This window comes from Salvelinus namaycush, chromosome 1, assembly GCF_016432855.1.
Source record: "Salvelinus namaycush isolate Seneca chromosome 1, SaNama_1.0, whole genome shotgun sequence".
Lineage (NCBI taxonomy): Eukaryota > Metazoa > Chordata > Actinopteri > Salmoniformes > Salmonidae > Salvelinus > Salvelinus namaycush.
The window spans coordinates 74,332,571-74,476,749 of record NC_052307.1 but is presented as its reverse complement, the minus strand read 5'-3'; the positions used below and the strand labels follow the sequence as shown (position 1 = coordinate 74,476,749).

At 44.3% G+C, this 144,179-nt stretch overlaps 5 protein-coding genes across 10 annotated transcripts in view; 2 read left to right on the top strand and 3 right to left on the bottom strand.

The window, feature by feature from the left end:
- The window catches only part of LOC120048787 (lysM and putative peptidoglycan-binding domain-containing protein 2-like), a 17,439-nt gene extending 7,007 nt beyond the window's left edge, over positions 1-10,432 (bottom strand). Inside the window, exons 1-2 of the mRNA XM_038995010.1 lie at positions 9,938-10,432; positions 8,557-8,909 (exon numbers count right to left, since the gene is read on the bottom strand). Of these exons, the coding sequence (XP_038850938.1) occupies positions 8,557-8,909; positions 9,938-10,189 (605 nt within the window). The 5' untranslated portion in view covers positions 10,190-10,432. The remainder of the gene's footprint in view (positions 1-8,556; positions 8,910-9,937) is intronic.
- A 28,731-nt stretch (positions 10,433-39,163) lies between these two features.
- LOC120048775 (monoacylglycerol lipase ABHD2-like) lies at positions 39,164-63,474 on the bottom strand. 2 transcript variants are annotated; one of them, XM_038994988.1, is made up of 11 exons: positions 63,234-63,474; positions 61,401-61,490; positions 60,606-60,830; positions 55,865-56,040; positions 54,602-54,769; positions 54,197-54,380; positions 51,659-51,751; positions 51,066-51,164; positions 49,464-49,533; positions 49,165-49,249; positions 39,164-44,515 (listed from the first exon to the last, which is right to left on the bottom strand). In XM_038994988.1, the coding sequence occupies exons 3-11, from the start codon at positions 60,821-60,823 to the stop codon at positions 44,304-44,306; spliced, it is 1,305 nt and encodes a 434-aa protein (XP_038850916.1). In that variant the 5' UTR covers positions 60,824-60,830; positions 61,401-61,490; positions 63,234-63,474; the 3' UTR covers positions 39,164-44,303. The 2 variants fall into 2 exon arrangements, with proteins under 2 accessions (XP_038850916.1, XP_038850924.1); XM_038994996.1 differs by lacking the exon at positions 63,234-63,474 and adding an exon at positions 61,676-63,227.
- Positions 63,475-65,286: 1,812 nt separating this feature from the next.
- Positions 65,287-88,965, top strand: LOC120048758 (lactadherin-like). Of its 3 annotated transcripts, none has more exons than XM_038994968.1 (10): positions 65,287-65,475; positions 71,784-71,909; positions 72,757-72,888; positions 79,245-79,358; positions 79,563-79,744; positions 80,306-80,461; positions 80,745-80,889; positions 82,475-82,659; positions 85,556-85,711; positions 87,078-88,965. In XM_038994968.1, exons 1-10 carry the CDS (start codon positions 65,397-65,399, stop codon positions 87,219-87,221), a joined length of 1,419 nt encoding a protein of 472 aa, XP_038850896.1. In that variant the 5' UTR covers positions 65,287-65,396; the 3' UTR covers positions 87,222-88,965. The 3 variants fall into 3 exon arrangements, with proteins under 3 accessions (XP_038850896.1, XP_038850887.1, XP_038850903.1); XM_038994959.1 differs by having other exon boundaries at positions 65,288-65,475; positions 82,457-82,659; XM_038994975.1 differs by lacking the exon at positions 65,287-65,475 and adding an exon at positions 70,152-70,299 and having other exon boundaries at positions 82,457-82,659.
- A 3,217-nt stretch (positions 88,966-92,182) lies between these two features.
- On the top strand, positions 92,183-117,198 carry LOC120048540 (hyaluronan and proteoglycan link protein 3-like). 3 transcript variants are annotated; one of them, XM_038994608.1, is made up of 8 exons: positions 92,183-92,536; positions 105,211-105,348; positions 105,640-105,862; positions 107,636-107,781; positions 108,187-108,489; positions 109,011-109,289; positions 115,281-115,583; positions 115,952-117,198. In XM_038994608.1, coding segments are annotated over exons 1-8 (1,683 nt in total). In that variant the 5' UTR covers positions 92,183-92,535; the 3' UTR covers positions 116,242-117,198. The 3 variants fall into 3 exon arrangements, with proteins under 3 accessions (XP_038850536.1, XP_038850554.1, XP_038850545.1); XM_038994626.1 differs by lacking the exon at positions 92,183-92,536 and adding an exon at positions 101,477-101,659; XM_038994617.1 differs by lacking the exon at positions 92,183-92,536 and adding an exon at positions 103,231-103,637.
- Positions 117,199-126,428: 9,230 nt separating this feature from the next.
- The window catches only part of LOC120052906 (aggrecan core protein-like), a gene marked incomplete at its 5' end in the record, with an annotated part of 19,948 nt that continues 2,197 nt past the window's right edge, over positions 126,429-144,179 (bottom strand). Inside the window, 16 exons of the mRNA XM_039000125.1 lie at positions 126,429-126,619; positions 126,896-127,040; positions 127,619-127,701; positions 127,794-127,952; positions 131,540-131,653; positions 132,856-132,969; positions 133,222-134,724; positions 134,875-134,973; positions 136,179-136,472; positions 138,932-139,059; positions 139,535-139,709; positions 140,131-140,772; positions 141,741-142,034; positions 142,312-142,439; positions 143,600-143,774; positions 144,131-144,179. The exon at positions 144,131-144,179 is cut by the window's right edge and continues 243 nt beyond it. Of these exons, the coding sequence (XP_038856053.1) occupies positions 126,429-126,619; positions 126,896-127,040; positions 127,619-127,701; positions 127,794-127,952; positions 131,540-131,653; positions 132,856-132,969; positions 133,222-134,724; positions 134,875-134,973; positions 136,179-136,472; positions 138,932-139,059; positions 139,535-139,709; positions 140,131-140,772; positions 141,741-142,034; positions 142,312-142,439; positions 143,600-143,774; positions 144,131-144,179 (4,293 nt within the window). The remainder of the gene's footprint in view (positions 126,620-126,895; positions 127,041-127,618; positions 127,702-127,793; positions 127,953-131,539; positions 131,654-132,855; positions 132,970-133,221; positions 134,725-134,874; positions 134,974-136,178; positions 136,473-138,931; positions 139,060-139,534; positions 139,710-140,130; positions 140,773-141,740; positions 142,035-142,311; positions 142,440-143,599; positions 143,775-144,130) is intronic.

The window sequence follows — 144,179 nt, the reverse complement described above, 5'->3', positions numbered from 1 at the left end:
GAGCATTGTTCATCCATTATTCAGACTCAATAAGGCACCACGGCAACCCACATTCCAATTAGACCAGCAGGTGTGTGTGTCTCAGAGTGACAGCACAGACTGCCTGTTACCAACTATGACTGTGCTCAGCTGCAGAACATCTAACCCAGTTTCCAGTACCAAGTCTCAGATCATGTAAAGCTTGCTTTACTCCATAGCTTCAAAACTATATTAAAACTATATTTAAAACTAAATTTCTCTTTCATCCATAGCTCTGTATTAAACATTTTGAGAGTGGTTACATTTCTCCAGCCGCATCCCTCAACTGTTAACCAAAACAAGTGGCAGGGTGACGGCTTGTTGTTTTCTAATCCCAGATTGCCCGTTTAAACCACAGAGCACTGAACCCTAATGTTAAACCACAGAGCACTGAACCCTAATGCTGCCCAGCTGTAGGTTGATCAGGTTATGGTCTCCTTAGAGACCTGGGGACGTAGGCATCAACCCTCCGGGGACGTAGGCATCAACCCTCCGGGGACGTAGGCATCAACCCTCCGGGGACGTAGGCATCAACCCTCCGGGGACGTAGGCATCAACCCTCCGGGGACGTAGGCATCAACCCTCCGGGGACGTAGGCATCAACCCTCCGGGGACGTAGGCATCAACCCTCCGGGGACGTAGGCATCAACCCTCCGGGGACGTAGGTATCAACCCTCTGGGGACGTAGGTATCAACCCTCTGGGGAAGTAGGTATCAACCCTCCGGGGACGTAGGTATCAAGCCTCCGGGGACGTTTGTTCTCAAGTGAACAAAATGTGAATGAAAACTAGTTGCCGTCGAATGACAACAAACACTTAATTGAAGAATCCGCACTGTTGACCAATCACCAACGAAGGATCGTAGACTTCAGCTACCGAAGAAAAAACGTGCTCAAACAGACGGAAAGATGGTATATATGGTATATGGTAAGCCTTATTCCTTGTGATCTAAAAGGCTAAACTGATCCTAGATCACCACTCCTACTCTGAGACACTTTGTGGATGCAGCCCCTGGCCTAGCCAGGGAGAGAGCGCAGTTACTGCCAGCGTGACTCAGGACTGACTTGGCAGTTCCTCTAACTTAAATAGTATGTGTGTGTGTGGAGAGAGTGCGTGCATTAGTGTGCACATGCCAGTCAACTTGCCGATCTTCACAGACGTGACTGTGTCTCAGCACGCATAGTCAGCGAGACAAGCTCAGGCCTGACTTATGCTGAATTCCAAATAGACCCCACTCCCCTAGACGGCCCCTACTCCACTAGACGGCCCCTACTCCACTAGACGGCCCCTACTCCCCTAGAGAGACCCTACTCCCCTAGAGAGACCCTACTCCCCGAGAGAGACCCTACTCCCCTAGACGGCCCCTACTCCCCTAGACGGCCCCTACTCCCCTAGAGAGACCCTACTCCCCTAGACGGCCCCTACTCCACTAGACGGCCCCTACTCCACTAGAGAGACCCTACTCCCCTAGAGAGACCCTACTCCCCTAGAGAGACCCTACTCCCCTAGAGAGACCCTACTCCCCTAGAGAGACCCTACTCCCCTAGAGGGACCCTACTCCCCTAGAGGGACCCTACTCCCCTAGACGGACCCTACTCCCCTAGACGGACCCTACTCCCCTAGACGGACCCTACTCCACTAGAGAGACCCTACTCCACTAGAGACCCTACTCCCCTAAACGTCCCCTACTCCACTAGAGACCCTACTCCCCTAGGCGGCCCCTACTCCCCTAGAGAGACCCTACTCCCCTAGGCGGCCCCTACTCCCCTAGGCGGCCCCTACTCCCCTAGAGAGACCCTACTCCCCTAGAGAGACCCTACTCCCCTAGAGACCCTACTCCCCTAGAGACCCTACTCCCCTAGAGGGACCCTACTCCCCTAGACGGCCCCTACTCCACTAGAGAGACCCTACTCCTCTAGAGATACCCTACTCCCATAAACGGCCCCTACTCCACTAGAGACCCTACTCCCCTAGGCGGCCCCTACTCCCCTAGAGAGACCCTACTCCCCTAGAGAGACCCTACTCCACTAGAGAGAGACCCTACTCCACTAGAGAGAGACCCTACTCCACTAGAGAGAGACCCTACTCCACTAGAGAGAGACCCTACTCCACTAGAGAGAGACCCTACTCCACTAGAGAGAGACCCTACTCCCCTAGAGAGACCCTACTCCACTAGACGGCCCCTACTCCACTAGACGGCCCCTACTCCACTAGACGGCCCCTACTCCCCTAGACGGACCCTACTCCCCTAGACGGACCCTACTCCCCTAGACGGACCCTACTCCACTAGAGACCCTACTCCCCTAGACGGACCCTACTCCCCTAGAGAGACCCTACTCCCCTAGAGAGACCCTACTCCACTAGAGAGAGACCCTACTCCACTAGAGAGAGACCCTACTCCACTAGAGAGAGACCCTACTCCACTAGAGAGAGACCCTACTCCACTAGAGAGAGACCCTACTCCACTAGAGAGAGACCCTACTCCTCTAGAGAGACCCTACTCCTCTAGAGAGACCCTACTCCACTAGACGGCCCCTACTCCACTAGACGGCCCCTACTCCACTAGACGGCCCCTACTCCCCTAGACGGACCCTACTCCCCTAGACGGCCCATACTCCACTAGACGGCCCCTACTCCACTAGACGGCCCCTACTCCCCTAGAGAGACCCTACTCCACTAGAGAGAGACCCTACTCCACTAGAGAGAGACCCTACTCCACTAGAGAGAGACCCTACTCCTCTAGAGAGACCCTACTCCTCTAGAGAGACCCTACTCCCCTAGACGGACCCTACTCCCCTAGACGGACCCTACTCCCCTAGAGAGACCCTACTCCACTAGAGAGACCCTACTCCACTAGAGAGAGACCCTACTCCACTAGAGAGAGACCCTACTCCACTAGAGAGAGACCCTACTCCACTAGAGAGAGACCCTACTCCACTAGAGAGAGACCCTACTCCACTAGAGAGAGACCCTACTCCTCTAGAGAGACCCTACTCCTCTAGAGAGACCCTACTCCACTAGACGGCCCCTACTCCACTAGACGGCCCCTACTCCACTAGACGGCCCCTACTCCACTAGACGGCCCCTACTCCCCTAGACGGACCCTACTCCCCTAGACGGCCCATACTCCACTAGACGGCCCCTACTCCACTAGACGGCCCCTACTCCCCTAGAGAGACCCTACTCCACTAGAGAGAGACCCTACTCCACTAGAGAGAGACCCTACTCCACTAGAGAGAGACCCTACTCCACTAGAGAGAGACCCTACTCCTCTAGAGAGACCCTACTCCTCTAGAGAGACCCTACTCCCCTAGACGGACCCTACTCCCCTAGACGGCCCCTACTCCCCTAGAGGGACCCTACTCCCCTAGACGGCCCCTACTCCACTAGAGAGACCCTACTCCTCTAGAGATACCCTACTCCCATAAACGGCCCCTACTCCACTAGAGACCCTACTCCCCTAGGCGGCCCCTACTCCCCTAGAGAGACCCTACTCCCCTAGAGAGACCCTACTCCACTAGAGAGAGACCCTACTCCACTAGAGAGAGACCCTACTCCACTAGAGAGAGACCCTACTCCACTAGAGAGAGACCCTACTCCCCTAGAGAGACCCTACTCCACTAGACGGCCCCTACTCCACTAGACGGCCCCTACTCCACTAGAGGGACCCTACTCCCCTAGACGGACCCTACTCCCCTAGACGGACCCTACTCCCCTAGACGGACCCTACTCCACTAGAGAGACCCTACTCCACTAGAGAGACCCTACTCCACTAGAGAGACCCTACTCCCCTAGAGAGACCCTACTCCCCTAGAGAGACCCTACTCCCCTAGAGAGAGACCCTACTCCACTAGAGAGAGACCCTACTCCACTAGAGAGAGACCCTACTCCACTAGAGAGAGACCCTACTCCACTAGAGAGAGACCCTACTCCTCTAGAGAGACCCTACTCCTCTAGAGAGACCCTACTCCACTAGACGGCCCCTACTCCACTAGACGGCCCCTACTCCACTAGACGGCCCCTACTCCCCTAGACGGACCCTACTCCCCTAGACGGCCCATACTCCACTAGACGGCCCCTACTCCACTAGACGGCCCCTACTCCCCTAGAGAGACCCTACTCCACTAGAGAGAGACCCTACTCCACTAGAGAGAGACCCTACTCCACTAGAGAGAGACCCTACTCCCCTAGAGGGACCCTACTCCCCTAGAGGGACCCTACTCCCCTAGACGGACCCTACTCCCCTAGACGGACCCTACTCCCCTAGACGGACCCTACTCCACTAGAGAGACCCTACTCCACTAGAGAGACCCTACTCCACTAGAGAGAGACCCTACTCCACTAGAGAGAGACCCTACTCCACTAGAGAGAGACCCTACTCCACTAGAGAGAGACCCTACTCCTCTAGAGAGACCCTACTCCTCTAGAGAGACCCTACTCCACTAGACGGCCCCTACTCCACTAGACGGCCCCTACTCCACTAGACGGCCCCTACTCCACTAGACGGCCCCTACTCCCCTAGACGGCCCCTACTCCCCTAGACGGCCCATACTCCACTAGACGGCCCCTACTCCACTAGACGGCCCCTACTCCCCTAGAGAGACCCTACTCCACTAGAGAGAGACCCTACTCCACTAGAGAGAGACCCTACTCCACTAGAGAGAGACCCTACTCCACTAGAGAGAGACCCTACTCCACTAGAGAGAGACCCTACTCCACTAGAGAGAGACCCTACTCCTCTAGAGAGACCCTACTCCTCTAGAGAGACCCTACTCCCCTAGACGGACCCTACTCCCCTAGACGGCCCCTACTCCCCTAGAGAGACCCTACTCCCCTAGACGGCCCCTACTCCCCTAGAGAGACCCTACTCCCCTAGACGGCCCCTACTCCACTAGACGGCCCCTACTCCACTAGAGAGACCCTACTCCCCTAGAGAGACCCTACTCCCCTAGAGACCCTACTCCCCTAGACGGCCCCTACTCCCCTAGACGGCCCCTACTCCCCTAGACGGCCCCTACTCCCCTAGACGGCCCCTACTCCCCTAGACGGCCCCTACTCCCCTAGAGAGACCCTACTCCCCTAGACGGCCCCTACTCCACTAGACGGCCCCTACTCCACTAGAGAGACCCTACTCCCCTAGAGAGACCCTACTCCCCTAGAGACCCTACTCCCCTAGAGACCCTACTCCCCTAGACGGACCCTACTCCCCTAGACGGACCCTACTCCCCTAGACGGCCCCTACTCCACTAGACGGCCCCTACTCCACTAGAGACCCTACTCCCCTAAACGTCCCCTACTCCACTAGAGACCCTACTCCCCTAGGCGGCCCCTACTCCCCTAGAGAGACCCTACTCCCCTAGGCGGCCCCTACTCCCCTAGGCGGCCCCTACTCCCCTAGAGAGACCCTACTCCCCTAGGCGGCCCCTACTCCCCTAGGCGGCCCCTACTCCCCTAGGCGGCCCCTACTCCCCTAGGCGGCCCCTACTCCCCTAGGCGGCCCCTACTCCCCTAGGCGGCCCCTACTCCCCTAGAGAGACCCTACTCCCCTAGAGACCCTACTCCCCTAGAGACCCTACTCCCCTAGAGACCCTACTCCCCTAGAGAGACCCTACTCCCCTAGACGGCCCCTACTCCACTAAACGGCCCCTACTCCCCTAGAGACCCTACTCCCCTAAACGTCCCCTACTCCACTAGAGACCCTACTCCCCTAGGCGGCCCCTACTCCCCTAGAGAGACCCTACTCCCCTAGAGGGACCCTACTCCCCTAGAGGGACCCTACTCCCCTAGAGGGACCCTACTCCACTAGAGAGACCCTACTCCTCTAGAGATACCCTACTCCCATAAACGGCCCCTACTCCACTAGAGACCCTACTCCCCTAGGCGGCCCCTACTCCCCTAGAGAGACCCTACTCCCCTAGAGAGACCCTACTCCACTAGAGAGAGACCCTACTCCACTAGAGAGAGACCCTACTCCACTAGAGAGAGACCCTACTCCACTAGAGAGAGACCCTACTCCACTAGAGAGAGACCCTACTCCACTAGAGAGAGACCCTACTCCACTAGAGAGAGACCCTACTCCACTAGAGAGAGACCCTACTCCACTAGAGAGAGACCCTACTCCCCTAGAGAGACCCTACTCCCCTAGACGGCCCCTACTCCCCTAGACGGCCCCTACTCCACTGGTCGGACCCTACTCCCCTAGACGGCCCCTACTCCCCTAGACGGCCCCTACTCCCCTAGAAGGACCCTACTCCCCTAGACGGACCCTACTCCACTAGACGGACCCTACTCCACTAGACGGACCCTACTCCCCTAGACGGACCCTACTCCCCTAGAGAGACCCTACTCCCCTAGAGAGACCCTACTCCCCTAGAGAGACCCTACTCCCCTAGAGAGACCCTACTCCACTAGAGAGAGACCCTACTCCACTAGAGAGAGACCCTACTCCACTAGAGAGAGACCCTACTCCACTAGAGAGAGACCCTACTCCACTAGAGAGAGACCCTACTCCACTAGAGAGAGACCCTACTCCACTAGAGAGAGACCCTACTCCTCTAGAGAGACCCTACTCCTCTAGAGAGACCCTACTCCCCTAGACGGCCCCTACTCCACTAGACGGACCCTACTCCACTAGACGGACCCTACTCCCCTAGACGGACCCTACTCCCCTAGACGGCCCCTACTCCACTAGACGGCCCCTACTCCACTAGACGGCCCCTACTCCCCTAGAGAGACCCTACTCCACTAGAGAGAGACCCTACTCCACTAGAGAGAGACCCTACTCCTCTAGAGAGACCCTACTCCCCTAGAGAGACCCTACTCCCCTAGACGGCCCCTACTCCACTAGACGGCCCCTACTCCACTAGACGGCCCCTACTCCACTAGACGGCCCCTACTCCACTAGACAGCCCCTACTCCCCTAGACGGACCCTACTCCCCTAGACGGCCCCTACTCCCCTAGACGGCCCCTACTCCACTAGACGGCCCCTACTCCCCTAGACGGCCCCTACTCCCCTAGACGGCCCCTACTCCACTAGACGGCCCCTACTCCACTAGACGGCCCCTACTCCCCTAGACGGCCCCTACTCCCCTAGACGGCCCCTACTCCACTAGACGGCCCCTACTCCCCTAGACGGCCCCTACTCCCCTAGACGGCCCCTACTCCACTAGACGGCCCCTACTCCACTAGACGGCCCCTACACCACTAGACGGCCCCTACTCCACTAGACGGCCCCTACTCCACTAGACTCCTGAAATCTGAAATGGTTGAATAGGTGGAGGACTTCTCCCTCCCTCCCTCTTTCAGTCTTCCCTTTCTATCTCACTCTTCCTCTCTTTCTCAGTCTTGGATCTACAAACTACTCTGCAAAAACAAAACATGTCATTGCTTGTTGTTTGCTTGTCTCTCAGTCGTGTAACGTCATCCGTTTGGAATGTAATCTGAGCAGTAATAGAGGTTTAACAGATAGGCTGTACTGAGAGTCAGGTGGCCTGGGATCAGACCAAGACACTGTGGATGGACATCTCTCTCTCCTGACGCATCAGTACACACACACAGGGTGAAGGCATCTGCAGTGACAACATCTTCTGCTCTCAGCCTCCTACGCGCACACTCACTCACTGTCTCTCTCACACACACACACCTGATCTCAGTCCCTCACCACCCACAGTTTGGCAGGAAGTCTGCATGACTCAACATTTATGACTAGCAGCCAATCGCAGGCCAGGAGAGAAGGGCACTGGCCAGTGGGAACTCAGAATCCGACAGGCATCCGTCACCTGCATCTGCGTAAGCAGGACGCCACACTTCCACAGGCAGCTTTCTGATTCGACGTCTCGCTCACAGGCAGTCTGCTGATTTGACTGCTGGTTTGAGTGATGCGCCTGGACGAAGCAACTTTTAACTAAGACAAGAGTTGGCTAAAGGACAACTGCTAGTCTGAATTTCTAGTCTGAAAACCACTGCTAGCTCCTACCACTTCGTTAGACTTGAGGATTTGTGTTACCTACCCCAAGCTGATTGGTTTTATCTTAGCGGGCGAACACGTCCTGTGGTATGCAGAAGGGATAAGGTGAATGGTTGTCAACTCAGTTGTTCAGTTCAATGTGGTTCACTGAGTGTGCCAGGGGCAAATCTGACATTGAACACTATTTCAAATGGCACCCTATTCCGAACATAGGGCTATGGTCAAAAGTAGAGCACTATAGGCTCCCGAGTGGCGCAGCGGTCTAAGTGCTGGAGGCGTCACTACAGACCCTGGTTCGATTCCAGGCTGTGTCACAACCGGCCGTGATTGGGAGTCCCATAGGGCGGCGCAAAATTGGCCCAGCGTTGTCCGTGTTAGGGTTTGGCCGGGGTAGGCCGTCATTGTAAATAAGAGTCTGTTCTTAACTGACTTGCCGAGTTAAATAAAGCTTAAATAAAAATAAATAAATAGGCCCTGTTCAAAAAGTAATGTACTAAATATGGACTAAGGTGCCATTTTGGACGAAACCCATGTGACTGGCTATCACCACATTGGCGTATTCCAACTCTTACCTCACTTCCTCTTCTTTGAGCCTGCGTGCTGCCTGCTTAGACTGTTTAATCTGCAAGTCCAGTCTGTGCAGGAAGTCTTGAGCCGACAGCTCTTCTGGCTGGGGCCGTTTATAACTACTACTGTCCTTATCCCCAGGCCCAGGGGCCGGAGGCGGCGAGGGGCCCTCCTCAGTGTCCCTGTCCTGCCCCACACACAGGGGGTTGTAGTCCTGGTGCTGGGGATCTCCGTCGGGGGACTCTAGAGACAGGCCGTTGAAGGGAGAGGTCTCTGAGACCACAGGGATGTTGAGGGTGTTACGCAGGAAGATACAGTCGTTACTGAACAGCTTGTTAGTCCTCTTGATCTGCTCCATCTGGAATCATATATGTGACATAACGATTATAACACATTAATAACATGGTATAACAAAACAATAACAGTATTAATAACAGGTTAACAAAGCAATAACATCAGTATTAATAACTGCAGTCACAAAGCAGTCATAACATAAATAGAAATACTAACAAGATTGTAATAACACAAGGCAGTAACAACAGTATCAATACTGATAGAAATGTAGGTAGTAACACATGTTGTTATTGAGTGAGAGATGAGCAATGTACTCTGTCAGGAAGTACATTGTCTGTCAGGAAGACAGACACTCCTAGAAGCCCCTAGGGCAGGGATGGGCTACTCCAGTCCTGGAGGGACAGTGTGTGCAAGCGTTTGTTTCACCACAACACTAACACACCAGATTAAAGGAAAACCAGCACACTGTGCTCCTTCAGGACTGGAGTAGTCCACAATGGTCATCAGTGACAGTGAGCTACAGAGATGGGAATGATGACTGCCAAACACTGCACGTGGCTGAAGTTGCTCACACAAGACCCTTTGTGTAACCTGTTCGTTCCAGTACTCTATTGCACTGGTGTCCTACAGGTATGGAGACAGTAGCCAACAGTGCTACACTGTAGCACATTCTGTTATGAGTCATGATGACCATGTTGTTAATGCAACAATGTAGCTAATGTGGAGCAGGGACGCAACGCTCAGGCCTTGAATGGGATGAAATCTGATACTGAAGTTTCTGGGTCGAAGCCTGCCCAGTCCGTCCGTTGCATTCAGGTATCATGAGAGTCATAAAGTCATAAATGTTTGGATCTAAGAATAATTGAATCGTGTAGTAGGTCTATGCTAGTTCAATCTTGCAAGCCCTGGTTTTATTATACTCGCGACCATGATATGACAGCGTAGCAAATAGGTGGTCCCAAAAAATGCTCGCATGCATGACAGTTGATGAAAACAAATGCGCGGTGAATGAGATTTCACATTTTAATATCCACAACCATAACACACAAGACATTCACACAAGACGTGTGTGTGTGCCGGTAATAACCTTACCGTTACTTCGTATTTGAGGGCTATGCCCTGCAAAGTGTCGCTGTCTGTGACCCGATGCTCTATGTATTTCTCGCCGAGAGAAGCCGCGACGCTAGCCGTACTCCCGTAAGACCGGATCTTGGTTCGGGCCAGACTCTGAGACAGTTCACTATCGGATTCTGAACCGGACCGGGACCGGGGAAAGATGGGCTGTCCGATACCAAACCTCGCTCCACCATCCCTCATCGGCAGGACAGGCGAGTACTCCGCCATCTTCTCTCGGTAGCTGCTGGTTGGTTTGTGATGCGCCGACTGCACTCAGCTAACCTGGGCTAGGAGGTAGCCAAGTGGCTGGCTAGCTTACTCAGTCAGGCTGCGGGAAGATTGCCATTTCTAGTTTGGTGACACATGTCGATCCTGTGTGAATGTGGCATATTTCAGGTCAGGCAAAACCGAGCCGTTCGCTATTTGGTGCCACAGACAGACAGACAGACAGACAGACACTCACAGACAGTCGTTACTTACTTACGTTGCATACGTAAAAAAAAAACGTGGAACGCTCGGTGTGAATTTGGGGCAATGCAATTGGATACGCACTCCAGCGTGTCTTCGCCGCTCCACGCTTGTGACGTCACCAGTGTCATTTGAGAGCACAGTTTTGGCATACTGCCAGCTAGGGCCCAAACATGCAGATGTTGTTTTACAGTAGGCCTATCTGATTAAAAAACTGTCAGTCTACTTTAAAAAATATATATATGTTCACACCAAACCATTGTGAAATAGAGTGAATATATACTTTATTGTCGATTTGATTAGAATAGCACCCATGGATGGAGAGCAATTTTGGGGTTAAGTGCCTTGCTCAAGGACACAGCAGTGGTTTGTGGGCCTACCTACCAGCCTGAGGCTGCTGCTATTGCCTGGTTGTCCTTCTTGGTAAGTTTCATGTCCCTGTGAGCTATGTGTCTGTGGAATGTAACAATGACCAGGGACACAGGGGCAGGGGAGGAGGAGAGGGGGGGGGGGGGGGGGGTGATGGGGGGAGGGAATATGGGGGAGGTATAGGTAGGGAGAAATCATTTTCATGTGGGAAGAACATTCAGCAACCCACGTCACCAATGTGATTCCTTGTGAGTGTGTGTGATTATTTCACTTTTGTTTATTCATTTCACTTGCTTTGACAATGTAAACATATTTCCCATAAAGCCTCTTGAATTGAATTGACTATTAACACACTGTAAATAGCCGTAATATTTGAAATGTGTCTATTCCTTTGAAACTTCTGAGTGTAACGTTTACTGTTCATTTTTGATTGATTATTTCACTTTTATTTAATATCTATTTCACTTGCATTGGCAATGTAAACTTATGTTTCCCATGCCAATAAAGCCCTTTGAATTGAATTGAGATTGGGAGAGAGAGAGAGAGAGAGAGAGAGAGAGAGAGAGAGAGAGCGAGAGAGAAAGAGAGAGAGAGAGGACCAACCCAGTGACCACCACAAGTGTTACATATCAAATTCTTATTGACTGGATTTTTAAGAAGAACTTAAGATGTGCTATCTTGTCTTTGTACTTTTCCATCAATGGGGATGGTGGTTTGGGAGAGTCTCTCATAGAGGAGTGGATGGTGGTTTGGGAGAGTCTCTCATAGAGGAGTGGATGGTGGTTTGGGAGAGTCTCTCATAGAGAGGAGTGGATGGTGGTTTGGGAGAGTCTCTCATAGAGGAGTGGATGGTGGTTTGGGAGAGTCTCTCATAGAGAGGAGTGGATGGTGGTTTGGGAGAGTCTCTCATAGAGAGGAGTGGACGGTGGTTTGGGAGAGTCTCTCATAGAGAGGAGTGGATGGTGGTTTGGGAGAGTCTCTCATGGAGAGGAGTGGATGGTGGTTTGGGAGAGTCTCTCATAGAGAGGAGTGGATGGTGGTTTGGGAGAGTCTCTCATAGAGAGGAGTGGATGGTGGGAGAGTCTCTCATAGAGAGGAGTGGATGGTGGTTTGGGAGAGTCTCTCATAGAGAGGAGTGGATGGTGGTTTGGGAGAGTCTCTCATGGAGAGGAGTGGATGGTGGTTTGGGAGAGTCTCTCATAGAGAGGAGTGGATGGTGGTTTGGGAGAGACTGTCAGAGAGGACTGCTCTCTATAGTCTGTCTCTTCTCAGATGACATGAAGAGGAAGCAGGGACAGATTGGGACCAGAAACCGGACCACTTTTTTATCACGAGGCCCCCATATTAGTCAAACAATGATCATTTTGCGCAAATACACAAATTTAGACAGGCCCACAGGGCTAAAAATGGACCAGTTCACCTGGCATTTACCTGCAATGTCCTATGACCAGTCCTCCCCTGAGAGGAAGTGTATATGTGTCTTTATAGCAGACATGTTCCGAAAACAAACACATTTCCATGACAATCAACCACTTCTGGGTAGTAGGGCCACTCTCTCTTCCTCATTGGGGAAAACCCAAGCAGCTGTTGCCACACACTATTGGGTGTAGTAACCAATGTATGTAATGATTAACTGAAATGCCCTATGACCAGTCCTCCCCTGAGGGGTCAGTGGGTCAGTGTGATGTGTGCTATCTGCTCAATGAAAAAAAGAACAGAAAACAAATGTCCATTGTTCTCTGTTAGATATGGACAATAAAGTTGTATTGTATAGTATCAACATTAAACAGTCTGTACCATTAAACAGTATCTACTCTGTTATTGTATACTGAAGTGACCCAGAACATCAACCACAAATCACAGTCATAGTCAGTAAAACTTTCCTATTCTATTGTAGTCACTGTTATGCTCATGTTGGACAAGCTGGCAGTACTGTAGTGATGGCAAGGTCTCAGATGCAGAGATTACACAGGGACACAACGACCAGCGAGTGCTGATGTCTCATACATACACACAGACACACACACACACACACACACATTTCTCTGAATGCATCACCATATTGAAATGTAATTTGCTCAAAAACAAATATTGTGTTACTGAGGGAACAAAAGTGGAGGAATAGAATCATGAACCCTGTATGATTAATTAATATCATTAGATGGAGATTATACTTCTGTCATGTCCTTTTTTCTCTGACATTTAACTAATGGAAATCACATCATTAAAACACATGTACGGGCAGATGAACAGAGAGAGAGAAAGAGAGAGAGACAGAGATGAAGGGAGAGAGATAGAGCAGAGTAAAAGAGATTCGAAGGGTAGAGAAAGAGAGAGAGAGAGAGAGAGAGATGAAGGGGATAAAGAGAGCAGAGGGAAAGAGATAGAGATGAAGGGGAGAGGGAGAGAGAGCAGAGCAGAGCGATAGATAGATGAAGGGAGAGAGAGATCAGAAAGAGCAGGGAGAGAGATGGAAAGAGAGAGGGGGTGAGTGATGGGGAGAGAAAGATAGAGAGATTGGGGCATAGAGATCCTATAATTGACTGTTGTATATAATTGTGTGGATGGGGAAACTGCAACAACAAGTGGGGTGGTGAAAGAACAAGAAGAGAGAGAGAAAAAGAGAGAGAGAAAAAGAGAGAGGGAAAGAAAGAGAGCGAGAAAGAGAGCGAGAGAAAGTGTATGCACACATACACATTTCTCTGAATGAATCACCATATTGAAATGTAATTTACTCAAAAACAAATATTGCATTACAAGTGGGAAACAAGAGGAGAAATATATTAATGAATCCTGTATGATTAATTCATATAATTAGATGGAGATTATGGTTTTGTAACATTCTTTTCTCTCTGAAATTCATCTTATGGAAATCACATCATTAACACACATGTAAGGCCAGATGGGCAGAGAGAGAGAGAGATGAAGGGGGAGAGAGACAGCAGAGCGAAAGAGAGTAGAGCGCAGAGAGAGTGGAGAGAGAGAGCAAAGAGAGAGAGAGAGAGAGAGAGAGAGACCACTGACCACTTTGACTGACCCCAAATTAAGAAAATCCTTGACTATTTGCAGACTCAGTGAGCATAGCCTTGCTATTGAGAGAGGCTGCCATAACCAGACCTGGTTCTCGAGAGAAGACAAAATGAGGTGGAAACTGAGCTACACTTCCTAACCTCCTGCCAAATGTATGACCACATTAGAGACACATACAGTACCAGTCAAAAGTCTGGCCACACCTACTCATTCAAGGGTTTTTCTTTATTTTTACTATTTTCTACATTGTAGAATAATAGTGAAGACATCAAAACTATGAAATAACACATGGAATCATGTAGTAACCAAAAAAGTGTATAAAATGTATTTTATATTTGAGATTCTTCAAAGTAGCCACCCTTTGTCTTGATGACAGCTTTGCACTCTCTTGGCATTCTCTCAACCAGCTTCATGAGTTAGTCACCTGGATTGCATTTCAATTAACAGGTGTGCCTTGTTAAAGGTTCATTTGTGGAATTTCTTTCCTTCTTAATGCGTTCGAACTAATCAGTTGTGTTGTGACAAGGTAGGGGTGGTATACAGAAGATAGCCCTATTTCAGTCCCTCCAGGATTCTGCAATCAGTGCTGAATTATGTGAGAGCTCGCAATTTTGATCAATCCCTGCACTTTTAGCGCATAAAAGGGTCCAATCAAAAGCGGGGTTCGTAATTTTGACCAATTACTGCACTGTACCGTGGAAAATTGCCCAATCCAACCACACGTCAACAATGTTTTTCCCCCCTGGCCTCTCAGCGTATTCATGTGCGAAGGTGATGGGTGATTGTCGATGTCTGACAGTACAATAAACAGAAATCAATCTCATTTGCCAACAAAAATAACAGCTAAAGACTGTGCGAAACAATTTCCAAATGTTTTTGGAAACTAGAGAAAGTCACTCCGAATCAGCAAAGCATATGAGAATGTCAGAACAGTTCCCACAGTGGTGGCAGATCACCATGACTGAAGTGGTAGCAGGGAAGACTGTGGGAAGCACTGGAAGAATCAAGGTGAGGGGTGTTTTACTCAACTTTTACTCCGCTAACCTTGGCTTTAGTAGGGTGGTCGGCACCCTGCTCTCCCAGTCTAACCTTGGCTTTAGTAGGGTGGTCGGCACTCTGCTCTCCCCAGTCTAACCTTGGCTTTAGTAGGGTGGTCGGCACTCTGCTCTCCCAGTCTAACCTTGGCTTTAGTAGGGTGGTCGGCACCCTGCTCTCCCAGTCTAACCTTGGCTTTAGTAGGGTGGTCGGCACTCTGCTCTCCCAGTCTAACCTTGGCTTTAGTAGGGTGGTCGACACTCTGCTCTCCCCAGTCTAACCTTGGCTTTAGTAGGGTGGTCGGCACTCTGCTCTCCCCAGTCTAACCTTGGCTTTAGTAGGGTGGTCGGCACTCTGCTCTCCCAGTCTAACCTTGGCTTTAGTAGGGTGGTCGGCACCCTGCTCTTCCCAGTCTAACCTTGGCTTTAGTAGGGTGGTCGGCACTCTGCTCTCCCAGTCTAACCTTGGCTTTAGTAGGGTGGTCGGCACTCTGCTCTCCCAGTCTAACCTTGGCTTTAGTAGGGTGGTCGGCACTCTGCTCTCCCCAGTCTAACCTTGGCTTTAGTAGGGTGGTCGGCACTCTGCTCTCCCCAGTCTAACCTTGGCTTTAGTAGGGTGGTCGGCACTCTGCTCTCCCCAGTCTAACCTTGGCTTTAGTAGGGTGGTCGGCACTCTGCTCTCCCCAGTCTAACCTTGGCTTTAGTAGGGTGGTCGGCACTCTGCTCTCCCCAGTCTAACCTTGGCTTTAGTAGGGTGGTCGGCACTCTGCTCTCCCCAGTCTAACCTTGGCTTTAGTAGGGTGGTCGGCACTCTACTCTCCCCATTCTAACCTTGGCTTTAGTAGGGTGGTCGGCACTCTGCTCTCCCAGTCTAACCTTGGCTTTAGTAGGGTGGTCGGCACTCTGCTCTCCCAGTCTAACCTTGGCTTTAGTAGGGTGGTCGGCACTCTGCTCTCCCCAGTCTAACCTTGGCTTTAGTAGGGTGGTCGGCACTCTGCTCTCCCCAGTCTAACCTTGGCTTTAGTAGGGTGGTCGGCACTCTGCTCTCCCAGTCTAACCTTGGCTTTAGTAGGGTGGTCGGCACTCTGCTCTCCCCAGTCTGTCTATGGAGCTGCTCAAAGCACTGAGTGTAATTTGTCAGCTTTGCCGTTTTAAACTCTCTGTAAAACTTAATACGGATAACGAAAGCATAATCTTTCAGGATTTTTTAGAAATGGTAATACTGTTTTAAAAGTACATATCAACCACAAAACTCTATTTTTAAGTTCTGTTCTTTATCTCCCTTACGACCCTTTCAGAAAAAATCACAATCTCAAGTATTTTGAAGACAATTTATGTGAAAGAAATATCAATCCTCAAATTGAAAGCGATTGATTAGATTTGAATCTATTTGGGGGGTTTTGAGAGAGAGCGAGAGAGAGTGTGTGTGAGTGTGAATGGGAGGTGCATCTCGTGTTGGTAGCAAGCCCCCAGCCTGATGGAGAGTGTGTGTGTGTGTGTGTGTTTGTGAATGTGTGAGTGGATTATGACAGAGCACTTTAGATGTTTCTAATAGTTTTTGTATTATGTATTCTGCATAAAATCATCCTAAAATTGAGCACATATTACTTTTTATTGCTTTATATGAAATTAACATGAGAAAAAAAACATTGCAAAATGTATCGGAGAATTTCAGAAAAGTTGCTGCAAAATCAAGCATTTTTGGCTGCAGAAATCACCCCCAGTAAATCCTGGATGGACTGGTAAAAGACCAAGTCCATATTATGGCAAGAACAACTCAAGTAAGCAAAGAGAAACGAATGCAGTCGCAAAAACCCTCAAGCGCTATGATGAAACTGGCTCTCATGAGGACCACCACAGGAAAAGAAGACCAAGATTTACCTCTGCTGTAGAGGATAAATTCATAATAGTTAACAGTTCATTAGAGTTAACAGACACATCTCATCATCAACTGTTCAGAGGAGACTGCATGAATCAGGCCTTCATGGTCGAATTGCTGCAAAGAAACCACTACTAAAAGGACACCAATAAGAAGAGACTTGCTTGGGCCAAGAAACACGAGGAATGGACATTAGACCGGTGGAAATCTGCCTTTTGGTCTGATGAGTCCAATTTGAGATTTTTGGTTCCAACCGCCATGTCTTTATGAGACGCAGAGTAGGTGAACGGATGATCTCCGCATTTGTGGTTCCCACCGTGAGGCATGGAGGAGGAGGTGTGATGGTGTGATGGTGCTTTGCTGCTGACACTCAGTCATTTATTTAGAATTCAAGGCACACTTAACCAGCATGGCTACCATAGAATTCTGCAGCGATAATCCATTTCCATGTTGTTTGCGCTTAGTGGGACTATCATTTGTTTTTCAAAAAGACAATGACCCAAAACACACCTCCAGGCTGTGTAAGAGCTATTTGACCAAGAAGGAGAGTGCTGGAGTGCTGCATCAGATGACCTAGCCTCCACAATCATCCAACCTCAATCCATTTGAGATGGTTTGGGATGAGTCAGACTGCAGAGTGAAGGAAAAGCAGCCAAAAAGTGCTCAGCATATGTGGAACTCCATCAAGACTGTTGGAAAAGCATTCCTCATGAAGTTGGTTGAGAGAATGCCAAGAGTGTGCAAAGCTGTCATCAAGGCAATGGGTGGCTACTTTGAAGAATCTAAAATGTTAAATATATTTGGATTTGTTTAACACTTTTCTGGTTACTACATTATTCCATATGTTATTTCATTGTTTTGATATCTCTAACACAGTTCGCTTTGATTACTCTACAATGTGGCAAATAGTAAAAATAAAGAAAAACCCTTGAATGAGTAGGTGTGTCTAAATTTTTGACTGGTACTGTAGTTCCCACAGATCACTCAGACGCACAAAGAATTTGAAAAACAAATCAAACAACTCCCATATCTGTTAGGCGAAATAACGCAGTGTGCGATCACAGCAGCGAGATGTGTGGCCCGTTGCCATGAGAAAAGGGCAACCAGTGTACAAACAACATTGTATATACAACATATATTTACTGTATCTGTTTATTTATTTTCCCTTTCATACTTCAACTACTTGCACATGATTACAACACTGTACATGGACAATAATATAACATTTTAAATGTCTATATTCTTTTAACTTTTGTCAGTGTAATGTTCACTAATGTTTCCCTTGTTTATTTCCCTTTTGTTTATTGTCTCTTCCATTTGCTTTGGCAATATAAATATATGTTTCCCATGCCAATAAAGCCTCTTGAATTGAAATTGAGAGAGAGCAGAGAGAGAGCAAGGAGAGAGCAGAAAGAGACCTGAAAGAGGGAGATGAAGGGAGAGAGCAGAAAGAGAGAGATAAAGGGAGAAAGAGAACAGAGAGAAAGACACAGAACAAAGGGAAAGAGAGAGAAAGAGCAGAGAGAGCAGGGAGAAAGACACAGAACAGAGGGAAAGAGAGAGAAAGACAGAACAGAAGGAAAGAGAGAGAACGAGCAGAGAGAGAGCAGGGAGAAAGACACATGAGGGAAAGAGAGAGAAAGAGCAGAGAGAAAGACACAGAACAGAGGGAAAGAGAGAGAACGAGCAGAGAGAGAGCAGGGAGAAAGACACATAACAGAGGGAAAGAGAGAGAAAGAGCAGAGAGAAAGACACAGAACAGAGGGAAAGAGAGAGAAAGAGCAGAGAGAGAGCAGGGAGAAAGACACAGAACAGAGGGAAAGAGAGAGAAAGACAGAACAGAGGGAAAGAGAGAAAGAGCAGGGAGAAAGACACAGAACAGAGGGAAAGAGAGAGAAAGGGCAGAGAGAGAGCAGGGAGAAAAACACAGAACAGAGGGAAAGAGAGAGAAAGACAGAACAGAGGGAAAGAGAGAGAAAGAGCAGAGAGGGAGCAGGGAGAAAGACAGAACAGAGGGAAAGAGAGAAAGAGCAGGGAGAAAGACACAGAACAGAGGGAAAGAGAGAGAAAGGGCAGAGAGAGCAGGGAGAAAAACACAGAACAGAGGGAAAGAGAGAGAAAGACAGAACAGAGGGAAAGAGAGAGAAAGAGCAGAGAGGGAGCAGGGAGAAAGACAGAACAGAGGGAAAGAGAGAGAGAAGGAGAAAGTAAAGAGAAGGAGACAGAGAGTGAAAGGGACAGTGATAACAGAAAGAGAGAGACTGTGAGGCTATGTGTCATCAATTATACATAGCAGTGAGCATGTGAGGTGATATATTTTCTCTGTCTGGCCTAACCTGTTGAATGTGTTTAAATCAGTTCATTAGTGTCATGTAATAATACCAGCCCTCTGAGACAGCTGCTCACCTCAACACTACACCTTTAAAATACATCTACAGGGAGAAAGAGATAGAGAGAGAGCAATGGGGAGGGACTGAGAGAGATTGAGAGAGACAGATAGATAGGGGAGAGAGTGAGAGAGAGAGATTGAGAGAGACAGAGAGAGAGAGAGAGAGAGAGAGAGAGAGAGAGAGAGAGAGAGAGAGAGAGAGAGAGAGACAGATAGATGAGGGAGGGAGATAGAGAAGGGGAGAAAGAGAGAAAGAGAGATGTGAGAGAAAAAGAGATTGGGTCAAAGCGATCCTATAATTGACTGTTCTATATAATTCTGTGAATGAGGAGACAGAGCAGCAACAGGTAGGATGGTGAAACAAGAGAAAACAAGATAGAGAAGAAGAGAGAGTGCAAGAGAGAGAGAGAGAAACAGAGAGAGAGAGAGAGAGAGAGAGAGAGAGAGAAAGAGAGAGAGAGAGTTTTAAATCATCTTTATTGGGTCTGGGAGCCCACAACACAATAAAAACTCATACAAAACCATAATTACACATCAATTAAAAACACAACACCAAATCCTCCTCCACAGTAACTAAACACAACAGACTCTGAATACCCCATATACTCATAAACAGATCAATATTGTTAACCAGTTTGTAATAGGCTGTCCCCGAATGACCTGTACTTTAGCCCAAATATATACAGTTGGGAAGAGAAAACCTCTCCCAAAGCTGAGAACCAAGAAGTGATCAGGTCAATCATCCCGACCAACCTGGGACACTGTAAAAACAGATGTGCCAGAGTTTCACACTCAGCACAGAATAGACATCCTTCCCCAACTGTCAGATCCAGGTGTACCACATGCATATTGGTGGCTTTGGCTCCATGTATTATCCTCCATTGGAGGTCAGCTGTCCTCTTATCAATAGGAAGTTTGTGAAAAGAGGCTCTTCAAAAAGACACATCCCTGGTGGCGTGCCGGCCTTACGGGACTTCACAAGAACTCTCCAAGCCTGCATAACAGACTCATAGCATGGAGTCAGGCCAGACAAATCACCCCCCTCCAGCTTTAAGAGGAAACTCTCCAAGCCTGCATAACAGACTCATAAAATGGAGTCAGGCCAGACAACTCACCCCCCTCCAGCTTTAAGAGGAAACTCTCCAAGCCTGCATTACAGACTCATAAAATGGAGTCAGGCCAGACAACTCACCCCCCTCCAGCTTTAAGAGGAAACTCTCCAAGCCTGCATTACAGACTCATAAAATGGAGTCAGGCCAGGCAACTCACCCCCCTCCAGCTTTAAGAGGAAACTCTCCAAGCCTGCATAACAGACTCATAAAATGGAGTCAGGCCAGACAACTCACCCCCCTCCAGCTTTAAGAGGAAACTCTCCAAGCCTGCATTACAGACTCATAAAATGGAGTCAGGCCAGGCAACTCACCCCCCTCCAGCTTTAAGAGGAAACTCTCCAAGCCTGCATAACAGACTCATAAAATGGAGTCAGGCCAGGCAACTCACCCCCCTCCAGCTTTAAGAGGAAACTCTCCAAGCCTGCATAACAGACTCATAAAATGGAGTCAGGCCAGACAACTCACCCCCCTCCAGCTTTAAGAGGAAACTCTCCAAGCCTGCATAACAGACTCATAAAATGGAGTCAGGCCAGACAAATCACCCCCCTCCAGCTTTAAGAGGAAACTCTCCAAGCCTGCATAACAGACTCATAAAATGGAGTCAGGCCAGACAAATCACCCCCCTCCAGCTTTAAGAGGAAAAGGTGCTTGTCTAAGCCCAAACAGCCCGCTCTCCTCATCAGTGTGTAGGCTGTGTCGACCCAGCTAGAACCGTCACTGTACAACAGTCTCTGGGCTGCTTGAAGACGGAAAGCCATGATCCTGTAAAAAATGTCCACCAGGCCTTGCCCACCCTCGTGCAGTGGCAGGTACAGGGATGCAGCTTTAATCCAGTGTTGTCCAGACCAGAAGAAATTGACAAGAGTCCACTGAAGCTCTTGTATCAGACCCCCCGGTGGCTGTAAAATCATTAGTCTGTGCCACAGGATAGAGGCAGCAAGATTATTATCTACCCTAAAAGACAACTGGGGTAGCACCCATTTCCACCTTGACAGTCTGGCACACACTTTCTCCAATACACCCTCCCAAAACATGACATCATGTAACAATTTAACATTAAAATACCAGTACGGTGATGACTTTCGTGGACAAGTGAATATCAACAGACACATTATGGTGATCAGAGAAACCCACAGAAATAATATCACACCTTCCAACCCTACTACAGTAGTAATCAGATACATACAACCTGTCTAACCTTCCAACCCTACTACAGTAGTGATCAGATACATACAACCTGTCTAACCTTCCAACCCTACTACAGTAGTGATCAGATACATACAACCTGTCTAACCTTCCAACCCTACTACAGTAGTGATCAGATACATACAACCTGTCTAACCTTCCAACCCTACTACAGTAGTGATCAGATACATACAACCTGTCTCACCTTCCAACCCTACTACAGTAGTGCTCAGATACATACAACCTGTCTAACCTTCCAACCCTACTACAGTAGTGATCAGATACATACAACCTGTCTAACCTTCCAACCCTACTACAGTAGTGATCAGATACATACAACCTGTCTAACCTTCCAACCCTACTACAGTAGTGATCAGATACATACAACCTGTCTAACCTTCCAACCCTACTACAGTAGTGATCAGATACATACAACCTGTCTAACCTTCCAACCCTACTACAGTAGTGATCAGATACATACAACCTGTCTCACCTTCCAACCCTACTACAGTAGTGATCAGATACATACAACCTGTCTAACCTTCCAACCCTACTACAGTAGTGATCAGATACATACAACCTGTCTAACCTTCCAACCCTACTACAGTAGTGATCAGATACATACAACCTGTCTAACCTTCCAACCCTACTACAGTAGTGATCAGATACATACAACCTGTCTAACCTTCCAACCCTACTACAGTAGTGATCAGATACATACAACCTGCCTAACCTTCCAACCCTACTACAGTAGTGATCAGATACATACAACCTGTCTCACCTTCCAACCCTACTACAGTTGTGATCAGATACATACAACCTGTCTAACCTTCCAACCCTACTACAGTAGTGATCAGATACATACAACCTGTCTAACCTTCCAACCCTACTACAGTAGTGATCAGATACATACAACCTGTCTAACCTTCCAACCCTACTACAGTAGTGATCAGATACATACAACCTGTCTAACCTACCAACCCTACTACAGTAGTGATCAGATACATACAACCTGTCTAACCTTCCAACCCTACTACAGTAGTGATCAGATACATACAACCTGTCTAACCTTCCAACCCTACTACAGTAGTGATCAGATACATACAACCTGTCTCACCTTCCAACCCTACTACAGTAGTGATCAGATACATACAACCTGTCTCACCTTCCAACCCTACTACAGTAGTGATCAGATAGTCTGAGGAACTGGCTCTTCAGATCCATCCTTACCTTCTACAACAATATTTTTCTGCTGCATAGCATTCTCCTCTAATACAAGTTGCAACTCCGTGCCCTCAACACGGACAACTTGTTCCTCAGCAACAGGTGCTTGTGGCTGCTCTACCGCTGTCGGCCCACCTCTCCCTACATCAGTGGGCCCAGGCGTTACGAGAACCACCTGCACCCCTCCCTCTGCCTTCTCCCTTTTCAGGCAAGCATGTTGCTTATGGCCAACATCCCCACACTCAAAACACCGTTGACTACCCGTACTAGCATAAGCCATATACAGTCTGTTGTCATACTTGACTTTAAACGATAACTCCAAATTCTGCTCCGGTGAGTCCAAAAACATAAACACCTGTCGCCGAAACGACATAACCTGTTTCAACGCCGGGTGTTTGCAACCCAACGGGACAATCTTAATAGAACTTGCGAACTTCCCAAACCACAATAACTCGCGTTCCAATAGCTAATTGTGAATAAACGGCGGTACATTTGAAATCGTTACCCTTGTTGACGGAGAAAAAAGCTGCATAACTTAAATAACCATTCCTCTAAGAAGTACGCCGTGCTCAACCATACGATCTATAAGACGCTCTTCTTTAAGAAGTACACCATGCTCAACCATATGATCTATAAGACGCTCTTCTTTAAGAAGTACGCCATGCCAACCATACGATCTATAAGACGCTCTTCTTTAAGAAGTACACCATGCTCAACCATACGATCTACAAGACGCTCTTCTTTAAGAAGTACACCAGGCTCAACCATACGATCTACAAGACGCTCTTCTTTAAGAAGTACTCCGTGCTCAACCATACGATCTACAAGGCGCTCTTCTTTAAGAAGTACTCCGTGCTCAACCATACGATCTACAAGACGCTCTTCTTTAAGAAGTACTCCGTGCTCAACCATACGATCTACAAGACGCTCTTCTTTAAGAAGTACTCCGTGCTCAACCATACGATCTACAAGACGCTCTTCTTTAAGAAGTACTCCGTGCTCAACCATACGATCTACAAGACGCTCTTCTTTAAGAAGTACTCCGTGCTCAACCATACGATCTACAGGGCGCTCTTCTTTAAGAAGTACTCCGTGCTCAACCATACGATCTACAAGACGCTCTTCTTTAAGAAGTACTCCGTGCTCAACCATACGATCTACAGGGCGCTCTTCTTTAAGAAGTACTCCGTGCTCAACCATACGATCTACAAGACGCTCTTCTTTAAGAAGTACTCCGTGCTCAACCATACGATCTACAAGGCGCTCTTCTTTAAGAAGTACTCCGTGCTCAACCATACGATCTACAAGACGCTCTTCTTTAAGAAGTACTCCGTGCTCAACCATACGATCTACAAGACACTCTTCTTTAAGAAGTACACCATGCTCAACCATACGATCTACAAGACGCTCTTCTTTAAGAAGTACTCCGTGCTCAACCATACGATCTACAAGACACTCTTCTTTAAGAAGTACACCATGCTCAACCATACGATCTACAAGACGCTCTTCTTTAAGAAGTACTCCGTGCTCAACCATACGATCTACAAGACGCTCTTCTTTAAGAAGTACTCCATGCTCAACCATACGATCTACAAGGCGCTCTTCTTTAAGAAGTACACCGTGCTCAACCATACGATCTACAAGGCGCTCTTCTTTAAGAAGTACTCCGTGCTCAACCATACGATCTACAGGGCGCTCTTCTTTAAGAAGTACACCGTGCTCAACCATACGATCTACAAGACGCTCTTCTTTAAGAAGTACTCCGTGCTCAACCATACGATCTACAAGACGCTCTTCTTTAAGAAGTACACCGTGCTCAACCATACGATCTACAGGGCGCTCTTCTTTAAGAAGTACTCCGTGCTCAACCATACGATCTACAAGGCGCTCTTCTTTAAGAAGTACTCCGTGCTCAACCATACGATCTACAAGGCGCTCTTCTTTAAGAAGTACTCCGTGCTCAACCATACGATCTACAAGACGCTCTTCTTTAAGAAGTACACCGTGCTCAACCATACGATCTACAAGACGCTCTTCTTTAAGAAGTACACCGTGCTCAACCATACGATCTACAAGGCGCTCTTCTTTAAGAAGTACTCCGTGCTCAACCATACGATCTACAAGACGCTCTTCTTTAAGAAGTACTCCGTGCTCAACCATACGATCTACAAGGGGCTCTTCTTTAAGAAGTACTCCGTGCTCAACCATACGATCAACAAGGCGCTCTTCTTTAAGAAGTACTCCGTGCTCAACCATACGATCAACAAGACGCTCTTCTTTAAGAAGTACTCCGTGCTCAACCATACGATCTACAAGGCGCTCTTCATTAAGAAGTATTCCGTGCTCAACCATACGATCTACAAGACGCTCTTCTTTAAGAAAAACCACCACCGCTTTATTCATCCGTGACGCATAAGCAACATTCTCATATCCTACCTTCTCTCCTACGGCGACCAGAAACTCCTCCACAGTGACAGTAGCTTCAGTAACACACCTAAAGCAGTGACAGGGGCGGCATCCCCATGTGGGTCGCCATCCCCGCCAAAACCAAGGTAATTTTGACACGAAAAACAAAATACTTAATTCTACCACAACTAAATAAAAATAGTGATAACCTTAATCATGCATAGGAGAAAAAAAAGATAGCACCAAGAAAAGGAAACGTAAAAGAAAAACCAAGATATCTAACTCTACACAACACTCACACAATTCCCAGCATGCACCAAACACTCCCAGCATGAAGAGAGAGAGAGACAGAGAGAGAGAGAGAGAGAGAGAGAGAGAGAGAGAGAGAGAGAGAGAGAGAGAGAGAGAGAGATAGCATGTCCTTCAGTGGGCCAGTGTGACATGTGTCTCAGAGCACCTGGACAACAAGAGAATCTCTTTAATAGCAATCAGCTCAACACAAGGCCTGTCTCCCCTACTTAGTTACACCACTGAGCCCTGGACAGGGCCAAAGGAAGGTGTGTATGTGTCCTTCCCCTTTACCCACAGCTGCAAAGAGGCAGTCAACAGGTCAGTCAATAGGTCAGTCAACAGGTCAGTCAACAGGTCAGTCAACAGGTCAGTCAATAGGTCAGTCAACAGGTCAGTCAACAGGTCAGTCAATAGGTCAGTCAACAGGTCAGTCAACAGGTCAGTCAATAGGTCAGTCAATAGGTCAGTCAACAGGTCAGTCAACAGGTCAGTCAATAGGTCAGTCAATAGGTCAGTCAACAGGTCAGTCAACAGGTCAGTCAATAGGTCAGTCAATAGGTCAGTCAACAGGTCAGTCAACAGGTCAGTCAACAGGTCAGTCAATAGGTCAGTCAATAGGTCAGTCAACAGGTCAGTCAATAGGTCAGTCAATAGGTCAGTCAACAGGTCAGTCAACAGGTCAGTCAATAGGTCAGTCAATAGGTCAGTCAACAGGTCAGTCAATAGGTGAACAAAGACATGGAAAGAAGGAACAAAGTCATGACTCACTACTCATCCTTCAGAACGGGATCTCCATAACAACACACACACAATGTTAACCTCAGCATCACAATAGGAGTGCTAAAATCAACAACCTCTCCCTCAACGTCAGTAAGACCAAGGAGTTGATCGTGGACTACAGGTAACGGGGGCGAGCACGCCCCCATCCACGCTGATGGGGCTATAGTGGAACGGGTCGAGAGCTTCAAGTTCCTCTGTGTCCAAATCACTAAGAACATAAAATGGTCCACACACGAGTGCACAGTCGTGAAAAAGGAGTAACAGCGCCTCTTCCCCCTCAGGAGGTTGAAAAGGTTTGGCATGGGCCTTCAAATCCTCAAAAGGTTCTACAGCTGTACCATTGAGAGCATCTTGACTGACTGCATCATTGTTCGGTATGACAATAGCACCGCCCTCGCTCACAGTACATCACTGGGGCCGAACACCCTGCCATCCAGGACCTCTATATCAGGAGGTATGAAAGGAAAGCCCGGAAAATCGTTAAAGACTCCAACCACGCAAGCCATAGACTGTTCTCTCTGCTTCTGCACAGCAAGCGGTACCGGTGAATCAAGTCTGACACCAACAGGCTCCTGAACAGCTTCTACCCCCATGTCATAAGACTGCTAAATAGCTAACTAAATATCTAACAAAATGGCTACACAGACTGAGTTGATCTTTATATTGTATTTGTATTTTTGCGCTGTCTCTATGCACTCACAGGGTCCTACACACACTGATACTCCAACACACATACAAACACTCACTCCATCATTTGCTCACACACACATAATATGCACATGCATTTATACTGACGGACATACTGGTGGACATTCCTGCAGTCAGCATTTCAATTGCACGCTTCCTCGAAACTTAAGACATCTGTGGTATTGTGTTGTGTGACAAAACTGCACATTTTAGAGTGGCCTTCTATTGTCCCCAGCACAAGGTGCACCTGTGTAATGATCATGCTGTTTAATCAGCTTTTTGATATGCCACACCTGTCAGGTGGATGGATTATCTTGGCAAAGGAGAAATGCTCACTAACAGGGATGTAAAAACATTTTGAGAGAAATAAGCTTCATGTGCGAATGGGACATTTCTGGAATCTTTTATTGTTGCTTTTATATTTTATTCAGTGTATAATGCTTTTGTCCATTTCAATTTGTGACACCTACCAATAACCAAACCAAAGATGCAGTTCCATCTTGAGTCTCAGAGTATTGTATGCATGCACGCAAACACACACACACACACTGAGAACATATCAAATCAAATCAAATCAAACTTTATTTGTCACATGCGCCGAATACAAGTGTAGACCTTACCGTGAAATGTTTACTTACAAGTCCTTAACCAACAGTGCAGTTCAAGAAGAGTTAAGAAAATATATACCAAATACCTAAAGTAAAAAATGATAAAAAGTAACACAATAAAATAACAATAACGAGGCTACATACAGGGGTACCGGTACCGAGTCAATGTGTGGGGGTACAGGTTAGTTGAGGTAATTTGTACATGTAGGTAGGGTGAAGTGACTATGCATAGATAATAAACAGCCAGTAGCAGCAGTGTACAAACAAATGTAGGGGGGAGAGGGGTTTATTGTAAATAGTCCGGTGGACGTTTGATTAATTGTTCAGCAGTCTTATGGCCTGGGAGTAGAAGCTGTTAAGGAGCTTTTTGGACCTAGATGTGGCGCTCTGGTACCGCTTGCCGTGCGGTAGCATAGAAAACAGTCTATGACTTGGGTGACTGGAGTCTCTGACAATTTTATGGGCCTTCCTCTGACACCGCCTATTATATAGGTCCTGGATGGCAGGAAGCTTGGCCCCAGTGATGTACTGGGCCGTACACACTACCCTCTGTAGCGCCTTACGATCAGATGCCGAGCAATTGCCAAACCAGGCAGTGATGCAACCGGTCAGGATGCTCTCGATAGTGCAGCTATAGAACTTCTTTAGGATCTGGGGACCCATGCCAAATCTTTTCAGTCTCCTGAGGGGAAAAGGTTCTGTCATGCCCTCTTCATGACTGTCTTGGTGTGTTTGGACCATGATAGTTCGTTGGTGATGTGGACACCAAGGAACTCGAAACTCTCGACCCGCTCCACTACAGCCCCGTCGATGTTAATAGGGGCGTGATCAGCCCTCCTTTTCCTGTAGTCCACGATCAGCTCCATTGTCTTGCTCACATTGCAGGAACGGTTGTTGTCCTGGCACCATACTGACAGTTCTCTGACCTCCTCCCTATAGGATGTCTCATAGTTGTCGGTGATCAGGCCTACCACTGTTGTGTCGTCAGCAAACTTAATGAGAGCGTTGGAGTCGTGTTTGGCCACGCAGTCGTGGGTGAACAGGGAGTAGAGAAGGGGACTAAGTACACACTCCTGAGGTGCCCCGGGGTTGAGGATAAGTGTGGCAGACATGTTGTTGCCTCCCCTTACCACCTAGGTTTGGCTAGGTGATGAGCTTCGTGGGCACTATGGTGTTGAACGCTGAGCTGTAGTCAATGAACAGCATTCTCACATAGGTGTTCCTTTTGTCCAGGTGGGAAAGGGCAGCGTGGAGTGCGATTGAGATTGCGTCATCTGTGGATCTGTTGGGGCGGTATGCGAATTGGAATGGGTCTAAGGTGTCCAGGAGGATGCTGTTGATGTGAGCACTTCATGGCTACCGACGTGAGTGCTACGGGGCGGTAATATTTTAGGCAGGTTACCTTCGCTTCCTTGGGCACAGGGACTATGGTGGTCTGCTTGAAACATGTAGGTATTACAGACTCGGTCAGGGAGAGTTTGAAAATGTCAGTGAAGACACTTACCAGTTGGTCCGCGCATGCTTTGAGTACACGTCCTGGTAATCCATCTGCCCCGCTGCTTTGTGAATGTTGACCTGTTTAAAGGTCTTACTCACATCGGCCACCGAGAGCGTTATCACACAGTCATCCAGAACAGCTGGTGCTCTCGTGCATGCTTCAGTGTTGCTTGCCTCGAAGCAAGCATAAAAGGCATTTAGCTAGTCTGGTAGGCTCTCATCACTGCACAGCTCACGTCTGGGTTTCCCTTTGTAGTCCGTAATAGTTTTCAAGAGCTGCCACATCCGACACATCTGTATTGACGCTTTTCTTGTTTGATGGTTCGTCTGAGGGCATAGCGGGATTTCTTATAAGCGTCCGGATTAGTGTCCCGCTACTTGAAAGCGGCAGCTCTAGCCCATAGCTCGATGCGGATGTTGCTTGTGGTTGGGATATGTACGTACGGTCACTGTGGGGACGACGTCGTCGATGCACTTATTGATGAAGCCGATGACTGAAGTGGTATACTCGTCAATGCCATTGGATGAATCCCGGAACATATTCCAGTCTGTGCTAGCAAACCAGTCCTGTAGTGTAGCATCCGCATCATCTGACCACTTCCGTATTGAGCGAGTCACTGGTACTTCCTGCTTTAGTTTTTGCTTGTAAGCAGGAATCAAGAGGATATAATTATGGTCAGATTTGCCAAATGGAGGACGGGGGAGAGCTTTGTATGCATCTCTGTGTGTGGAGTGAAGCTGGTCTAGAATTTTTTTCCCTCTGGTGTCCCACCCACCACCTGCCACCCACCACCCGCCAACCCCTCTTTAACGCTACTGCTACTCTATGTTCATCATATATGCATAGTCACTTTAACCATACCTACATGTACATACTACCTCAATCAGCCTGACTAACCGGTGTCTGTATGTAGCCTCGCTACTTTTATAGCCTCGCTACTGTATATAGCCTGTCTTTTTACTGTTGTTTTGTTTCTTTACCTATCTATTGTTCACCAAATACCTTTTTTGCACTATTGGTTAGAGCCTGTAAGTAAGCATTTCACTGTAAGGTCTACTACACCTGTTGTATTCAGCACATATGACAAATAAACTTTGATTTGATTTGACATGTGACATGCTGGTAAAATGTGGTAAAACTGATTTAAGTTTGCCTGCATTAAAGTCCCCGGCCACTAGAAGCGCCGCTTCTGGATGAGCATTTTCTTGTTCGGTTGAGTGCGGTCTTAGTGCCAGCATCGGTCTGTGGTGGTAAATAGATGGCTACGAATAATATAGATGAGAACTCTCTTGGTAGATAGTGTGGTCTACAGCTTATCATAAGGTACTCTACCTCAGGCGAGCAATACCTTGAGACTTCTTTAATATTAGACATTGCGCACTAGCTGTCATTGACAAATAGACATACACCCCATCCCCCATCTTACCAGGCGTAGCTTCTCTGTTCTGCCGGTGCATGGAAAATCCCGCCAGTTCTATATTATCCGTGTCGCCGTTCAGCCACGACTCAGTGAAACATAAGATATTACAGTTTTTAATGTCCCGTTGGTAGGATAATCTGTTTTATTGATCTTTTATATTTTTTATCAATTTTATTTTCCAATGATTGCACGTTAGACAGTAGGACGGATGGCAGTGGGAGTTTACTCGCTCACCTACGGATTCTCAGAAGGCAGCCCGACCCGCGCCTCCTTTTCCTCCGCCTTTTCTTCACGCAAATTATGGGGATTTGGGCCTGTTCCCAGGAAAGCAGTATATCCTTGTTAAAGGAAAATCTTCTTCCAGTTCGTGGTGAGTAATCGCTGTTCTGATGTCCAGAAGTTATTTTCGGTCATAAGAGACGGTAGCAGCAACATAATGTACAAAAGAAGTAAAAAAAGAAGTTACAAACAACGCAAAAAAACGAACAAAATAACACAGTTGGTTAGGAGCATGTAAAACGTCAGCCATCCTCTTCGGCTCCGTCTTAACATATCCAGAGGTTTATATGCAGAATTAAATCCTGTCTCATAACACCAGAAATGAAACATAATCAATGAATCTGATCACTGACTCCTGCAGTCAGAAAGGATCTCCTCTCCAGTCATCTGTATTGAGCTGGGCTGATACAGCTGTATCCTCATTACTGTGACAGGATCACTTTCATCACTGATCACTATAGTTAGCTTACTTACTTTATCGTGTTCTTCCTATTTATTATTATATATCTCGTGTGTTTTTGTTCTACCTTGTTATTTTTACTATTACATTGTTATTGATTACAGCATTGTTGGGGTTAGAGCTTGGAAGAAAGGCATTTCACTGTACTTGTGCATGTGACATTGAAACTTGACACACTATGTCAGCTCCAAGCTAGAGGATGGTCAAGAAAATATAAGGGTAGAAAACAGAGACATCACAGAGGAAGATAGGGTATTGTGTCCTTACCAGTCCATCTCTGTCTGTTTAGAAGGATAAAGATGCAAAGACAGCTGTTCTCTCTCTCTCCTCTACCTCCCCTCTCCCCTCCCTCCTCTGTGTACTGCTGTGATTGTGTGGAGGACTAACAGAGCAGGGTCGTTAAACAGATAGCGAAATAAGAGATGTGGGTGACATTTAAAACTGTGAGACCATAACACCTGCTGCATTAACCCCCCTCCTATCTTTCTCTCTTTCTTTCTCTCTCCCCTCAGCCTACGCTGCCTCCCTTAGCCTCTCCTGACCCCTGCTGGTGACATACTGATGTTACATCTTTATTTATTCACGACTGCTGTTCTCTTGTCTGTCAAATTCATTGGCTGATCCCTCCTGATGACGTGGATGGAATTGTTTGATCCTTCCTTAAACCATAGGAAGTCCCACCCAGTTCAAATAAAATAAAATGTTATAGGTTGCTTACACATATTTAGCAGATGTTACGGCAGGTGCAGCGAAATACTTATGTTTCTAGCTCCAACAGTTCAGTAATACCTAACAACACAAAACAATACACACAAATCCAAAACATTAAGAGAAAGGAATTAAGAAATATCAGAATGAGCAATGTCAGAGTCCGGAATATAAAAATATACACGAGTGTACAAAACATTAAGAACACCTGCTCTTTCCATGACATAGACTGACCAGGTGAATCCAGGTGAAAGCTATGATCCCTTATTGATGTCACTTGTTAAATCCACTTTAATCAATGAAGGGGAGAAGACAGGTTAAAGAAGGATTTTTAAGCCTTGAGAAAATTGAGACATGGACTGTGTATGTGTGCTTGCCATTGAGAGGGTGAATGGGCAAGGCAAAATATTTAAGTGCCTTTGAACGGGGTAGTGTCAAGTTTGTGTCAAGAACTGCAATGCTGCTGGGTTTTTCACGCTCAGCAGTTTCCAGCGTGCATCAAGAATGGTCCACCACCCAAAGGACATCCAGCCAACTTGACACAACTATGGGAAGCATTGGAGTCAACATGGGCCAGCATCCCTGTGGAACGCTTTCGACACATTGTAGAGTCCATGCCCCGACGAATTGAGGCTGTTCTGAAAAAAAGGGGTGCAACTCAATATTAGGTGTTTGTAATGTTTTGTACACTCAGTGTACGTATAGGGTTGCACATTTTGGGGAATATTCAGAGGTGGAAACTTTCTGTGGGAATTAACAGGAATATATGGGAATTAATATTAATACCATTTAAATGCAGATGTTTTTGCATTGGATATATTTACCATATCATATGGAGACAGAAACATAAACCTTTTACCTTATCATAAGTAGACATAATTGCAAATGATTAAATCCTTCCAAAATAAATTTTAAAAACGATTTAGTTATGACCTGAACTTTAATTAAATGAGTTGACTCTTCACATGGGATGATTTCACTGAACAACAAAAGAAAGGGAATATTGAATGATCCCCAATGATCCATCGCATCTCCCAAAAATGTTTTCAACATACATCTTTAAAATTATAGTCTAGAAACTAAAGCTTTGGTTGTCTTCCTCTCAGGCTTCCATGTCTTCTCTCTGGACCTCCTCAATGTCCACCTCTTGAACATCAGACTCCGAGGCCTCATCTTCACTGTCACTTTCCAACCTTGTTGAGGATGGTTCGTTGTCAGGCTCAAAAAGCCTCAAATTTGCCCGGATGGCCACCAATTTTTCAACCCTTGTATTGGTCAGCCTGTTGCGTGCTTTGGTGTGTGTGTGTTTCCAAACAAGGACAAGTTGCACTCTGAGGTGGCTGATGTTGGTGGGATTTGGAGGATGATGGAGGCAACAGGGGAAAGAGCCTCAGATCCACAGTCCCTTCCACCAGGTTGCTGATGAGATATGTTGGCACGAATGCCATATTGCATCTCCATCCCAAAGCCCTTGCTTGGAAGTGTACTTCGCCAGACAGCCAAGAACCTTGCCTTCATCTAGGCCAAGGTGGCTAGACACGGTAGTGATGACACCATAGGCCTGGTTGATCTTTGCACCAGACAGGATGCTCTTGCCAGCATACTTGGGGTCCAACACGTACGCTGCGGCGTGTATGGGCTTCAGGCAGAAGTCTGCACGCTTTTTGATGTATTTCAGAACTGCAGTTTCCTCTTCTTGGAGCTATGCTTGGACCAGGGCAGTACGGATTTCTTCTCTTACATCTGAACAGCAGACAGGATGGCATTGTCTCCCTCAATCCGTGCAATGGCTACTGCTATAGGTTTCAGGAGTTTCAGGCTGCTTACCACTCTCTCCCAAAATACATCGTCCAGGAGGATCCTCTTGATGGGGCTGTCCATATCGGCAGACTGTGATATGGCCATTTCTTGGAGACTCCTTCCCCTCCAGGAGACTGTCAGCTTCAATGTGGTGCTCTTATTCTTCTCACTTTGCCTGGTGAGGTAGATTGCTGTTATAACCTGATGACCCTTCACATACCAAACCATTTCCTTGGCTCTCTTGTAGAGTGTATCCATTGTTTTCAGTGCCATGATGTCCTTGAGGAGCTTGAGGAGCTCCACTTTAAACCAATCAGCCTTCATGTTCGCGGCATTGTCTGTCACCAGTGCAAATACCTTCTGTGGTCCAAGGTCATTGATGACTGCCTTCAGCTCATCTGCAATGTAGAGACCGGTGTGTCTGTTGTCCCTTGTGTCTGTGCTCTTGTAGAATACTGGTTGAGGAGGGAGATGATGTAGTTAATTATTCCTTGCCCACGAACATTCGACCACCCATCAGAGATGATTGCAATGCAGTCTGTGGCTACGAGGTCCTTGATGATCTTCTTGGCCTTCCTGTTACACCGGGTGCTGTAAATGTCCCGGAGGGCAGGCAGTGTGACTCTGGAGAGCCCTGCAGTTGCAGACAGTGCAAATTGCCGTACCAGGTGGTGATACAGCCCGACAGGATGCTCTCAATGATGCATCTGTTGAAGTTTGTGGGGGTCTTAGGGGCCAAGCCGAATTTCTTCGGCCTCCTGAGATTGAAGAGGTGCTGTTGCTCCTTCTTCACCATATTGTCTGTCTTGATGTACCATTTTAGATTGTCAAGAACGTGTATGCTGAGGAACTTGAAGTTTTCACCCTATCCACTGCCGACCTGTCAGTGTGGATGGGGGCTTGCTCTCTCTACTCTCTCCTGAAGTCCATGATCAGCACCTTCGTTTTGACGTTGAGGGAGAGGTTATTTTCCTGGCACCACTCCACCAGGGCTCTCCCCTCCTCCCTATAGGCTCTCTCATCGTTTTTGGTCATCTGCAAACTTTCTGATTGTGTTGGAGACGTGCATGGCCACGCAGTCATAGGTGACCGGAGTGTAGGACCTACCTTCACCACCGGGGTCAGCCCGTCAGGAAGTCCAGGACCCCACTACTTTACTACTTCAAAATGGTGAAAGTCCTCAATGCCGCTGCCCATGGTAAAACAGGCATTTTGGACACTAGAGTCCTGTATACATCTCTGTGCCTTGCTCCTCTACAGTCTACATACAGAAACGTTTTAAAAAACAAAATGGCCTGTGATCTTAACCATACTGTATGAGTGACACCCAATGTCTGTTTCTAAATATTTCTATAGAAACAGTGAATACGTTTCAGCTGGAAGTTGACACAGCGATGAGAGAGCCTATAGGGAGGAGGGGAGAGCCCTGGTGGAGTGGTGCCAGGAACCTCTCCCTCAACGTCAGAACGATGGTGCTGATCATGGACTTCAGGAGAGAGTGGAGAGAGCAAGCCCCCATCCACACTGACAGGTCGGCAGTGAGCCAGGCAGTGCCTTCAAAAAGGATTCACACTTCTTGACTTTTTCCACATTTTGTTGTGTTACAGCCTGAATTTCAAATGGATTAAAGTGAGATGTTTTGTCACTGGCCTAACACACAGTACTCCATCATTTAGATTTTCATTTTTTTAATTAATTAAATATGAAAAGCTGAAATGTCTTGAGTCAATAAGTATTCAACCCGTTTGTTATGGCAAGACTAAATACGTTCCAGAGTAAACATTTGGTTAACACTTTACTTGAAACCCAGCGTCATAACACTTTACGACACAGTCATAACCATGTCATAATGTCATTTGGGTCATGATAGTGTTATATTTACACCTGTTAAAATGTGTCACATGTGTCGAATACAACAGGTGTAGACCTTACCGTGAAATGCTTACTTACAAGCCCTTAACCAACTATGCAGTTTTAAGAAAATATAGTTAAGAAAATATTTGGTGCGGCTGATATACACTGCTCAAAAAAATAAAGGGAATACTTAAACAACACAATGTAACTCCAAGTCAATCACACTTCTGTGAAATCAAACTGTCCACTTAGGAAGCAACACTGATTGACAATAAATTTCACATGCTGTTGTGCAAATGGAATAGACAACAGGTGGAAATTATAGGCAATTAGCAAGACACCCCCAATAAAGGAGTGGTTCTGAGGGTGGTGACCACAGACCACTTCTCAGTTCCTATGCTTCCTGGCTGATGTTTTGGTCACTTTTGAATGCTGGAGGTGCTTTCACTCTAGTGGTAGCATGAGACGGAGTCTACAACCCACACAAGTGGCTCAGGTAGTGCAGCTCATCCAGGATGGCACATCAATGCGAGCTGTGGCAAGAAGGTTTGCTGTGTCTGTCAGCATAGTGTCCAGAGCATGGAGGCGCTACCAGGAGACAGGCCAGTACATCAGGAGACGTGGAGGAGGCCGTAGGAGGGCAACAACCCAGCAGCAGGACCGCTACCTCCGCCTTTGTGCAAGAAGGAGCAGGAGGAGCACTGCCAGAGCCCTGAAAAATGACCTCCAGCAGGCCACAAATGTGCATGTGTCTGCTCAAATGGTCAGAAACAGACTCCATGAGGGTGGTATGAGGGCCCGACGTCCACAGGTGGGGGTTGTGCTTACAGCCCAACACCGTGCAGGACGTTTGGCATTTGCCAGAGAACACCAAGATTGGCAAATTCGCCACTGGCGCCCTGTGCTCTTCACAGATGAAAGCAGGTTCACACTGAGCACATGTGACAGACGTGACAGTCTGGAGATGCCGTGGAGAACGTTCTGCTGCCTGCAACATCCTCCAGCATGACCGGTTTGGCGGTGGGTCAGTCATGGTGTGGGGTGGCATTTCTTTGGGGGGCCGCACAGCCCTCTATGGGCTCGCCAGAGGTAGCCTGACTGCCATTAGGTACCGAGATGAGATCCTCAGACCCCTTGTGAGACCATATGCTGGTGCGGTTGGCCCTGGGTTCCTCCTAATGCAAGACAATGCTAGATCTCATGTGGCTGGAGTGTGTCAGCAGTTCCTGCAAGAGGAAGGCATTGATGCTATGGACTGACCCTCCCGTTCCCCAGACCTGAATCCAATTGAGCACATCTGGGACATCATGTCTCGCTCCATCCACCAACGCCACGTTGCACCACAGACTGTCCAGGAGTTGGCGGATGCTTTAGTCCAGGTCTGGGAGGAGATCCCTCAGGAGACCATCCGCCACCTCATCAGGAGCATGCCCAGGCGTTGTAGGGAGGTCATACAGGCACGTGGAGGCCACACACACTACTGAGCCTCATTTTGACTTGTTTTAAGGACATTACATCAAAGTTGGATCAGCCTGTAGTGTGGTTTTCCACTTTAATTTTGAGTGTGACTCCAAATCCAGACCTCCATGGGTTGATAAATTTGATTTCCATTGATAATTTTTGTGTGATTTTGTTGTCAGCACATTCAACTATGTAAAGAAAAAAGTATTTAATAAGAATAGTTCATTCATTCAGATCTAGGATGTGTTATTTTAGTGTTCCCTTTATTTTTTTGAGCAGTGTATATATATATATACACACACATACAGTGCATTCAGAAAGTATTCAGACCCCTTGACTTTTGCCCCAAAAATTTTACGTTACAGCCTTATTCTAAAATGTATTAAATACAATTTTTTCTTCAGAAATCTACACACAATACGCCATAATAACAAAGCGAAAACAGTTTTTTTTTACATTTTTGCCAATGTATAAAAAAACAAAACAGAAATAGCTTATTTACATAAGTATTCATACCCTTTGCTATAAGACTCATGACAGTCCGCTTGGAGTTTGCCAAAAGGCACCTAAAAACTCTCAGAACATGAGAAACAAGATTCTCTGGTCTGATGAAACCAAGATTTCTTTAGTCTGAATGCCAAGCCTCACGTCTGGAGGAAACCTGGCACCATCCCTACGGTGAAGCATGGTGGTGGCAGCATCATGCTGTGGGGATGTTTTTCAGCGTCAGGGACTGGGAGACTAGTCAGGATCAAGGCAAAGATGAACGGAGCAAAGTACAGAGAGATCCTTGATGAAAACCTGTTCCAGAGCTCTCAGGACCTCAGACTAGGGCGAAGGTTCACCTTCCAACAAGACAACGCAGGAGTGGCTTTGGGACAAGTCTCTGAATGTCCTTGAGTGGCCCAGGCAGAGCCCGGACTTGAACATCTCTGGAGAGACCTGAAAATAGCTATGCAGCAACACTCCCCATCCAACCTGACAGAGCTTAAGATTATCTGCAGAGGAGAATGGGAGAAACTACCCAAATACAGGTGTGCCAAGCTTGTAGCATCATACCCAAGAAGACTCAAGGCTGTAATCGCTCCCAAAGGTGCTTCAACAAAGTACTGAGTAAAGGGTCTGAATACTTACGTAAATGTGATATTTCAGTTTTTTATTTTTTATACATTTGCAAAAATGTCTAAATCCTGTTTTTGCTTTGTCCTTATGGGGTATTGTGTGTAGATTGATGATGGGGAAAAAACAATTTATTCTCAAATTTATTAAGGCTGTAACATAACAAAATGTGGAAAAAGTCAAGGGTGTCTGAATACTTTCCGAAGGCACTGTATATATTTACTAATTAAACTAAAGTAAATGTATATATATATTGTGTTATTCTATGGCTGGTTATGGCACCTGCATAAGGGTGTCAAAACCCACATTTATTCAAATGTGTTTTTTCCTTGCCAAGAAGTTTCCTTTCTTTGAAAGTTTGTTTCTTACGTCCTTTGTTGTTGTAATGAATTCTTTAGTCATGTTTTCATAACATTTTAAATAACTTGTAGAAAATACACTGTCATGAAGCATTAAGGCTATACTGTGTCTCTTTACTTGGACTAAGAAAATACACCTCATGACACTGTCAAGAAGCATTATGACCATCATAATCATATAAGCCAGATAGGCCTATCACGTACATGCCCTTATGTCAGTCATCAGTCAAAAAGAGGGTGTTTTGTCCTGCTCCTGAAATCTGCTCCTGCATTCACCCCAGTCATCAGCAACAGAGCATTGGGGTAGGTGCATGTCTGACATCAATGTGTGCATAATTACAATAATTGAATATGGTACATTTCAGAAAATGTTATATAACAAACATACTGTTGACAAGTAGGCTATGGTGTAATGGAATGTTTTACCTTGTGTGGTAGGTTTTGTGGGTTTTGACACTCTTATGTGGGTGTCATAACCAGCCATAAATTAACACAAAATGTTCATAAAACTGTCATGACATATATTATGACAAGTTGTCAGTTATGACATTATGATGATGCTGGTTGTCAAGTGTTACCAAGTTGAATACTTTTCTAATCAAGATGTTATTTTTCATTGTTAGTATTTTGTTTAGATCATTGACAAAAAAAATGACAATTAAATCCATTTTAATTCCACTTTGTAACACAACAAAATATGTAAAAAGTCAAGGGGTGTGAATACTTTCTGAAGGCATTGAACATGAGATCAATCATAACACCAGTTGCTCATGAAGACAAGAAACTTTTTACAAGAAAATAATTTATTTTTGGAACACAACCATATTTGTTTTATTATTACATCACACACACCATTGGGTTTCTTTACAAAAACACACCAGTGATCTGAATTCATAATTTCATACTGTATGATTATATCAGTGCACCAAAATTACATTTCCACATCCACCACCCTTCCAGAACAGCTAACATCTTCATACAATGAAACGGATTGTAAACACAAGAATAAAGCTCTAGAATGTTAAAAGTGAACATTTGTTGATGTCATGGATCACTGTGTTCTTATAGGTGGAAAGGGCTCCATTCCCCATATCTTAGCTGTGTTCACCAGCTTCAGGCATGGTCAGAACGTTTCAGATAGAAATGGATTGCATAGCATTTACAGAGCTTTCTTTCTTGTGGAATCGAGAACCATGTTGGTTCTATGCACTACTTTTCTATGAGCATCGTTCTGGACATTTCACCTCATGGAATAAACCCCTGGGGCTTTAGGAGTGCTGATCTAGGTCCCCAATGTCCATACAACCAATGAAATATTTTGATTTAAAAACTGATCCTAGATCAGCACTCCTACTCTGAGACACTAGTTACATTTGGCCTCTGATCTCAGTGTGGTGAGCTCATCCAGTCTCAAAAGGTTGTTTCTCAAAAGCAGGACCTGCAAGACCATAGTCAGTCACACAATTAGTTTCAACAAGCGGAAGTTAAGATTAATACATTGTTTCATATCAATCCTAAAATAAACTCAGAACGTCGGACATGGATTGGAGGCCATTCTCTATGTCGAAACAGAACTGCATAAATAAGATGGTTCTCCCACTTTCATTTTGTACTCATCTGTCCCCTCACATGTCTGCATTTACACCTTGAGAGAAACAAAAATCCCTATTGATTATTGCCTGAATCTGTTATAAAATGGCCCCTGGTCCCTGTCATACAGTAACATATAACTGGGTCGTTTCACCAAATGACTGCCTTTTGTATCCTTTTGATAGTTGAAGTAGAAATTATGTTCCAATATTGAATTTTAAAAGCCTGTTATTCATTGAAGTGCCCTTTAATATAGACCACATGGAGAATTCAATAAATCACATGTTTTATATGAATAGACTTCCTAAAGTGCAAAAATTCAGCATTGACATGTCCCTCCATGAACTCTCGGTTTCCTCCAGGAAGATTTTAACCCACTTAAGCTCAACATTTCTCCATCATTGTAAAGCCCTAGTTATTTAGTTGCTTTGGCAGTCCTTTCTGAAGATTGTAATTCATTTCAAGAAAAAGAAAAAAGTCCCTTCATTTTAAAGGTTAACTCTGTTACGTAAACTGAACTTTCAATTTAAAATGGTGAAACTATAATAATAACCTAAAGACACTAATATCTAATAGTCAAATCACAGTGTAAAAGCAGATGAGCTGGTTCTGGTGTTTTGTGGTGGGGAACTGAGTGGGTCGAGCCTAACACGTCAACCCTGTTAGCCCATATATAGACAGGCTAGAAATGTTTAAACTTTTATTTTATTAAAGCTTGCATTCAATTGCCCCTCCTGGTTGTACACAACTGGCTCCCATTCCCTCCATCACAATGGGATTTATGGCTTATTTATGATCACCAACCCTATTACTTTATTTCAAACTTTATATAGTCGCTTTTTTATTTAACCTCTTGAGATGGGAAAAGTGTTTTTAATGAAGTTGAACATGTGCACTTTGAGAGAATGTTACCAGCTGAATTCTAAAAAGGCACTGAATTGGTGGAACGACCGAACTATGTATACATTTTAATTGATTTGTATCTTTAAAAAGTGAAGACATGTTTTGGTTTTCCAAACCAGAGATGGTGTTAGGACTCAGCATACACACCTACATTCATTCATATACACTCACTCTGACAAATCTGCACATACAAGAAAATAATAAGTCACCGTAACAATACAAAAAACATTTCAAAAAGAATTCTGAAAAACAAACAAAATGTTGAATTCTGTAAGTAGTTTGAAGAGATACAATCCAAACCTGCATTTCTGTGCAAAGTTAGGTGATAAGTGGATTTCTATAGACAGAACACACCCTGTTGGTGTGGAGTCATAGCAAAGACGGCTTGTTATGCTGGTGTATCAAGACTCAGATCTTACTCGCTGGGATATCTCAGAACGACATGACTATCGGTTAGACTGGACGAGTCACTGACTAACTGATTTTCTATCAACTTTTAACTAAAACTGTGAAGTGTCCTTAAAAAGTGGTAACAAACATTGGTAATAAACATCAGTTAGTTCAACAGCTGTATTAAAATCTTGTCTCACTGAGTTAACATCAATAATGTCTAAAGGACTACAGTACAGTAACCTACTGGCTGGATTTAAGACAGTAGTTGTAGTTTGCTCTCCAAGCCTCCAAGCACCCTTGTGTTTGGATGCCAGTTGACTGAGGAAGTTCGAGAAGGGAGTGACGTTTACAAGGCTGAAAGAACTCAGCCAGCCAAATGACTGGCAGGAGGTGATGTTGAAAGAGCTCATTATGGTACACAGAGGGTATGGGTTGGGTGAGACTGATACGCCTGGCAGCATCCCAAATGGCACCTTAATCCTTATATAGTGCACTACTTTTGACCAGAGTCCATAGGGATCGGGTTAAAAGTAGTGCACTATATTAGGGAATATGGTACCATTTAGGACATAACACTAATGTACAGTGAATCACCAACTTTTCCTCCCTACAGTTCACTTGGCTGGACCTCTGGACTGGACAAGTCATGACAACACACCACCAGCATGGCTGCCACTGCAGGCTTTGAAGGGGAAAATGCATGGCCATTATATATAAGAGGAGGAAACACGGAAAGCTATGACGTCTCAGCTATAACATCTAAACTTGATCTTTTTCGCCACTCCCCCTTGACTTCGGGGTTGTCTTTGCGAACCTCATCAGATTCTCACCTACACATCGTTCTCATACACCTCAGCATGTTTCAGCATTAACATTCCAGCATTCCTTCAAACATAAACGTGTGTGCTAAGACCTTCGGTCCTGACAACTAAATGGAAAGAAATTCTCTCCCCCGTTGAAAGATAATGTTCCCTAGCAACAAAGTTGGGCCATTCCCATGTATAATATACTTCCTCTCTGGTAGACCTCAACACTGCCACCAATATTCTATCAGTATTCTACCACTGGTCAACTAAAAAAAACTTTTCTGTGACGACTTTTGGTTCAACAAAATGGAGTCTGTTGGAAGTCATAAACACAATGATTATGGCCATCCTACTCAGCACACCTCACAGCTCAGGTCCCATGAACACATGGTCTATAAAACCAGTCATCTACATGATTGTATGTTCACCTCTGTACAGTGCCCTCGACAATTAAGGGTTCAACATCAGATGTGATAAACCAGTTATCACAGCAGTTATGTACGTTGTGACTTTGGTTGAAAATGTATTTGTGATATTATTGAGTCAGAGCTGCTAGCCCAAACAAGTACACCTAGGTCCATTTCCATACGAGTGTCTGACACTGGAGTGTCTGTGTATTGGCAGTGGGCTACTCTCTGTGTCTAAGGGAATGACTCCATAGTCAGTCATGCTTCAGAAGACCTGGAGCTGATCAAGGGTATAGGACTGAGTAGGTTAGGGTTAGTAGTAAGGCTGAGTAGGTTGACTGCACAGGACAGACAGCCAAGGAAGACTCACCCTGAGGGCTAATCTCAAATGACACTATTCCCTACATAGTGTACTAACATGTAGGGCACTATATTGGAAAAAGTGTCTTATTTTTATATACAAAAATCCTCTACTGGGAGGGTGGACTGTAGGGTTTAGTGAACGTGGGGATCATTTGGGCCGTCTAACTTGAAGAGTTATCAACCTCTCTCCCTCCCGTTCGTTAGTGTCACTGAACTAAACGTTACGCAAAAAAAAACAAAGTTTCTAAACCTTTGTCTTCCGCTAGTCCCATAAAAGAATAACAAAATGGTTGAATAAAGAAAGAAACGTGACATACAACGTATAAAGTGCATTGAATAAAAGTGATAGAACGAGACAGTAGGAATGTGCATGGATCTCATTGAGATTGACCACAGGTCAGGTCCGCTAGGTAAAAACCTACCTCCACTGCTTAATATCACTGAGGGGCGAGTGAGATCTTGGATGCATCCCAAAAGGCACCCTATTCCCTTTGTAGTGCTCTACTTTTGACCAGGTCCACTAAATTTCACCATAGGATCTAGGGTGCATTGTGAGACATACCCCTTGATTCTACATGGAATCAAGTGCGAAATAGATACTCATTTTATGGGGGACTCGTGATCTGAAAATAATTGTATAATAAAATGACTATAATAATAATAATAAACTAATTCAATATTTGTATACCTTCCAAAAAGGGCTGATATTCACCAAGAAACCATATTTAGGACTAAAACAGACTGAACGGCGAATCAGATCAACCTAATAGAAAAGGTCACATACTAACAGAGCTATCCCGTAGCTCTCCTTCTCAGCACACACGGCCTGCTAAACTAAACTGGCTTTTTATACAGTATTTGTGATTAACATACATTGTATAAAGAGGCGGTGTTGGTTTAAGACGGCAAACTAGGCTAAAGCCTTGGCAGTCGTCAGCAGTGAGCGCACTGTAACGTACAGTAACTGCAGCTTCATTAGTCCTCAGAGATAGTACTAGGAGGTTTCTTCTGTGCTGGTTTTCTCTACGACTACACATCTACCATGTCGCTCTCTCCCTCTCTACTCGTAGGATGCCAGTTTGTTTCATCCCTTTTTAGTGAGTATTTGGTCAAAGTCTCCATGGTTGGATCTCAGGGATCTCTCTTGGTAATGTTTACGTAAGGACAAAAGTAGTTGTTCCTCTCCACTCCACTAGTTCCCCTCAGAGACAAAGCACAAAGGCATTTAGTCATTTTAGTTCCTTCACGTGTAAGGTGGTTTTGGTTAGAGGGGGGCAGCAGGAGGAGTAGAGGCTGAGGGAACAGGGGTACCAGGGAGGAGACGGTTGAGACAGTAACCCGAAAAGAGGCGTGAGAGGAGAGAGAGAGAGTAGTAGTTCAAGTTTGGTTAAGGTTTCTCCTCAGTGAGTGGGGAGGGGAGGGTCAGAGGTGAACGAGAGAGGAGTACAGGAAGTTAAAGGTTACGCTGCCTTCTCTTCAGGACAGGGTGTATTCAGGTTCCCGCTTTTTTGGCATGGCGGTTTCTGTTTTTCCCATTGGCACATGGCGTTGGCGTAACCCACGATCACCTTGTCCATCCAGGTGAGGGGCTGGGGGACGAGCACGGCCCCCTCAAAGAAGCCCAGGTGCCCCCCATGCAGTGTCAGGGCGAAGATGACATTCTGCTTCTTCTCTGGAGGGGGATAGGAACAGAAAGGGAGAGGGTAGAATATGAAGAAAGCGGCATCTTTTAAAACATATTTTTAAGTTGATAGACAAATGGATAGAAATGTATGAGAGGGAGAGAGATAAGAGGGATACAGTACAGAAAGCAAGTGGAGGAACGGGAGATGGAACCGCTGCCTCCAGGGGCATGTGATCCGGGTCGGCAGCACTACCACCAGACCAGCCCCCGGAACCACATGGGAGTCATTGTTTAGTGACAGTTATGTCAGGAATGATGCCATACATTCTGTAAAATGACGAACACAGCACATAATGTTACACCAAGGTCGTAAAATGGCGTCATCTGTGTAATGGGACAGAGATATTGAGTCAGGCGTCTAGGAGGACAAGGAGAGGAAGGAGAGCAGGGTCCAGTGTATTAACACCCATCACTATCCCCAGTTAGCTCAATAACCCTGATGAAAGATAAACAGCGCCTTGATAAAGGCAATAAACATGTAATATCTATCAGGATCGACCAACTAGAATAATTAACCTATTACTCTGTAGCTGAGCTACTTCATACCGTTCGGTTTTGTTTTTTGTTGAAACACCAATTGTTCAACCCAATCCACTGGGAGGTGCACGTCAACCAAAATGGGACAAGTCACTTTGATTGGCTGTACAGTACAGCCTATTTATAACCTATTTAGTGAGGTTAGTGTTCATATATTAACTTGAAATAAACTGTTAGAACATTGTAAATAACAGATTAAAATGGCACAACATAACCTTTTATGAAATGACTAAGCATGTAGCAAGTAACAACAGTATTAGAAGTGGTAGAACAGAATCAGGGTTGGGCTGATTAAGGAAGTAAATTGATATTCCAATTCAATAATAAAAATGGACCCCTATTTTCCATTACTTCTAAATTAAACAGAGAAGTAGAAGATTTTTTTTCTCCCACAATTGAAATCACTTCCTGAATGGACCCCAACCCTGAACAGAACACTAGCGTGGGATCCAGACATGGAGCTGTAATTTCTCCAGCTCTAACTGGGTTAGTGGGGAACACTGCAGTGTCCGCCTGGTGAGCGCGATCCCACAGGGCTTGTACCAACCATACACTATCTGCTAACATCTACCAGCGGTTATAATAGCCTAGGTGATTCTAGGAAATGACTCATATTTATAAAAAATTCAAGAAGGACACCCAAGCTTTCCATTAGGCTGAACCCTGAAGAGGGTTTGATGTAGGAACACATTCATAATAAACCATTCAGTTTGGCCGGCTGCATCTTTTGGGAAGCAGTGTCCTATCAATTGTTTAATAGCGTTTTAAAAAAGGACCATTAACTAGACGCAAGGAAAAGTTGAAGCTTGCTTTAAAACAGAAATAATGTCTAATATGCAGCTTCCATTTTGTGACACAGAAGATAAGTATGAGCAAAGCATCATGAGGTGGCCCAAATTGAGGTCAATTCTACAGAAGCCTAATTCATCTAAACTACACACTGTTAAGTCATAATAATACTGTCATATTCTTCATTTGAATAACATTTAATTTGAATCCTGAAATGAAATGGAATGTAACTCTGGGTTAAGCACTATGCAGCACGAGACTCCTGACTGAGGTTCCCAACTAAAAGATTGGTGGCTGGATTTGTCCGCCAGACAGTCCTAATGACATGTGCCAACTACCATGCGGCTTAAAGTTTGATTCCAGGTGAGGTGACTACATTAGTTATACAAAAGCTTTTGCATGTTTCCAGGCTTCCTGTGGCCAGTGTGAGTCAGCCTGACTCTTCTAGGGCAAAGGGGACAGAACCACCAGCTGATTTCCCCTTTCAGAGAGTTAGGCAGGGCACCAGCTGATTTCCCCTTTCAGAGAGTTAGGCAGGGCACCAGCTGATTTCCCCTTTCAGAAAGTTAGGCAGGGCACCAGCTGATTTCCCCTTTCAGAAAGTTAGGCAGGGCACCAGCTGATTTCCCCTTTCAGAGAGTTAGGCAGGGCACCAGCTGATTTCCCCTTTCAGAAAGTTAGGCAGGGCACCAGCTGATTTCCCCTTTAACTTCTCTAGGGTAGGAGGCAGCATTCAGAATTTTGGATGAAAAGCATGCCCAAATTAAACTGCCAGCTACTCATCCCCAGAATATAAGATATGCATATTATTAGTAGATTTGGATAGAAAACACTCTGAAGTCTCTAAAACTATTTGAATCATGTCTGTGAGTATAACAGAACTTATGTAGCAGGCGAAACCCCGAGGACAAACCATTCAGATAAAAAAAAAAAAAATTGAGGTCACCCTGTTTTCAATGAGTTTTCATTGGGAATCCAGATTTCTAAGGGACTTGCTTGCAGTTCCTACTGCTTCCACTGGATGCCACCAGTCTTTAGAAATTGGTTGAGGTTATTCCTTTGTGTAATGAAGAAGTACGACCATCTTGAAAAAGTGTAACTTCATGTGTACTGTTTGATAGAGGCGCAAAGACCAGAAAGCATGCTTGAGTATGTTTTCTTCCTGTATTGAACACAGATCATCCCGTCTTCAATTTTATCAATTATTTACTTTAAAAAATACCTAAAGTTGGATTACAAAAGTAGTTTGAAATGTTTTTGCAAAGTACAGGTAACTTTTGAGATATTTTGTCGTCACGTTACGCAACTTGGAACCGGTGTTTTTCTGGATCAAACGCGCCAAATAAATGGACATTTTGGATATATATCGACGGAATTAATCGAAGAAAATTACCATTTGTGATGTTTATGGGACATAGTGGAGTGCCAACAACAGAAGCTCGTCAAAGGTAAGGCATGAATTATATTTTTATTTCTGCGTTTTGTGTCGCGCCTGCAGGGTTGAAATGTTTTCTCTTTTGTTTACTATGGTGCTATGCTCAGATAATAGCATAGTATGCTTTTGCCGAAAAGCCTATTTGAATTCTGACATGTTGGCTGAATTCACAACACGTGTAGCTTTAATTTGGTATCTTTCATGTTATTATTTAATGAAAGTTTGATATTTATAGTAATTAATTAGAATTTGGCGCGCTGCATTTTCTTTCGCTTTTGGCCTAAACTCCGATTTTTGGATATAAATATGAACTTTACCGAACAAAACATGCATGTATTGTGTAACATGAAGTCCTATGAGTGTCATCTGATGAAGATCATCAAAGGTTAGTGATTCATTTTAACTCAATTTCTGCTTTTTGTTACTCTCTTTGGCTGGAAAAATTGCTGTGTATTTCTGTGGCTATGTACTGCCCTAACATAATCGCAAGGTGTGCTTTCACCGTAAATCCGTTTTGAAATCAGACACTTTGGTTGGATTAATGAGAGGTTTATCTTTAAAATGGTGTATAATGCTTGTATGTTTGAGGAATTTTAATTATGAGATTTCTGTTGTTTTGAATTTGGCGCCCTGCAATTTCACTGGCTGTTGGTTAGGTGGGATACTACCGTCCCACATACCCTAGAGAAGTTAAGAGAGTTAGGCAGGGCACCAGCTGAGAATCTCCTATATCTCCTATATTTGTGGCCTGCTGGAGGTCATTTTGCAGGGCTCTGGCAGTGCACCTCCTGGCACAAAGGCGGAGGTAGCGGTCCTGCTGCTGGGTTGTTGCCCTCCTACGGCCTCCTCCACGTCTCCTGATGTACTGGCCTGTCTCCTGGTAGCGCCTCCATGCTCTGGACACTACGCTGACAGACACAGCAAACCTTTTTGCCACAGCTCGCATTGATGTGCCATCCTGGATGAACTGCACTACCTGAGCCACTTGTGTGGGTTGTAGACTCCGTCTCATGCTACCACTAGAGTGATAGCACCGCCAGCATTCAAAAGTGACCAAAACATCAGCCAGGAAGCATAGGAACTGAGAAGTGGTCTGTGGTCACCACCTGCAGAATCACTCCTTTTTTGGGGGTGTCTTGCTAATTGCCTATAATTTCCACCTTTTGTCTATTCCATTTGCACAACAGCATGTGAAATGTATTGTCAATCAGTGTTGCTTCCTAATTGGACAGTTTGATTTCACAGAAGTGTGATTGACTTGGAGTTACATTGTGTTGTTTAAGTGTTCCCTTTATTTTTTTGAGCAGTGTATAAACAACACGATCGACGTGTTGTACAAACATCTGTGTCTATTGTCTGTTGTAAATATAAACATGATCGACGTGTTGCAGCCTACAAACTTCTGTTGTAACTATTAGTTGTAACTATAAACATGTTGTACAAACGTCTGTGTTAACTATAATGACATGATCAACATGTTATACAGACTTCTGTGTCTGTGTTAACTATAATGACATTGCATTATAACAGACGCAGGACACAGACAGTCCAAGTAGAGATGTAATTTTATCAAGTGGGGAATGCGCATGTTTAGCTCTGGGGGAAAGGTGTCCTGGGGACGGGATAGGGCGGTTCGAGCCGGTCATGCAGCCTCTGACAACTTTTTAAATGCCCAGAACTGTCCTGTGATTTTAGAGCTAGTACCAACAGTCAGATCAGTCTACTGGCTCTGAATGTGCACCTCAGCATGTCTTAGGTTGAAGACAATAGACTGACTGACAGATTGACCAGGCACTGCCGAGTGGCCCTGTGTCTCTGTAGGGACGAGCTCTGAGTAGAGAAACTCTGTGTGTGTACTAATGCAGGTGTGTGTTACCTGCCAGTGTGCGAGGGATGGTGAGCAGAGACCCGTGGACCAGAGGATCGTCTGCAGAGTTGACCAGCAGAAGTGGCACGTCAACCTACAAAATACAACCATAATTAGATATACTGTATGCAATACACAAGCCCAATAAGTCCACTTAGACAAGCTTAAATCATGAACTCTCCAAAGAACCTCACACTGTTCTAAGCACTTCCTTTAATACATTTCTGATATTCATACACACATACATGTTTAGAAGAGTATTGTTAATTCACACAGGAGAGAAGTAGGGATAGAGAGTATCAACCTACATTGTGAATATAATGCACACAGCTCTCCTTCTCGTAGTATTCTTTGAGGGAGTTGTGCCCGTGGAACTTCCTGCAGAGACAGGAGGGGTGACAGGTCACAAAACAAAGCAGCATGCTGTGGAAACTGGAGGGATTATTAAGTGACATACTAAGTGTGTGCGCACATCCCTACGAACCGTGCACAGCAAGATACTCAGAGGCCTTTCTTAGAGCTTGGCGATATAGCAAATTAATGTTTTAGCACACTGTTCAAAATGCCTGTATCGAAAAATCAAGGTAAAAAAATATATATATTTTTAACTGTCTTTTTTCTCGTCTCCTTTGCTCCTTCTGTGCTGTGTTCACTGTGCACCTTCCCACTGACACACAGCAAGCCCCTCCCCCTGCCACTCACCACAACAAAGACTAAAAGAGCACTTCTTCCTCTCTGACAACAAGCAGTTTAAACTCTATCTGCATTTAAACTAAACCTTTCTAATGATACCCTATTCATGTCTCAGCTCCCAACATGTAGAACAGAGCAGACCTTACTAAGACGTGTGTATCAACGACTTGGGCAAATGTATGCTAAGTTCCTGTCGTGCGCGGCATTGCGGTAACACCACCGCTAGCAGCATTTTAGCCACATGCTGTTATGTGCTAGCTGTCTAGTATGTGTTTTATAAATGTGCAATGAGCATAACAAGACACATTAATATCAGGAATTGGCAACTCGTTCTCACTTGATTTCAATATCTAAACAAAGTGAACAGTTTGTTCGAACAGGTGGAGATGGACAGGAGGGTGTATTCATAACAGTTCAACTGTTATACCATGTTAGCAAGCAAATACACCCAAGTTGGCTAGACTTGAAATATAAAGATTAGCTGGCTACCCACTAGAAGGTGGGCTTGAGAGGTTGACCTGTGTTCATTATCAATAATTCCTGCTACCTTAAGTTAGTCATTATTAGTGAATGTACATTGTGCCTGGTTCTGGTTAAATATGTAACAAAAAGGGTATTTTCATAGATTTAAAAGCCAGCGCAGCGATTATTGCAAAAAAGCAGGTTAATCTATTTTGATAAAATACATTTAATTATTAATGGGTAAAAAGCTTAGGTATAATTTTACAAGCCCTGAATTCATCATATTATTCCAAACTGTTTGAAATGCAGTGTTTTGACCTTAAATTGTGCAACAAAGCTTATTTCAAGATTTAAATCGAGAAACTCCCATTAGTTAGAATTTGTTTTAGGCCATAATCGCCCAGCCCTGCTCAATGGCTCCTAGCATAGTGTTCCTACGTATTGACAAAACTCGAAAGGTTTGGCTTGAACTTCAGCAGGTACTGATGAGTGTTGACAGTATTTTAAACATACAGCCATAAATCTCACATTGACCCCCTGTGAAATCAGTCCTAAATATTGTAGTGTGAGGACTCAACACTGATTTCACAGGGGGTCAATGTGAGACCGGTTGTTCACAGGAATAACTGCGTTGTGTCATTTTAGCATGTGTTCCTTATTAGATTCTATTTAGTGTATTTTACTAAAATGTATTGGGTGGAAAGCAAAACACTGATTTGATTCTGAGTCTAGTTTATTTTCAGCATGTGCTATACCTCATGATGGTTTCATCGATCTGCATGAGGGAGGTGGCCGTGTAGAGCCGGCTCAGGTCTGCGTCCTCCATCTTCGTTGCACTTCCAAACAGACTGCCCCTGTAAACACACACACACAAAATGTTGAGACATGCCATTGAAACACGTGACAACACTAGTTATTCTCAGTAAAATCCACACCTATACCAGGAATTTCCGTGCCATCGCTAATTGCCTCCATTTCATTAGTTAAATAGTTTGCCTCAGGGAGCTGCTGTGTACACGTTTGGTGTTTCTCCTCTATGGGGAATTTGACTGATCTGCTGGGTTGTGACGAGTTAAGTCCAAGCCATTTGTCATAGATCTTAAATAATATAAGCCATTTAGCAGACAGTTTGTTTTCCTATGGGTGGCCCCAGCAGGGCTTGAACGGGTGTTATCAGGTGATGATAGCTCCCAATCACCACATGGAGTTTCCACCATATCGCTTTTACAGTAATTTGGCCATTTCAGATGCATGACAAGTGTCATGGCCCTAGGGTAGGGGTTAGGGGTTTCTTTGGGACTGGGCCTACCAGTGTGAATGTGCTAAGTATTGGAACAGGGCTGAGTACCTGTGTGAGAGGATGATCTTCTTCATGTTGTCGGCCATGAGGAAGTTGTAGAAGCGTCTGCACTGGTCCCACTGTAGGAACGTCTCCTGGGCCCTGTACACACACACACCAGGAAGTCAGTTGTGTGTAGAGAGAGAACAAATGATATTGTTGTCATGGTTATATCTGTTTGGCCTGAGAACCAACATTGTCAAAAGTTGTCTAAAGCATGCAACACGGGTTATCACTGTAGGCCAATACAGGACAACAACAACAAACTGCTGCCAACAACACTTTGTACTCTTGAAGCTGACATGCTAACCATCACCCCACACGTTAAATCCACAGAACGATCTCTCACTGCACTATGAACTCACCAACACTACCTAGCTAGCAACAAGCTAGCAGTACTAGCAACTAGCTAATAACTAGCTAGCAAAAAGCTAGCAGTACCCATCTAGCAATTAACTAGTCCAACTTCATATCTGCTAGTGCACATGTAATCAGTTACTCCTCAACCTTGTTTCACATGTTATCAGTTACATGTAGGCTTAATCAGATTTTTTTGCCTGACCATAAGTTCAGAGACCTCTATGATGACACACCAAATGTGTTTGATGGATCCTTTTTGTCTTCTTCTAATGCCTCTTAAGGGGAAAGTAATCAAAAAGTAACTTAAAGTAATCAGATAATGTTACCGGGTTTGGACAATCCAAAAGTTACATTACTGATTACAATTTCACAGGTAACTAGTAACTAACAAATTGCATTTAGAACGTAACCTACCCACCCAACCCTGATGAGAAATACTACAGAGGTAGCATATATAGTGAGAACTACGCAGCAGGCATAACAATCCCATTCAACAGATGGCATGGGCAATGACAAAAGACAAGGCTTTAGCTATGACAGACAGGAATGGAAAATAAAACAGAGGTATAAAGACTAATCCCATTTCACAAAAGGCCAGTCTGCCTGGTCCTGACACACACACGAACACTGTTTACTCTCTGGACAGAGCAGACAGTGTTCCTGCCAAGAGAAGTTGGCCACGTTTCACACTCTAAAAGGTGGGGTTCAAAAACACGTTTCACAGAGTTCCATCTTCTCCGTCCCAGAGCTTGTGCAATACCACATCTAGAAACACTGGAGTTGTGCGTTTTCAGTCACTGTGTCGTGACAAAACAGTTTTCCCCGTCACGACAGAAGCTCAAGTGTTTACAAAGTCTATACTCATTATGATAACAGGGAGTCTGCTGCAGACCCAAGTGTAATCAAATAGATTACAGGGACTAAGAACGGAAAACCCTGAAACCACCTCCATGGAAGAACTGCATGGTGCATGAACAATAACACTAACAACCCAGGTTAACGGAGCAGCCAACAGTATGAGTCTGTTTCAGTATTCAATAACACAGAACTTCAGTACTGTAGCCTAGCCTACATCTTTGCCTACCTCAAAAGATTTGGCAAGGCAACAACCAGTTGTCTACAGCGGAGCCAGACCGGCACCCGGGCAAGGATAAAAGGCAGGGCATCTGTCCTCTGTCTTTGTTGTGTTAGTCACCAGTCCACTGAGATCACAGATAAAGCCAAACTACAGGAAATGATCAATGTTTGATCAATGTTTGGATCCCAGCTACTCTCAGCCTTGTTGCCATCTTTGTCAGACAGAAAGCTGCTGGGCAAAGTGAATTCCATCTGAGTGAACCTCCTTTTACAGAGTAGCAAGGCTCAGAAGTAAGAGAGACAGAGCACTTGCATTCAAAGCAATACACTTGGAAAGTATAAAGGTGCATAAAAGATGACGGCCCCCCATGTACTTACCATAAAACGCCTCGTTCGCCATATTGTACACTGCTCTCTGTTACTAATTTATTCTACTGGCATTATCACAGTATACATGATTCTAATTCTCGCGCCAAGACAGTGGCAATTTGAGAAAAAAAAGTTAATTGTGCTTATTTACTGGCACATTGAACCATGTCGCGTGCCGTAGTTTACAAACTCAGTGGATCGTGCTCAAACTAAGAAATATCTGAATTTCTTCATCTTTAGAAGCCTTCGCCAATGGTAAAACCCAACTGAACAGTATCATTTTTGACAGCTGTTTTACCATAGCTTGCAAAAGAGTAGCAATGGATGCTAACCAACTGTACAGTAAATAACTTCAGCTAGCTAGCTAACTTCACTAAGGTGGGGCAAAACAATTCACTTATTTACATTAAGTTAGCTATGTTACAGCTCATTGATAACAAGCATAACACTGCCTCTAAAAAAGACAATGTGTCTCCACTGTTTATATTATGATGGTTATGACACCTTCACTGACCAAGTATACAGCTGTGTGTAAAAAGGGGATATAGTATGTAATGCAACAAACACCATTAGCTAGGCAAAATGGCCGTTCAGCATCCTTGCGTAGCAATTATAATACACAATTGTGCAGCACTGCAATTTGTAACCCCACGGAAAAACACGGGATAGCCATTTTGAGAAGCTCTTACATGTTGCTTTTGCGTACTTGCACAGGGTATAAGTCTTAAGACCGTAGCCCACCTGAGTGCACTGTATCCCTGGCAGACGCTGACGCAGCACAGCACTCTCTCCTGATTGGTCCGGTTCTCTCCCAGGAACTTGCACACGATGTTGCCTCCCAGGCTGAAGCCCACCACTATGAGGTGGGTGTGAGGGAACATCTTCTTGATGTAACCCACCATGGATGCAAACTCCCACGTGCAACCTACCAGAACAAGCACACGGACCAGAGCAAAGACATTACATACTGGGGCTTTGAGTTGGTTCATTTCCTTGGGAGCATAATTCATGGCCACTGATCTGAAATGAGGGTGGTGTGGTGAAAACCTATCCTGTCTTTTCACCTATAAAACTTATTGTTGTTGCTTTTGTGTGTTTTTTTATAAGGAGTATGTGTGTGTTTGTACACGTCTGTGTAGTCCTCACCGTAGGTGAACATGCGAGGTGAGGTGAGCTCGATGTTGGGCAGAGCACCCAGGTGATTGAGCACAGCACACCTGTAACCCTCCTTCTGAGAGTGACCCACAAAGGTGCGGATGTAGTGCTTCTCGCTATGGTTACCGATCCCCGGGCATATCACCATGGTGACGTCATCTGTTGGAATAGCAAACATACGAACAGATGGATCAGTGAGCCGTTTCCAAATGAAAATATGTAAAAGGCAAGATTACACGTCCTCATTGCACGGTGTCGTACGCAAATATGACAGGCAGCAAACAGAGACAGTATGGTGCCACAATAAAACCTCTGTAGGATGAGATGTCCCAGTCACTCAAATAATAAAACAAGAAGTAGCCTAGTTACCAGAGGCTCTTTATTACCTTAATTTAACAGGCTAGTCAATTAAGAACAATTTGTTATTTACAATGACGGCCTGACAAGAGGCAAAAGGGATACAAATGTATTTTTTAAATAACTATGTAAGATAAAAGGGACAACAGACAGAAGCCACTGGCAACAGCACAACTAGAACAGGAAACAAACAGTGGATGTGTGTAGGCATGTGTGAAGTAAAGCAACATGCTCCCTTCCATATGGCAACGCAAACTAGTGACAATTAGAAACTACTACGTCTCAACTCTGAGGTCAAAACAAATGAATTACGTCCCAAATGGCACCCTATTCAGTACACTACTTTTGACCATGGCCAATAGTCTGGTCAAAAGTAGTGCACTAAATAGGGAATAGGGTACCATTTGGGTCTTAACCCTGATCTCATCACCTTAGCCGAAAGTAGAGTTTACCTAGAGTCACGGTCTGTAAATCTGTGTCCTCAACAACACTGACATAATAATCACCTACAGAACGGGAAATGGAACCAGTGTAAACAGGTCAATGGACCAACAAAGGCGTCAAAACCGCCCTGACAAACTGAGCCCAGACAGGACCGATACTGTACATAGGACAGGTCCATAGCACAACATTGGGCTATGATGAATTTACTCTCATGCTTCCAATGAGCTCATTCAACAGCTTTCCTTCCCATTGCACTTCTCTCCTTGGTCATTGCTGTAAATGACAATGCATTCTCAAACAGTTAAATCTAGGCATAGAAAAGGTAAGGCAAGCACATCTCAATTGAGGGGGATGTTTTTGTTGTTGACTGTTTATATTGCAAAAAGAGAGTCCTAGGCCAACAGAGATTCTCCATTCTTGATAAATGATCCATAAATGATTGAACTAGCCCACCTCCTGTCCGGTGGTCCCCCATGGGCTCGAAGAGGTCAAAGGTGGCGGTGGCCCCATCCTGCATGGGTAAGTACTTCCTGAGGCCTATGGGGTGAGGGCAGCTGACCCGCCCCATCTTGCCATACAGTGCTGTCTGCAGGTGGCCACTTTTACCCCACAGCAGGGGCGGAATGTACCTGCAAAACACACAAACACACAGAGATTCACTATGGGCTGTTCTGGTTCGGACAAGGCTTACTTACTACATTTACTCAAGAGATGAAAGGTTTATTTGCAGGTAATAAAATACATTGTAATTCTTCGTATAGGCCCTAGGAGCTCTATCACACAGGCTAGTAGCCTACATCGCAAACATACAGTACACTCTACATGTGTGGAATGTGCAACAGTGTCCATAAGAGGTTCCTGTATGAAACAAGCACACAACAGCATTAGGATATTAGGATGTCCCTTGAAGTAATAGAATAACTTTACTTGATGACTTGTTCTTGCTGACAGTTTTATTTTGGTCAGTCAGCTAATGTAGTATACTATTTTATTTGTATTCAACCTTTAACTAGGCAAGTTAATTAAGAACTCATTGTTATTTACAATGACGGCCTACTAAGAGGCAAAAGGCCTCCTGCGGGGAACGGGGCTGGGATAAAATTTAAAAAAACAATTTTAAAAAAGGTAGGACAAAAGAGACACCAACACTACATAAAAAAGAGAGACCTAAGACAACATGGCAGCAGCACAACATGACAACACAGTAGCAACACAACATGGCAGCAGCACAACACGACAACAACACAGTGGCAGCACAACATGGCAGCAGTACAACATGAAAACACAGTATCAGCACAACATGGCAGCAGCACAACACGACAACAACACAGTGGCAGCACAACATAACACAGTAGCAACACAACATGGCAGCAGTACAACATGACAACACAGTAGCAACACAACATGGCAGCAGTACAACACAGTAGCAACACAACATGGCAGCAGTACAACATGACAACACAGTAGCAACACAACATGGCAGCAGTACAACATGACAACACAGTAGCAACACAACATGGCAGCAGTACAACATGGCAGCAGTACAACATGACAACACAGTAGCAACACAACATGGCAGCAGTACAACACAGTAGCAACAACAAAGAGGCAACAACATGGCAGCAGCACAACATGACAACAGCACAAACGTTGTTAGGCACAGACAACAAGGGCAAAAAGGTGGGTGGTTTATTTGCTGTGTTGACTCTGTCACAGTGCGTTGGAACAACATTTACACACAGCGGGGGACAGGGAAGAGATTCACATTCCTAAGTAAAAAACACACGAAGCTGACCATCCTTGATAATGCATCTGCCCTGGTACTGTATCTGTATGGGAGCAGACGTATGTAAGGGTCCAACCCTGCAGGAGATCAAAGTGGATCTATCTGCTGCTAGCACTGCAGTGAGACATGAGCTGGGATAGTCATATCACAGTCATACAATCTACCATCTCACATCCGCACACTGAGTTTAGCACAGAAGTACACCGAACATTTAGCAGGAAACCCTTGGCAAAAAGCCAAAAACAAGTAGTGGTTTCCATTGTAGGTCTGTTTATAGATTAGCAGCCACGATAACAAAAGAAGGAGATCGATGTTGACAATTGCAATGTCCTCAAATGTAGCTTTGGCCTCCGATGCTCCCTGACTGGAGCGAATAGCTAGGCAGCTCCCTGACTGGAGCGAATAGCTAGGCAGCTCCCTGACTGGAGCGAATAGCTAGGCAGCTCCCTGACTGGAGCGAATAGCTAGGCAGCTCCCTGACTGGAGCGAATAGCTAGGCAGCTCCCTGACTGGAGCGAATAGCTAGGCAGCTCCCTGACTGGAGCGAATAGCTAGGCAGCTCCCTGACTGGAGCGAATAGCTAGGCAGCTCCCTGACTGGAGCGAATAGCTAGGCAGCTCCCTGACTGGAGCGAATAGCTAGGCAGCTCCCTGACTGGAGCGAATAGCTAGGCAGCTCCCTGACTGGAGCGAATAGCTAGGCAGCTCCCTGACTGGAGAGAATAGCTAGGCAGCTCCCTGACTGGAGAGAATAGCTAGGCAGCTCCCTGACTGGAGAGAATAGCTAGGCAGCTGTTTGCAGAGAAAACCAAGGTTAGAGATAACCAAGGTCAGGGTGAACCTCTCTGTGTCAAAGGACGGACTGACGGTCCACACACATGGGTGGGGAGTGTACAAACTGGTACAGTAAATATCGTCAGCGAGCAAAGTCTGTTGCTAAATCAACAGTTGCACAACCCCCTCAATCTCATCTTCCTCCACTGTCATTAGAGCAGTCTGAGCACCTGGACATTACTTCCCTTACGTAACGCCCATCTCAAAACACACAATGACCGCTGATGCTTCCCCACACCATTACTAATATTACAGATAAGACCTCCAACCCCTGTGTGTAAACAGCATTATCAACTCTGACGTAGGTAGAGTTAGGAAGGTAGCATGAAGTAGAACAGAAAAGCAGGAGTACTCCGGACCTCCAGGCTCTGATTTAAATATCCCCGATATAGACTAATACACTAAAGTCTTGGTCAGGTTTGATTGCCCAGAACATTCTCGCTCTGCGAATAATCCTCGCCTGGCAGGGATGACGTAATGTTGTCACAGGAGGACTAAGAGGACAAGGGGAGGAGTCCAGGCAGGCGAAGGGGGGGCTATGGCCCAATACTGTCATGACTGATGAAAGCTACACTTTTGAATATCTACTGTGTGAATGAAATCAGTCTGTCATATTGCCTACACTTTAGAGTGGTGTAGGTCTGGGTGCTCCAGTCAAGACAGAAAAAAAGGAGAATCTGAATCTCGTCTGTGACCGCACACATGTTCCTCCACACACATGCAGCGACATGTCTGTGCGCAAGTTTGTGTCCTCATACATGTCTATGTGCATGAGTGTGTGCGCTGTAACCTGCTGTCGCCCTTGACAGTCATCAGCAGACCAAAGCAAAGGAAACAGAAGCCAGCGTGGGCTGATAGATAGACAACACCCTTAGTTGTCTGAGGTACAGATCAAAGTCACGGGTCTGTTCTATTGGAAGTCTGATTTAATAACTAGCCTTTTGATATGATGCAATACACAGCCCTCTGATCTACTGCCTGAAGGGGTAACCACAATACTTTTGGGGGGTAAAATCATGGGGTAAGCCAGTTAACCTAAGCTCTTCGAGGCATTCATAAATTATATTCTTAAAAAAAAACAATGGCTACATATCATTATTTGAAACATTCAAAAACGGATGAACCAATCCCACATTGCCCCTTTACAGGGCTGGTTTCCTGAACACAAAGCCATCCGAGACGGATTGAGATAAAAGGCCAAGTAGACCTCTGATCATGGAAACCTGGCTTCACTCAGTATCAGAGAAGAATGGCTCTGTTGCACATCACTCCAATGCAGGATCTGTCCTTTCAGAGGCTAACTCCCAAACTCTCCTTGGGCTAAATTGAGTAAAATGTTTCAGCTGCGCCCTTATTTTCTACAATACAATGACAGATGGAATGCATTGACTGCTTTGAACAGAGTCGTTGCGCCCCTGTCTCGTATTTCCTCCACTGTGTACCTCTCTCCTTCTCCGTGATTGATCTGTCCGTGGTCACCGTGCTGGAAACAGTGTTATGCAACTTGACTGGGTGTCACTAGGAGTTACACAAACCGTCCTGGACCATTAGTCAGCATAAACAGTGCCAAGGAGCAATAGATGAATGAATGACAGCCCTAGCCCAATATCCTTTTACACACTTTCTGTCTTGGCTAGCTTTTGACTGAGTACAGCCCAGTGGAAGGATATAGTGCAAAATTAAGATTAAAATGAATTTAATTAAGAAGCAATTCACCTAGTAATTAGTATAATGAACCTTATAAATGATAAAATGTGCAAGAGTTGGAGCTAAACAAATAGTCTTATCACATACTTATTAAGCCTATGACTAGATCAAATGAACTGACGGCAAATATTTAACTGGGCATCCCTCCCTGAGGAAGTCTGGAACATTCCAGGTCCGTTAGTCACGGCTAAAAACACACCAGTCTTAAAACACAGACAGACTGTCAAACAAAAGCAAACAGCGCACATGAACACACACAAACCTCAAACTACATCTACAGTCTGCTTGGATAAAAAGTATCTGCATCCCAATTCCCTACATATTGCACTACTCTTGACCAGAGCTCTAAGGACTCGTGGCCAGAGATTTGAGATGAAATAACAGAGGCTTACATAACGAGACAGCAGCTGAGGGAAGCCTCCAGTCTCCCACCGGGCTTCAGACTCCCTTAAGACAGGGCTATTAGGCCAGTAGAGTAGAGTACTGGCTCTGAACCATGCCACACATTCAGAGAAACCTCTAGTCATACAGGAGTATCGCTTTATTCCACAACACACAGGAGTTCTTTGGAATGTGGGACTAGATGTAGGCTATAGTGTAGAGTGACAACAGCAGCGTTGGTGCTGTCACGGCAAGGCGATCATGGGTGCAGTGTTCCAATTACGGGCTACTGAAAACTCCCAGAACAAATCATAAGACCCCAATAAGCTATAAAATAGTCATGGCCAACTCGGTGGCCTTGTGGTTAGAGTGTCCGCCCTGAGACTGGAAGGTTGGGTTCCCCGGTCGAGTCATACCAAAGACTGGAAAAATGGGACCTGATGGGATATTTAAAACATGGCCAAATACTTAACGACAGGCCACTCACTCTTTGGTCAGGATGGGGCAGGACTTGAGCAGGAAGCGGTTGAGGGGCGTGTCCTGGTAGGTGATGTCAGGGGCGGCGGTGGGACTCTTGAGGTTCAGGCAGCGGACGATGACGTACAGCACCGTTGCGACCGCCGCCAGCTTCATGCCGTCGAACATGGCCGGCATCTCCGGGGCGACGATGGTGTAGTCATAGTAGCCCGAGTCTTGGGTGGCCATGGTGCCTCTGAGAGACAAACACAGAGAAGTAAACAAAGCGTTAGACTGTAAATATTCCACGTAGAACAAATACAGCTAGTACAGATGATCCTGCTACACGGAAAACATTAAATCAACTAGCCTACATCAGCCATGCTCACTAGTACACTGACTAACTGTACCCTGGACAACACAACTACATTTATGTCACTTTAAACTTACGTCTTGTTCACCAAACTTAAATCAGTGGCAGTAAACAGTGTGGACCATGGAACAAACAGAGGGCACAAAGTAGTCTAGCTATTTCTCTGTCAAAAAGAGGAATTCAAGGCATGTAGCCTAGCAACAGCTAAATATGTTTCAGCTGCCTGCTAGGAGCAATGACAGAAGCAGAAAATTAACAAAGCCAATGATGGTAAACAGACTTGCCAAAACAAAAAGAGATGGTGGAGAAAGTGGTAGGCTGGTTTACAGTCCAAAAAGAAGAACTTGTGGTATGTAAATATGAGTCAGATGAGGTAGTTTAGATAAAACAAACAAACTTCAGAACATGGATAGGAAAGAGTTGAGCAATTCTATCAAACAATTATTTACTTACAATTTAGGTTTCAATTCAATAAAAAGATGATCCACTCTGTCCAACAGCCTTTATTTGTGCGGTGACAGAATCACAGTGACGTGGTAAAATCTGGAAGAAAAACAAACACTTTTATTTCATGTTTTAAAACAGGTGTTAAGAATTTGCGTGATCTGGCCAAGACAACCCAACAGAACATCAGAGAAAATGTGCCTCTTCATATCTCCATACTAGACTTCTTTCCTTTAACATGGTTCTACAATCCCTATAGGTCCTCTTCAATATTAAGCACTGACCTCAAACCAGTCATTTGTGACGGATGTGTTCAAGTTCATCTGTCTCCTTGGTTAACAAGAGAATGTGCAGTGATCAATCCTAACAGCCCCATTACTAACAGTGATCCCCGCTGTCCTCCACTGCTCCAAATGGAATTCCCCGTAGAGCAGGGAATTGCTGCCCTCTCCAATCAGAAAGAACACTGTCTGATAAGAATCAATTACATTAGCCATGGTCAATAAGGTCAGCAGGCACTTCTATGAATCCTTTCTAAGGCTGTGTGCACTAGGCCTATATAGGGAATAGGGTGCCATTTGGGATGTAAACTAGGCTCTGTGTGTTCTCCTCTATACCCTCTAGAATGCATTAGTTAAGTCCTAATAATAACTGCAGTAACTACAAGCCACTTTTCTGGGGGGGGGGGGTTGAAAGCATACTTTGATTTCATGGATGCTCAGATCTTGCATCCATAGCTCTGTCTGTGAATTTGAGTGTTTTTACATTTCTCTAACCCCATCCCTCAGCTTTTTACCAAAACAAGTGATGGGTGGCCGCTTTGTTGTTGTTTCATGTAAACTGCAGATTGCCTCTGATGTGGGAAGGCCAGTCAGTCATCCAGCGTGATCACTGATGTAGCCTTAAATCATTTGGGGAGGAAAGCAGGTGCCTCAATAGGCCACGGCTAGCCTGTGCTAAGAATCACAGCCTGCCCTGCCACCATGAGATACAATAACATTCCAGAGCTGCGTAGTTGAGAGATTAGGGAAACCACCACGGGCTCAGCCCCATATCACCCTACTCTTTAATCTGTCTGTCACAGTTGTGAACATTTGCAGCTGGGCATGAGTGAGAATGCATTGAGATGGCTTACCCCAAATTTAACTCTCCTGTTTTAGTTTTCATCACATGGACCACTTTTTTCACATGTGTGTTGGTAGGCAGGTGTAGGAATAATTTGCCTAAGTGTGTGATGATGACGATGACGATGATAATATAGAAATAGGAACACACTGCATGAGAAGACAATTACCTAGCTAGCTAATTTAGTTAGCCATCTCAGTAAATGCATATTATCATAGTGCGCAGCAAGCCTAGTCAAGGGAAACCCACCACCAGCTACAATACGCACCATGCAGTCCCCGTTGCTTTATCTATCAATGGCTTTGCCACCGACAAGTAATGCTGGACACAGCAATGTTTTAGATGGCTTTCGTAAAATAAAAATGTTTTTGTCGACATAAGTAATAATATAGTAAACAAGAAAGAGAGGACTAGTACTGTAACGTTAGCTCGATGCTATTTGGCAAAGGGCCCCAACTCACCATCCCTGCTTTTCGCGCATCCACGAGCTAGTGGTGGAATGAATGTTGACAACCTCTCTCGCAGTATGTCAAACCAACATACATCTAGCGAACTAAGCAAGGTATTTGTTCAAATGGAAAATAAAATGTGTTAGGGAGCTAGCATACCTTGCTTAGTTCGATAGTGGTGTGTTCAGCTAGCTAAACCGACGAAAACAACACAGCGCCCTGCGCCCCGTCCCTAATCGTAACAGACAGAGATAGCTGGCAAACTAACCTCTTTACCGTCCTCTCCTACACCGTGTCCAGTCTTTTCCTTTTCTCCTTTGTGTCTGAATCCGTGTCTTTCCATAGGGATGTTTCTATATTTATCTCGAAATAATTTACGGTCCGTCTTTTCTATTATTTCACCCTCTCTGTCGATGGACATGCATTGACATGTAGCTACCGCTAGACTGACATCTCGGAATTCACTTCCTATTCCTATCTCATTTGCATATGATTCCCCTTCTTCTATTGGGTTATAAACGCAGAAACGTAATTTCTCTGACGTATTTTCCCATTTCTTACGCTGCGCGGCTCCAGTTTCTTTACAGCGATTGGCTAAAGAAAATTAATACAATTGTATCCCCCCAAAACATATTCAGGAAAATAACATGCTTACATATTCATCCGTTAATGTAATAAATAGCTAGCTCAATGATCACAACTTATTGCTGAAACGTGTGGAGAGTCGTGCGTCAATGTATAAGCCAATATAATTGTGTCTCATATAATACATTTTCATTGATCAAAATGATCAATAGCATATAGTCTTTCTTGGAATGTGCAAGAAGCATGAGGATGCCTCCAAACAACAGTTATGTAACATCAATACATTCCCTTTTAGAAAGAAATCTGAGCGCTTTGTTCAGATAGCCTACACATTACAGCTGAATATGTACATCCTTTCTTATTCCTTCAAGCAATAACTTTTGTGCAAACACACAACTTTCCTAATGGATCACATTCACAACACTATAACAAAATCATTTTCAAATAATCAAATGTACTTGTAGGCTTTTGATCTGTAATTACTGTAATTACTTTATGTAAGTTTGACCCATAGAAATAGTTACAGTAGTGGTTCCCAAACTGTGGAGCGCGCCCCCCCCCGGAGGTCAAATTTTTTAATTGTGTAGTGCATCAGTTTTTCTCTTGTCATGTCAGTCATTACATACATTAGAGAGATATTTATAACTGCCAGAAATGTCCAGATCAACTAGCCCTTGTCAGCTAATGTTTTTCAGCTAGGTTTTTTAGCCTATAGATTTTGTTGTAATGTTCAAGTCACTCAAATATCACATAAATACACACTAGACATGGCAAAATCTACAGAATTGCAAGGAAATTAGCTTTAAAACTGAAAAAAATGATGCACCCGTGACAAAAATGTGTGTAATTGCAGGAAATAATCTTTAAACCTGCACATGTTCCTCAACGCCAACAAGAGGGTGTGAGCAATTTGTCTCATGAACAGGGCTTGTTCTCATATAAATAGGCGTGGCGCACACACACGGGGGGTGAGCGGGTGTTCTCCAATTCTGGAAGAGGGTCCTGAGTGAAAAAGTTTGGAAACCCCTGAGTTAGAGGACACATTTTGAAGTAGTCAATTTCCTTCTTCTACTACTTCTATGAGTTGGCAAACAAACTGAAAGGGGGCATACTGCCACCTGGAGTGTGTTGTTTGAACAAGTATAAAAGCCAAGGTTGGCATTTTACTGCCACCTGTAGTTATGGAATGTTTGCTCACAAGTATAATTCATTGTGATGACCTGGATGGAATTATGTGATCCTTCCTTAACCCATAGGAAGTCCCTACCCAGTAGACTACTTCAATATTGCGAAAGTCCTCAATGGCGCTGCCCATGCTAAAATGTGCTTTTGGGCACTATAGAGTCCTCTATCTATCTCTATGGTTTGACCATAGCCACAAGTTGTTCTATTTCATTGAGAAAAACGACCACTAGGAAGCGATAAAACTCAAAATGTGGACATCAAACCCCCCAGGTCCAGATCTGCAGAGGGAAGGGTAAAGGTACCCACTATAAAGGGTACATTAGTTACTTATAGCGAAAAATGTTAGCCTACCATTGTTCTTATACTATAGCCAGACTTCACCAACATAGTAAGTTCTCTGAGTACATATGTCTATTCCAAAGTGTTTATGAAAAAATATATAAAGTGAAACACAAATGTTAACACAAATTTTACAGTACAAGGTTTAGGGATCTACTCCAGCCTCCGACGCGCCCACCCGCGCATTAATCCATGGAACCAGCTAATTTAGAACCCGCCTACCTTCCCTGTCAATCTCAGCCGGGAAACTAGCCGTATCTCCGTATTACATTATCCATCTGGTCTACTCTCGGAAAGAGTGGGGAATTCTCGAGAAATCAACATGAAACGTCACGGGTTTTTGTGCCCTTTGACATTTATTTGCGCTTGTGTCCTTATCGCTGCCGTCTGCTCAGTGAAAGGTGAGTCCCGTTTATTTAGTTGGTTAACTCATCCAACCCTATCGCAAGAATCTACTGTTAAAGCCTAATCCTTCAAAGGGACAATCCGGAGTTCAAACAATAACAAAACGTCTGACCCGCTACTTGTTTTGGTAAACAGCTGAAAGATGTGGCTTGAGAAATATAACCACTCTCAAATTCACAGATAGACTAACCATCCATGAGGACTGACCATCCATGAGATCAATATGATAGTGTTAACCATGTTTTGACGCTATAGACCTACAGTGTATATTTACATTGACTTTGTTTACAAACATTGGAGTAAAACAAGCTTATATTTTGGGTTCTGATGAAGATCATGAAGCATTTATAAATTATATTCTTCAATAATCAATGGCTATATGTCATTAATTTAACAGTTCACAAATGGATGTAGCAACTCCAGATTGTCCCTTTAACGTGCAAGGACTTTATATGTTACATTCAGAGGTCTTTATATGTTACATTCAGAGGACTTTATATGTTACATTCAGAGGTCTTTATATGTTACATTCAGAGGACTTTATATGTTACATTCAGAGGACTTTATATGTTACATTCAGAGGACTTTATATGTTACATTCAGAGGACTTTATATGTTACATTCAGAGGACTTTATATGTTACATTCAGAGGACTTTATATGTTACATTCAGAGGACTTTATATGTTACATTCAGAGGTAGACTGGCTCTGGCAGCTAAAACAGCCACAGACTGCATCTGAGGTTCTAGAAACATAAAGCCCTCTACTCTCATATTTGATACAAATTATTTCACAAATAGAAAGTATACACTTACTGTACAGTACACTGTTTCAACCAACAGTATTTTTGAGTTATAACAAGTTTCTGGCATCCTTCTTCCATTACACACGTACTGGTTACTCACAGGTGTTCATATTTGTATCATTTACCTGTATTGATTTTATTCAGATGACTATTTTTCACTGTAAAAGAACTAAGCAAAGTAACTGTCTGTAGGCCAACACTTCATTAATACCAGATATAACTGCTGATTTTGCCTGTCATTCTCATGTCCAACTCTCTTGTGTTGACTGCTCTGGCCAATACCTCTTGCATCAGACACTTACAATGCAATGTCCCAACTTTTCACCTGTAGATCTCAGTGAAAAGGTTAAATGTCACAGGAGATGGACATCCAAATGTGGGCTGGATGATCAAATCAAATGTATTTATATAGCCCTTACATCAGCTGATATCTCAAAGTGCTGTTCAGAAACCCAGCCTAAAACTCCAAACAGCAAGCAATGCAGGTGTAGAAGCACGGTGGCTAGGAAAAACTCCATAGAAAGGCCAAAACCTAGGAAGAAACCTAGAGAGGAACCAGGCTATGAGAGGTGGCCAGTCCTCTTCTGGCTGTGCCGGGTGGAGATTATAACAGAACATGGCCAAGATGTTCAAATGTTCATAAATGACCAGCATGGTCAAATAATAATAATCACAGTAGTTGTCGAGGGTGCAACAGGTCAGCACCTCAGGAGTAAATGTCAGTTGGCTTTTCATAGCCGATCATTGAGAGTATCTCTACCGCTCCTGCTGTCTCTAGAGAGTTGAAAACAGCACGTCCGGTGAATAGGTCCGGGTTCCATAGCCGCAGGCAGAACAGTTGAAACTGGAGCAGCAGTATGGCCAGGTGGACTGGGGACAGCAAGGAGTCATCACGCCAGGTAGTCCTGAGGCATGGTCCTAGGTTTTAGGTCCTCCTCCGAGAGAGAGAGAGAGAGAGAGAGAAAGAAAGAAAGAAAGAAAGAAAGAAAGAAAGAAAGAAAGAAAGAAAGAAAGAAAGAAAGAAAGAAAGAAAGAAAGAAAAAATTAGAGAGAGCATACTTAAATTCACACAGGACACCGGATAAGACAGGAGAAATACTCCAGATATAACAGACTGACCCTAGCCCCCCGACACATAAACTACTGCGGCATAAATACTGGAGGCTGAGACAGGAGGGGTCAGGAGACACTGTGGCCCCATCCGATGATACCCCCGGACAGGGCCAAACAGGCAGGATATAACCCCACCCACTTTGCCAAAGCACAGCCCCCACACCACTAGAGGGATATCTTCAACCACCAACTTACCATCCTGAGACAAGGCCGAGTATATCCCACAAAGATCTCCGCCACGGCACAACCCAAAGGGGGGCGCCAACCCAGACAGGAACACCACGTCAGTGACTCAAGTGACGCACCCCTCCTAGGGACGGCATGGAAGAGCACCAGTAATCCAGTGACTCAGCCCCTGTAATAGGGTTAGAGGCAGAGAGTCCCAGTGGAGAGAGGGGAACCGGCCAGGCAGAGACAGCAAGGGATAAACATAATGGGAGGGAAAAAGTTATTGGCACACTCTTTTTAATCAGGAAACAGTCATTTTCTTGTCATTAGTTTTTTTGTGTAGTCAGGTCTGTAAAACGAAGGGATGTCAGTTTCTATGATCCATGATTAGTTTATCATTCAACTCATCATGAATAACATTTCCCTGCATTGCTCAGCTAAGAATGACATTTGAAGTGTGCTTTCAGTCAAGTGATTTTCTTTCTCACCTACTCAAACACACTTTTCAAGCTCTGTGTAAATCATGTTTTAAACATTTATCACGTATTCCCACTGAAAATATATCACTAGAGCTTAGATAGTGAAGATTGCTACTCTTTGCCTCAGACAATTCCACGATCCAATCCAGAGGGCTGTACCTCTCTCAAATGGTCTAGGTGAGTGCAGTTGTTCAGACCAAGGTTCTAGTGATGACAACCCCCATAAACCTAAAAGATCATCAAAGGTGGCGCTTCAAAAGTGTGACGGGTATTATTTCAGTCCTGTCTGCTATTTTTAGGGCACCCCAAAGAGTCAATGTATGTAATTGAACGCTTGACTCAGACATATTGTTGCCATGTGATTTTTGATGATAGACTGTCAAGCCTGTACTTAAATGTAAAAATATGGTTAGCAATGTATTTTTGTTACTCAACCCACCCCAATTCACACACAGAAGGGTTGGAAGCACAGGGTCAGCCACTGCGCAGCACCCCTGGAGCAGATGGCAGCTAGGATATTAAATTCTCACCAGGTTTTTACTGTCGGGCCTGTGATTCTACACGGAAACCCTCCGCTTTCTGGCTTGTCTCTCTAACTCTTTAGGCTACCTGCCACCCCCAAGTAGGATCTGTTCTCTACTAGTCCTAATGTACACACAGTATACTGTATTTCCATAAGATATGCTTCACAGTAAGTGTATAAGAAGCTGTACCGATTGAATAGGAATCATCCGTATGTGATGTTACCTGTTCCCGCTGTAAAGCAGCATTATCGGCCTACAAAGCTGCTATCTACAACCTAAAAGGGTTCTTCAGCTGTCCCCATAGAACTGTTTAAAGAACATTTTTGGTTCCAGGTAGAACCCATTTGATTCCAGGTAGAACCCATTTGAGTTCCAGGTAGAACCCTTTACACAAAGGATTCTACATGGAACCCAAAAGAGTTCTACCTGGAACCCAAAAGGTTTCTCTTATGGGGACAGATGAATAACCCTTTTGGAACCCTTTTTACTAAGAGTGTACAGGTGTATGGCTACTGTCATGAAAGGTCTACCTGTAAGCTTAGGCAACAATGTGCTCAATTATCTCCGCATCACTATACAACAAAACATAAGTTTCTTTGCAACATCTCTTGGAATACTTATAATGCAGAGATTTTCAGATTATCTTCAGAGAATTTAGAGAATCATCAGTTTCTCTCTGGTGATAGAATGAGCTCTGTATAGTCACTCTTATTTGTGCGGCAGGAATGTTTACCTCGACCACCTGTCCATGTTGTGTGTTGATAGGTTCAGGTGGTATACCTGGCTCAAGCCCCCTGACCCTCGACACACCTAGGTCGCGTTCCACTGCTTAGACGTTGTCAGATCTTACAACGCCTGTATAGGTATGTTACCTATCAGATAACCACATCAATCTGCCAGTCGATGACACAGTCAATGAAGTGGCTGGCACGCAGCAACCATTGGTTGATGCATGCAACATCTGAGCAGTGGAACGCGACCCTAGTGTTGTGTAAAAGCATTTTGCTACATCCGCAATAACATCTGCTAAATATGTGTATGTGACCAATACAATTTGATTTGATGTGATTTGTAAGTGTTGGTCATTCCTGAAATGAGGAAAATGGAATCCACTTTGAGGTACAGTATATCCCTGGTCTGTTAATAATGAAGCCTTCTTCACAACAATTGAACCGCTCTCCTTGAAGTTCTTGATGATCCGATAAATGGTTGATTTAGGTGCAATCTTACTGGCAGCAATATCCTTGCCTGTGAAGCCCTTTTTGTGCAAAGCAATGATGACGGCACGTGTTTCCTTGCAGGTAACCTTGGTTGACAGAGGAAGAACAATGATTCCAAGCACCACCACCCTCCTTTTGAAGCTTCCAGTCTGTTATTCGAACTCAATCAGCATGACAGAGTGATCTCCAGCCTTGTCCTCGTCAACACTCACACCTGTGTTAACGAGAGAATCACTGACATGAAGTCAGTTGGTCCTTTTGTGGCAGGGCTGAAATGCAGTGGAAATGTTTTTTGGGGATGCAAATTAACTGAATGGCAAACATGGACTTTGCAATTCATCTGATCAGTCTTCATAACATTCTGGATTATATGCAAATTGCCATCATACAAACTGAGGCAGCAGAAAATTAATATTTGTGTCATTCTCAAAATGTTTGGCCACGACTGTACACAACACGAGGGTCGCGTTCCACTTGAATAGCCGACAGTTGGTGAAAGAAACTGAAACAGGTTGATACCATTGATGATTTATTGTCATGAACCATAAACTCAAAGACAGGTGTCACTTCTGCTCCCCTTTCCATCCCTCCCTTTCCTGACTGTAATCAGCAGAGGAATTTTGGGGTTCCAGGTAGAACCCTCTGTGGAAAGGGTTCTACATTGAACCCAAAAGGTTTCTACCTGGAACCAAATGGGTTCTACATGGAACAAAAAAGGGTTCTACCTGGAACCAAAAATGTTTCTCCTATGGGGACAGTCAAAGAACCCTTTAAGGTTCTAGATAGCACCTTTTTTTCTAAGAGTATAGGAGTCTCCACAAAATCATGAAATGCCTCGTACACTTTCAACACAACACTTTCTCTCACCCCTTTGTGAGCTCCTCAAAGGAAGTGTTTTAACGCTGGTGTTCATGCTGTAGGGTGTCTGTTGTCAGTTGGTAGTAAAGCCAGTATGTTCACTACAAATGGTTGACAGAGGCTGTAAAACCCACTGATGAATAGAACAGCCCAGGTGAATGGTGAGAGGAGTGAGATCCCCACCATGCAGCCCTCTACATTACATAGACCTGGGTATCTAAAACACTTAGTAACTACATTGTACCAAGAGGGTAACTACATCAAGTATACCTGTAACTCTATAGTAAGCTACTTAGCAATACTTGACAGAGAGCACACCAACTATTTTTCTCAGGCAGGGAGCTTGTTCATGAGTGTCAACTCTAATGACCATTCTCAGCTTACCTCTTCAAACTCCTGTATGTCATTGAACCTACCCATTGTAAAGCAACTATGATTCTGTTTTATGAACTGGAATAGTATGCTGGTATGTCATGTCATGGAGGACTGTAAGGTCACTCTTGGCTTAGTGGAACCATAAAACCACCTGTCTCCCTCTGGATGTTTCTGTCCTCTCCTTCCTGTGCTCTGTGAGTCAGCACTTAGGCCCTCTATGACCTCCCAGCTAACATTGGCCCTCAACATCACCACATCTCCTTTGTGTTCATGGAGGGAAACGACTCTCGTTAGAGTGCCAGAGCCTGTATTAACAAAGTGTCTCAGAGTAGGAGTGCTGACCTAGTATCAGGTCTTCCCTGCCCGTGTCATCTTTTTCATTATGATCTGAAAGAATATACTGACCCTAGAGCAGCACTCCTACTGTGAGATGCTTTGTGAATACAGGGCCAGGAGTCCAGGGATGTCCCTTATCAAGCCGCCAACTCTTCATGCTGTGATGTAAGATATGATTGATCACATGTAATGGAGAGGCCATTGGGGTGAGGTGTGACTGCCTTTTGACACAGAGATTGTCAAACTGTTTAAAACATGGCAGGTGCATGGAGGCTCCATATCGTGCCTTTATGGGGCCACCCTGTGACACTCCTATCTCTCACCTCATTTGATTTCCTCCCCCCTCTCTCCCTCTCTTTACCACTGTCTCTTCCCCCTCTCCCTCTCCCCCGTCTCTCTCTCTCTCTCTCTCTCTCACTCTTCCAGGAGATTACTGTGAAGTGAATCTCTGCCATAACGGAGGGATGTGTGTGACCGGGGTGGGGGAGGACCCATTCATCTGTATCTGTGCTGATGCTTTTACTGGAGACACCTGCCACCTCAATGAGACTGGTAAGGAGGAGTAGCGCTAGCCAAATATGGTCAAGACAGGTCAATGAGACTGGTAAGGAGGAGTAGAGCTAGACAAATATGGTCAGGACAGGTCAAATAGACTGGTAAGGAGGAGTAGAGCTAGACAAATATGGTCAAGACAGGTCAATGAGACTGGTAAGGAGGAGTAGCGCTAGCCAAATATGGTCAGGACAGGTCAATGAGACTGGTAAGGAGGAGTAGAGCTTGCCAAATATGGTCAGGACAGGTCAAATAGACTGGTAAGGAGGAGTAGAGCTAGACAAATATGCTCAAGACAGGTCAATGAGACTGGTAAGGAGGAGTAGAGCTAGACAAATATGGTCAGGACAGGTCAAATAGACTGGTAAGGAGGAGTAGAGCTAGACAAATATGGTCAAGACAGGTCAATGAGACTGGTAAGGAGGATTAGCGCTAGCCAAATATGGTCAAGGCAGGTCAATGAGATTGGTAAGGAGGAGTAGAGCTTGCCAAATATGGTCAAGACAGGTCAATGAGACTGGTAAGGAGGAGTAGACCTAGACAAATATGCTCAAGACAGGTCAATGAGACTGGTAAGGAAGAGTAGAGCTAGCCAAATATGGTCAAGGCAGGCGGACGTATTTACAAAGCTTTGAGTTTCAAATGGGACAATTCAATATACTCAGTATACTGGTCTTGTCTTGTCACTTCATTTTTAGAAGCAAAGCTAATTTATTGGACTGGCACCTAGGCACTGGCTTCCATTTCTGTTCGTTAAACCTGACTGTTTTTCATTAAATGAAAGCATTTTCTAGATTTTTTTTCCTTGAGTGTGTCCCGTCTTTATAATTGGTCAATCCTATCTTAGGTCCCTGCATTCCCAACCCCTGCAGGAATGATGGGTCGTGTGAGGTCATCACTCCGACCAGACGAGGAGACGTGTTCAGCGAGTACGTGTGTAAATGCCAGCCTGGCTTCGAGGGCGTGCACTGCCAGATCAGTAAGTTCCTTACTTGTGACTGTACCTGTCCTAATTCGCCCTGCCGACCGGGCTTTCCTTCAAGTAATCCCAGATCTGGATTGGTTGGTTGGATTGGTGAAAGTAATAGGGAAGTAGTCGAACATGGCCAACATGTCTGTGCTACTCAGCGTTTCCCCTAGATTGTTGTCTTAAGATACATTTTTAAATCGAAAACAATTAATGCCAAATTGTTTTAGGTGAGGAGAACCAGAGCTTGGCTTGGGTAGGGTCCACTACCCCAATCCTAACTTCCACCATTCCGGTCAAAACATCAAACTGACAGACTGAATGGTGTGTCATGGCAGGTCGTGTTGAGGCATTATTTACATTAATGGGTGTAAAAGTTGGAAACGCCTGAGACGTTTTCCACTCTGTGCATGAGTGTAAGAAAGCATTGTGGTGAGCTCATGATTCATGAAAGACTTTCATTCAGCTCGTTGGAGAGCTGTTAGCGAATGAGGAAATGGCAACCCACCCAAGCCTCTTAGAGTGAAAAAGCGCTTTCCAGCCATTTTGACTAAATGCAGCATGACTGAGTGAATCGTGGATATGAATCTCCTTTCAATCTCCTGCTTGGAAGGCATAAGATGTTCAGTGTGATCTCAGCTTTTGAAGAAGTTGTGATCTAGCTCTTTGACCTTCACTGGGGGTCCAATCTGGTCCTTACTTTAAAAAAAATCATTTTAAATATGTGAGTAGTACAGAAAAGACATTACCTTTCAGTCATTAGCAGACACTCATATCCAAAGGGACCTTTTGTAAGTGCTTACATGGAGCAGAATGGATTAAAACAACTGTATTATCCACATGATATGGAAATGTCCCTTTGGCTTCACACTATGACATAACAGTAACATGACATTAAAGGGGCAATCTGTGTTAAATACATCCATCTTTAGACTTTTAAAATTAATTATACATGCCCATTTCTCATGAGTTTAGATCAACTGTCGTACCTTATTAGAACCCCAAATATAAACTTGTTTTACTCTTGTTTGTTAAACTTGTTTGTAAACAATGTAATTGCAGTCAAAAACTGTATAGCCTCAAACATGGTTAAAACTATCATTTTGAGATCATGTATGGACAGTCCTTGTATCCATAGCTCTGTCCATGAATTAGAAATATGTTGATTTCTCCAGCCCCTTCCCTCAGCTGTTAACCAAAACAGCAGCTGGGTGGCTTTGTTATTGTATCGAAACTGCAGATTGCACCTTTAAAAACAGGGATGTCGTTATGATGACATTTACAACATTTATTTGGATAACAAAAACCTGTGTTCTAAACCCTTCTATGGTGAGGAGAAGTAACTCTGCCTGCAGTGCATCCCAGGGACACACCCAGGATGTGGTGAAGCGTGGGCTACTGATGGATGGGCTTTAAATACTGCGTGTGTGTGTGTGTGTGTGTGTGTGTGTGTGTGTGTGTGTGTGTGTGTGTGTGTGTGTGTGTGTGTGTGTGTGTGTGTGTGTGTGTGTGTGTGTGTGTGTGTGTGTGTGAGTGTGAGAGTGTGAGAGAGTGAGTGAGCACTGACTGGCCAGAACAATGCATTCTGAAAGTATTGGATCCTGTTTGAATAGTTTCCATCCTTCTTCAGAGCAATCACTGATCCAACCAAATTGGATACGCAACAGCATAGGTTCCACCACATACCTTTCACCTATCTACACTGTAAAACATTCAAGAAATCCATGTAGCTTAAATATCCAAATTGGCTGGACATGAAATGTGTAAATTGTTGAGCTGACATGGAATACTCTACTAACCTAATAATGTCTGCTCAGTGTGAGTTGAATTTGAAAAACAACTTACCTATTTGTGTTGCAAAGGAAATTTTAATATTTGAGTAGTAATGCGTCATATTTCAGCCTCTAAAATATACAGTACCAGTCAAAAGTTTGGACACACCTACTCCTTCCAGGGTTTTTCTTTATTTGTACTATTTTCTACATTGTAGAATAATAGTGAAGACATCAAACTATGAAATAACACATATAGAATAATTTAGTAACCAAAAAAGTGTTAAAAGAATCAAAATATATTTGAGATGTTTCGAAGTAGCCACTCTTTGCCTTGATGATAGCTTTGCACACTCTTGGCATTTTCTCAACCAGCTTCGTGAGGTACTCACCTGGAATGCATTTCAATTAACAGGTGTGCCTTGTTAAAAGTTAATTTGTTGAATTTCTTTCCTTCTTAATGCGTTTGAGCTAATCAGTTGTGTTGTGACAACGTAGGGTTGGTATACAGAAGATAGCCCTATTTGGTAAAAGACCAAGTCCATATTTATGGCAAGAACAGCTCAAATAAGCAAAGAGAAATGACAGTCCATCATTACTTTAAGACATGAAGGTCAATCAATCCGGAAAATTTCAAGAACTTTTAAGTTTCTTAGAGTGCTTTGATAAAACTGTCTCTCATGAGGACCGCCACAGGAAAGGAAGACCTCTGCTACAGAGGATAAGTTCATTAGAGTTAACTGCACCTCAGATTGCAGTGCAAGTAAATGCTTCACAGAGTTCAAGTAACAGACACATCTCAACAACTGTTCAATGGAGACTGCGGGAATCAGGCCTTCATGGTCATATTGCTGCAAAGAAGCCACTGCTAAAGGACACCAATAAGAAGAAGAGACTAGCTTGGGCCAAGAAACACAAGCAATGAACATTAGATCGGTGTAAATCTGTCCTTTGGTCTGAAGAGTCCAAATTTTAGATTTTTGGTTCCAATCACTGTGTCTTTGTGAGATACAGAGTAGGTGAACGGATGATCTCCGCATGTGTGGTTCCCACCGTGAAGCATGGAGGTGTGATGGTGTGGTGGTGCCAAGCAGGTGACACTGTCTGTGATTTATTTAGAATTCAAGGCACACTTAACCAGCATGGCTTCCACAGCGATACCCCATCCCATCTGGTTTGCGCTTAGTGGGACTATCATTTGTTTTTCAACAGGACAATGACCCGAAACACACCTCCAGGCTGTGTAATGGCTATTTGACCAAGAAGGAGAGTGATGGAGTGACCTGTTCTCCACAATCACCTGACCTCAACCCAATTGAGATGGTTTGGGATAAGTTGGACCACAGAGTGAAGGAAAAGCAGCCAACAAGTGCTCAGCGTACTGTGTGTTGGAACTCCTTCAAGACTGTTGAAAAAGCATTCCAGGTGAAGCTGGTTGAGAGAATGCCAGAGTGTGCAAAGCTGTCATCAAGGCAAAGGGTGGCTACTTCGAGGAATCTAAAATATAGAATATATTTGAGTTGTTTAACAGTTTTCTTTGTTTATGACATGATTCCATATGTGTTATTTCATAGTTTTGATGTCTTCACTATTATTCTACAATGTAGAAAATAGTAAAAATAAAGAAAAACCCTTGAATGAGTAGGTGTGTCCAAACTTTTGACTGGTACTGTATGTAATAATGATAAACTGGTCCCTGACAAAAAATGTAATAAAGTCAAATGGAACTTGCAAAGGCAAAAAATTGGACTCATGTTGAGCATAAATAATTGGGTTAATGGGGTATACCATGTCAGCTCAACAATTTCCCAATTTTAAATTCAGACATCTTGGATATTTATGTTCAACTGACTTTTTCTAAGTTGCATGTTTTGTGTGTACAAGCTTCTACCAGGTTTTCTCTAATACCCCCCTAGCCAGCCAGGAATTCTCCCTCTGAGGCATCTTTACAGCAATTAGCCATGGTCCACTCTAATCTCAGAAGGCTTTAGCAGAGCGAGGAGAGCGCTGCCAGTCCTGCTCTCTACACAGTAGGCCTCGCTATTGAGAGCCTCAGTGCTAGTTGGGTCAGTAGTTGCCATCTCATTAAAACAAACTGATATTCATGCATGGACTGGTACAAGACTTTTCACATTCCAGATTAGGATCTAGGAGGCTAATGCCACTATAACCTTTGTCCTTTCCATTCATTTCCTTGGTTTGTCCAAGTTTTCCATTGAAAGTCCAGAATCTGATTGAAAAACCAGGCGCGCTGATGCGACTACAAAACTGTAGATGATTCATAGCATATTTATAACCTCTAACTGCTAGTCTGACCACCTATTGCAGTGTTTTTGCTGTTTGGTTGTCACCGCCCACGTTTGTTCTTGTTCCACCAGACGTCATAGATGTTATAGGCCTGTAGGGAGGGTGGATCCCAGTACTGTCTTGTTAGTCCATCTTTGACACCAACATTCTCCTGCTTGGGTAGTGGTTGGATATACTGCTGTTTGTTATGGTCCCCATTATTCTAGAATCTTCTGCCCTTCCTTCTAAGAATGGATCAAACCACTCTTCCTTCTGTCAGTGTCCCTGTCTGTCATTGGCACAGACGTAGACACATACACACATGCAGGCGCACGCACACACACATACACACACACACACACACACAATCTAAAGACACACCTACGGCATTTAATCTACCTAATCAAGGTCAGAGATGTTATTTACTGAGTAGATTCTCAGAATGACTGGAGGGTGTGTGTGTGTGTGAGTGTGTTTTCTGTGTATATGCATGCACGTGGGTGTGTGTGCTTGTATTTCTCAGTGTGGGTGTGTGTGTTGTCACGCCGTTGAGCGGAATGGGTTTTAGAGTTGGGACCAATCCTCTTAGAGTTAACGGGAACAGCAGCTAAACAGAGATGTAGTGTTAAAGTGCTGTCTGCCCCCTAGATGCCCCCTAGACAACCTGGAAGTGGCTCCCAGAGACACTTAGATTGCTATAAACACAGTTTTCAACCACTGTGTATACTGTTTATGGCCTATTTTAAAATTCCAGGGATGAGTAATTACAATATCAAGATGTTCTATCTCTATGGTTACCTAATATTTCTGTCCGATGACCCACCAAACCATTTTGGAATTTTCCTGTGACTCACGGGCACTGAATGAATGAACAAAGCAGATTTTGTGAAGGTCCACACTCTAGAACGAATCAGTAATGACTCACTAACGGGTACCGACCCACCATTTGAAATATACGGTTTTATCAGACAACAATAATCACTTATACAATTCCCCTGACGCCAATGACCTTGTTGAATAATTTTTGTTGTTGTTGTTCATTAAGAACCAAACAGAATCAAACAGAGAGGGACCTACCAATGTTTTCTGTTGCAAAACAGTTTGCTATGGTTTGCTATGGTGTGGACTAATGAATACAGCCCAGGCATAAATCCATGTTATTTATAATACAACTGAGCCCCCTGGTGGGGACTAGAAAGAGCTGCAGCAGTGGACAGACTACCATAGACTACTCCCAGATCACCTCACCCTGCAGGCACAACATAGGACACACCCAAAACCACAACCCTGCCCTTCACCTGTGATAATTTATGATGCCTGGCGCCAAAGTTTCCCCCAACTGTGCCCCTGTCATCACCCCTGTGTCTTAGAGAACACACCTGCAGAGAGGCATTATGGAGGCACGCTGGTGGTTTGTGGTGCTTCAAGGTTCACCCACCTGGCTGATTAGCCTGCATGCCAGGTAGTCTTACTACTGGGCTATATCTGATTTACCTTTGGGGTACAAGTGTACTGCATTTAACCATCAGAGACTGTGTTCTCTCCTGCTCAGGTCCAGGGAGGGTTTTAGATGTCAGACCCAGTGGGCAGAACTGGTTCATTCTGATGTATTTTCAATCGTTATGGTCTGGTTGTATAGAGCAAATCTAGTTATATGACCAGATAAGGACAACAATGTTTAGTCTTTCTTGATGTCTTCCTGAAACAAATCCATCCAGAAAATCATTATGTGACAATGAAGTCCCATATTCCTGTGTAAGGACAAGGTTTATTATGTGACATTATGAAGTCCCATGTCAGATTCCTATGTTAAGACAAGGTTTATTATGTGACATAATGAAGTCCCATGTCAGATTCCTATGTCAGGACAAGGTTTATTATGATGACATAATGAAGTCCCATGTCAGATTCCTATGTCAGGACAAGGTTTATTATGTGTCATTATGAAGTCCCATGTCAGATTCCTATGTCAGGACAAGGTTTATTATGTGTCATTATGAAGTCCCATGTCAGATTCCTATGTTAGGACAAGGTTTATTATGTGACATAATGAAGTCCCATGTCAGATTCCTATGTTAGGACAAGGTTTACTATGTGTCATTATGAAGTCCCATGTCAGATTCCTATGTCAGGACACAGTTTATTATGTGTCATTATGAAGTCCCATGTCAGATTCCTATGTCAGGACACAGTTTATTATGTGACATTATGAAGTCCCATGTCAGATTCCTATGTTAGGACAAGGTTTATTATGATGACATACCCAACTTCTATATAACTGTGTCTATCTCTTGTGCTTGTCCTGTGTAGATGTGAATGACTGTGAGAAGCAGCCATGTAAGAACGGTGGGATGTGTCGAGATCTGGATGGTGACTACACCTGCCTGTGCCCTTCACCCTACGTTGGAAAGCAATGCCAGCTCCGTAAGTATAGGGCAGGGGAATCGCAGCGTAGTAGAGACTGAAACATGTATACAACTCTGTGTATTACACGTTATGAACTGTCTCTCTTTGTACTTTAAGTCACAACCAGTATGTCCATATTAGAGATTATAACCTGTGTAAGTACAACTATAACCTATGTAAGACGTTATAACATATGTATGTCTGTGTATGTGTTTGTTCCAGGTTGTATCTCTCTGATGGGGATGGAGGGAGGAGAAATCGTAGAGTCTCAGATCTCGGCCTCCTCTGTACACTATGGCATTATGGGTCTTCAGCGCTGGGGTCCAGAACTGGCCCGGCTCAACAACCAGGGCATGGTCAACGCCTGGACCGCCGCCAACCATGACAAGAACCCCTGGATGGAGGTTAGAGAACAAAGTCAGTTTAGTAAATAATCACTTGATGTGGTAATCGTGTTCTCAAATGGTAGGTCATAACCCACTGGTGGACCGTGGCCAGCTCCTCATGGGTCCAGACTAAACCTTGGCTTGAAACATGCTTTTCTACTTGATGAAGTCACTCAATCTGGCCTCTCTATGGACGTTGTCATGGAAAAGAAATGAAACACCTTTTGATTTGTCTGAATGATGCCACACAGCTCTAGTAAAGTCTAAGCATGCAGTAGACATATAAACAGCCATACACTGTACACTCTCAGAAAAAAAGGTGCCATCTAGAACATAAAAGGGTTCTTTGGCTGTCCCCATAGGAGAACCCTTTGAAGAACCCTTTTTGGTTCCAGCAATAACCCTTTTGGGTTCGATGTAGAATCCTTTCTAGCTGGAACAAAAAAAAAAATCCTATGGGGACAACTGTAGAAACCTTTTGGAACCCTTTTCTTCTAAGAGTGTATCATCTAAATCCCAGTGGGGAGGATGATTAGTGGTTTGACCCCTGTCTGACCTCTCTCTGACCTCTGACCCTAGATCAACATGCAAAAGAAGATGCGCCTAACTGGCATCATCACCCAGGGTGCCAGTCGAATGGGCATAGCTGAGTACATTAAGGTCTTTAAAGTGTCTTCCAGCTTTGATGGTAAGACCTACACCCCCTACAGACCAGCGGGACAGAGGAAGGACAAGGTGACTTTACAATATGACTTTACCATAGTAATATGCATTTATAGTTAGTGACTCAGTGTAAGTTCATTTAAACAGTTGTCCCATTTCCTACAGTCTACAATAAAGGGTCAGATACGTTTCATCCTCTTAATGGTTAAGGTCAGAATGGTGGGAGGTTTAAGCTGTTCCTAGATCTGTTCCTAGATCTGTTCCTACTGGCGTGTTTTACTTGGAGCTGTACAGTTGCTCCCACATGAATGCCTGTAACAACTTGGTGACCTCACTTCTGTGCCCTGTGCCACAGGTGTTTGTGGGTAACATTGATAATGACAGCACCAAGACCAACCTGTTTGACCCTCCCATCGTGGCCCAGTTCATCCGTGTCATTCCTGTGGTGTGTCGCAAGGCCTGCACCCTGCGTATGGAGCTGGTGGGCTGTGAGCTCAATGGTAAACAGACACCTCTACACGGGAAAATAGAGAGGAAAGACGACTAGACTGCATCTCAATAGTTTTAATTATCTTCCTTTCCTCCTCGTCTGCATCGATCTGGAAACTCAGGACAGGTGATAGAATTTTTTTACATCAGATGATAATAAGGAGAATAAGAGAGGAAGCCACTCCAGACTATTGAGATGCAGCTGTAAATAAAACCCCATTCAAAACCCCAGGGACATTCAGAGTCCTCTGCCTGAACCACAAATAGATCTTGAGAAAACTTACAAGCCCACCAAGTAAAAGGCATTAAGTTGGGTACATGCAGTCTCCTTGTGTTGACACTGTGGCTCTTCTGTCCAGCTTGCTGACAGTAAGAGGGGTTTGTTTAGATGGCCTAACACTAGTCTAGATTTAGTTATGGTTAGACCACATACTGTAGGGAATGGTTTGGACAGCATTCAGAGGGAGACCCATGCCGTGCAACAATGGAGACGGAATTCCTGACGAAAGCACCACCCATACACTCACGCACACTCACACACCATGTCCATATGTGTTTCCAGCCCCACCCTATTACTCAGTGTGTATAGAGCTACAGTTCAAATTGACTTGCTGCTAGTAAGGCTATTGGGCACTTCCTATTCCCCATTATTTTCCTATTCCCCATTATTTTCCTATTCCCTGCCTCACCTTTCCTATTCATTTCAATGCCTCCTTTATACAATTGATATTTGTTTATTATCAATATCTGTCTGGTACTTTTCATTCCCTGCTTTCATTACTTGGTCTTATTATTGACTTTCTGTACTGTGCCTTTACACAGGAAATAATCTGCCATACATATCTGTCCTACACTGTTTATGTCATGCTACCTGTCCTACATTGTTTATGTCATGCTATCTACAGTACACTTCACTGTTTATGTCATGCTATCTGTCCTACACTGTTTATGTCATGCTATCTGTCCTACACTGTTTATGTCATGCTATCTGTCCTATGCTGTTTATGTCATGCTACCTGTCCTACATTGTGTATGTCAAGCTATCTACAGTATACTTAACTGTTTATGTCATGCTATCTGTCCTACACTGTTTATGTCATGCCACATGTCCTACACTGTTTATGTCATGCTATCTGTCCTACACTGTTTATGTCATGCTATCTGTCCTATGCTGTTTATGTCATGCTATCTGTTCTTCAATGTTTATGTCATGCTATCTGTTCTTCACTGTTTATGTCATGCTATCTGTTCTTCACTGTTTATGTCATGCTATCTGTCCTACACTGTTTATGTCATGCTAACGATCCTACACTGTTTATGTCATGCTATCTGTCCGTCACTGTTTATGTCATGTTGTCAAATCAATCGATCAATCAGTAAGTGGCTAATCTACATGCCTTGAGCTGCAGTGTTGGCTGGTGGAGGGATAAATTAGGAGGACAGGCTCCTTGTAATGTACTCCACTGAGTGGGTGGTTCTTCACTTGGGTGTGGTCATTGGTTTCTCTCTATTGGTTCTCTGTCTTTCACCTCCGCTCCTTTCCTGTCCATCATTGTCTCTCTGCTGTTTCGTTTACAGTATATTCCAACACGACAGGTTGCTCTGAGCCAATGGGCATGAAGTCCCGCCTCGTCTCTGATGGACAGCTCTCGGCGTCCAGTGCCTTCCGCACCTGGGGCATTGATGCCTTCACCTGGCACCCACAGTTCGCCCGGCTAGACAAACAGGGCAAGACCAACGCCTGGTCCCCCGCCACGAACAACCGCTCAGAGTGGCTACAGGTGAGACTGACTCCACCAGCGCTAATATAATGATGAGATCTCCTCTTTTAAAGGGGCAATATGGATTCCAAAAACAAACCACTTGTTTTGGTAAACAGCTAAGGGATGGGGCCTGGAGAAATTGAACCACACTCAAATTCATAGACAGAGCTATGGATGCAAGGACTGAACATCCATGAGCTCAAAAGCATAGTTTTAACCATGTTTTGAAGTTAGTGTTAAAATTACATTGTTTACAAACAATGGAGTAAAGCAGCTAAACGTCTATTCTTTAAGAACCAATAGCAGCTATATACACTACCATTCAATAGCTAGCTATATACACTACCATTCAATAGCTAGCTATATACACTACCATTCAATAGCTAGCTATATACACTACCATTCAATAGCAGCTATATACACTACCATTCAATAGCTAGCTATATACACTACCATTCAATAGCTAGCTATATACACTACCATTCAATAGCTAGCTATATACACTACCATTCAATAGCTAGCTATATACACTACCATTCAATATCAGCTATATACACTACCATTCAATAGCTAGCTATATACACTACCATTCAATAGCTAGCTATATACACTACCATTCAATAGCTAGCTATATACACTACCATTCAATAGCTAGCTATATACACTACCATTCAATAGCTAGCTATATACACTACCATTCAATATCAGCTATATACACTACCATTCAATAGCTAGCTATATAGACTACCATTCAATAGCTAGCTATATACACTACCATTCAATAGCTAGCTATATACACTACCATTCAATAGCTAGCTATATACACTACCATTCAATAGCTAGCTATATACACTACCATTCAATAGCTAGCTATATACACTACCATTCAATAGCTAGCTATATACACTACCATTCAAATCAAATCAAATTTTATTTGTCACATACACATGGTTAGCAGATGTTAATGCGAGTGTAGCGAAATGCTTGTGCTTCTAGTTCCGACAATGCAGTAATAACCAACAAGTAATCTAACCTAACAATTCCACAACTACTACCTTATACACACAAGTGTAAAGGGATAAAGAATATGTACATAAAGATATATGAATGAGTGATGGTACAGAACGGCATAGGCAAGATGCAGTAGATGGTATAGAGTACAGTATATACATATGAGATGAGTACTGTAGGGTATGTAAACATAAAGTGGCATAGTTTAAAGTGGCTAGTGATACATTCAATAGCTAGCTATATACACTACCATTCAATAGCTAGCTATATACACTACCATTCAATAGCTAGCTATATACACTACCATTCAATAGCTAGCTATATACACTACCATTCAATAGCTAGCTATATACACTACCATTCAATAGCTAGCTATATACACTACCATTCAATAGCTAGCTATATACACTACCATTCAATAGCTAGCTATATACACTACCATTCAATAGCTAGCTATATACACTACCATTCAATAGCTAGCTATATACACTACCATTCAAAAGTCTGGGGTCACTTAGAAATGGCCTTGTTTTTGAAGGCTATTCCATGCGAGAAATCGCCAAGAAACTGAAGATCTGGTACAACGCTGTGTTCTACTCCCTTCCCAGAACAGCGCAGACTGGCTCTAACCAGAATAGAAAGAGGAGTGGGAGGCCCCGGTGCACAACTGAGCAAGAGGACTAGTACATTAGAGTGTCTATTTTGAGAAACAGACGCCTCACAAGTCCTCAACTGGCAGCTTCATTAAATAGTAATATCTAAGATACCCGCAATATCTTCAGAGTACCTCAACAAATTGACAACTACAATGCCAAAGGTCTGCAAGGCTGTAATTGCTGCAAATGGAGGATTCTTTGACAAAAGCAACGTTTGAAGGACACAATTATTATTTCAATGAAAAATCATTATTTATAACCTTGTCAACGTCTTGACTATATTTCCTATTCATTTTGCAACTCATTTCATGTATGTTTTCATGGAAAACAAGGACCTTTCTAAGTGACCCCAAACTTTTGAACAGTAGTGTAAGTAAAATACATGTATGTACCAATCCCACATTGCCATTTTAAACTGTCTTCTCTAACAAAGGATTACAGGTGGCACTTTATTTTACGGTTTAGAAATGACATGGTAATTACTTGGAAGTTACTTGGTAAAATGGTATTCATACAGTAATAACCTATGAGTTACTTGTTTGTGTCTTTAGGATGGGAACTTTTAGCTACCAGGTAGTTCCCAGTTGTATTGAATTAGTTGTAGTACGTACCAGAGTGTACAGATTGTTACTGCATCATTTCTTACTAAATACCATCTAGATATCAATGGAAACAGTGCTTAGAGGAAGGATCACTTTCTCTTCCTAATATGATTTGTAACACAAAAAGTCATGGATCATTTTTATCATCCTTGTGGGATTCTGACATCTGTTCTTGCTTCATACTATTTTATATGATGAAACAGCTATTCAATATTGAGCACAAATTGTGTGGGAAAACAGACATCAGGGATAGGAGTCTGACATACGTTGACGTAGTATCTTTGTTTATAAACTTCACCCCGCGCACACACTTCTTATTCTGAAAAGTGAAGACATTCCTGTGAGGGGAGTCTACCTTGTAGTAGTTGTAGGTTTTTATGACACTGATGAAGGTCAGATGGACGAAACGTTTGAAATGGAATAAATCTTTTAATTTTTTCACCTGAAATCAATGTGTGAACTATCCTTCTCTTTTCTACTATGGTTTTTCTACAGTAGCCAAGACACGTTTTGTGATTTAATTTGACCTTGGGAAAAGAGCTACTTCGTAAATACCAAAATACAGGGTTCATTGAATTGAAGGTATTATCTCATCATTAATCTGGTCTATATGTTACTGTCTTGTCCTCCATGATCCTGTCCCAGGTGGACCTGGAGAAGACCAAGCATCTGACAGGCATCATCACCCAGGGGGCCAAGGACTTTGGGGTGGTGCAGTTTGTGTCCGCCTTCAAAGTGGCCTACAGCGACGACGGACAGGCCTGGAACCTGGTGAAGGATGAGAACACCAACACAGAGAAGGTCTGTGAACCACTGCTCACAACGTATTCTCATTATGACAGTCTCATATATTGGGGCTCCCCAACAAAATAAGTATTTTTCAGCCTCATAGTTCTGATAAGCTTAACTAGCTTCCTTTCCTTGTCTCCTCTCCATCATCGCCACTTATCTGTTAGATGATAAGTCTACCCAGCCATTCCAATGTTCATAAAGGAAAGGAGAGAAAGCCATTTAAAAGTAAAACAACACAGACATACTCTAATCTTTTTTACCCTGACTATTTGATTTTGACAGTAGGGATAAGGGGTTTTGCAGACCTCTGCACAGTTTGTTGACATGAGTTGGGACCTGACTGTGTTTTCCGTGCCAATGTACGGACCCCCTCTCCGGACTCCCACCCTGTGTGTGGAGTGTATCCCCTGGCCCTCTGTGTGAATGATCTCTTTACTTCCTGTTTTGCCCCTGGCTGGATCAGTGCTAGTGACGCTCACCCCTGTAGCCCCCCTCTCTGTGTGGGATAGTGGAATAGGAGAGGCCAATCTTCACCCCCATAGGAGTGCTGCAAGCAAGGGGCTGTTTACATTTGCATTGGGGGCCTACACTGAATAATTCAATGACCTTCAGTGACGTATAAACAACCAATCTTTTCATTGAGTGTAGACCCTTGACATTATATGACGTAGCCAGGGGCTTCCTCAGAGGGACTGGGAGGGGAGTTGTGTTTGGGTCGTAAGGCTGTCATCATGAATGAGGTCATAGTTCAGACCAATTTTACAACCCTTGATGGGAGGCCTCAGACATTGACCTTTGACCTTTACATATTGGTTCATAATAGATCTGTCCTCCCATTCAGTAGTACCATTAAAAATGACTGTTTCAATGAATATGGTGAATATTGAAGTTTATCTGAACAATAACTGTTACACACATGAAGTAATGTCTTAACACAGTTGGGTTGGAGATTGAAAAACAGAAGTGAACCTTGAGAAGGACTCCCGCACACTGTGTATAATGCAGAAAATGACATTTCATGAGTCCCTTTCAACATGCATATTTAACTATAGACATATTTGTTCAGATGTAGAATTATTCACACCATACAACATATATGGTAGTTAACCGTTGATGTGTGTGTGTGTGTGTGTGTGTGTGTGTGTGTGTTCCCTGACAGATATGGTAGTTAACCATTGACCATTGATGTGTGTGTTCCCTGACAGATTTGGTAGTTAACCATTGACCATTGATGTGTGTGTTCCCTGACAGATTTGGTAGTTAAGCATTGATGTGTGTGTTCCCTGACAGATTTGGTAGTTAACCATTGACCATTGATGTGTGTGTTCCCTGACAGATTTGGTAGTTAAGCATTGATGTGTGTGTTCCCTGACAGATTTTCCAAGGCAACATTGACAACAACATGCATAAGAAGAACCTGTTTGAGCCTCCGTTCTACGCCCGCTACCTGCGCGTTGTGCCCTGGGAGTGGCACGAGCGCATCACCCTGCGCATGGAGCTGCTGGGCTGTGACTTCTAGAACTACATTACCCATAATCCACCAGTGCTCCACTCAGCCCTTCACCCAGTCTCCATACCGTACCTGTTCACACTTGACCCACACTGGAATTAGTCACACCTTCCTCTGCACCAGGACATAGAAATCTAATGTATAGAATGTACATTGGGAAAAATGTGTCAGGTTCTAACGTTCCAGAACTTTGTATCAATAGAATATGCTCCAGATTAAGTCTGCTCTACAGCTTGTATTTCTACAAATATTTTTCAGATTTTTTATTATCTAGCTAAAACTGATCAATTCCAATTGGTTTTCGATCCTTTCCACAGTGACTGTGGCACAGTGTCAATTCTAAATATATGGGCTCTCACATTCTCTTTGTAGAATTAGGGTATGTCTGAAATGACAGCCTATTCCCTATGTAGTGCACAATTTTTGACCTATTGGCAGTACATGTGCTGTGGTCAAAAGTAGCACAGTATAGGGAACATGTTGGACAAACCCTTCCCCCAGCGCTGCCAGTTGCAACACGTTCCAAACACTCACAGTTCTGTGTGATGTCACTTTGCCAGCCGACCTAGCAGCTGCTTGTCCCGCCGTGCTCTCTGACATTATGTATCCAGGGTGAGAGCCTTCTATTTACAGCAGTGGTATTCAGAGTCAGGGTCGCCAAATAAAAATAACATCCTATCCCAGTCGGCGTGGACTTATCCTAGTTGGTGGCAACCTAAAAAATGAAGAGTAGCCAACAGATTATTGTATTGGACAATATACGTTTTTGAGAAAGATTGGTTCTCTTAATTTTTATAAGAGCGATGAAAAGACAATGAATTGAAGGTTATTTGTTGATGTAAAAATCTAAACTTAGAGATTTGAAGGTTGTGTTTTTAGATTTGGGTTGGGGTCACCAGAAATTCTGCAGAAAAAATGTGGTCCCTGCTGAAAAAGTTTGAATAGCACTGATTTAACACAGGAGGTTGGTGGCACCTTAATTGGGGAGGACGGGCTCGTAGTAATGGCTGTCGCAGAATTAATGGAATGGTATCAAACACACGGTTTCTATGTGTTTGATGCCATTCCATTCGCTCCATTCCAGCCATTATTATGAGCTGTCTTCCCCTCATCAGCCTCCACTGTGATTTACAGTAAACAAAAGGCTCTGTCGAGGACCACAAAAAAGCAGCTTGCAGTCCTGATGTGGCCCCCAGACCTGGAGTTAAAGACCCCTGGTCTATCATAATATAGATGGGAGTGTATCGCAGGGAGAGTAGACACATCAGCTGGTCGATATGAGCACTTAGTAGTATATTAAAGCAGGGCCTGTGTGCAATATACTTTTTGGTAAATAGCTGGACATAATAAATTAACAAATTTGTTAATTGACAATGGAATTACTGTACTGTATATTACCTATACTGTATATTAATTGAAGGAAGGACATTGCTTTTTAAAGTGAAACTGAAAGCTGCAAAGGATTGTTCAGTATGATAGTATGATGTACCTTTCACACTTGATCCATGACTTCAGTTTTTTTCCAATTTAGCAGATTTGTTTATGTTCTAATAGTAATCATGCATTCCAAGTAGGCCTAAAACAGGGTTTTCCCATAATTTATTAGCAGAAATGAAATTGTACAGACAAGTAGAAATTATTGAGTGAGTAGAAATTATTAGACAATATGTTGTGGTTTTTAATTATTTTTTAAAGAAATCAAATATGTTGGTCTTCAACAGACATCATTAATTTAAAAAAGTTGAAAAACCTGTGTTAAACATTTTGATTGAAAAGAATGTCCATTACATAAGACATTGCATGGGTAGACATTGATGTCAGTCTTACAGTAATAGCATCAACTTAGTTAGAAGCATAAAAAGAAGTGTTCCTTTGTAATTTTGCCCTTCTGCCTAACTCTGTGACAGGCAGATTCTCTCTGTCTTTCTCTCGCTCTCTTGCTCTCTCTCTCATTTCTCTTTGTCCCTCTACTACTTCCCTTCTCCTTTTCCCTCCCTCTCTCTCCCTCCCACTGTTTCTTCCTCTTCAATTTGTGTCCATGCCGCTGCCAGGACGTTACAGAGCAGAACTTTGTGTTCCCCCTAGTTCTGCAGTGGAGCCCCATTCTCCTGCCTGACCTGTCTGATCATACTGTCAGTATGGGCGTGTCGTGGATAGCAGGACAGAAAAAAGTTGGTTCCAGCAGAAGTGGGACCTGATTATTAAGTGACATCATGGGGGCTTGTTTATGGGGCTGTGTGTGTTAGTGCATACAATCTGAATTGCTTTTATAAAATAAACAGACACTCTTAAACTTCATAGTTGCAATAAACGTGTTTACAGCCAACGTCAGTATAAACTACAGTAATTTAGTTGACTCTTTGGGCGTGATGACTGTCTAGAAATAATGCTCTGTTCACGACTTCCCGACTGTACAATAGCAGAATAATTCATAAAACACTGTCATTAAGGCTAGACTAAATCATCTCAACCTTTTTGAAGGAAAATTCGATGTCTAGTCCATTTTGGTGTCCCATACATGTTGGGACTAGGAAGTAGTCTGGCCAGTCCAGTGTGAACCACAGAAGACAACCCATGGGTTTGTCCTAAATGGCACCCTAATGCCTTTTGACCAGAGCCCTATGGGTCCCTGGTCAAAAGTAGTGCACTAAATAGGGAATAGGGTGCTTTTTGGGATACAAGCCATTGATGACCACTCTACCGCTCTGTTGTAACACTCTCTGACCCCTGAGGGATTTCCATTGTGGGTCAGACCGGACAGACCATGGTCCTGTGGTCTGTGTCTCTCCCATCCAAACATTCCCTGGCTGTGTCCCAAATGGCACCCATCTAAATATGGTACCTTTGACCAGGGCACATAGGGCTCTGGTTAAAAGTAGTGCACTATATAGGGAATCGGGTGCCATTTGGGGCGGGGCACCTATGACCCAATACAGGACTCTCCTGGCTGGGTAATAGACTGGTGTTTATAGTAGTAATCAGACCCTCTTAGCTCCTCATCTCCCTGCTATTCACACACGCTGGTATGTCTAGCCCCTGGCCAAGGCTTTCAACTACACTCTGACTATATGTTAGCACTGTGTGTGTGTGTGTGTGGTTTTACTATCCTTGTCACAAAATCTTAATAAGATGTTTGGTGCAGTATTTCTCAAGTGTAAAAGTGTGCATGAAAACGAGTCATCTATAATTGAATGACAACAAACACTTCATTAAAGAATCCCTACTGTTGACCAATGACCGACGAAGGGCCGTAGGCTCCGAACATCGTCTTCCCTTGACCAAAAAGCTCTATGTGCACGAACAGCCGGGGAAAAAACCTTGCCGGAGAACAAAACGAACAAAACCATCACAAAATGTAGTAATATACAGTGCCTTCAGAAAGTATTAATCAATACAGAAATATCTCATTTACATAAGTATTCACAACCCTGAGTCAATATTTTGTAAAGGCACCTTTGGTCTGATTACAGCTTTGAGTCATCTTGGGTATGTCAGTATCAGCTTTGCACATCTGGATTTGGGGATTTTCTCCCATTCTTCCTTGCAGATTTTCTCAAGCTCTGTTAAATTAGATGTGGAGTGGCTAAGAACAGCAACCTTCAAGTCTTTCCACAGATTTTCAATGTGACTCAAGTCTGGGCTTTGGCTGGGCCACTCAAGGACTTTCACATTCTTCTGAAGAAGAAATTCCAGCATTGCTTTGGCTGTATGCTTGGGGTCATTTTCCTATTGGAACGTAAATCTTCACCCCCGGTCTAAGGTCTTTTGCACTCTAAAACAGGTTCTCAGCAAGGATTTGCCTGAATTTTGCTCCATTTATTGTTCCCTTTATCCTTACCAGCTTCCCAGTCCCTGCCGCTGAAACGCTTCCACCGCCATGCTTCGTGGTAGGGATGATGTTAGACGGGTGATGAGCTGTGCCTGGTTTTCTCCAGACATAACACTTTCCATTCAGGGCAAAAGGTTACATTTTTGTCTCATCAGACCACAGAATCTTTTGCTTATGCTCTGAGTCTTACACGTGCCTTTTTGCAAACTCCAGGCGTGCTGTCATGTGCATTTTTCTCAGGAGTGGCTTCTGTCTGGCCACTCTCCCATAAAGCCCAGATTGGGGAAGGGCTGTAGAGACTGTTGTCCTTCTGGCAGGTTCTCCCATCTCAGCCAAGGAACTCTGTAGTTATGTCAGAGTGGTCATTTGGTTCTTGATCACCTCACTGACCAAGGTCCTTCTTGCCCGGTTGCTCAGTTTGGTCGGACGCCCAGCTCTAGGCAGAGTCTGGGTAGTTCCATACTTTGTTCCATTTCCCCATGATAGAGGCCACTGTGCTCTTGGAAACTTTCAACATTCTAGAAATAGTTTTATACCCTTCCCCATATATATGCCTCATCACAATTATATCTCGCAGATCTACGGACAGTTCCTTGGACTTCATGGTATAGTTTCTGCTCTGACTGTCAACTGTGGGACCTTATTTAATCATGTCCAAACAATTGAATTGGCCACAGGTGGACTCCAATCAAGTTGTAGTGACGTCTCAAGGATAATCAAAGGAAATTGGATGCACCTGAGCTCAATTTGGAGTGTCATAGCAAAGGGGTGTGAGTACTTATTACATTTCTTACATTTCTATAAAGATGTTTTCACTGTCATAATGGGGTATTGTGTGTAGATGGGTGATACAAATGCAGGCTGTAACACAACAAAATGTGGAATAAGTCATGAATACTTTCTGAAGGCACTGTATGCACAAAGAGTTTCCTCTTCTTTCAGATGGGGAGCATGCGGATGCCTAAAGGGTTAGGGAAAATAGGATTTTGAATGGGAATCAACTGTTTGGTCCACACAAGGATATTAAAATGTGTGTGTGTGTGTGTGTGTGTGTGTGTGTGTGTGTGTGTGTGTGTGTGTGTGTGTGTGTGTGTGTGTGTGTGTGTGTGTGTGTGTGTGTGTGTGTGTGGCAAGAGGAGAGACAGAGAGTGTGTGTGCGCCTGCGTGTGTATGTGTGCGCATGTCTGTGTATGTGGACACAGTGCAAGTGCACCGTAAAAGGAAAGGTTGCACCCAGAAACAACAGTTTCCCGCTGGAGTGCCGCATCTCGGATGAATAACATCTGCTTTACAGTGTGTGTTTAGGATAGATGGATCAGAAGAGAGTGTAACCCTCTCTGTTCTCTCTCTGCAGGCTGCAAACCAACCCTTTACTCCCCCAACAGCTGGCCAAGATGAGCTCATTTGTTATGGTTGGGGTTGTGATAGAAGATAGGGATTCTGTAATGAGAGGGGCCCCATAACTACACAGCAGGCAGAAGTCAACAGAAAGTGAGTAAGTAAAACAAGCTTACATTTTCATTTTGGATTCTGATGGGGGTGCAACAGTTGAACTAAACTCAGGAGGCATTTATAAGTTATATTCTTCAGTATTCAATAGGTACAGTATTGGGACTGTGACACATTTTCTGTTGTTTTGGCTCTGGACTATTAGGTTAAAATGCAGACTGTCAACTTTGAGGGTATTTTCATCCATATCGGGTGAACCATAAAATTACAGCACTTTTTGTACATAGTCCTCCCATTTTAGGAGACCAGAATTCACTTATGTGTATTAAAGTAGTAAAAAGTTAAGTATTTGGTCTCATATTCATAGCACACAATGACTACATTAAGATTGTGACTTTACAAATTTGTTGGATGCATTTGCTGTTTGTTTTGGTTGTGTTTACGATTATTTTGTGCCCAATAGAAAGTAATGGTAAATAATATATTGTGTCATTTTGTAGTCACTTGTATTGTAAATAAGAATAGAATATGTTTCTAAACACTTCTACATTAATGTGAATGTTACCATGATTACGGATAATCTTGAATGGTGAATAATGATGAGTGAGAAAGTTACAGATGCACAAATATGATACCCCCAAGACTTGCTAACCTGTCATCATTACAATAACAGGGGAGGTTAGCATTTGGGGAGAGGTGGGGGGGTTATATTTGTGCATCTCACTAATACTTATTCATTTATTTAAGCATCAGCTGTCAGAGCAGCTCACAGATCATTGCACCTGTACATAGCCTATCTGTAAATAGCCCATCCAACTACCTCATCCCCATTTTGTATTTTTATTTTTTTGCTCCTTTGCACCCCAGTATCTCGTTCAAATATTTTTTATTGAACACACACAAGAATGGTGTATAGGTATAAAAGACAAGTATGCAATTCTTATCTAAACATAAAAGAGCAGACAGAAACAACAAGACCCAGAGTTCTAGGTAGAAAGTAAATAATACAAAATAAGACATGCAGAACAAGGACAGGTAGAAAGAAAAAGGAGAGACGAAGCAGGTACGGGGAGTAAAACATGTCATAAATAACGGACATGGAACGAGACAGGAACAGCGTCAGCAAACTAATACTAAAGACAAAACAATACAATGCAGCAGCAGGGAACAGAGCTGGGAACTGACACATATAGGAGAGGTAATAACAGGTGATGGGTGAGTCCAGGTGAGTCCAGCAGCAGGGAACAGAGCTGGGAACTGACACATATAGGAGAGGTAATAACAGGTGATGGGTGAGTCCAGCAGCAGGGAACAGAGCTGGGAACTGACACATATAGGAGAGGAAATAAACAGCTGATGAATGAGTCCAGGTGAGTCCAGCAGCAGGGAACAGAGCTGGGAACTGACACATATAGGAGAGGTAATAACAGGTGATGAATGAGTCCAGGTGAGTCCAGCAGCAGGGAACAGAGCTGGGAACTGACACATATAGGGGAGGAAATTAACAGGTGATAACTGAGTCCAGGTGAGTCCAGCAGCGGGGAACAGAGCTGGGAACTGACAAATATAGGGGAGGAAATTAACAGGTGATAACTGAGTCCAGGTGAGTCCAGCAGCGGGGAACAGAGCTGGGAACTGACAAATATAGGGGAGGAAATTAACAGGTGATAACTGAGTCCAGGTGAGTCCAGCAGTGGGGAACAGAGCTGGGAACTGACACATATAGGAGAGGTAATAACAGGTGATGGGTGAGTCCAGGTGAGTCCAGCAGCGGGGAACAGAGCTGGGAACTGACACATATAGGAGAGGTAATAACAGGTGATGGGTGAGTCCAGGTGAGTCCAGCAGCGGGGAACAGAGCTGGGAACTGACACATATAGGGGAGGAAATAACAGGTGATGGGTGAGTCCAGGTGAGTCCAGCAGCAGGGAACAGAGCTGGGAACTGACACATATAGGAGAGGTAATAACAGGTGATGGGTGAGTCCAGGTGAGTCCAGCAGCGGGGAACAGAGCTGGGAACTGACACATATAGGAGAGGAAATAAACAGGTGATGGGTGAGTCCAGGTGAGTCCAGCAGCAGGGAACAGAGCTGGGAACTGACACATATAGGAGAGGTAATAACAGGTGATGGGTGAGTCCAGGTGAGTCCAGCAGCGGGGAACAGAGCTGGGAACTGACACATATAGGAGAGGTTATAACAGGTGATGGGTGAGTCCAGGTGAGTCCAGCAGCAGGGAACAGAGCTGGGAACTGACACATATAGGAGAGGTAATAACAGGTGATGGGTGAGTCCAGGTGAGTCCAGCAGCGGGGAACAGAGCTGGGAACTGACACATATAGGAGAGGTTATAACAGGTGATGGGTGAGTCCAGGTGAGTCCAGCAGCAGGGAACAGAGCTGGGAACTGACACATATAGGAGAGGTAATAACAGGTGATGGGTGAGTCCAGGTGAGTCCAGCAGCAGGGAACAGAGCTGGGAACTGACACATATAGGAGAGGTAATAACAGGTGATGGGTGAGTCCAGGTGAGTCCAGCAGCAGGGAACAGAGCTGGGAACTGACACATATAGGAGAGGTAATAACAGGTGATGGGTGAGTCCAGGTGAGTCCAGCAGCAGGGAACAGAGCTGGGGAACTGACACATATAGGAGAGGTAATAACAGGTGATGGGTGAGTCCAGGTGAGTCCAGCAGCAGGGAACAGAGCTGGGGAACTGACACATATAGGGGAGGAAATAAACAGCTGATGAATGAGTCCAGGCGAGTCCAGCAGCAGGGAACAGAGCTGGGGAACTGACAAATATAGGGGAGGAAATAAACAGCTGATGAATGAGTCCAGGTGAGTCCAATATCGCTGATGCATGTGACGAGGGAAGGCAGGTGTGCGTAATAGATGGCAGGAGTACGCGATGAAGGGCAGCCTGGCGCCCTCAAGCGCCAGGGGGGAGAAGAGCGGGAGCAGACATGACAAAAGGTAGGTTAAAATATTACAATTAAGAGTATGTTAAAATGTATACATTCACAGCGCCGACTGGTCCAAGTAAGAGAGGAAAGGCTGCCAGATTTGATAAAATGTTGATCATTTATTGTTCAGAATATATCTAATTCTTTCTAAGTGTACAGTGTTTGCCAATTCGCTGAGACATAATTTGGTAGAGGGAGCTTCCTTCCTTTTCCAAAACAACAAGATGCATTCTTTTGCCGAAATGAGACTGTAAGAGATGAGTTGTTTTTGGGGGTTGGTTAATCCGTTTAGGGAATCAGACACTCCCAGGATTATCAGAAGCGGGTCTGGGTCAATTGAAGTCTCCAGAACTTCAGAGAGGATCTTAAAAATTCCACAACAATAACCATACAAGCCTGACATTTATCACACATAGGGGATGTATCAATAAATATGCTTTGCAGCTTAATTTTGGAATAGTGTAATCTGTGTAATACCTTGAATTGTTTGAGACGATGTCTGGAGTTAATGGAGCATGTGTGGATATACTCCAAGCTATCTTCCCAGTCTGCCACAGAAATGTCAGTCCCTAGTTCTTCCTCCATTTTGCCTTAATGGTATCTGTAGAAGGTGTGCTAACAGATTGAAAGCGTCATATAGACAAGATATCAGTTTGTTTGAGGTGGGGGATATTTTTATGCATCCGTCAAACATGGACGGTTTAGCATTCCCAAATGTCGGAAGGTGTTTTCTAACATAGTCTCTAATCTGTAGGTATCTGAAAAAGTTACTTCTGGGAAGATTATAAATTTCCCTCAGCAACTCAGAGGCAAAAGTCCCTTCTATGTATAGATCCCCTATGGTATTTATCCCTAGTTCTCCACATCGCTCAAAGGTGTTATCAAGGTTAGAGGGGGCAAAGGAAGGATTCCTCGCAACAGGGAGCATGAAGGATATTGGTCTAAGGTCAAAGTGGACTTTAATTTGCTTCCAGATTCGGACTGTGCTATGTATAATAGGATTGTTACTATAAAGTGACATCTCCAGATTGACAGGCAACAAAATCACAGCGCCAATAGAGAAGCGGTGACACTCCTCACTCTCCATACTACAGGATGACGGAAGTGTGTCATCCAGCAAAAACGTAACAGCGCCAGGAGGTTAGCGGCCCAATAGTAAAATATAGAATTTGGGAGACACAATCCTCCTTCCATCTTGGATTTACAGAGGTGTTGTCACGGCCATCGAAAGAAGCGGACCAAAGTGCAGCGTAGTGAGCGTACATTTCCTTTTATTATAGAATGTCGCCAACAAAACAAGAAACAAAATAAACGACCGTGAAGCTTCCGAGGGCTATGGTGCCACTAACAAAGTCAACTACCCACAATCACAGGTGGGAAAAAGGGCTGCCTAAGTATGATTCCCAATCAGAGACAACGATAGACAGCTGTCCCTGATTGAGAACCATACCCGGCCAAAACCATAGAAACACAAATCATAGAAATAAAGGACATAGAATGCCCACCCAAATCACACCCTGACCAAACCAAAAAGAAACATAAAAAAGGCTCTCTAAGGTCAGGGCGTGACAGGTGTTTTTTACCTATCCTGTGTGTTTTATAATCCCAGATGAATGGATTGATAATTGAGTCCAGTTGTTTATGAAAGGACTTGGGTATGAATACTGGAATGTTCTGGAATAGGTAGAGCAGTTGTGGGAGGAAGACCATTTTAATGGCATTAATTCTTCAGAGCAGAGAAATTGGGAGAGTTCTCCAAAATTGTATGTTTGCCTTTAGTTTTTGCATCAGAGAGGGGAAATTCTCTTTAAATAGTGAGGAGTATTGTTTGGTAACTACAATTCCTAGGTAGGTACATTTTTCTGAATATAACTTAACTGGAAGATGTTCTAACCAAGAGGTGTTTTGCAACCATATGGGTATTAATTCGCTCTTGTTCCAATTTATTCTGTATCCCGAGAAGGTACCAAACAAATTAATCACATCAAGAATAGCTGGAATACTAGCTTGGGGTTCTGTTACATAGAGGAGAATGTCATCTGCGTTTAGAGAAATCTTATTTAGAGTATCTTTAGTATTATAGCCGTGTATTGCTGCATGAGATCTGATCACCTGAGCGAGAGGTTCAATAATTAGAGCAAAGAGCATAGGCGACAGCGCACAACCCTGCCTTGTCCCTCTATAAAGGTTAAATCGGGGCGACAATGATTGGTTAGTGAATATTCTCGCACAGAGGTTCCTATATTAAAGCGGGAACCAATTTATGAACCCATCTCCAATATAACATTTCTGTAGGATCTTGAATAGATAGGACCACTCAACTTGGCCAAAGGCCTTTTCGGCATCAAGAGATATAACGGCAAGGTCCACGTTGGGTAACCTCTGAGCATACATAATGTTGAAGAGGCGCCTGAGATTGAATAATGAGTTTCTGTTAGGGATAAAGCTGGTCTGGTCCGAATGGACCAATTTGCCCATTAAAGTGCTAATCCTGTTAGCCAGAGTTTTTGCAAAAATCTTTTGGTCTGTATTAAGGAGAGATATTGGTCTATATGACCCTACCTCTTCCAGATCTTTATCCTTCTTATGTATAACTGTAATGAAAGCCTCATCCAAAGTAGGTGGGAGAGCTCCATCCTCACTGGCCTGAACCAACATTTTGTGCAGGTAGGGAGAGAGCATGTTGCTGAATGTTTTATAGAATTCACCAGGGTATCCATCTGGGCCCGGGGTCTTGCCACTCTTTAGAGATTTAATTGTTTCTCGAATATCTCCAAGATATATTTCCTTATTCGGGAAGTTGGAATCTTCCTGGTTCAGGGCAGGGAGATTACAGTCCTCCAAAAAGTTTTGCATAATTAAGGGGTTAGGATCTGCTTTAGATGTATATAGAGTCTCGTAAAACTGACGGAATCTGTCATTGATGTCTTTGGGGGTAGAGAGTAATTCCCCAGATGCAGATTTAACTTTGTGAATCATTCGGTCACTCACATTTTTTCGAAGTTGTCTGGCGAGTAATTTGTGTGGTTTGTCACCAAACTCAAAATATTTCTGGTTGGCATAGAGAAAAGATTTAGCAATTTTAGCTGAGAGAATCTGATTATATTCAAATAATTATTTTATGTTTCTCCATGGATGGATGGCTAGCAGTCTCCCTATCCAGTAAGTGAATTTGTCCCTCCAATTCTACAATTTTTTCTCTGTTTTGCCTACTCCTGGCAGCCTGAAAGGAGATGATACAGCCTCTCAAATAAGCCTTTAGTGTTTCCCACAATAATGCTGGGGACGTCTCTGTGTTGTTGTTGGTATCAAATACATTTTTTATTTGGTCTTTAAGATGTTCACAGAATGTTGGTTCTGTGAGAAGCTGAGGATTCAACCTCCAGACCCTCTCGTTTGATACGATGTCACCCAATCTCAGGGAGAAGGTGAGTGGACTGTGGTCAGAGATTAAAATATCATGATACCTCACATTACAGGTATAGGGGAGTAATTTCGCATCAACCAAAAAGTAGTCAATTCGGGTATAAACATTGTGAACATGAGAGTAAAAGGAGTATTCCCTACTCGTACGGTTAGAGATCCTCCATATATCAAATAAATTAGATTTTTTTATGTAGGTATTCAAGAATTCGCTTGAATAGGAGGTAGGGGTTCGCCGGGTAGAGGATCTATCCAAATATTGGTCTAGCACACAGTTAAGGTCCCCTCCAATGACCAGATTAGTATGGGAGATATCTGGAATCAGGGCAAGGACTCTTTTGAAAAAGAGGGGTTATCAATGTTTGGCCCATAGATATTTAGTAAAGTTACAGAAGTAGAGTGGATCTCTCCTATTACGATCACACAACGACCCTCTTTATCCGCAATAGTGGTTTTATGTAGAAAGGGAATTACTTTCCGTACCAGAATCGCTGTGCCTCTCATTTTGGCGGAGAAGTTAGTGATACACTTGCCCCACCCACCTACATTTAAGTCTGCTATGAGAATTGTTTTTCAGATGGGTTTCTTGCAAAAATATAATATCAGACGAGAGTGCTTTCAAGTGAGCTAGGACCTTGCCTCTCTTAATTGGTTCGTTTAAACCCTTGACATTCCAGGAAGTAAATGTAAGCCCCGCCCTCCTCTCATTTGCAGTTCATATGGTGGCCTGCATAACATGTAACTCAATAAAAAGGTAAGAAAGCCCACCAAACCATTACAATCAGCATATGTAGCACCTACACCCGAGCAGTATCCAACCGAGCCCTCCCCTCCGGCAAGCACCCTTACCCTGTCCCCCAACTTTCCACAACATTTACACTCCCCCTCAACCCACCTTTAACAGGCATACACAAATAGGAGACAAAAAAAACAAAAAATAAACATATTGTCTGGCCGATGCCAAAAATGCACGGCGCGACCTCGAACGAGAGGTAATTGTCACGCCCTGACCTTAGAGAGACGTTTTATTTCTCTATTTGGTTAGGTCAGGGTGTGATTTGGGGTGGGCATTCTATGTTGTCTATTTCCTTGTTTTTTTTCCCAATCAGCGGCAGCTGTCTATCGTTGTCTCTGATTGGGAATCATACTTAGGCAGCCCTTTTTCCCACTTTCTGTTGTGGGATCTTGTTTTTGTTAGTTGCTGTGTTAGCGCTACAATACTTTACGTGTCGTTTATCTTTCTTGTTTTTTTGGTGTTCATTTTAGTAAATTCAAAATGTACGCCTACCACGCTGCACCTTGGTCTCATTCAGACGACAGACGTAACAGAAGATCCCACCCCCAACGGACCAAGCAGCGTGGTCAGGAGGACTGGACCTGGGAGGACATCCTGGAGGGAGCAGGACCCTGGACAAGGGCCGGGGAGTATCGCCGTCTGAAGGAGGAGATAGAGGCAGCGAAAGCGGAATGGTGACGATACGAGGAGATAGCTCAGCGAAGCAAGCACGAGAGGCAGCCCCCAAAACATTTTTTGGGGAGGGCACACGGGGAGATTGGCGGAGTCAGAGTTCAGACCTGAGCCAACTCACCGTGCTTACCGTGGGGAGCGAGTGACCGGTCAAGCATCGTGTTATCCGGTTCTGCGCACCATGCCTTCAGAGCGCATCCACAGCCCGGTGCGCTCTGTGCAAGCTCCCTGCAGTTGCCGTGCTAGAGTGGGCATTCAGCCAGGACAGATTGTGCCGGCTCAGCGCTCCTGGCCTCCGGTGCGTCTCTTCGGCCCAGGATATCCTGCGCCAGCTCTACGCACGGTATCCCCAGTTCGCCAGCACAACCCAGTGCGGCCTGTTCCAGCTCCCCGCACTTGCCGTGCTACAGGGGGGATTCAGCCAGGACGCGTTGTGCCAGCTCTACGCTCCAGACCTCCAGTGCGCCTCCACGGCCCAGCATATCCTGCGCCGGCTCTACGCACTATGCCTCCAGTGCGCCTTCATAGCCCAGTGCGTCCCGTGCCAGCTCTCCACACTCACCGAGCTAATGTGGGTATCCAGCCAGGACGTGTTGTGGCAGCTCCCCGCACCAGGCTTCCAGTACGTCTCTTTAGTCCGGTGAGACCTGTTCCGGCTCCACGTACGAAGCCTCCAGTGATGATCCATGGCACAAAGCCTCCAGTGATGATCCATGGCCCGGAGCCTGTAGTGATGATCCATGGCACGAAGCCTCCAGTGATAATCCATGGCACGAAGCCTCCAGTGATGATCCATGGCCCGGAGCCTCCAGTGATGATCCATGGCACAGAGCCTCCAGTGATGATCCATGGCACAGAGCCTCCAGTGACGATCCATGGCCCGGAGCCTGTAGCGACGATCCATGGCAAGGAGCCTGCAGCGACGGTCCCCTGTCCGGAGCCTCCAGCGACGGTCCCCAGTCCGGAGCCTCCAGCGACGGTCCCCAGTCTGGAGCCTCCAGCTACAGTCCCCAGTCCGGAGCCTTCAGCGACGGTCCCCAGTCCGGGGTCTCCAGCGACGGTCCGCAGTCTGGGGTCTCCAGCGACGGTCTGCAGTCCGGGGCCTCCAGCGGTGGTTCCCAGTTCAGAGCCTCCGGCGATGATCCACGGTCCGGTTTCTCCGGCCACGATTCACGGTCCGGAGTCCCGGCGACGATCCACGATCCGGTTCCACAATAGTGGAGGGATCAGCGTAGGGAGCGTGGGCTACATCCCGAACCGGAGCCGCCACCGAGGGTAGATGCCCACCCGGACCCTCCCCTATAGGTTCAGGTTTGTGGCCGGGAGTCCGCACCTTGGGGGGGGGGGGGTAATTGTCACACCCTGACCTTAGAGAGCCGTTTTATTTCTCTATTTGGTTAGGTCAGGGTGTGATTTGGGGTGGGCATTCTATGTTGTCTATTTCTTTGTTTTTGGCCGAGTATGGTTCCCAATCAGAGGCAGCTGTCTATCGTTGTCTCTGATTGGGACAGCCCTTTTTCCCACTTTCTGTTGTGAGATCTTGTTTTTGTTAGTTGCTGTGTTAACGCTACAATACTTTACGTGTCTTTTATCTTTCTTGTTTTTTTGGTGTTCATTTTAATAAATTCAAAATGTACGCCTACCACGCTGCACCTTGGTCTCATTCAGACGACAGACATAACAGTAATAACAAAAATAAAATCCCAACTATACGTTCACCTCTCACTATCCTAGAACTTCTACTAACATATGAACTGAGGAGGCTGCCGCAAATAAAGTGTTCATTTAGCATCTAATAAACCAAAACAGAATCAATTGCAATTCAATTGCAATTTAAACATATTGGCAATTAAGTGTCATCCTGGGTCAATCCCTGAGATAAACAAGATAGATACAGCTTCGCAAGATTATATTGCTAAGCAATGCCGGTCTAAACATAAACCATCAGCAACCGATATAGACAGCAGGGCATTTACATCACTCTACATTCATCTTCATCACTCTACATTCATCTTCTGCACATCTATCACTCCAGTGTTTAGTTGCTAAATTGTAATTACTTCGCCACTATGGCCTATTTATTTATATTGTGTTATTGACTGTACGTTTGTTTATTCCATGTGTAACTCTGCGTTGCTGTTTGTGTCGCACTGCTTTGCTTTATATTGGCCAGGTCGCAGTTGTAAATGAGAACTTGTTCTCAATTGGCCTACCTGGTTAAATAAAGGTTAAATAAAAAATAAAAAATACAAATGCACGATTCATTCAGGATTATCTGTAATCATGATAGCATCCACATTAATGTAGAAGTGTTTAGAAACATATTAGATTCTTATTTACAATAAAAGTGACTCCAAAATTACGCAATAAGTTATTTACCATTACTTTCTATTGGACACAAAATAATCGCAAACACAACCAAAACAAACAGCAAATGCGTCCAACAAATTTCTAAAGTCACAAGCTTGATGTAGTCATTACGTGCTATGAATATGGGACCAAATACTACATTTTTGACAATTTTAATACACATATACTGTAAGTTAATTAGTCAAAATACTTTTGGTCTCCTAAAATGGGGGACTATGTCGAAAACGTGCTGTTATTTTTAAACGGTTCACCCGATATGGATGGAAATGCCCTAAAATGAAAGCTGACAGTCCGCACTTTAACCTCATAGTCATTGTATCATTGAAAATCCAAAGTTCTGCAGTACATAGCCAAAACAACAAAAAGGTATCACTGTCCTAATACTTTTGGAGCTCACTCTATATATCATTATTTAAAAGTCAACAAATGTATGTAGCAATCGCAGATTGCCCCTTTAAAGTTTTAGAGACTCTGGGGAAAGTGACTCAATTCATGCAGTGTATTAGAGCATGTCCGTCATTATTTCTGCTGACCTGGCAATTATGCATTGGATCCGTTTATAATGAAAACAAATGGTCAGATGGATCGGTTTTGCTTTGTTTAAATTCACACAACCGCAAATTACTCAAGGTTTTTGGGAAAACTTGTAGATTATTTTCATGTATTCTTTTGAAGACAGGTACTTGGATATGTTTTTTGTGTCATCATTGCGGTCAGAATCCATAGTGCCACTATAACCACAGGCGGGTACCTTTTCTGAGGACGGTCCAAGAACTCCGCAGACTTACACATTTTTTTCTGCTGAACATCCATAAGAAGAAGCTGCATCTTTCCCTTTTCTTTGATATAATATTTTGCGGTTTAATAAAAACTCGAAGAAGAAAAGTCACGCGGCATTATACCAGCTAGTTGTTAAACTGTAAGTAAATAATAATCACCACATGAAGAATATCATAAAACAGATGACAAATTAACGGTATCAGATTGAAAAATATTATTCTGATTCAGGTTGGTAAATTGTATTACTCATATCGTCGCTACGTAGTTTGATAAGTTGTTTTACTGGAATCGTCGCTATGTTTAAGTAAATGTCAGGTGTACAGAACAGGAGGCAGTATCATATTCCTTACCGACTTTCTGGGAAGTTGACTATTACGGTGCATATAGCCTCTATAGGTTTCTATATTATAATCATAGACTATTATGATCAAGAAGTCTAATTGAGATGTTGAATCAAAACACATGTATTGTTGCCTATTGAATATTTTGAGTACTGTTTTTTGTGTGACCAAATGTTATTTTTTTTAAATAATCTGTAAAACACAAAACACATTGAAATGTAATAACCTACAAACACAACAACCCCTACCCTCCACCCCATGGCAAACCTTCTCTGAGAAAATAACAGGAAAAAAATAGACTATAGACATTAAATGAAATTGCCTTTCAGATCTAGTATTCAGGGCAAAGAACTGCAGTAATATGTTTTAGATGGATTTAATTGTATAATGCATTTTGTTCCCGTATTCACTCTGATTAACTAGACTGTATTTGGGTCAGAAGCACAGACATCTGGAGCAAGAGCACAGACAAATTATTGCTAAATTAAGATGTTGTTTTCACATCAGCTTTTGACTAGGAACCAAAGTTTACTACGTACTAAATAAAACAAAACAAAAATGTTAATCTACAACCATTGCAATGCTCAAACAGTGACATAAACTTCACAAGTCTTTTGTGAGTTGCAGATTTGCCATGCAAAACATGATATGATACTGCCACCTATTGGCAGTTTATAGCTACGACTACTGTTAATATGCAAGTGGAACGTAACAGTATTAGGGCTAGGGAGATAGGCCAGCAGCAGGGGAGAGAGAGGCTAGTGCTAGCTGGGATCCTTGAAGTTTAAATGTTAGATGGTTAAGATAAGGGTTAAGATTATTGTTATCGTTAGGTATGGTTTATGTTTATGTTTATGTTTATGGTTAGGGTTTAGGGTAGGGAGATCCCAAGGATCCCGGATAGCACTAGCTGTGGAGAAAGGTCAGGGGGCTGAGGTCAAAGTCAGTGGTTCCCACACCCTTTACAGTTCTTAATTTTTTTTTCTTAGACCCACCACATAATCTAAATCAATGTGTCTTGAACAGGCCCCAGTGTTTAGCCGCTACCCAGAGGGAATTATCTGTGACCCTCCTCTGGGTCCCGTCCCACCATATGGGAACCACTGGGAAGGGGGTCCAGTCAAGACACCATCCCAACTCTATTTGTGTACCTTCTCCCTGCATTGTGCACTGGTTCGTTCCCACTCAAGGATTTAAAATAATCGAAATGGTGGTTGAATTGGCTGAACAGATATCAGTCCAGTCCTTTTATACCCATGAGGGGAGTGAACAAGTGCACACTTCGGGGAGAAGGGAGAGTATTATAATTAGGCTGAAGACACTATACTCGTACCCCAAGCCTTATATTTGCTTGTACCCTCTATGGTTCAGTGACAAGGATGATGGTGGCTCACCCTCGCCCCCTGTTGGTGATATTGCTGCAGCTGCTCCTCTCCTGCTTGCCTGCGCTCGGATACTCCAACAGATTCTTCTACCAAGACATTCTCAACGGAAACGGCAATGGAGAGAGTAGGAGCATGCACTTATGTTTTATGAATGAAGAGTTGAACATGAGTACATGCCTTAGGTAGGGGCAATGCATCCACCTTCCATGTAACATACACATAAATGTTTTGCAATTGAAAACGATAGTGAGCCTTTCTTATTGAACAAGTCCAGGTAGTTCCTCCCTCTTTCAGTCCCTTGGTGCCTAATGAACACGACCCATAAATGGCTTATCAATTCAAACTCTCAGAGGAGGTTGCACAGACCCAAATGAAGTCTGACTAACTGCTGTTTTGTGTGTGTTTTCCTTTCTAGTCCACTTTAACGGTGTAAAGCTCCATGTGGACTCCTCCCAGCCCTCTGTGTTCGCTTTGCGGGGGAGTAACGCAACCCTACCCTGCCGATACTGGTATGAGCCAGAGTTGAGCTCCCCCAGGAGGGTGCGGGTGAAGTGGTCCTGGCTGCCCGTCGTGGGGGGCCATGAGACAGACGTTCTAGTGGCCATCGGGCCCCGCATTCACAGCTTTGGGGATTTCAGGTACTCTAGCTATTCTTGATGCAGGCCTGATCATTCTAAAACCATTATGATCATTTGTGTTTAGTGAGTGTTTTTATTTCTATACTGTAGTTCTTAAGATCCCGCCTTTGATTTTTATAGTTTAATTTTTTTTATTTTGTATTCCTTTCATTTCTATACTGTCATACTTTCATTGTTATAATTGTGTCACAAATTCCTTATTATGTACCTTGCATTTCTTTTACTGCATTTTGGTGAATTCAGGGCTTCCTCGCAGAGACATCTGTCGAAATGGGACTTCACTGTATAAATAAAGGTTACATAAAAAAAAGGCTTAATTCACACTCGGCAGAAGTGGAAAAAGTACCCAATTGTCATACTTGAGTAAAAGTAAAGCTATCTTAAAACTTCTTTAGGATTGGTGGGTCCCCTGCGGGGCGGTTGAGCTAATTAAATGTGATTAGCATGAGGTTGTAAATGACTCAAGAATTTTTTTAAGCCACCCAGTAAAATACTACTGGAGTAAAAGTCCAAAAGTATCTGGTCTTAAATATACATAAGTATCAAAAGTCAATGTGAATGCTTTAAATTAAATTCCTTATATTAAGCAAACCAGACTGTCAGATTCTTGATTTAAAGATTCACAGCCAGGGGCACACTCCAAAACTCAGACACAATTGGCCAACGCAACATGAGTTGAGTCCACCAGAGCAGACACGGGGGTGATGATGTGTTATATTGATCCAGAGCAGACACGGGGGTGATGATGTGTTATATTGATCCAGAGCAGACACGGGGGTGATGATGTGTTATATTGATCCAGAGCAGACACAGGGGTGATGATGTGTTATATTGATCCAGAGCAGACACGGGGGTGATGATGTGTTATATTGATCCAGAGCAGACACAGGGGTGATGATGTGTTATATTGATCCAGAGCAGACACGGGGGTGATGGTGTGTTATATTGATCCAGAGCAGACACGGGGGTGATGGTGTGTTATATTGATCCAGAGCAGACACGGGGGTGATGATGTGTTATATTGATCCAGAGCAGACACGGGGGTGATGATGTGTTATATTGATCCAGAGCAGACACGGGGGTGATGGTGTGTTATATTGATCCAGAGCAGACACGGGGGTGATGGTGTGTTATATTGATCCAGAGCAGACACGGGGGTGATGGTGTGTTATATTGATCCAGAGCAGACACGGGGGTGATGATGTGTTATATTGATCCAGAGCAGACACGGGGGTGATGATGTGTTATATTGATCCAGAGCAGACACGGGGGTGATGGTGTGTTATATTGATCCAGAGCAGACACGGGGGTGATGATGTGTTATATTGATCCAGAGCAGACACGGGGGTGATGGTGTGTTATATTGATCCAGAGCAGACACGGGGGTGATGATGTGTTATATTGATACGTGTGTGAATTGGACACTTTTTGCTGTCCTGCCTGAGCGTGTCAATGTAACAAGCACTTTTGGGTGTCAGGAAAAATGTATGGGAATAAAAAGTGTATTTTCTTTAGGAATGAAGTGGAGTTAAAGTTGACAAACATATGAATATTCAACTAAAGTGCAGATACCCCAAAAACTACATAGGTAGTACTTCAAAGTATTTTTTTTGTTACTTTACACCACTGACACTCTGGGCTGTATAGATGAGGAAAAATGCATTTCACACAACTGTTGTGATACAATGGATAATTTTGAGTTTGCCTGCACAAAAATGTTTATGCATCTGTTGAACACATTGATGATAACAAAGTCCTCTATTTATCTCTCAGGGACCGGGTGCGTCTCAGACAGGACTCACCAGGAGATGCTTCGCTGGTCATGACTGAACTCCAGCTCAATGACACGGGTCGTTACCGCTGTGAGGTCATCGACGGGCTGGAGGACAAGAGCGCCACTGTCGACCTCGAGCTACGAGGTAGACTATATTATAGTGCCGTATAACAACCTCATTTGTGAGTGTCACCCAGCCCCTCCCATCACTACTGTACTCACACACAATTAAGGTGCAAATCTGCAATATGTACAGCTATTATGTGGTCATTTAAATGAATTATATTTTATAAAGCTTATCAATTGATTCTTGAAAAATATCATGTATTTGTTTAGTACTGTTCATCTGCCTTACCCCATCTTATTGATGTCATGTACTGTCATGCACTACATCTAAAGTTCTCTCTTTTTGGTTGAAGTGGTACATTGGTCCAGCCACATCCCTCAGCTTCAACTAAGTTAGGCTAACCAAGTAAGGCTGCTGTTTGGCTGACAAACTAATGAAGGATTATGCCTTAAAAGTCATTACATATCTCTTGCTCCCCTCCAGGTGTGGTATTTCCCTACCAGCCTCCTCACGGCCGTTACAACCTGACCTACCATGATGCCCAGCAAGTCTGCCAGGAGCAGGACTCCACTCTGGCCACCTTCGAGCAGCTGTTCCAGGCCTGGGAGGAGGGGCTGGACTGGTGCAACGCAGGTTGGCTGGCTGACGGGACAGTGCAGTACCCAATCACCAAGCCCCGGAGCCCCTGTGGGGGGCTAGGCCTCGCCCCCGGGGTTAGGAGCTACGGTAGACGCCACCGCCACCTCCACCGATACGACGTCTTCTGTTTCTCCTCCTCCCTCCGAGGTGAGACACACACACTCACACACACACACACACACACACACACTATACAGGTACACACACTATACAGGTACACACTATACAGGTACACACTATACAGGTACACACTATACAGGTACACACTATACAGGTACACACACTATACAGGTACACACACTATACAGGTACACACACTATACAGGTACACACACTATACAGGTACACACACTATACAGGTACACACACCATACAGGTACACACACTATACAGGTACACACACTATACAGGTACACAGTATACAGGTACACACACTATACAGGTACACACTATACAGGTGCAGATATAGAGATAATTCACCCTACAACTAGAGTCAAGCACAGTCCATCTATTGTGTAACATTCTGTTATATGCATTTGAAGAAATCTGCAATTGACTCTTACTGTAACTTTCATTTTGTGGTGAACTTTCAGTGAGCTCCCTTAGATGCATAACTTTGAATTGATCACCTTATACACCTCCGGTCTCTGCCATGTCCTCTTCTCCAGGTAAGGTCTACTACCTCCAGCTCCCCCAGAAGGTCAACCTCACTGAGGCCCAGCAGGCGTGCTTCAACGACGGGGCCCAGATAGCCAAGGTGGGCCAGCTCTACGCCGCCTGGAAGTTCATGGGCCTGGACCGCTGTGATGCCGGATGGCTTGCTGACGGGAGCCTGCGCTACGCCATCACCAACCCCCGCCGCAACTGTGGCCCCATGGAACCAGGGGTGCGCAGCTTTGGGTTCCCCCCTCCATACCAGAAGCATGGGGTGTACTGCTACAGTGCAGGTACGCGGTAAATCTGATATACGTGGTAAAAGTACATACCACCCTTAGGTCATACCATTTACATCTCTCGTAGTAGGTAGGGGAACAAACCGAAATCCACATGAATGAATGTTGACATGCATAGAAATTGAAGATGCTATGGTGAGAGGGCTGTGTTATGATGTAAAGTTGTGGTATGGTGTGTGAGGGCCTCTACTGTGGTGAAGGCTTGATAATAATACTGAGATACGATGGCCTGGTGGTTGTGTTTCAGGGTTATAGTCCTCGCTAGTCTGTCAGCCTCCCTTGTGATTTAGACAAGCAGGTTAGCAACGCCATGGGGAACAACATGCATGTTCCACACAGGGTTAGCCACTCACTGTAACAAAAGGGACATTTTGTTCAATGGATTGGGATGTCCTTGCTCTTTATGTTAAAGGGTTTCTTTTTTCTAGAAGTTTTACCTCATATTCATTATATCTAGGACAATACCAGTCTACATATGGAAATGGCGCGTTTCAATGTTTTGTTGTCAAAAAGATGGAAGAAAGGGTTGTAACCAAATTACTCCCAGTGATGTCGTCTGTAATTTTCAAATGAAAACAAAGACTTTCATACAATGGCTTTCCAGTCTTCAAAAATCATTGTTTTAATTTGAAAATGGCTCCCGGTGATATCACCGGGCGTATTTTTCTCAGAACCTTTTCTTCTACCTTGGGTGCATTCGTAAATTCACTCTGGCTATCTACTCCGATTTCAGAGCACTATCGTCTGAGTGTGCCAGAGTGCAGAATAATTGATGAATTTGCGAACTCTCAACACCTGTTGAATATGGCCAGTGTCAGTAAACGTCGGCATAAAAGCATAATTCAATTGTTGCCAACAGCACAGTTACAGTCACCAACACTCTAGATAACATGGTCAGAGGGAAGTGTTCTCTCATTTATGTCTGGAAGTAGCTAGCAAGCTAGCTAACTTTAGCCAGTTAGTTTGGGTGCTTGACTGCCGTTGTGAGGCCAGAACGCTCAGAACAACCTTACTCCTCGGCCAGAGCATCCAGTGTTCGCTCTGAATGCTCCGAGTGCCAAACACTCTGAATTTACGAATGGACAATCTGACAACTCTCTGAATTTACGAACGCCCAGAGCACACTTTGAGCGCTCTCTAGCACTCCAGAGTGAATTTACGAGCGCACCCCTTGTTGACTACAAAACCATTTCACATATGCAGACACTGGTATGGTGCTGGATGTAACAAATATGAGGTTAAACTGTGAAGTGTTCGTTGAATTAATCTATGACTTATCCTCTAATGTCATGTATGAATATTATACTTAATAATAATAATATTATAATATTAATATGTTTTACCAATAATTCTGGACCCACCTAAATCTTGCTGTAGGCTATAATGTGATCCATCACTAAGTATGAATGAATCTGTATTTAAACTCTGACCTCAGCTTCAACTGCAATATTATGCATATTTTTATTTATACTTCATGTATTGTATTTATCTGCTGTACTCTCTTTGTAAACATATTTGTGTATGACATAGGAGCTGAACTCAGAATTAATAAGTAATTAATTATCAAGAATAACCAGTTATGTGATGATTTATAAGCTGTTATTATGTTTATCTCAAAAACAAGTACTTATCTTTTATACTGTATGGCCTGTACCTCACTTGGTTGGTTTGATTATGTAGGTGGTGGGTTTTAACATGGTTTTAGATGATAACGGACACGTATACTAACTTATTTTTGTTAAATAAATAGTAAACATTTTGATTAATGTGTTAATGATTTTGCGTACTTTGGAGCCATGCTTGGTTTGTTTGTGTTTTTATAACGTTCAGTTCAATTCAAACATTAAATCCTTGCACATGTACCAGGCTTAGCAGTGTTGCTTCCTCGCTCACAACATCCTTACCAGTACTTGATCTTGCGCCCTCTGCCTCGCCAACACAGGTGACCACCCTGCTTGACAACGTACTAACCAGTTGTGCCACACAAAAAAAGATCCAATTCAATGGCACTATTGGCGACATTTCAAGCTGCGGAGTGAGCTAACAGCACGATCTTATCTCCGTTACACTCACACCAGAGGAAGCTGGTGGGAGGAGCTATAGGAGGACGGGCTCATTGTAATGACTGGAATGGAATGAATGGAACCGAGTCAAACATGGTTTCCATATGTTTGATGTGTTTGATACAGTTCCATTTATTCCATTCAGCCAATTACAATGAGCCCATCCTCCTATAGCTCCTCCCATCCGCCTCCTCTGACTCACACACAACCCAGCTAACAATTCCTATGTCTGAAACCTTTGTGGAATGTTATGTTTTACTGTTCTCCTTACGTGAAAGTGTCCAGTTCTTTGTGAGTTTCGGCAATGTTTCATTTAAGTCAATGAGCACATCACCAGATTATAATTAGCATGTTTTGCCATGAAGTTTTTAACATGTTCAGAAAAACGTTAAGGTTGGGATTCAATGCAATTGCGGGTTATAGTTATTGAGGCTTTTAAAGGCAATGTTCCCGCGTTTGTGAAGATCCCATTCACGATGAACACTGTAAATGTTGTCTCAATCGTAAATTGCCTTTAAAAAGTGCAATGCCTATGCCTATAACCCAGGATGGGATTGAATCCTGGTCTAACACTTTGTGTCCTGCTCTACCTCAGCATCCATCTGTTCAAGCATTGCAACACTGCTATTAACAACTGTAATACATGATTACACTGCTATTAACAACTGTAATACATGATTACACTGCTATTAACAACTGTAATACATGATTACACTGCTATTAACAACTTTAATACATGATTACACTGCTATTAACAACTGTAATACATGATTACACTGCTATTAACAACTGTAATACATGATTACACTGCTATTAACAACTGTAATACATGATTACACTGCTATTAACAACTGTAATACATGATTACACTGCTATTAACAACTTTAATACATGATTACACTGCTATTAACAACTGTAATACATGATTACAATGCTATTAACAACTTTAATACATGATTACAATGCTATTAACAACTGTAATACATGATTACAATGCTATTAACAACTGTAATACATGATTACAATGTTATTAACAACTTTAATACATGATTACAATGCTATTAACAACTGTAATACATGATTACACTGCTATTAACAACTTTAATACATGATTACAATGCTATTAACAACTGTAATACATGATTACAATGCTATTAACAACTGTAATACATGATTACAATGCTATTAACAACTGTAATACATGATTACAATGTTATTAACAACTTTAATACATGATTACAATGCTATTAACAACTGTAATACATGATTACAATGTTATTAACAACTTTAATACATGATTACACTGCTATTAACAACTGTAATACATGATTACAATGCTATTAACAACTGTAATACATGATTACACTGCTATTAACAACTGTAATACATGATTACACTGCTATTAACAACTTTAATACATGATTACAATGCTATTAACAACTGTAATACATGATTACAATGCTATTAACAACTGTAATACATGATTACACTGCTATTAACAACTGTAATACATGATTACACTGCTATTAACAACTGTAATACATGATTACACTGCTATTAACAACTTTAATACATGATTACACTGCTATTAACAATTTTAATACATGATTACAATGCTATTAACTTTAATACATGATTACACTGCTATTAACAACTTTAATACATGATTACAATGCTATTAACAACTGTAATACATGATTACAATGCTATTAACAACTGTAATACATGATTACAATGCTATTAACAACTGTAATACATGATTACAATGCTATTAACAACTGTAATACATGATTACAATGCTATTAACAACTGTAATACATGATTACAATGCTATTAACAACTGTAATACATGATTACAATGCTATTAACAACTGTAATACATGATTACAACGCTATTAACAACTGTAATACATGATTACACTGCTATTAACAACTTTAATACATGATTACACTGCTATTAACAACTTTAATACATTATTTTATTTATTTATTTAACCAGGTAAGCTAGTTTGAGAACAAGTTCTCATTTACAACTGTGACCTGGCCAAGATAAAGCAAAGCAGTGCGACACAAACAACAACACAGAGTTACACATGGAATAAACAAGCGTACCATCAATAACACAATAGAAAAAAAGAAAGTCTATATACAGTGTGTGCAAATGGCGTGAGGAGGTAAGGCAATAAATAGGCCATAGTAGCGAAGTAATTACAATTTAGCAAATTAACACTGGAGTGATGGTTGAGGAGATGGTGATGTGCAAGTAGAAATACTAGTGTGCAAAAGAGCAGAAAAGTAAATAAAAACAATATGGGGATGAGGTAGGTAGATTGGGTGGGCTATTTACAGATGGGCTGTGTACAGCTGCAGCGATCTGTTAGCTGCTCAGATAGCTGATGTTTAAAGTTAGTGAGGGAAATATAAGTCTCAGCGATTTTTGCAATTCGTTCCAGTCATTGGCAGTAGAGAACTGGAAGGAAAGGCGGCCAAAGGCAATGTTGGCTTTGGGGATGACCAGTGAGATATACCTGCTGGAGCGCGTGCTACGGGTGGGTGTTGTTATCATGACCAGTGAGCTGAGATAAGGCGGAGCTTTACCTAGCTTAGATTTATAGATGACCCGGAGCCAGTGGGTCTGGCTACGAATATGTAGCGAGGGCCAGCCGACTAGAGCATACAGGTCGCAGTGGTGGGTGGTATAAGGGGCATTGGTGACAAAACGGATGGCACTGTGATAGACTGCATCCAGTTTGCTGAGTAGAGTATTGGAAGCTATTTTGTAAATGACATCGCCGAAGTCGAGGATCAGTAGGATAGTCAGTTTTACGAGGGTATGTTTGGCAGCATGAGTGAAGGAGGCTTTGTTGTGAAATAGGAAGCCGATTCTAGATTTAATTTTGGATTGGAGATGTTTAATATGAGTCTGGAAGGAGAGTTTACAGTCTAACCAGACACCTAGGTATTTGTAGTTGTCCACATATTCTAAGTCAGAACCGTCCAGAGTAGTGATGCTAGTCGGGTGGGCGGGTGCAGGCAGCGAACGGTTGAAAAGCATACATTCGGTTTTACTAGCGTTTAAGAGCAGTTGAAGGCCACAGAAGGAGTGTTGTATGGCATTGAAGCTCATTTGGATATTTGTTAACACAGTGTCCAAAGAAGGGCCAGATGTATACAGAGTGGTGTCGTCTGCGTAGCGGTGGATCAGGGAGTCACCCGCAGCAAGAGCGACATCGTTGATATATACAGAGAAAAGAGTCGGCCCGAGAATTGAACCCTGTGGTACCCCCATAGAGACTGCCAGAGGTCTGGACAACAGGCCCTCCGATTTGACACACTGAACTTTGTCTGAGAAGTAGTTGGTGAACCAGGCGAGGCAGTCATTTGAGAAACCAAGGCTGTTGAGTCTGCCGATAAGAATACGGTGATTGACAGAGTTGAAAGCCTTGGCCAATTAGTGAGGGAGAGCCTCAAATAACCCCTTCATTTGTATATATCCACTGTGTACATTAATTGCGTCAAAGTTGGTCAACATGTAAGCGCAAGTCTGACAATTTTATCCCCATAATGCAACACACTTGGAAAGGTGGTGACCAACAATGGTCAACGACTTTATAAAACAGAGCCACTCGTACACACGCAATTCCTAATGAGCCATGTACAACTGCCTTACCCCATCACAAACCCAAAATATGTTGTTTTACTCCATTGTTTGTAAACATTGTCTTTGTAAACAAACAATGTATCGCTTTAAAACATGGTTAAAACTATTATTTAGATCTCATGGACTGTCTGCCTTTGCACCTGTGGTTACATTGCTCCAGTCCTATCCCTCAGCTTTATTTCAATTCCAGTGGCAGGGCTGTTGTTTGGCTGAAACATAGAATTACATTACAGTGATTACATATCTCTTGCTCCCCTCCAGTTGTGGTGTTTCCCTACCAGCCTCCTCACGGCCGCTACAACCTGACCTACCATGATGCTCAGCAAGTCTGCCAGGAGCAGGACTCCACTCTGGCCACCTTCGAGCAGCTGTTCCAGGCCTGGGAGGAGGGTCTGAACTGGTGCAACGCAGGCTGGCTGGCTGACGGGACAGTGCAGTACCCCATCACCAAGCCCCGAAGGCCCTGTGGGGGACTCGGTCTCGCCCCCGGGGTTAGGAGTTACGGTAGTCGCCACCGCCACCTCCACCGCTACGACGTGTTTTGCTCCTCCTCCCCCCTCCGAGGTGAGAGATTTTTAGACTGCTGTACGTCCCATAGAGAAAGATCAACACTGTGTAACTGGATGCGAACACTCTTAGGAAAAAAAGGTTCCAAAAGGGTTCTTCGGCTGTCCCAATAGGAGAACTCTTTTAGGTTCCAGGTAGAACCATTTTTGGTTCCAGGTAGAACCCTTTTGGGTTTCAGGTAGAATCCTCTGTGGAAAGGGTTCTACATGGAACCCAATTTTTTTTTTAAAGGGTTCTCCTATGGGGACAGCCGAAGAACAATTTTAGGTTCTAGATAACACCTTTTTTTCTAAGAGTGTAGCTTTAAATATGCTAAGCTTGGATTTGGATGGGTAGACAATACAGTTTCCCTTTCTCTTCTCCAGGTAAGGTCTACTACCTCCAGCTCCCCCAGAAGCTCAACCTCACTGAGGCCCAGCAGGCGTGCTTCAACGACGGGGCCCAGATAGCCAAGGTGGGCCAGCTCTATGTCGCCTGGAGGTTCATGGGCCTGAACCACTGTGATGCCGGATGGCTCGCCGACGGGAGCCTGCGCTATCCCATCACCAAACCCAGCCGCAACTGTGGCCCCCTGGAACCAGGGGTGCGCAGCTTTGGGTTCCCCCCTCCATACCAGAAGCATGGGGTGTACTGCTACAGTGCAGGTATGCAGTAAATCTGATAGATGTGATAAATCTACATATCACCAATCTCACATCTCTTCTAGTATGGTAACAGATCACAATCCACAAATGAATAGGTGTATCTCATGACTAGAAATTCTAGAATTACTATATTAGGATGCGAAGGTTGTGTTATGGTGTGAAGTTGTGAGAATTTCTAATGTAGCTGGGGCCTGCTAAAAACAACTGGGAGAATTATCTGTCTGTACTTAGTGGCTGTACATGTTTACTATGGTCCTCCTTGTGAGCAGCCACCCTTGTTATTTACACCAGCAGGTTAGCAGTACCATGGTGAACATGCATTTCTCACACAGGATTAAACACTCATTGCATCTAGCCTGTGGTCTCTCTGTTCTCTCTATCTCTCAAATCAGGAACATTTGTCATAGTCCACCATTCAAGGACTTGAGATTTCCTTGCTCTGTTTTTTTGCCGGTATTTGATAGGGACAGATATAATCTAGAGATTGAATGAACAACAGTCAGATGCAATGCACCATCATACCTGAGCTAATTTCCAGTGGTTGTCCTCAGATTATCATTGAAGTACACTAGTTAGTATTAAAACATCTACACAGTTGTTCTGATGTCATGAGCCAGATCTTTACAGTATGCATATCTATGACTGTTGATAGATGTGTCACAGTGTTATATTGTAATATAATGTATGAATACTATACCTACATTTTGGACCAATAATGGTCAACAACTTTAGTACATTATGGACCCACCTAAATCTTGCTGTAGCCTATAATGTGATCCCTCACTATGTGTGAATGAACCTGTAGTTAAACCCGGACCTCAGCTTTAACTGTAATATTATGCGTATTGTTAGTTAAACTCATGTATTGTATACATTTACTGTTCTCTCTTTGTAAACATTTTCCTGTACGACACAGGAGCTGATCTCAGCTGATATTTTTGTTAAATAAATTGTCTACCTTAAGAGGCTTTTGATTAATGTGTTAATGATTGTGCGAGGCATGCTTGGTTTGTTTGTGTTTTTAAAACCATTCAATTCAATCCAAAAATGTAATCCTTCACAAACAATCCGCAAAGCCGAAGACAGGAAAGACTAGTAATATCTGTGTTTGAGAAACAATATCTCTTATTGTAGTATAGAAAACGACTATAAACAACTTATTTCTATATATCCCTGCCTTGTTTTCCAACCACATAGACGGATAGAGGGCACACTTGCCAGTTTTTGCAAAGCCTGTTTTTGCATGGGCAGCGCCAGGGATTAAAGAGGCAATCTGCAGTTGCTACATTCATTTTTAGACTTTTTAATTAATTATAATTACCCATTGATTCATGAAGAATATAATTTATACAGTAGATGAGCTTAGTTTAACTGTCGCACCCCATCAGAACCCAAAATGTAAGATTGTTTAACTCCATTGTTTGCAAACAATGTACAAGTAAACAAACACTTTGTAGCCTCAAAACATAGTTAAAACTATCATTTTGATATAATGGATGGTCAGTCTTTGTAATCCTTAGCTCTGTCCATTACTTTGCGAGTGGTTACATTTCTCCAGCTCCATCCCTCAGCTGTTTACTAAATCAGTGGTGGGGTAAACGCTTTGTTATTGTTCAAACTGCAGATTGCCCCTATAAGGTATTCAGTATTTTATAGAAGTAAACTGCGTGGGACTTCCCATGGGTTAATGAGGGATCACATAATTCCATTTAGGTACGCAGGAGGGAAAAGCCAATGAATTATAGTCCTGAGCAAACATTCCAGCACTGCAGATGGAAGTGAATTACCAACATTGACTTTATGCCTGTTCACACACTCCAGCACAGTAGCTGATGGTATGCGCTTTTCAGTTTATTTATGAACCACCAATAAACTCATAGAATAAAGTAGAATAAATACTTTAAAATGAAAGTATTTTCTCCGGCGCCGGGGAGGGCTGCCATCTTATCCAACCATGCTATTTTGTTAGTTTTTTTGTGTTGTTTGTAACTTGTTTTGTACATAATGTTGCTGCTACCATCTCTTATGACCGAAAAGAGCTTCTGAATATCAGAACTGCGATTATTCACCTCAAATTGGACGAGGAGTTCTTCTTCAATGAGTTGGACGCGAGGGATATACTACAGACACCCGACCAGGCCCAGATCCCCGTGATTCGCTGGAAAAGGAAACAGGTTTCGCGGAAAGAGATCAGGATGCCTTGTGAGGATCAGGCGACGAATGGCTAATCTGCCCTTGCCTTCTGTTCTGCTAGCTAATGTTCAATCACTGGAAAATAAATGGGGTGAACTGAAAGCACATATATCCTACCAACAGGACATTAAAAACTGTAATATCTTATATTTCACCGAGTCGTGGCTGAACGACGACATTAAGAACATACAGCTGGCCGGTTATGCACTCTATCGGCAGGACAGAACAGCAGCCTCAGGTAAGACACGGGGTGGGGGCCTATGCATATTTGTAAACAATAGCTGGTACACGATATCTAAGGAAGTCTCAAGGTTTTACTCGCCTGAGGTAGAGTATCTCATGATAAGCTGTAGTCCACACTATCTACCTAGAGAGTTTCAATCTGTATTTTTTTTGTAGCTGTCTACATACCACCACAGACTGAGACTGGCCCTAAAACTGGACTCAATGAGCTGTATTGCGCCATAAGCAAACAGGAAAACGCTCACCCAGAGGCGGCGCTCCTAGTGGCCGGGGACTTTAATGCAGGGAAACTTAAATCAGTTTTAACTCATTTCTATCAGCATGTTAAATGTGCAACCAGAGGGGAAAAAATTCCAGACCACTTTTACTCCACACACAGAGACGCGTACAAAGCTCTCCCTCACCCTTCATTTGGCAAATCTGACCATAACTCTATCCTCCTGATTCCTGCTTACAAACAAAAATTAAAGCAGGAAGCACCAGTGATCAGATGAAGCAGATTCTAAACTAAAGGACTGTTTTGCTAGCACAGACTGGAATATGTTCCGGGATTCTTCCGATGGCATTGAGAAGTACACCACATCAGTCACTGGCTCTATCAATAAGTGCATCGAGAACATCGTCCCCACAGTGACTGTACGTACATACCCCAACCAGAAGGCTTGGATTAAAGGCAACATTCGCACTGAGCTAAAGGGTAGAGCTTCCACTTTCAAGGAGCGGGACTCTAACCCGGAAGCTTATAAGAAATCTTGCTATGTCCTCCGGCGAACCATCAAACAGGCAAAGCGTCAATACAGGACTAAGATCGAATCGTACTACACCGGCTCCGACACTCGTCAGATGTGAAGGGGCTTGCAAACTATTACAGGCTACAAAGGGAAACACAGCCGAGCGCTGCCCAGTGACACGAGCTTACCAGACGAGCTAAATAACTTCTATGCTCGCTTCGAGGCAAGTAATACTGAAACATGCATGAGAGCATCAGCTGTTCCGGACGACTGTGTGATCACGCTCTCCACAGCCGATGTGAGTAAGACCTTTAAACAGGTCAACATTCACAAGGCCGCTGGGCCAGACGGATTACCAGGACGTGTACTCCGAGCATGCACTGACCAACTGGGAAGTGTCTTCACTAACATTTTCAACCTCTCCCTGTCTGAGTCTGTAATACCAACATGTTTCAAGCAGACCACCATAGTCCCTGTGCCCAAGAACACTAAGGTAACCTGCCTAAATGACTACCGACCCGTAGCATTCACGTCTGTAGCAATGAAATGCTTTGAAAGGCTGATCATGGCTCACATCAACATCATTATCCCAGAAAACCAAGACCCACTCCAATTTGCATACCGCATCAACAGATCCACAGATGATGCCATCTCTATTGTATTCTACACTGCCCTTTCCCACTTTGCACTCAAAGCTTATCACTAAGCTTTGGGACTAAACACCTCCCTCTGCAACTGGATCCTGGACTTCCTGACGGGCCATCCCCAGGTGGTAAGGGTAGATAACAACACATCCGCCACACTGATCCTCAACACGGGGGCCCCTCGGGGGTGCGTGCTCAGTCCCTTCCTGTACTCCCTGTTCACTCATGACTGCACAGCCAGGCACGACTCCAACACCATCATTAAGTTTTCTGATGACACAACAGTGGTAGGCCTGATCACCGACAACGATGGGACAGATTATAGGGAGGACGTCAGAGACCTGACCTTGTGGTGCAAGGACAACAAATTCTCCCTCAACGTGATCAAGACAAAGGAGATGATTGTGGACTACAGGAAAAGGAGGACCGAGCACGCCCCCATTCTCATCGACGGGGCTTTAGTGGAGCAGGTTCCTTGGCGTCCACATCACCAACAAACTAACATGGTCCAAGCACACCAAGACAGTCGTGAAGAGGGCACGAAAAAACCTATTCCCCCTCAGGATACTGAAAAGATTTGGCATGGGTCCTCAGATCCTCAAAAGGTTATACAGCTGCACCATCGAGAGCATCCTGATGGGTTGCATCACTGCCTGGTATGGCAACTGCTCGGCCTCTGACCACAAGGCACTACAGAGGGTAGTGCGTATGGCCCAGTACATCACTGGGGCCAAGCTTTCTGCCATCCAGGACCTCTATAACAGGCGGTGTCAGAGGAAGGCCCACAAAATTGTCAAAGACTCCAGCCACCCTAGTCATAGACTGTTCTCTCTGCTACCACACGGCAAGCGGTACCCGAGCGCCAAGTCTAGGTCCAAGAGGCTTCTAAACACCTTCTACCCCCAAACCATAAGACTCCTGAACAGCTAGTTAAAATGGCTACCCAGACTATTTGCATTTCCCCCCCACGCTGCTGCTACTCTCTGTTATTATCTATACATAGCCACTTTAAAACTCTACCTACGTGTACATAATTAGCTCAATTACCTCGACACCGGTGCCCCCGCACATTGACACATTGACTCTGTACCGGTACCCCCTGTATATAGCCCCGCTATTGTTATTTACTGCTGCTCTTTAATTATTTGTTATTCTTGTCTTTTTTTTAGGTCTTTTCTTTAAACTGCATTGTGGTTAAGGGCTTGTAAGTAAGCATTTCACTGTAAGGTCTACACCTGGTGTTGCCTATGCTGTCAAAGCGCTAATGGGCTCTCTTTCTATCTCAATATTTCCAACCGATCAGCTTCATGGAACAACCAACAGAGGGTGCAACAGGCAAGAGAGAGATTGTAAGATAGTGACAGAGAGGACGAGAAGAGAGAGAGTGTGTTGGAGAGAATATGGGAGAGAAGGTGTGGAAGACAGAGTGACTGTGAGTGATGAGTGATGAGTGAGAGAGACAAACGGAAAGAGAGAGAGATGGGAGAGAGAAAGAGCACACAGCCAGGAGTTCTGGGCCAGGGAGGTGAACCGGTGTGGCCAGACAGAGAGACAGTCAGTCTGGGGGAGGGAGGGAAAGAGGGAGTAGGCAAGGCAGAGAGGGGACCACAAACAGGCCTCTATTCAGTCACACTCACAGGGCTAAACTGACGGCAACCCACCCTGTTGGCAAATAGAAATGTACCATAATTTGATTATTCCTCATGACTCTAAGTCATATCCTGTTTATACTGAACCAGCTGCCTTAGAAACAGTGAGTCGACTGAGACTGATGGGAGGTGAAAGAGGTCTTTTGTTGCCTCTACCTAGAATGTTTGGGAGACACTCCCAGAATTAGAGGGATGTGATTGATCTTTGTTGTGTGTCAATCCTGTTAAACACTCTGACCTAAAAGACCATGCCAATAAACTATCCATTTGAACATTAATTCTTCACTGTTGAACATGCTCCGCACACAGAAAGTGAATGAAATCAAGAGAAAGTAACAAGTAAAGTATCTTTATTTGGCAAGTTTTGGAACAAATGTTGAATACAGACATTGGAAGACAAACAGTTAATTTCAGGCACATTTGGGTACATTCTGTAGAGCTCCATAAGACTAGAACCTCTACACCTCTTGCTACTCATGATGTTCTCAGTATGTGGTTTATTGGGCCTGTTCATGCACAGGGTCAGTCGCTCTCACACAACCCTCACACAACCCACTAGACACAGACGTCAGTTCAACATAGAGTTTTGACTGTCAACTAACGTGAACTCAAAGTAAAATCAACAAACATGCTAACCATCTCATTGGATTTAGGATACAAGTTAGGTGAAAAAAAGACAAGTATACCCGAAATCCTTTACTTTGATCACTTTTTGCAAATGCAATCAGTTTTCCACGTTGATTCAATGTCATCACATAGATCTTTGCTGTTGTAATGACATGGAAACAACGTTGATTCAACCAGTTAGTGCCTAGTGGGAAACAGAAGAAAACAGGAGAAGTGTTCAGGTAACTGATCCCGTGCTCCATTTCAGAACATCTTGCTCCTGTTTTGTGCAGTACACAACCCTAAACAGATGGCAGAGTCGGGGGAGTTGCAGGAGTGCTCTACACCAGTGTTTCTCAACCTCTGGTCCGTGGACCGGCACCTTTCCCTGGGACGTGGCTGACAGGTCCCTCAGGCGGTTAGTTGTCAAGGGTGTCATCGTTTGCCAATCACTGGTAGTAAAAGGTTGCTAAACACTGCTCTGCACCCCTTTGTCAAGTTGCTTCAGCTGCTTTGGAGACAATCATCCCTCAGCAATGCCAGGAGGCATTTCAGTCCTTTTGATTTTATACACTAGACCTGGCATTGTGTTATTATCTTCTAAAAGCTCTTAATACTTTCAGCCCTGTAGGGGTACAATAAAAAGCAAAGGTGTGTGGAACTTTAAATGACACTTCTGTCATCGGAAGTTCCAGGTAGAGAATTGCTTTAAGCCTGTTCTTTGTGGAACCTCTCAGTCATCTCTTTGATTGGTATATGGTTTATGATTGCAGGTGAAGCTTTTGGCCAGCAAGACATATGACGGTGTGTTGAAGGAGGAGGCACAGCCTCCTGTAAACATAAACAATGAATGAAGCATCTATATGTTCATCAGATATAACAGCAGGTTATGCACACAATACAAAACTGAAGGACTACAAGCGATTCAAATGGCCATGGATCTGGAGTTTAAGTAAATGTGTCTGCTGAGATTTTTCTGTGAAACAAAACAGACAATGAAGAGAAACATTTGATCTGAAAGCTACTGCAGTTGTTTAAACTGGTCCCACGGAGTTGCTATGCACTGCACAGCCTTGTGTGAGATGACAAAAGTGTCAAACCGACCAATGACATTCATCCGTTTGGTCCTGCTTAGGCCAACAACGTTGACAAACCAAGGGGTCAATTCCGATTCAATTCCAATCCCCTCAGGAAATAAATACAGTGAATTTCAATGAATTAACTGACTGAAATTGAAATGGAATTGACCCCAACCCTGTTTTTTTTTTATTCTACCGTGTCACTACTGAACCTGAGAGAGAAGTTGAGTACTCTCTCTCTTGTTTGAGAAGTTGAGTCCTCTCTTTCTTATTTGAGAAGTTGAGTCCTCTTTCACTCTCTTATTTGAGGGCAGCCTCAGTAGATTGCATGATGTTGCCTCTCCAGTGTGGCAGGCAGAGATTCTAGCATTGCTGTGTATTATTCACATCAGGCACTCTGTCTCCCTTCTGCTCTAAACAACTGATGTAGGTTTGAAATACAGACGGACACAGTAGCCTGCTGTGTCGGCTTCGCTAGCTTTCTCTTTATGACTTAGAGATTAAATAAATAATATCTCCCTTATTATCCCCTCCCGTAGCCCTTTCCTGCAGTCAAATGACCTAGTGGCCTCATGGGTGGAATGTTATTCATATTTTTCATATTTCATAATTAATAAGCATTATTTTGAACAAATCAGTTTTTTCTATGTCAAACAGTTTTGTTATATTTCCGTTTTCTGTGATGTATATAAAGTGTAATATTGGGATTCAAACTCAACATTTAATACATTTCAACTCTATATGTGACATGGTACTGGTGTCTTCTTTCTTTTAAGCCCATAACCATGTGTGTGAGGTGTATACTTTTGTTTCAAAGTAGATTTATGTGACCCTGATTTAGCCCACTGCAGTAAAAGGTGAAAGCAATCGTTCACCCCAAAATCAAAACTCGTCAGACATTTTTATTCCTCAAAAGTGTTGATATTTGCAATTGAAGCGTAAAAGATTTCTCCGTTTGACACAACACCACTTTTGATGTATGAAGACATCTGACAAATATAGATATTGTTTTCCCCTTTAGCATCTACAATTTTCAAGATAGGTGACAATTTGGTGACTCATAAATGCTTGTTTGGTGGATATATGCACAAGATCTCATCCCCTTTACTTCATCTTGCTCATCATTGCTACAACCGGACATGGCTAGGCTAACAGCGCTAGGCTAACAGCGCTAGGCTAACAGCGCTAGGCTAACAGCGCTAGGCTAACAGCGCACAAAAGTAACTCAATAGACTTTTTCTATCAAATTCACAGTCCTTCATGGATTTTTAGACCTATATCCATCTCCCATAGTGAGTGTATATTACATAGGCACCTCCAGAATACAAACATACTTCTGACTGTTGTAATAAATACCATTTAAAATAACACAAGCATATTGCTATTACATTGTTATAACTAACTTCTTTCTAAGCAGGGTTTCTCACACACTTATAAACAGATACAGAGACAGACACACACACACCCAAGGACAGAGGGCTGACGTAAACCTTTCATAAACACCGATAAGGAAAGGCTTTGATCAAAAGAGTGCTTGGGTCCGCATTTCACGAAATAATGAGACACACACACATAACCAAGGACAGAGGGCTGACTACGCACACACAAAATCTCCTGCTTAGCTGAACATTTGATAACAAAGAACTTTTGCTATAAGACTCAGAAGGATGACGCCCAGCTCATCAGGACCAATCTGAGAAGACAACAACCTGTCCAGAACCAACCAAAGGACCAGAACTTCCAGACTCAACCTACTTTCTGTGTTGTATAAAATGTCTATGCATTTCTGTTATCTGGGCTTTTTTCTGGAGATTCTCTATGAGCCGAAGGAACGAGACCGTATACGCTTGTACCAGATATCTTCACTCTGAATAAAACTGTCACTTGTCATACAATTTACCATCTTGTCCGAATCGATCCTTGACCGGCTCACCCTTCTCAATATCCAATTATCAACACTGTCTAGTATCTCCTCATGGGTGAATTTCACCAAGCCTCTGCTTGGCTCATAGCAACGTGCCAAACCCCCACTAAATACCGGCTGATCCAGATTGGGTGTTACCTCTGGGTGGTACATTCTAACACACACTGTCTGGTTTGGCAAAGATCTAGAACAGACTAGAGAGTCTGATTGATGCACCGTCTATGAGTACATGCTCCGGGGTGAAGTTTCCCCTAGGTACAGAGTTAGGATCAGCTTCCCCTCCACCAACCCTAATCTTAACCATTAGTGGAGGAAAAGTAAAACTGACCCAAGATCAGTGTCTAGCGGAAACTTCCCCCTACACCGTGTCTCCATAATCCAGTCTAGTTGGCGACATGGACAAAGTATTTCAGCAACAACTCACACCTTATCGACGGCATCCCAATCCACCAAAACAACAAATTATATTAATAATAATAATAACAATAAAACTCCAAACAATAAACAACTCTTATATATAATGAAAACATGTCATTATTTTGGGACAAGAATGACAAAAACATACATTTACATAATGGCTTAATTTATACTTTTTTTAAATAGTCAGAGAGCGACAAACTGAAAAGACAATGTTACTGCTCTAAGTTGATTTGGTCTTATGTACAAGGTGGGTACTTCAAACATTCAAACCTCTTTAGTAAGTTAGAAAATGGCTTCTGTGTTCTGTAAATGTTCTTATAAAATAATTATCTTCAAGAGATCTCCCTTAATCTTCCCTGCTTAGTGACGTTTGCTGCTGGTTGATTCTCCTCGCCTTCTGATCAATCTGCGCTGTATTCTGTTACTGGGGGAGGGCACTGCTGTTGGCAAGAGAAACAAACATTACCTTCATAGATTCATACATTACCTTCAATGATTCAAAAGTAATTTCATAGCATTAGACAAAATTACAATAATGCAAAGCTTCACTGAAAACTACAGTGACATTTTCGTCAACCTACAAGGAACCTCGATTTCCACCTTTCTACCGATCATTTCAATAGCAGAGTTCTTAAGGAGAATTGGAAGTGTGTCAATGTGGGACCTACAGGTATGTTTATAGAGTGTTGAAAGAGCAAAAGAGTGTGTACTACTCACCGCCCATACATTCCACCTGTGGCTTCTCCCACTGTCCGTCTGCCATGCAGCGCACCACAGGCAGGTGGCGCTGTAGGAGGCCTGGGTTACACTGGTAGCGGATGATGGACCCCACAGTATACTGCTCCCGCCTGCTGCCGAACATCTTGGCATTCTCCACCTCTGGCGGTGCGCCACAGTAGACTGGGGAACAATGATTAGTAAATCAATCAATCAACAAATCTATCAATCCATCAAATTACAACTGATGATATTTATTGGTAGCAATTTATTTTGAAGGGTACCTGCCTAATGAGTTAATAAAACATGAACGAGTTGTAACACCAGCACAGGTATAAGATAACATACACATAATGATGGCGAAGGTACAGTAAAATGAGTTTTTAAGAAAATAATTACCAGTGCCCATCCAGACTCTAGAACACAATTCTTGAACCCTAACCCCTGACCCATATGTACCTGGGCCAGTCTTGCAGGTGAAGGGCAGGTGGTAGTTGCAGGGAACGTCGTTCCATTGGCCGTTCTCGTGCCAGATCATCACCACACAGTCTTCTCCAGAGTTAAAGTAGTTATCCGGCTGGTTCGGCCGCCAGTTCTCAAATTGCTGAGGGGTGAGGAGAGCAACATTGGTAGGAAGTTACAAAGACCATTTATGTTTCTGTTGGTTTCTTGTTTTCAATGTAAAAAAACCAGAAATCAGGAGAGTAAGTAAGTAGGCTATAGCATGCAGATCAGAATGGACAGGTACAGTATGAACAGTGTATGAATCTACAGGTACAGTATGAACAGTGTATGAATCTACAGGTACAGTATGAACAGTGTTTGAATCTACAGGTACAGTATGAACAGTGTATGAATCTACAGGTACAGTATGAACAGTGTATGAATCTACAGGTACAGTATGAACAGTGTATGAATCTACAGGTACAGTATGAACAGTGTATGAATCTACAAGTACAGTATGAACAGTGTATGAATCTACAGGTACAGGTAGAGTATGAACAGTGTTTGAATGCGGTAGGCTACAGTATGAACAGTGTATGAATGCGGTAGGCTACAGTAGGTGATCTGGTGGTCCCGGGAAAGGAAATGTTGGGAACCACTGGGGGAGAGCACTCTGAGTGGGGACTATGTTCTGTGCTAACCCACTTTCTCTGTACTGTGTCTGTCTGCCTGACTCACCAGTGGTGTGCCGTCTATCCAGCGGAAGTCATTCTCCACTGTCTTGTCATTGAGCCCAATCCACTGGTAGTCCTGGCCGTTGGCTGGAGGGGGGAAAGAGTGAAGGGATATTCTCTCTCTCTCTCTCACACACACACACACACACACACACACACACACACAGGCCTTTACTCACAGTTGACAAAGTGCTGTTCCTCTGGGGTGATGATGCTGACCAGGTGAGCGCTGAGGTCTCGGCAGCGCTGCTCGGCGTCCAGCCAGGTCTCTCTCTCGGGGAAGTGCAGGTAACAGTTGCCCTGAAACTTAGTCCACCCCTCCTCACAATCCTGCTCGTCTGTGTCGTCAACAGCAGGGGGCGATAATGAGACAGAGGATACCACACCCCGGAGAAGCCCGGTTTATTACAGACACTCAAATACATTTACATTAGATAGGAGGGAATGCTGATCAACACCACATATGACACCATAGAGGTTTTATGGAGGCTGTGTTTGTTCTAGAACTGCTGCCATTTTTCTATGCTCCATTATTAGTCCAACTATAATCATTGATTTCTTTCAGTCCAACCTATGGTGTGATAAATATTACATTTTACATTTACATTTTAGTCATTTAGCAGACGCTCTTATCCAGAGCGACTTACAGTAGAGTGCATACATTTTATTACATTTTTTTTTTTTTTACTTTTTTTTTAACATACTGAGACAAGGATATCCCTACCGGCCAAACCCTCCCTACCGGCCAAACCCTCCCTAACCCGGACGACGCTATGCCAATTGTGCGTCGCCCCACGGATCTCCCGGTTGCGGCCGGCTGCGACAGAGCCTGGGCGCGAACCCAGCCCAGCCTGGGCGCGAACCCAGAGACTCTGGTGGCGCAGCTAGCACTGCGATGCAGTGCCCTAGACCACTGCGCCACCCGGGAGATCTATTACTGCACATTAGTGAAAATACTGCGTTTTCCGGGACCTATTAACTATCAACTTGATTCACTGCTTGAGAACACTGGCACTTTGAGGTATATGACATTTTTTGGAATGGGTGAAACATTCATCAAGCATCCATTTAACCATCAACTACAGGGTATGGTGACCAAAACATTCTGCTTTAGCCAACGTGTTGTTGTTCTGCAAAACAAGCCAAAAATGTACAGTTGTTAATGCAGAAAATGGTTCTTTCTATAATGGATTTGTGTTTTAAAAACTAAAGCACAAACGAAAAACACCTGGAAAATTAGCACACGGGGTCTCTTGGGTAGTCTAACTAAATAATAATTGGTTGTGATACTTTAAATATACAACAAATCATTTAAATAGTCAGCCTAGTGAGGCCCTCCCAACAGTTAATGAGAGTTTCTGTAGTGAGGCCCTCCCAACAGTTAATGAGAGTTTCTGTAGTGAGGCCCTCCCAACAGTTAATGAGACTTTCTGTAGTGAGGCCCTCCCAACAGTTAATGAGAGTTTCTGTAGTGAGGCCCTCCCAACAGTTAATGAGAGTTTCTGTAGTGAGGCCCTCCGAACAGTTAATAAGAGTTGCTGTAGGGAAATGTAATCTGTATACTTGTTTACAGAACATGGTGAATACCTTTTTTTCCCTTCACTGTACCGTTCAAGGTTTCATTCATTCCTTCACCACACCTACATGACTAAACAATTTCACAAAATGGCTTCTTCAGCTACTTCCATACACCTGCTTGCTAGGAGCAGCAACAGAACTACACACTAAGAAAAGAAGGTTCCTCAAGGGTTCTTTGGGAAGGGTGATGGTTCTATGTGGAACCATAATGACTCAAAGAACCATTTGAGCCCTTCAATGGTTCTTTGCAGTTTTGTGATAATTAAAATGTATTCATTAGAATATTTTGGGGCGTGGCTTGCGCATAGCTTTTTGTACAACTGTGAGTGAGTGTCATTCCAGTTGATCTAATCTGTTGTGTTAAATATGACTATGGCCAGTGACAGTGTCTTGTAAAAGACTCATGTATGAACTTGTGTCAATTGAGAACATTTGACTGCTTACTAAATCAGTGGTTGTCAATTCTCTCGTTAGTGACTCCCAGAGCTAGCACACCTAACTCAACGTGTCAGCTAAAACAATAATAACGCAGCAGGAATTTCAACAATATAATAAAACAACATGTATGGTTCTTCAAAAGGATCTACAAAGAACCTTTTACACTAACAAAGGTTCTTTATATAACTATTCTCCATCAAGGTCCTATAAAGAACCATAAAAATGGGGTTCTATGTGGCCCCAAAAAGGCTTTAAACCATAGCGGAACCCTTTATTGGTGCTATATAGATCCTTTATAGAACCTTAGGAAATTGTTTTTTATAGCACCATAAAGGTTCCATTTAGAACCTTATGAGCATGGTTCTTTATAAAACCTTCAAAAAAAGGTTATATATAGCACCAAAAAGGGATCCACTATGGTTACAAGCCAAAGAACCATTATTTGGCATTATACAGAACCTCTTGTTTTGTGTGTAGACCTGGCTGAGAAAATCCACCCACCAGATATAAGCATATATAAGATATATATATATAAGATACAAGGACAGGGAGCAGTATGATGACATTGCCCCTAGACTACGGATGCCCCTATACCCCTTTAGACCCGTGGATCAGTCAGGGTCTTAACTTACTGTTGACACTTAGAATACACAAGATGCGCTTCCCGGGTGGCACAGTGGTCTAAGGCACTGCATTGCATAGATTCTGGGTTCGACCCCAGGCTCTGTCGCGACCGGGAGGCCCATGGGGCGGTGCACAATTGGCCCAGCGTCATCCGGGCTAGGGAGGGTTTGGCTGGCAGGCGCACTAGCGACTCCTGTGTCGGGCCGGGCGCAGTGCAGGTCGCCAGGTGTACGGTGTTTCCTCCGACACATTGGTGCGGCTGGCTTCCGGTTTGGATGTGCATTGTGTCAAGAAGCAGTGCGGGTTGTGTTTCGGAGGACGCATGGCCTTCGCCACTCCCGAGTCCGTACGGGAGTTGCAGCGATGAGACAAGACTGTAACTACTACCAATTGGATACCATGAGATTGGGGAGAAAAAAAGGGGTAAAAAAAAGAATACACAATGTGCAATTTCTACATGTGGTTGTGCATCAACAGTTTCTCTTGTTACGTCATTCACTGACAGTTACTCAATTAGCCCGTGTCAGCCAAACCATTTTTATTGGTAAATTAATCCAGCCAGCTATCTAAACTTGTAGTAATCACAGTTGAATTACAGACCGAGGCTCCCTCATTGATTTTGTTAATCACTCTCACTGAAATATCATATTAAAAACTGCAAACATTTCTCTCTACCCTATGGCAAAATGTGTACAAATGCAGGAAAGTTGCTGTAAAACTGCTAATTAGTCTCTCCGCCCCATGGCAAAAGACGCAGAATTTCAGCAAACTTGCTTTAAAACTACAACATTTTCTATACAACCCATAGCAAAATGTGTAGAATTGCAGGAAATTAATTGTAGATTTTATTTTTAATGATCTCCTCTGTTAAGAGGGGGGCCGCTAAAATGTTTTGCTCACAAGGATCTAATGTCAGTTTTGCGTTTTTACCCCTAATGGTAAGGATTTGACAAAAGGAAAGCTGATCCTAGATCTGTGCCTACAATCAACTTACCGTATTCTGGGGCAGACAGAATAATTCACTGCCACACCTGGGTCACGTTCAGCATGCACAAAACAGGAGAAAACGTTTTTGAAATAGAGGAAGTATACCCAAACTTGGCCGATGATAACCCTAATTGGGGTTTTCCATTTAAAAACGTTTTCGGCCATTTGTCCTCCTGAACGCAGCCCTGCTATGATGCAAGCTGCCAGCGATAACAGTTTCCTTTGCATCCTTATGACTCCTGTTGTTTTTGAGAGGTTGTTGTTTGTTAGTAAACATTAGCTGAAGCCGACCTCGTACCAATCTCGCAGCGGTCCCCTCCGTAGCTGGGCAGGCATAAGCATTTGTAAGAGTCTGCATTTTCCACACAGGTGGCTCCATTGGCACAAGGGTTGGAATGGCACACATCAACCTCTGCAAAAAAGGGGGGGGCGGGGTGAGACTGGTGCCTCAGGGGGTGAAGGAGTAGTTGCCTTGGCAGGGGGGGAGCTGGGACACAACATCATGGAAGTCATGGAATCGGAACACTGAGATGCTGCAACATGGTGATTCAGACTTACTGTGTCAGATCATCATTGAAAGGAAGATGAATAATCATCTCAATGATGTTCACTCCTGTACATGTTAACCTTTCTTCAGACCACAACATTTTACTACTTTTTTTCATAAATGTTGAACTTCTGATTCATACAGTTTAGAAGACAGATACTTTATCATATTAAATGTATTAAGATCTGAAGTAACTTTAAGTCTGGATCAGCTACTTGTTGGGAGGCATACCCATAGAAATAGAATGACTAGATGAGAGTAATTCTAATTCTTTGGGCAGTCTTGTGTTCAGATTCATATAAGCAGAAGTTCCAAGTATGTACCCAGCATGTACCCAGTATGCACCAGGATGTTGGTAGGCGTACCAGGGGTTAGCAGGCATGCAGTAGGAAAGAGAATAGAACAAGCAAAAAATCTGTCTGAAATGGCATCATAATGATGTCCTTTCAACCACTTTTGCAGTTGGGTAGGCTTACTGTAGCCTAGGCAACAGCACAACAAAAACAACACAGGATGGAGTGAAAATGAGTATGGTGGAGATCCTGAGACCTCGAGGCAAGGACACGATACACACATACACGCCAAAGACCCCGCGACTGTCTGACAAACACGAATGAGAGACCCAAAACCAGGTGCAGGCAAAACAGGACAAAACATCACACTACAACACAAAACATACAGTACAAATTCCAAACATACAAATTCCCTGGTTTCCCAGAAATCCTGGTCGGAAGATTCCGGATTTCCTGCTTATTCCCTTCTGATTCTGGGAAACCAGGATTTCAGAAAAACCATTCCCTGAATTTCGCAACCCTAATCATGACAGAGGGACTGATGTCCAGGCATACCGTAGAGAGATGAGAAAAGCATTGCTAGAAACTTTCTTTACTGAGGTGTGTTACTTTCCAGTAAAACATTTACAACACTTCTGAGGACATCAGAATGGATCAGAAAGAGAGATGTGCAGATAGGAACGAAGACTTTGCTAGGAACGAAGGAACAAAGACATCTTATGAGAGATAATGAGAGATAATGAGAGATAATGATACCCCTGCATCAGGACTCACCATACTGGCACCCTTCTCCCACTTTCCCGGGCGGACACTGGCACAGCCCAACACCATCCTCCACTGAGCATGACCCAGCACCACACGGGTTAGGGTCACATGGGTTAGGGATACCTAAGCATGAATACAATTAGGATGAATACAATACAGTGTGTACCTTTGCACCAAAATGGCACCATACTCCCTATTTAGTGCACTATATAGGGAATAGGGTGACATTTCTGATTGGCCCGTTCAATAAAAACACCATGCCACTTTACATCATTTAAATAAGTCTGTTGGCTCTACAGCGTAACAGCCAAACAAACGTTCTTTTAACTGTCCATAGCAATGAACATGGAGTCGACTGAAAGTGTGCTGACTCACCCTCCTCTGAGGATGGCTCCTCCATGACGGCAGGGGTCTGCAGGGAGATGGCTGGGGCAGCCAATCCGGCGGGAGCAAGGTTGGGGGCAAAGGTCATGTAAAACTCGCTGGTGGTCTCCCCCAGCTCAGCCCCGCCAGCCATGGCCTCCTCTGGCCCCTCTGTGCCCTCCATAAGCTCCCTGTTGCTGGGCGGAGAGGACAGCACCACAGGGAGCAGATCTCCAGAGTGTGCCCCAGATGAGACACCGCTGGCCTGGGTTGGGTGGTCAGCACCGTTCCCTGTGTGGGACCCGCTTCCCTGCCCACTGAACTGCACTGGCCCAGCCCCCAGCTCCATGGAAACCGTGGTCGCCTTGGAAACCTCTGTCATGAAGTCATTAGTCAGGAAGGTGACAGCGCTGTCCTCCTCATCGCTGGTGGAGGATCTGGAGATTCCAGACATGTCCCCGGATGGGAAGCCCGACGTTCCGAACCCTGATGCGTATCCACCTCTTCCCGCTCCGTATCCGTAGTGGAGAGACCCCGAGGCCTCCTGTTCCCCTGAGGCTGACCCTGTGAGGTCGGTAAACCCTGACCCCAAGAAGGTCACACCCGGGAAGAACCCTGAGCCACTGCTGCCTGAGGCCGAACCGCTGATATCACCACTTCCGGAGCCGTAGTGGAGAGACCCCGAGGCCTCCTGTTCCCCTGAGGCTGACCCCGTGAGGTCAGTAAACCCTGACCCAAAGAAGTTCACACTCGGGAAGAACCCTGAGCCACTGCTGCCTGAGGCCGAACCGCTGATATCACCGCTTCCGGAGCCGTAGTGGAGAGACCCCGAGGCCTCCTGTTCCCCTGAGGCTGACCCCGTGAGGTCGGTAAACCCTGACCCCAAGAAGGTCACATCAGGGAAGAACCCTGAGCCGCTGCTGCCTGAGGCCGAACCGCTGAATTCCAGGCCCCCTCCACCCAGCTCCTTCTCTTTGTGTGTGTGAGAGGTGGAAACCTCCATCAGTTTCCCATCGATCAGCAGGACCTGAGTGTCTCCGCTTCCCGACTCCTCTCCCGAATGACCACTGGAGCCTCCTGAGGGAAAGAATCCTGAGGGAAATCCGGAAAACTCCTCACTGGAACTAGAGCTGGAGCCGGACGACATTCCAGACCACCCCCCACTTTCCCCAGAGCTGCTGGAGCTGTCAGACGAAGAGCCGCTCTCCTCAGAACTGACACCGGAGCCACTTCCCCATCCCGACAGGAACTCACTGCCACTGAACATTCCCAATCCCATTTCTGAGGGGAAGGTGAGGATCCCAGTGATTCCCTCTCCAGCCTCCTGAGGACCCCCAGAGCCCAAACCAGATAAAACACTGCCACTCCCTGAAGAGAAGGTGACCGTTATTCCCGATCCGTCTCCACTCAGCCCCGAGCCGGACGGATCTTCACTACTCAGACCAGACGATCCGCTGGGAATCTCTGCAGAGCCTGAGGACTCCACAGAGATGGGAGGAGTGATGGAAGGCAGGACTGTGGAGAGAGAGTGAGAGTCAGAGAGAGAGAAAGAAAGCAAAGGGATTTACATATTTCAGTAATGTATATACAGTGTATATATATATATTTATAGTGTAGAATTCCATAAAATGCTTATTAAAGGCAAGTGAAGACAATGGCTCTTACCAGGCCTCAGCAAATCAGTGATGGATGTGAGGTTAACCAAAGACTCTTCTATCTCTGTGATGTTCAATCCAGTTTCATTGGCAAGAAGCAAGATGTCCACTTCAGGAAACAAAAAAGATTTGAGTGAGTGAGTGAGTAAGTGGTTGAGTGAGTGGTTGAGTGAGTGAGGGTGAGTGAGTGAGCATGCGAGCAAGCAAAGAGTGAGTGAGTGAGTGAATGACTGAATGGGTGGGTGAGTGATTGAGTGAGTGAGAGAAGGTGAGTGAGTGACCATGCAAGCGAACAAGTGAGTGAGAGTGAATGATAATGCGAGCGAGTGAAGACTGAGTGAGAGGGTGAGTGAGAGAGTGGGTGTGGGTTGATGGGTGGGTGGGTGGGTGGGTGAGTGAGAGAGTGGGTGGGTGGGTGGGTGAGTGGGTGAGTAGGTGGGGGGGGTGAGTGGTCGATTGAGAGTGGGTGAGTGGGTGGGTGATTGAGAGAGTGGGTGAGTGGGTGGGTGAGTGAGTGGGTAAGTAGGTGGGGGGGTGGGTGAGTGGTCGATTGAGAGTGGGTGAGTGGGTGGGTGATTGAGAGAGTGGGTGAGTGGGTAAGTGGGTAAGTGGGTGGGTGGGTGAGTTGGTGAGTAGGTGGGGGGGTGGGTGAGTGGTCGAGTGAGAGTGGGTGAGTGGGTGGGTGAGTGGGTAAGTGGGTGAGTGGGTGGGTGGGTGGGTGGGTGAGTGGGTGAGTAGGTGGGTGGGTGGGTGAGTGGGTGATTGAGAGAGTGGGTGAGTGGGTGGGTGGGTGGGTGGGTGATTGAGAGAGTGGGTGAGTGGGTGGGTGAGTGGGTGGGTGGGTGGGTGAGTGAGAGAGTGGGTGGGTGGGTGGGTGAGTGGGTGGGTGGGTGAGTGAGTGGGTGAGTAGGTGGGTGGGTGGGTGGGTGAGTGGGTGATTGAGAGAGTGGGTGAGTGGGTGGGTGATTGAGAGAGTGGGTGAGTGGGTGAGTGTGTAAATGGGTGAGTGGGTGGGTGAGAGAGGAGGTGGGTGAGTGGGTGGGTGGGTGATTGAGAGAGTGGGTGAGTGGGTGGGTGGGTGATTGAGAGAGTGGGTGAGTAGGTGGGTGGGTGATTGAGAGAGTGGGTGAGTGGGTGATTGAGAGAGTGGGTGGGTGAGTGGGTGATTGAGAGATGACACATTATTCTATTACATTCCTGTGTCTATCCAAGACCAACGTCCAGTTTTGATTGCGTTTTAGCCTGAATATTTTTTTGATGTTGAAATAAAGTGGAAACAACATGACTTATGATTCAACACATTTCAGTCCAAACCTTTGAAGCAGTAGGCGTCATATCTGGAATACAAGTCTGGGAATCCCGTCTGGTTGTTGTGGGTGTATACTGTGTACACCCCTGCCTTCCCTGCACCACACGCCACCCGGGGGTTGGTGATGGGGTACCGGACACTCCGGTCGATTAGCCAACCTGCGCGGCACTTATCCAAGCCTTGTCTCCAGGCGGCGTAGAGCTGTCCAGTAGAGGCCAGGGTAGCGTTCAGCTCCTGACAGTGAGCCAGAGCACCGTCATAGGTGAAGCCCTCACTGGAGCCAGCATGGAACACATCACCTAGAGAAGAGAGGACAGTTAGGTTAACGGATCAGAAGATGGTGAGAAGAGAAGAGAAGAGGACAGCCAGGTTAAGGGATGAGAGGATGGTGAGAAGAGAAGAGGACAGCCAGGTTAAGGGATGAGAAGATGAAGAGAAGAGAAGACAGTCAGGTTAAGGGATGAGAAGATGAAGAGAAGAGGACAGCCAGGTTAAGGGATGAGAAGATGAAGGGAAGAGGACAGCCAGGTTAAGGGATGAGAAGATGAAGAGAAGAGGACAGCCAGGTTAAGGGATGAGAAGATGAAGGGAAGAGGACAGCCAGGTTAAGGGATGAGAAGATGAAGAGAAGAGGACCGCCAGGTTAAGGGATGAGAGGATGGTGAGAAGAGAAGAGGACAGTCAGGTTAAGGGATGAGAGGATGGTGAGAAGAGAAGAGGACAGCCAGGTTAAGGGATGAGAGGATGGTGAGAAGAGAAGAGGACAGTCAGGTTAAGGGATGAGAGGATGGTGAGAAGAGAAAAGGACAGCCAGGTTAAGGGATGAGAAGATGAAGAGAAGAGAAGACAGTCAGGTTAAGGGATGAGAAGATGAAGAGAAGAGGACAGCCAGGTTAAGGGATGAGAAGATGAAGAGAAGAGGACAGCCAGGTTAAGGGATGAGAAGATGAAGAGAAGAGGACAGCCAGGTTAAGGGATGAGAGGATGGTGACAAGAGAAGAGAAGACAGTCAGGTTAAGGGATGAGAGGATGGTGAGAAGAGAAGAAGACAGCCAGGTTAAGGGATGAGAAGATGAAGAGAAGAAGACAGCCAGGTTAAGGGATGAGAAGATGAAGAGAAGAGGACAGCCAGGTTAAGGGATGAGAAGATGAAGAGAAGAGGACCGCCAGGTTAAGGGATGAGAGGATGGTGAGAAGAGAAGAAGACAGCCAGGTTAAGGGATGAGAAGATGAAGAGAAGAGAACAGCCAGGTTAAGGGATGAGAGGATGGTGACAAGAGAAGAGAAGACAGTCAGGTTAAGGGATGAGAGGATGGTGACAAGAGAAGAGAAGACAGTCAGGTTAAGGGATAAGAGGATGGTGACAAGAGGACAGTCAGGTTAATGGATGAGAGGATGGTGACAAGAGGACAGTCAGGTTAAGGGATGAGAGGATGGTGACAAGAGAAGAGAAGACAGTCAGGTTAAGGGATGAGAGGATGGTGACAAGAGGACAGTCAGGTTAAGGGATGAGAGGATGGTGACAAGAGAAGAGAAGACAGTCAGGTTAAGGGATGAGAGGACAGTCAGGTTAAGGGATGAGAGGACAGTCAGGTTAAGGGATGAGAGGACAGTCAGGTTAAGGGATGAGAGGACAGTCAGGTTAAGAGAAGAGAGGACAGTCAGATTAAGAGAAGAGAGGACAGTCAGGTTAAGGGATGAGAGGACAGTCAGGTTAAGGGATGAGAGGACAGTCAGGTTAAGAGAAGAGAGGACAGTCAGGTTAAGGGATGAGAGGACAGTCAGGTTAAGAGAAGAGAGGACAGTCAGGTTAAGAGAAGAGAGGACAGTCAGGTTAAGAGAAGAGAGGACAGTCAGGTTAAGGGATGAGAGGACAGTCAGGTTAAGGGATGAGAGGACAGTCAGGTTAAGAGAAGAGAGGACAGTCAGGTTAAGAGAAGAGAGGACAGTCAGGTTAAGAGAAGAGAGGACAGTCAGGTTAAGGGATGAGAGGACAGTCAGGTTAAGGGATGAGAGGACAGTCAGGTTAAGAGAAGAGAGGACAGTCAGGTTAAGAGAAGAGAGGACAGTCAGGTTAAGGGATGAGAGGACAGTCAGATTAAGGGATGAGAGGACAGTCAGGTTAAGAGAAGAGAGGACAGTCAGGTTAAGAGAAGAGAGGACAGTCAGGTTAAGAGAAGAGAGGACAGTCAGGTTAAGAGAAGAGAGGACAGTCAGGTTAAGAGAAGAGAGGACAGTCAGGTTAAGGGATGAGAGGACAATCAGGTTAAGAGAAGAGAGGACAGTCAGGTTAAGAGAAGAGAGGACAGTCAGGTTAAGGGATGAGAGGACAGTCAGGTTAAGAGAAGAGAGGACAGTCAGGTTAAGAGAAGAGAGGACAGTCAGGTTAAGAGAAGAGAGGACAGTCAGGTTAAGAGAAGAGAGGACAGTCAGGTTAAGGGATGAGAGGACAGTCAGGTTAAGGGATGAGAGGACAGTCAGGTTAAGGGATGAGAGGACATGGACAGTCAGTGCTCAAAACAACTCCCACAGCGATGTGGTTTGTGATAAAAGCCAAACCTCTTTTTCAATTGCCATTCATTTCCCACATAGTTAAGACAGAGTATATATAATAAACTAGCCCAACCTCTTGACTTATCTTTAAAGACTACTACTGCAATAGACAGACAAGAAATAGACACAAGGTATGACAACATCTCTGTGTTACAAAGTGATTCAAGAGCAATTTGAGTGAACAAAACCTAGTGTGTTTTCTCACCCCTGAGTCTGTCCACGTAGCAGTACACATCGTAGTGTTCGTCAGCGGGCCTCAGTCCATAGGACCTCACTCCTGGTAAAGTCTCCAGATCCCCAGGGCACTTTTCCAGAGGAGACACGATGGGATACCTGGGCATGAAAACAACCTTTATTCATGGCCATGAATGGGAGTATAATGAAGAAGAAGACGGTTGTACTGATGGTAAGGAACAGGGACTTGAAACAAGTACAGTATCTGTATGTGGTACAGGTGGCCGCCGGCTGGCAGCACCTTCATTGGGGAGGACGGGCTCATAGTAATGGATGGAATGGTATCGTACAAATCAAACACATTTTTGATACCACTCCATTGACTCCATTCCAGCCATTATTATGAGCCATCCTCCTCTCATCAGCCTCCTGTAGTTAGTGTGTGTGTGTGTGTGTGTGTGTGTGTGTGTGTGTGTGTGTGTGTGTGTGTGTGTGTGTGTGTGTGTGTGTGTGTGTGTGTGTGTGTGTGTGTGTGTGTGTGTGTGTGTGTGTGTGTGTGCATGTATTAATCTGTCTTTAAATATGTTTGTGTGCCCATGTGTACAGACAAGTGTGTGTGTGTCTTCCCTCCTACCTGACGGTCTGATCCAGAAGCCAGCCTGCATCACACTGGTTGTAGCCGGCTTCGTAGGCAGCCTGGAGCTGCTCTGGGGTGGCGATGGAGGCTCCAACACTCTGACAGGCCAGCTGGGCCTCCACGAAGGTGAAGGCGTAGCGGCTAGATCCAGCACGGTAGTGGAACACCACGCCTACAGATGGAGGGGGAATGATGCTGATATAATGTGCTTGATCTCATGCACCAAACACATTAATCACCCAAGTGTGTTTTTATTCACAGTTTGTAATCATTCAGATTTTTTAATCAATTATTTGTTGTGTTCTTCAGAGTGTAAAAACGACATTGCAAATATCCTCTCACAGTCAACCTATAAAGCTGACAAGTCTCCTCAGCAATGACTGCAATTCTTGTCTTTCCATTTCAACATGCAAACTCTCAGTAGTATTGAAAGTAGGGCTTGTACACTCAGTTGTTCCAGAAACAACTTTTCCAACACAGCGTCCCATGAAAAGTGACTATGTATGCTATTTACAGTCAAACCCAGCAGATATCCAGTCACTGACCTGTAGCAGAAAATAAATATCCTGATCCGCTCCCTTCGCCGATCTCACTCCACACATCCGGCCTGGCCGTTACTCTCCCCACCACATCCACAACCAACTCTCTCACACTGGGCGGCTGTGGTAGGAGCAGCTCGGTGACACCGGGCGGCTGTGGCAGGAGCAGCTCGGTGACACTGGGCGGCTGTGGCAGAGGCAGCTCGGTGACACTGGGCGGCTGTGGCAGAGGCAGCTCGGTGACACTGGGCGGCTGTGGTAGGGGCAGCTCGGTGACACTGGGCGGCTGTGGCAGAGGCAGCTCGGTGACACTGGGCGGCTGTGGCAGAGGCAGCTCGGTGACACTGGGCAGCTGTGGCAGCTCGGTGACACTGGGCGGCTGTGGCAGCTCGGTGACACTGGGCGGCTGTGGCAGCTCGGTGACACTGGGCGGCTGTGGCAGCTCGGTGACACTGGGCGGCTGTGGCAGGGGCAGCTCGGTGACACTGGGCGACTGTGGCAGGGGCAACTCAGTGCCAAAGGTGAAGTCCACGCTAGTGGGTTTCTGGGTGGCCAGGTCCTCACCCAGCGCCTCGCTCTCTGTGGTCATGTTCCTGTAGAACAACTCGGGAGGACCCTGGGTCACCGTGGCAACGCTCAGCACGCCGCTGCCCGCCTCGGTGGGCACCACCATGCCTGAGCCCTCCTCGTCCGTTTCTAGAGGAGACCAAAGAAAGGGTTCATGCTCGTGATCACTAAACTGTTGGGAACGGTTTCCAAACGGAAACGTGTGGTGAGAATGGTTGTTTACTGTTTCACTTAACACTGTTGTGATCCTGAACAAATTCAACCATTTGACAAATATGAAACAATAAAACCCTCACACACACACACGCTTAGGAATATGACACTAAAACGCACACACACACACACACACACACACACATACGCTTACAAATATGACACTAAAACACACACACACACACGCTTACAAATATGACACGAAAACGCACACACACACACACGCTTACAAATATGACACGAAAACGCACACACACACGCTAACAAATATGACACTAAAACACACACACACACGCTTACAAATATGACACTAAAACGCACACACACACGCTAACAAATATGACTCTAATACGCACACACACACACACACACACTAACAAATATGACCCTAAAACGCACACACACACGCTAACAAATGTGACACTAAAACGCACACACACACACGCTAACAAATATGACACTAAAATAAACACACACGCTTACAAATATGACACTAAAACGCACACACACACACGCTTACAAATATGACACGAAAACGCACACACACACACACGCTTACAAATATGACACTAAAACGCACACACACACACACGCTTACAAATATGACACTAAAACGCACACACACACACACACGCTTACAAATATGACACTAAAACGCACACACACACAAGCTTACAAATATGACACTAAAACACTTACCAATATGAAATATTAAAATAATCTTGTGTCGGTAGGTTCATTCCAATGATAACACATTCCAGTCTATGGTTGATTCACAGTGTAACCTAGCCTGGTTCTAGATCTGTTTGTGCTATATAGCCAACTCCTATAGGAGTTGCCAAGACGACACAAACAGATCTGGGACCAGGCTAAATGCAACCTACCTGTGTAGCAGTAGGCATCGTAGCGGGATTCGGGGAGGGGGTACCCCGTCTGGTTGACGTGGAGGTACACGGTCCGTACCCCCAGCAGACCCCCTCCACACTGCGGCCTCCGGACATTGATGGGGTAGCGGACGCTCCTGTCTCCTAGCCAGCCTGCATTGCACACATCCAGACCAGCCTGCCAGGCCAGGTACAGCTGTCCTGTGGTGGCCAACAGGGCCCCCTGCTTACTACACTGTTCCTCAGCCTCAGAGTAGGTGAACTTAGCCACAGAGGCAGAGTAGAACACACTGCCTGGGAGAGGAGAGAACAGGACAGGATGGACGTGAGATAGTGACATGTTCAGTGTAACTTGAGGTTGATAGTTGTGTAGTTAAGAATATTTGAGTCAATGTAACTAATTTATTTGATTAAGGCAATCCACATTAATCACAATTAAAATGTTCACAATTTTCACATCAGAGAGAAAAAGGCGTCTGTGAAAACGACTGTATTCTCCAAAGTGAACATGTCCTGATCTCATCCTGTCACTCACTTATGAAAAAAAGATCAAGGATGTTGCCTTGGTTACCTGTCATCTTCTCGGCAAAACAGTACACGTCGTAAGTCTCGTTGACATCTCTCACTCCGTAAGTTCGCACCCCGGGGAACTCGTCTTTGTCGCCATAACAATTCTCACGTGGATCATGGATTGGGTACCTTTCACAGAAAACAGAAATGAGTGTAAAATCCATACCAGTGCAGAGTGATAGGCCTACCTTGCAGAGAGATCTTTTAAAGTGGTATCCTGTGGGGATCTGATGTATGTCTCGTTGTATATGTTTTGACCCAAATCAATTCTATTCAGTGTGTTGGTTTAATAGAGTTAAACACCTCCATTACAACATCAACATTCTGAATCAGTTGAGGCAGAGCCGTGTTAGTTTATTGATTCAACTGGAGCCTTTGTCTTCCTTACTGGGTTACATATTATTTCAAACATATTATTTTGAAGGTTTAAAAGCTTTAAAAAGCTTCTTAGTCCAAGACTAGGCTTAATCTGTGTCCGGGAAACCGGTCCGCAATGTTTCTTCTAAACCTTCTAGTATTTCTGACAAATCAACTAGAGGAGATTTATGGAATGAGGGCTTTCATTCTGAGGTGTTGAAAAAAACGTACAGGTGAGATCAGAGAAAGGTAAACACAATCCTCTAGGTTTTTGCCAGGGATGGAAGGAGGGATGGCTGGAGGACAAGAGAGGCTGTGTGTCGAGAGGAAGTGGCATGTTCAGAGGCTCAGCTGTCAAACATTCAACAGGAAGTTCTGCATGGCAGACGTCTGTGTTTAGATGGAGGATCAAACCAAATACTGACGTGAAAATGGAAACATTACATAAATGGACAATGTTGAAATACAAACCGTCAAGTACAACTTTATTTATAATTCCTATACAAAGTAAATGATCTCAAGACCTCATGATGCTTAGAGAACTGTATGCACAGTCATTATAAACTGTGTAATAAAATCGTTTAACTTATTTTCAAACATTGGATAGATTACAGATCTGGGTTCAAAATTCTAAGTATTTGTTCAATTTTTTAGATCATTGTTTTCTTTCAAAGCATTTGATTGAGCCTAGTTGGAGTGCCAGATAGGCAGAGCTTGCACTTTTGGAATTATTCCATTGCGTCAGGCAAGCTCACTGAAGCTCACTTAATATTTTAAAGAAAACAAACACTATTTAAAGACAATCCTTATAGACTCCCTCCTTCACTTTGTTCTCAAATCAGTTCAGTTATTTCCAGTCACTTCATTCACTTCACTGCTTTCAACAACTGATTTCAGATCAGTGCAGCTGAAGGAGAGGGATATAGACTGACCTGACAGTCTGGTCGGAGAGCCAGCCGGCGTCACACTGGTGGAAGCCGTCATCATACGCGGCCTGGAGCTGCTCTGGGGTCGCGATCACAGCACTGTTCTGGATACAGGCTGCCTTGGCCTTCTCAAAGGTCAGAGTGTAGCGTGTCGTGATGGCCCGGTAGTGAAACACGATACCTGGAGAGAGACAACAGTGTAACAGCGACAGAGCAGCCACTAATGTCTCCATAAAATAATTAGATCACGGTCTATCTGTGTGGCTTAAAGATACATGATTTATTTTGCTTCAAAGTTGTCTGTATGGTTCATATACAGTACATAGAGCAGATTATAGAAAATACTCATGAAACAATACAAATCCTTAGTATTAGGCAAATAATAACATTTTTAATGTCCTAAAATCAAAAGATAGAAACTCACATGTGTACAGGGGTAGCTTTAAGCACCAACTTTGTTTACAAAGAGAGCAATATCCAAAGATGAATTCCTTGGCAGCAAGCTGCCGTCACACTCCCACTACCCTCTGTCCCTACCTTGAACCAGGACGTCCACAGTGTCATGGTTGTCCTCGATGCCGTGCTG

What these genes read in the sequence shown, in the direction of transcription:
- LOC120048775 (XM_038994988.1), bottom strand. Translation starts at nt 60,823, where the DNA reads ATGGCCACCCAAGACTCGGGCTACTATGACTACACCATCGTCGCCCCG. An exon ending in CAGGGATACAGTGCACTCAG is followed by an intron (nt 51,752 to 54,196) that starts GTGGGCTACGGT and finishes GTGTGTGTACAG; the next exon opens with GGCCCAGGAGACGTTCCTAC. An exon ending in CATCCCTCGCACACTGGCAG is followed by an intron (nt 44,516 to 49,164) that starts GTAACACACACC and finishes ATCCCCCTCCAG; the next exon opens with AGAAGAAGCAGAATGTCATC.
- LOC120048540 (XM_038994608.1), top strand. An exon ending in TGTCGACCTCGAGCTACGAG is followed by an intron (nt 107,782 to 108,186) that starts GTAGACTATATT and finishes GCTCCCCTCCAG; the next exon opens with GTGTGGTATTTCCCTACCAG. An exon ending in GGTGTACTGCTACAGTGCAG is followed by an intron (nt 109,290 to 115,280) that starts GTACGCGGTAAA and finishes GCTCCCCTCCAG; the next exon opens with TTGTGGTGTTTCCCTACCAG.
- LOC120048758 (XM_038994959.1), top strand. Translation starts at nt 65,397, where the DNA reads ATGAAACGTCACGGGTTTTTGTGCCCTTTGACATTTATTTGCGCTTGT. An exon ending in TGGAAAGCAATGCCAGCTCC is followed by an intron (nt 79,359 to 79,562) that starts GTAAGTATAGGG and finishes TGTTTGTTCCAG; the next exon opens with GTTGTATCTCTCTGATGGGG. An exon ending in ACCGCTCAGAGTGGCTACAG is followed by an intron (nt 82,660 to 85,555) that starts GTGAGACTGACT and finishes ATCCTGTCCCAG; the next exon opens with GTGGACCTGGAGAAGACCAA.